The 136,696-nt window shown below is 42.0% G+C and overlaps 4 protein-coding genes and 2 long non-coding RNA genes across 10 annotated transcripts; 4 read left to right on the top strand and 2 right to left on the bottom strand.

Moving 5' to 3' along the window:
- The first annotated feature begins 23,530 nt into the window (after positions 1 to 23,530).
- LOC106582942 (synaptoporin) lies at positions 23,531 to 57,671 on the top strand. 2 transcript variants are annotated; one of them, XM_045705700.1, is made up of 6 exons: positions 23,533 to 23,856; positions 24,046 to 24,111; positions 53,483 to 53,610; positions 54,888 to 55,086; positions 55,296 to 55,487; positions 55,827 to 57,671. In XM_045705700.1, the coding sequence occupies exons 1-6, from the start codon at positions 23,839 to 23,841 to the stop codon at positions 56,082 to 56,084; spliced, it is 861 nt and encodes a 286-aa protein (XP_045561656.1). In that variant the 5' UTR covers positions 23,533 to 23,838; the 3' UTR covers positions 56,085 to 57,671. The 2 variants fall into 2 exon arrangements, with proteins under 2 accessions (XP_045561658.1, XP_045561656.1); XM_045705702.1 differs by lacking the exon at positions 53,483 to 53,610 and having other exon boundaries at positions 23,531 to 23,856.
- A 684-nt stretch (positions 57,672 to 58,355) lies between these two features.
- Positions 58,356 to 59,763, top strand: LOC106582952 (uncharacterized). The gene is made up of 3 exons (XR_001323409.2): positions 58,356 to 58,476; positions 58,629 to 58,663; positions 59,720 to 59,763. It is a non-coding gene; the product is annotated as an uncharacterized lncRNA (long non-coding RNA).
- A 108-nt stretch (positions 59,764 to 59,871) lies between these two features.
- On the top strand, positions 59,872 to 70,649 carry LOC106583023 (uncharacterized). Its single transcript, XR_001323428.2, has 5 exons — positions 59,872 to 59,920; positions 64,975 to 65,093; positions 67,004 to 67,122; positions 68,083 to 68,320; positions 69,119 to 70,649. It is a non-coding gene; the product is annotated as an uncharacterized lncRNA (long non-coding RNA).
- A 3,522-nt stretch (positions 70,650 to 74,171) lies between these two features.
- Positions 74,172 to 80,150, bottom strand: LOC100196455 (THO complex 7). Its single transcript, NM_001141484.1, is given in 8 exon segments — positions 74,172 to 74,374; positions 76,632 to 76,701; positions 77,023 to 77,089; positions 77,201 to 77,258; positions 77,442 to 77,528; positions 77,672 to 77,799; positions 79,540 to 79,660; positions 80,096 to 80,150. Coding segments are annotated over 8 exon segments (609 nt in total). The 5' UTR covers positions 80,115 to 80,150; the 3' UTR covers positions 74,172 to 74,315.
- A 534-nt stretch (positions 80,151 to 80,684) lies between these two features.
- LOC106583024 (ataxin-7) lies at positions 80,685 to 125,609 on the top strand. Of its 4 annotated transcripts, XM_014166763.2 has the most exons (14): positions 80,685 to 80,717; positions 80,801 to 80,850; positions 98,224 to 98,323; positions 100,436 to 100,651; positions 100,827 to 100,895; positions 107,848 to 107,952; positions 114,463 to 114,715; positions 116,059 to 116,342; positions 117,071 to 117,153; positions 117,309 to 117,577; positions 117,710 to 117,878; positions 118,080 to 118,201; positions 120,339 to 121,431; positions 121,661 to 125,609. In XM_014166763.2, the coding sequence occupies exons 4-14, from the start codon at positions 100,444 to 100,446 to the stop codon at positions 121,676 to 121,678; spliced, it is 2,673 nt and encodes an 890-aa protein (XP_014022238.2). In that variant the 5' UTR covers positions 80,685 to 80,717; positions 80,801 to 80,850; positions 98,224 to 98,323; positions 100,436 to 100,443; the 3' UTR covers positions 121,679 to 125,609. The 4 variants fall into 4 exon arrangements, with proteins under 4 accessions (XP_014022238.2, XP_045561459.1, XP_014022237.2 ...); XM_045705503.1 differs by having other exon boundaries at positions 80,705 to 80,850; XM_014166762.2 differs by lacking the exons at positions 80,685 to 80,717; positions 80,801 to 80,850 and adding an exon at positions 80,857 to 81,624.
- Positions 125,610 to 125,631: 22 nt separating this feature from the next.
- Positions 125,632 to 129,718, bottom strand: LOC106583025 (26S proteasome non-ATPase regulatory subunit 6). Its single transcript, XM_014166765.2, has 8 exons — positions 129,415 to 129,718; positions 128,885 to 129,090; positions 128,488 to 128,633; positions 128,031 to 128,250; positions 127,694 to 127,802; positions 127,389 to 127,557; positions 125,986 to 126,063; positions 125,632 to 125,918 (listed from the first exon to the last, which is right to left on the bottom strand). Exons 1-8 carry the CDS (start codon positions 129,557 to 129,559, stop codon positions 125,822 to 125,824), a joined length of 1,170 nt encoding a protein of 389 aa, XP_014022240.1. The 5' UTR covers positions 129,560 to 129,718; the 3' UTR covers positions 125,632 to 125,821.
- Between the last annotated feature and the right edge of the window lie 6,978 nt (positions 129,719 to 136,696).

Raw genomic sequence — 136,696 nt, 5'->3', positions numbered from 1 at the left:
GGCTGTTGATTGTGGCCTTTGGAATGTTGTCCCACTCCTCTTCAATGGCTGTGCAACGTTTCTGGATATTGGTGGGAACTGGAACATGCTGATTTACACGTTGATCCAGAGCATCGCAAACTTGCTCAATGAGTGAAATGTCTGGTGAGTATGCAGGCCATGGAAGAACTGGGACATTTTCAGCTTTCAGAAATTGTGTACAGATCCTTGCGACTTGGGGACGTGCATTATCATGCTGAAACATGAGGTGATGGCGGCGGATAAATGGCACAACAATGGGTCTCATTGTCACAACGTCCATAGGTGGCGCCTCTCCCCGTTCGGGCGGTGCCTGGCGGTCGACGTCGCCGGCCTACTAGCTGACACCGATCTATGTTTCTGTTTCGTTTGGTAATGTCTGGTTAGAGTAGCACCTGTTTTGTGTTTAGTAATTAGTGGGGGTATTTAGTCTGTCTGTTTTGTGTTTGGGGTTGTGCGGGATTGTTTCGTGTCTGTTGCTGTAGGTTTGGGGGATTTTATGTTATTGTTCCTGAGTTACGTTACGCGTTTTGGGAATTAGGTTTGCTGGGCTGCGTCCCGCGTCTTTCTTGTTCGTGTTGGACTTCTTTATTAAACATGTTAAACGTGCCTGAGTCTCCTGCGCCTGACTTCACCCCTCCTGCAGAACTATTTTATGACACTCATGATCTCGTCATGGTATCTCTGTGCATTCAAATTGCCATTGATAAAATGCTTATGCCTGCCCATACCATAACCCCACCGCCACCACGGGACACTTTGTTCACAACGTTAACATCAGCAAACCGCTCGCACCTATCACGTGGATGGATTATCTTGGCAAAAGAAAAATGCTCACTAACAGGGATGTAAATAAAACATTTAAAAAAAATACAAATAATAATAGTCACTATATATACACAGAATTTGAGAGAAATAAGGTTTTTGTACGTTTGGAACATTTCTGGGATCTATTATTTCAGCTCATGAAACATGGGACCAACACTTTACATGTTGCTTATATATATTTTGTTCAGTGTATATATAGTGAGTATTATATATATTATATTATTATTATGTATTTTTTTAAATTGGGACCAATCCAAAGCAGGGCACCACCCCTAATGCCCTAGCGGCCGAGCCGCCACTGGAGAGACCTAGATTTATTTCATCTGCAAGAGAGCTGTACTAACTGTTACTGTTAGAAAGAGAACAGAAGAAACAACCTGCAGATATCAATCCATTACACACATGACTGGGTGAGGTAATAAATATCTGACCTACTTTCAGTGGACACCAGCGCGCGTGTGTGTGTGTGTGTGTGTGTGTGTGTGTGTGTGTGTGTGTGTGTGTGTGTGTGTGTGTGTGTGTGTGTGTGTGTGTGTGTGTGTGTGTGTGTGTGTGTGTGTGTGTGTGTGTGTGTGTGTGTGCGCACCGTGTGAATGAGCTCGCTGGAATAGAACAGGTCATGAGGCGTTCCATTAGTGGTTTTGTAAGGATTAAAGCGAGTCGGAGTCCTTCAGAGAGAGAAGCCCGGAGCCCCTGAGCCTGTTTACAGCACACTGCTATTACTGTAAATATGAGTTAAATCATACCCACACAGGGGGAGACCCACAGAGCAAGACTCATAGTGGTGGACTTGTGTGCTCTGTAGAGGGGAGAGAACCTGGTTTGTGCCACCAGCGCAGATAGGCCTAAAATAGTAATCAACCAACAAAATTGTCCCATCTCCATCATTGCCAATGATAGCCCTCCAGTCAGCATTGTCAATTCCTGTTACAGTAAGATGGCAGCTCAGCACAGTGAGTCACCATCTCTATAGCATTGTGTGCAATACCAGCTTCGGGAAGATACTCTGAAATTATAGTTTAACAAGCTACCAATTACTTCACACTGGGAGAAGTTAAGATACACTAAAGCTACCCTTAATAAACATATAGTTTACTAAATTAAAGTTAATTTGAAAAAGTAGTTCATTACATCCAAACTACTTCCTGAAAAATTATCATATCTAAATCCGAAATGTCATAGAGCACATATTGCAGAACAGGTCTCTGGAGTCAGATGTTAACATAATGTGTAATTTAGCCTATTAAACATAAAAAGCGGTCCAAGGCACTGCATCGCAGTGCTAGAGGCATCACTACAGACCCGCGTTCGATCCCAGACTGTGTCGCAGCCGGCCGCGACCGGGAGATCCGGGTTAGGGAAGGGTTTGGCCGGCCGGGACGTTCTTGTCCCATCGCGCTCTAGTGACTCCTTGTGGGGGCCGGGCGCATGCACGCTGACTTTATTCACCAGTTGTACGGTGTTTCCTCCGACACATTGGTGTGGCTGGCTTCCGGGTTAAGCGGGTAGTGTGTCAAGAAGCAGTGTGGTTTGGCTGAGTCGTGTTTTGGAGATCGCATGGCTCTTGATCTTCGACTCTCCCGAGTCTGTATGGGAGTTGCAGCGATGGGACAAAACTGTAACTAGTAATTGGATATCACAAAATTGGGTAGAAATAGGGGTAAAGATTAGAGCATTTTAACAAAGAAAAAAAGTGTATATTTTTTTACCATAAAAACTAGGTTTCAAGTAAAAATTAGACAGGTCTGATGCCAGAAAAGAAAGGAAATCTTGCCTACTGTACCCATATCTTTGGTTCACAAAATAAGTAGTGTGTAGTTCCAGTAGTTAATAACTTTTCGGCCATGTAATGGTGTAGCTTACTGAAAACACTACCAAGATTTGAATGTAGTTCAACTACCACCAAGCTACAGCAAAATGTGATTAAATTACTGGTTGAACTACATGTACACCGAACAAAAACATAAACGCAACATGTAAAGTGTTGGTCCCATATTTCATGAGCTGAAGCTGAAAGCTTATTTCTCTCAAATTGTGTGCACAAATTTGTTTATATGCCTGTTAGAGAGCCTTTCTCCTTTGCCAAGATCATCCATCCACCTGACAGGTGTAGCATATCAAGAAGCTGATTAATCAGCATGATTATTACACAGGTGCACCTTGTGCTTGGGACAATTAAAGGCCACTCTAAAATGTGCAGTTTTGTCACACAACACAATGCCACAGATGTCTCAAGTTTTGAGGGCAGTGTGCAATTGGCATTCTGACTGTAGGAATGTCCACCAGAGCTGTTGCCAGATCATTTAATGTTAATTTATCTACCATAAGCCGCCTCCAAAGTTGTTTTAGAGAATTTGGCAGTACACCCAACCGGCCTCAGAGCCGCAGACCACGTGTATTGCGTTGTGTGTGCGAACGGCATGCTGATGTCAACATTGTGAACAGAGTGCCCATGGCAGTGGTGTAAAGTACTCAAGTAAAAAAAAATGTAAGTACTACTTAAGTAGTTTTGGGGGGTATCTGTACCTTACTTTAGTATTTATATTTTTGCCAACTTTTACTTCACTACATTCCTAAAGAAAATAATGTACTTTTACATTTTCCCTGACACTCAAAAGTACAGGAAAATGGTGGAATTCACACTCTTATCAAGAGAACATCTCTGGTCATGCCTACTACCCCTGATCTGGCGGACTCCCTAAACACAAATGCTTTGTTTGTAAATTATGTCTGAGTGTTGGAGTGTGCCCCTGGCTATCCGTCAATAAAACAAGAAAAGCAAATTGTGCCATCTGAATACATTAATATAAAGATTTAGAAAGGGTTTATACTTTTACTTTTGATACTTAAGTACATTTTAGCAATTCCACTTATTTTTGATTCTTAAATATATTTCAAACCAAATACTTTTAGATTTTTCCTCAGGTAATATTTTACACCAGACTTTCACTTTTACTTGAGTCATTTTAAGGTATCTTTACTCTTACTTATGAATGACAATTGAGTACTTTTTCCACCACTGCCCCATGGTGGGGTTATGGTATGGACAGGCATAAGCTATGGACAACGAACACAATTGCATTGTATCGACGGACATTTGAATGCACAGAGATGAGATCTTGAGGCCCATCGTCGTGCCATTCATCCTCCGCCATCACCCCATGTTTCAGCATGGTAATGCACGGCCCCCTGTCACAAACTGTAATTGTTGCATGTTGCTTTCATAGTTTTGTTCAGTATAGTTCACTACTCCCCATCACTGTGATCAAGCCTATCACCTGGGGTAGGACAGGCACAGATTTGAGTAGTCTTTCAAAGAGACTCTTTGAGGCCTTATTTTCTGCTGTTGGGTAGTAGCCTACACTACACAGTACACTGCTTCTATAGAAGCTGGCTAGGCAATGAGAGAGAGCCCCCTACTGGTCTATTATTTCAAATCAAAATGACACTATTCCTCATGCTCATTTTCTGTCAGAAATGTACACATTTAATGATGAAATATTCTTCATATTTATATGTATATAATTCATGTTAAATGTACTCAAGTAAACCTCTCCACCATTGTGAAATGAAATGCTCAGTTTAATAGGTAAATGCCAATATTGCCACAGTAAGGGAGTGTGTGACATTGTGCTACTTCTCTAGCTACCGTCTTTTTGTTTGAGGAAAGAATTGAGGATACCATAGCTCACAATACCACCCAAATCTCTCTCTGCGATTCTCCTCAGTCAGTTAATTAACAGTGCCTGTCTTCCCAGACTGAATAAGCAGTGTGGTGATGTTGGCATATTGTGCAGCCAGCCAGCAGAACAGGCTGTGTGAGGAGATAGGGAGCACAGCTGATGAGAAAAATCACCCATTAATTTGACTGGATGTGTTTGGCAGCCTGTCCCCAGGTTATCAGTGCTCTGGCGTCACAGGGAAGGCTCTATCTGGCCTCCTCATCTCCTGATAGCTGCAGATTAGACAAAGGCGCTGGTCGTTGCATGTTTCCCATCAGTAATTTCCGATGGAGATTGGCAGCAGCAGATAACAACATTTTTTAAATTCAATTGGAGCTAGGAAGGATGGGCCTCTCTGGCATCTGCAGTTGTTCACTGGAAAACATGTAGTTGATTTATTTCTGAAGATATAGTGATATTTTTTACCCCATGATGTGGTGTATTGATAGATACAGAAAACTATGTGATAGTTAGCTGAGATGCAGATGTACACTGGCAGTACGGTTCACCCAGGTGGTTTCATAACCCCTTTGATACTGAGCCTACAAATGCATCATGTCATGTGCAAATCCATTTCCTTCAGAGTGCAGACACATGGCTGGATGACAACAGTCAGCAGTCAGTCAGTCAGTCCAGACATACCGGTAAACCTTGTGCATTCGAAAATAATGACATCAAACTAATTCAACAACAGTGGGCACCAGAGAGTTTACATGAAAATGTATAACTACGGCTTCAGAAGATTCTGCTCCTCGATTTGATGTCACCCAAACAAATCTAAACAAGTATCACTCTCACTATAGAGCTTACTTCTCTCTGACCCTGATGTACTGTAGGTCTATTAAGGTATATTATTACAAGTGGCCGTAGTCATTTTGACACATTAATTCCCTGTGTTATAGAATACAAATAGTGTAGGCCTCGACCGGCACTCCCACCCTCTATGGCTGAGTGCATACTTGTTTAAAATGCAGAAAGTCCAAAAGCCATTTTCTGTTTATCAATAACTGAAAGCACATAATCAAATATTCTGTGACATGAAAAAGTGCACATTATCAGTTACAAAATAGTGTTCTGAAAAATGCATTTAGTGGAATGGTTAACCTCTGCAAAGAGATAAGCATCCGATAATTGGCCGTCATTGACCCACTCCGTGACCACCGGATTAGTTGCCTAGCAATGAATGGGCTAAGTCTGTTGTCATGGAGTCGACTTCTCCTGGTGCCCTCTGAAGCGGTCTACTGACCAATGACAGACGTGGTAAGAGCTCCGTCTATCAGAGGCACCTGGGTGAGTGACTCAGATGTTTGAACCTGACTGTATTCACTGCATTTCAATCTGTGGCAAGAGCTCAAATTAAGTATGTAGGTCTACTCAGTGCGGTATGTACAGTGCCTTCAGAAAATATTCATAGCCCTTGAGTTTTTCCACATTTTGATTAGTTACAGCCTGAATTTAAAATGGTTTCAATTGAGATGTTGTGTCACTGACCCATAATGTCAAAGTGTAATTATGTTTTTAGACATTTTTAAAAATTAATGAAAAATGAAAAGCTGAAATGTCTTGAGTCAATCAATAAGTGTTCAACCCCTTTGTTAAGGGAGGCCTAAATAAGTTCAAGGGTAAAAATGTTCTTAACAAGTCACATAATAAGTTTTATAGACTCTATGTGCAATAATAGTGTTTAATATGATTTTTTAATGAGTACCTCATCTCTGTACCACACACATATAATTATCTGTAAGGTCCCTCAGTCGAGAAGTGAATTTCAAACACAGATTCAACCACAAAGACCAGGGAGATTTTCCAATGCCTCGCAAAGTAGAGCACCTATTGATAGATGGGTAAATATAAAGCAGACATTGAATATCCATTTGAGCATGGTGAAGTTATTAATTACACTTTGGATGGTGTATCAATACACCCAGTCACTACAAAGATACAAGTGTCCTTCCTAACTCAGTTGCTGGAGAGGAAGGAAACCGCTCAGGGATTTCACCATGAGGCCAATGGTGACTTTAAAACAGTTACAGAGTTTAATGGCTGTGATAAGAGAACTGAGGATGGATCAACATTGTAGTTACTCCAAAATACTAACCTAAATGACAGAGTGAAAAGAAGGAAGCTTGTACAGAATAAAAAATATTCCAAAACATGCATCCTGTTTGCAATAAAGCACTAAAGTAAAACTGCAAAAAATATGGCAAAGAAATTAACATTATGTCCAAGAATACAAAGCTTTATGTTTGGAACAAATCCATTACCACTCTTCATATTTTCAAGCATGGTGGTGGCTGCATCATGTTATGGGTATGCTTGTCATCGGCAAGGACAAGGGAATTTTTTAAGGATAAAAAGAAACGGAATACAGATAAGCACTAGCAAAATCTTAGAGAAAACCCTGGTTCAGTCTGCTTTCCAACAAACACTGGGAGACAAATTCACCTTTCAACAATAACCTAAAACACAAGGCCAATTATACACTGGAGTTGCTTAACAAGATGATGTTGACTGTTCCTGAGTGGCCTAGTTACAGTTTTGACTTAAATCAGCTTTAAAATCTATAGCAAGACTTGAAAATCGCTTTCTAGCAATGATCAACAACCAACGTGACAGATCTTGAATAATTCTTTTAAGAATAATGTGCAAATATTGTACAATCCAGGTGTGCAACGCTCTTAGAGCTCACAGACTCATCACTGCTAAAGATGATTCTAACATGTATCGACTCAGGGAGTTTAATAATTATTTCATCAAGATACTGTATATTAGTGTTTTATTTTTCAGATTTTTTTTACAAATGTTAGAATTCTTCTTTTACTTTGACATTACAGATTATTTTGTGTAGATCGTTGACACAAAATTACAATTAAATAAATGTCCATCCCACCTTGTAATACAACTAAACGTGGAAAAAGTCAAGAGGTGTGAATACTTTCTGAAGGCACTATAAATGGCTCTGGGTCTACTGTAATAAAGTGCCTATGTTCTCTTCTTGCATGTGCTGAACCTGACGGTACACAGAGACAGGCTTTTACTGATTGGACAGTAATGTGATATGGTTTAATTATGTGTTTACCAAGGCTGCACTTGAAAGCTGTGCACACATGTGTATAAGATAAAGACAGAGATGTGGGTATGTTTGTGCCTGAATGCACATGTTTGTTTATGAGAATGTCATGCATGTGTTGTTGCGTATCCAGGGGTGGACTTAGTGATTTAGAAGCCCCAGGCAGAAGCCGAGCCTCAAGCGGAGATGTATTTTTATTTTAAAATACTACAGTAGTATTATTTTTCTTAAATTATGCCCCTTGATGATGTGAGGCCTGAGGCAATTGCTTCTTCTGCCTAATAATAAGTCCAGAACTGTGCATATCCAGGCTGGCCATAAAGCCATACGAAGGATATTATACAGATTTTTGTGGACCTCCAAGACATATGATATGTCAAATGGTCTGGTTGCTTTAGACAAACTAATATATCGCAACTGTCTAACAAACCACTTGTTCAAGTCGCATTGGGGACAGCTGTAGCATTTTAGCTAACCCTTCCCCTAACCATTTTCCGAACCTTAACCTAATTCTCCTAACCTTTGTCATTACAATGCAACAAGCAGCCTGGTCTCAGAGAAAGAAGTATAATAATATATGTCAGGGTTATTCAACTATTACCACACGCAGTTTTCTGTTGTACCTGATAATTAATTGCACACACCTTGGGTCCCAGGTCTAAATCAGTCCCTGATTTGAAGGGAAAAATAAAGAAATGCAGGGGAACTTCAAGGTCCAGAGTTGAGTTTGAAGGCTATACATCCTCCAATTCGATTGATATTATACGATTATATATATGATACTATAATTCATATCATATTGTACGGCCGCTATTCCATTCATAATGTAACCTAACATAACATAATGTATCATACTAAATGGAGGCAAAATAAGTGTACATACCATATCCTACGAATTGCCCTGAGACCAGGTTGGCATATTACCAGTTTGAGGACATCCTCATGCTGCAGCTCCTCTTCCTCTCCTCTCTCTCTCTCTCTCTCTCTCTCTCTCTCTTTCTTTCTTCCCCCCCCCCCTTCTCTCTTTCCCCTATCGTGCTAATGTTAATCCTGATTATTTCGGCTGTGTTACTGATGCAGAATGAGACATGGACTAATGCCATTTAACCAGACATATTTCCAAAATCTTTGTATCAGTGTCTAATCGTGTTTCATTGATTTGTGTTTTTGAAGGTGCATGATAGGTTTAATTGATAACTAACTGTGAAAAATGTGAAAGGGTCCAAAATTACTGAGCCATGACACTGCAGAAAATAACCAAATTCATGTCAAGCCTGTCAGGAACAAATATCTCCCATTCCTCCTATGAACAAAATGAAGTGAGAGTGTTAAACAGCCAAGCACACGGGTTTTCAGATACTGGTCCATCAAACACTACTATATGGACGATTAACACACCCCAAGGTTAGGCACAGAACTTGCTGGATACCTATGAAAGGAAGAGAGGAAGAAACAGTGGTTTCACACAGAAGAGAGGGGAAAAGGGACAGAGACTAGCAGAGACACAATCAAATACTCCACAGATCGCCATTAAAATATACAGTGCATTCGGAAAGTGCTCAGACCCCTTCCCTTTTTCCACATTTTGTTACGTTACAGCCTTATTCTAAAATGGATTAAATAAATAAAAATCCTCATCAATCTACACACAATACCCCATAATGACACTGCATATTTATTAAAAATAAATAACAGAAATACCTCATTTAAATAAATATTCAGACCCTTTGCTATGAGACTCAAAATTGAGCTCAGGCAAATCCTGTTTCCATTGATCATCCTTAAGATGTTTCTACAACTTGGTTGGAAATTCAATTGATTGGACATGATTTGGAAAGGCACACATCTGTCTATATAAGGTCCCACAGTTGACAGTGCATGTCAGAGCAAAAACCAAGCCTTGAGGTCGAAGGAATTGTCCGTAGAACTCAGAGAAAAGGATTGTGTTGAGGCACAGATCTGTGGAAGTGTACCAAAACATTTATGCAGCATTGAAGGTTCCCAAGAACACAATAGTCTCCACCATTCTTAAATAGAAGAAGTTTGGAACCACCAAGACTCTTCCTAGAGCTGGCCGCCCGGTCAAAATGAGCAATCGGGGGAGAAGGGCCTTGGTCAGGGAGGTGACCAAGAACCCGATGGTCACTCTGACAGAGCTCTAGAGTTCCTCTTTAGAGATGGGAGAACCTTCCAGAAGGACAACCATTTCTGCAGCCCTCCACCAATCAGGCCTTTACGGTAGAGTGGCCAGACGGAAGCCACTCCTCAGTAAAAGGCACATGACAGCCCGTTTGGAGTTTCCAAATGGCACCTAAAGGACTCTCACACCATGAGAAACAAGATTCTCTGGTCTGATGAAACCAAGATTGAACTCTTTGGCCTGAATGCCAAGCGTCATGTCTGGAGGAAACCTGGCACCATCCCTACGGTGAAGCATGGTGGTGGCAGCATCATGCTGTGGGGATGTTTTTCAGCAGCAGCAACTGGGAGACTAGTCAGGATAGAGGTAAATATGAACGGAGCAAAGTACAGAGAGATCCTTGATGAAAACCTGCTCCACAGTGCTCAGGACCTCAAACTGGGGCAAAGGGTCACCTTCCAACAGTGCAATGACCCTAAGCACACAGGTGTGAATTTGGGACTCTGAATGTCTCTGAATGTCCTTTTTTTCTTCCTTTATTTAACTAGGCAAGTCAGTTAAGAATAAATTCTTATTTACAAGAAGGCCTACACTGGCCAAACCCAGATGACGCTGGGCCAATTATGCACCGCCCTATGGGACTCCCTTATCACAGCCGGTTGTGATAGAGCCTGGATTTGAACCAGGTTCTGTAGTGACACATCTAGCACTCAGATGCAATGCCTTAGAACGCAGTGCCACTCGGGAGCCCAGCCAGAGCTAGGACTTGAAGCCGATCTAACATCTCTGGAGAGACCTGAAAATAGCTGTGCAGCAACGCTCCCCATCCAACCCGTCATACCCAAGAAGACTCAAGGCTGTAATCGCTGCCAAAGGTACATCAACAAAGTAATGAGTCTGAATATTTTTTCTTTATCAATTAGCAAAAAAATAATTAAACCTGTTTTTGCTTTGTCATTATAGGGTATTGTTTGTAGATTGATGAGGAAAACGATATATTTAATACATTTTAGAATACGGCTTTAATGTAACAAAATGTGGAAAAAGTCAAGGGGTCTGAATACTTTCTGAAGGCACTGTATATACACAGCACGTGAGTTTCAAATTCGGGGAATATAATTTTCACCCTAAAAATACATCATTATAATAAAGCATTATATGCCTAATCACATTTGCGGTCACATTTGAGAACAGTGTCGTGCTAATTCTATTTTGGAACATTTGCGCTTGTATCCTACTGCTGTGTGTGAAAAGATATCCTAATAGTTCATCAACATTTTAAGCTAAACGTTCTGATCTGTTGCCTCAGCCTCATTGCTCTTAAAATGTTTTTTGATGCTTGTGGTTGTATTCATTTGGGATCTATCGCATCCCACAACTGTCCCAGACTATGTTTGCAATATTTATTTTTTGCACAGAATAGAATAGGTCAACTTTTGTACTATGGGGAATAAAAGATTGACATAGGCTTGTACTTTACTGTTTGTTAGGCCTACTCATCTTGTTAGCTGATGAAAAGTTCTTCCAACATCTTCAATATGCTTCTCGGAATTCGATAAGGATGTGCGCAGCTGCGTCCCCGATGTGTCTGCCTTCACTTGTAGCCTGTGAGAAGTACCTGATCACGTGATGGGCATTGGCTAATAAGAATTGAGATATCTGAAAGAGTTAGAGGTGCTTCGGCGCACACAGCCGGGAGAAGGAAATTACAATTATTATATCCAGCCTAAGGGCACAACAGCCACTAGCCACAAAAGGCATGGATTTTTTTAAGGGGCATTACAGCCACACAAAGGGGATGCCGCCAGGGAATTCCAGGCAATATCAAATGCTTGTCAAATTGGGAATGAGAGACTGATGAAGTGTGTGCAGCCTGCGCAAAAAAACTAATCAGAGCTCATGCCTTTTATGCAACTTGTTTGTAATCATCATTAGAGTCACCTCATGCAGCCTTAGAATGTATTGAAAATCTAAACATATAGCCCAATGTTTGTATCACAACTAAAGTTGCATAAATAACTCTAAATTAAGAAACACAGAATAGCCGCATGTGCATACTCCCTCAAATTGTTTGGAGAATATATCCTTTCTGTTTAATTCAGATATGTTCAGAAGATTGGGAAGCATAGAAATAACACACGTAGATCAGATATACCATTTCTCAGACTTGCTTTCAATGAGAATGACAGATCTATAACTCACATTTCTATGTGAAATTGGTCGGGGTGCTTAAAAAGTTACATATTGCAGCTTTAACTGTCCTCTCCATGTTTAGCTGGAATTTAGCCTGAAAGGATTTGACAAAAGTGGTTGTTTAATGATATGACATACTGGCTTACAGAACATCAGATCTCAGCAATGACTGGAGTGTTTAACATCACCAGTACCAAATCCTTATGATATATATCTTCTCATAAGTGCGACGTGGAATGTCTGACTGCCGGTCTCACGGTAATTGGACAAATCAACCTTTTATTGTAAATTAGTGGTGTTTTAATTTGCTGATAAAATGCAGGACATGATTGTTTGGTTGTAGGACAAAGGGACAAAATGCCAGACTGTCCCACACAATCTGGGACATGTGGTCTCCTTACCCCCAAGTGCTATTCTCCCTTAGGCTCTCCACTCGGCACCTTTTCAGGTTCCAGCCAGGAGTAGAAGTCAGTGTATGCCCACTTCGCCTCAGGTCGGTTGTGACAAACGGAGCAGGATGACTGATTGACATTTGCCGTCTATCATGGCCCTCTTCCCATGCACTTTGACTCAATATGTCTATTGCGCGCAAGCAAACACCATAGAACAGACTCATAAGTGCACCCCCTTGGTTCTCCACCAGGGGGTGCCATCACTCTAGGTGAGCGGGGCAGGGAATGAAACCTAGGCACAGCCTCCCTTAGCCCAGTATTTATTTATGCATACTTTCTGGTTCAAGAAAGGGGAGGGGGAAACTGCCCCCTTTTCAGGCCCCAGAGCCCATACACCTATTTGGTACTCGCAAGTCTACAACGCTTAGGCGTCTTCCTCGTCCCTACGCCTGCGCTTGTTTCACGCAGTCCGGCCACTGACCACTCTACCTCCCCTCACGGGGGCGAGTGGTTGGGGAAATATTCTGCTCTTTATAACCCTTCCTCCTCAGAGTTGGGGAAAGACAGACCAGACACATAGCTGCTCTACTGTTTAGGATTAGGAAATCTGGATAACCAGTATGTTTCCTTCTTCCTCTTCGCTATACTGTCTGGTGGCTTGCGTCACTCCATTAGATGCGCTCTGGCAGACAGCCCCACACTCGCCAGACTGTATGGCCATACCTGTCGCCACTCATTAAAGGCACTGTTCAAGACGTTCAATCATGTCTTTACAAGAACTCTACACATTCGCCTTGGACACATTACAAGGTACCCCAGTTGTTGGGACGCAATCTTGCATCTTTGCATCTTATATATATATTTGCACCCATCTCAGTGAACTAATCCATTGCGGAGGCCTAGACTAAAAAACAATTTATGCTTGATCCGAAAATGTGGTTGATGGCGCCATATGGAGGGTGTGACGCAATTGTGAGCCTTCAGAGGCATGCAGAGCAGGGGCAGTTCTGGGGGGCTGGGGGGGGGGCAGTGCCCCTGTGACAACAATTTTGGACCCCCTGGTGGCCCCCCTAAATGTGGAGTATGAAATATTTTTTACATAACAAATTTTTGCTATCGTTCTTTTTTTACATCCGTTATTAGATAGTGGCAACGCGGAACACTAATGGTTATGAACATGGTCTTTTGCCTGCTAATGCCTGCAATGCAGTGAAGAAAACGATATGACAACAATAACGTCTAATGTAACTGGCCCCTCTAACAGTACAGCTGGCCCCAGCTTGGCCCCCCCAGTTGAAATGGTCTAGAACCGCCACTGATGCAGAGGCAAAATTGAGATCTATACCGCATTGCCATATGGATTCCAAATGTTGTAACAATGTCGAGGGCTCAGTTGACAGTAGGTGGGGTCGGAACATCCTGTATAAACACAAACTCACTTCCTTGACAACTTCCTTGGCAACAGCTCTGCACTGCTCCGCGATGAGCAAGAAGTATGAATGCCCTGACTTCTGCAGAGGCCGTATCACCGTAAATGCTGCATGGCCAATGTAGACATCAGCGCCCAGATGCATAATGCACTTCTCTCGCTAGAATGCGCTCTCTCCCGCCAATTTGTGCACATTCATTGTTTCATAACTTCATTGTGTGAATTGTTTGCTTGTAGTACATTTACCATTAATTCCTATAATTTCTAATCTACAGTGTTTGTTTGGTTATGGTAATTTCTGTTAATGCATTCAATATATTATTGTTCCTTGTACCCTTCTCATTGTCGGAGTGGACACATTGTTTGCAGAGCGCACAACCTATGCAACACTTGTGAGAAACAAGTTTTGGTTTATTTCATCAAATTTTGTCAATTCAATTTAGTCATTGTCTTTTGTTTGGAGTGCTCCAGTCAATGTTGAGTAAGGATGTGCATCAGATTACACTTAGAAATAGGCCTGTAGGCTATCTGGCCTGTGCACAGCTGATAGTATTTCGGATTGGCTTAATGCACCACCACTAATGAGCTGTGGAGGTTCTCAAAGTCATGTTTTCTTCACCTCAAACGGTAAGCAAACAATTTCTGTTTTTACATCCATTGAGAATGACAATAGTTCCTCAATGTATTTGAAAAATCTTTCTAGCTCTCTCCCTTTCGATAACCACTCAGCGTGAAAGGGAAAAATGTCATGCTCTGATCCAGTGGAAACGTCATAAAAGAGGCCTAGCTGATTACTTCTTATCAGTGCTTGACTTGGACTGAAATAGGTTTGGGTGCTGTCACTGTTTATATTTAGGTGCCGGAGCTCCACAATACTTTTGAGATAATATTATATAAGAGAGAACAGGAGCTCAAGCAGTAGAACATTTGAGGTGTCAGTGGGGAGACCAGGGATGGTGGTAACACAGGATTGTACACTCTCAATATCTCCAATCAGGAACAAGTTAGAATCATGTGACTCACTGTGCACATGGTCAGTTTAGTCCTCAATCCTCATGTGAAGAAGCAAGACCTTGCCTGCGGTCCAAACGCTTAAAAGACACACCCTCGTCCACTTACCCTCGCCTTATGCCCTTGGGGGAATGCCCTTTGCCATCGTGGAGGGTGGTCCAAATGATTAGCCAAGCAAGGGAAGTTTGCAACTTAAGCCCCTCAGCCCTAATTTTTTGTCGGCTTTGCGAGCATACAATTATGTTCACTCTGGGGCCTGAAACTCCCCATAATTCAATTTGCGACGATTGTACATCCACTAAGAAAAGTCAGCGAAAACTTAAAAACAACACCAATGGAGAAGTCAACATACAAGTGTAAGTAAAAACGAATGAAAATAAGTTCGAAATTGTGCTACTAATGCACATGACGGCACAAACAAGCCTCGTAAAAAGTAAATATGTTTTGTTTGGTTATCTTTTGGAAATTGTAGAAATAAAACATTTTCCTTCTTCAGAAGTAGGACAATGACCCTAAGCACAAAGTCAAGACAACGTTGGAGTTGGCTTCGGGACAAGTCTCTGAATGTCCTTAAGTGGCTCAGCCAAAGCCTGGACTTGAACCCGATCGAACATCCCTGGAGAGACCTAAAAATAGCTGTGCAGCAACGCTCCCCATCCAACCTGACAGAGCTTGAGAGGATCTGCAGAGAAAAATCAGAGAAAGTCCCCAAATACAGGTGTGCCAAGCTTGTAGCGTCATACCCAAGAAGACTCAAATCTGTAATTGCTGCCAAAGGTGCTTCAAGAAAATACTGAGTCAATGGTCTGAATACTATTTTTTTTAATACATTTGCTAAAATGTCATTATAAGGTACTGGCTGCAGATTGGTGAGGGAAAAAAAATATTTAATCAATTTTAGAATAAGGCTGTAACGTAACAAAATGTGGAAAAAGTCAAGGGGTCTGAATAGTTTCCGAATGCACTGTACACCTACACATTAACATACAGAAACAGTACACCCTTCATACAATTCATTTCATAGGCCTAATAGTACTGTAAAGCTCTTTTTAATGCACACAATATAGTTGGGTCACCCCGTCCTGCCCCTAGGGGTCCATGGCCCTGTAGCGCCCCAACCCAACACACCCCACTCAGCTTCAGAATCTTAGTGAAACATTCATTATTGGTTTCAGGTGTTAGGCCAAGGCCAGAGTGACAACAGTACAGCAGGGCCAGGACTGAGCAGCCCAGCAGCTAGGGATTGAAAAAATCTCCCCTGACGTGGCCATGTTTTCAATATAGACTCCTTTTGTCGTACAGTATTCCATATAAGGCATCCAGACCTTATAAAAGTTTCACAATATACCCTTAATCTTAAAACAAATCTAACCAACCTTCCAATTAATGGTAATGCATTTATTAGCCTCTAGCTAGGTTACACAGTTTCTTCTGATAACACTCTCCAGTATCAACATTTCCAAGCAAATAAAAACAGGGGAAAGGGAGAATCTGTAGACATGCTGAGATAAAAGAACATACTGTTTGCCAGAATTCAGCCAGCCTTCACAAGACCACAACATCTTCAAATATGTCCCCTTTTCTGCTTTACACCTCCAGCAGAATAATACAATTTCTGAGTGAATGATATTCAGTTTCACTGGCATATAGTACATTCTATGGTGATTTATGTCTGAAATTATATGAGCATAGGTTAGGCTACTATGGTTAGCGAGCATTGCACCTTTTCATTTCCAATAAGTATGGATTACCCATTTATTTGTCTCTGCCTGCAAATCGTCTTCCTAAAACGTAGCAAGTGTCGCTGTCATCATTCTTGCTGCCTCCAGTTCAGTAGCCATGCCTGCGAGATCAGCTGCGCGTGTGGTCTCAATTAAATAGAGTTGGCTAGAGAAGCACAGGACAGTTATCTTTCCAAGGAAATGTACTTCCTAAATAGGCCTATTATTAGGCTATAGTTTACCCCATTGCCTAGAAATAGGCTTAAATATTGATCACCCATATTTCTCCGTCTGAAAATCTTCCCACTCCTAGAATGTAGGCTATAAAAATAGCTCAAGAGAAAGTGCAAGTCTCTCCAACTCTGCTCTCTTCAAACTAGCCCAGTAATACAATGTAAGGGCCATGTGAGAGTCTATGGTAATTTAACCCAATTCTTAAGTTATTTTTGCGCATTTGATATTGCCTATAGGGTGCAAAATTGCAGGGGACCAGGTCTTGCAAGTGAGCTGTGTCACATACGCCTAAAATAATACTGTGGTTGGGTTTGGGACCAGTTCTTGCTGTAGCTGGTGAAAAAAGTCAGAATATCAATCTTCAATCATTTGATTCAGGTCTAGTTTGATAGAGAGAAAGCTGGCCTTTTTTCCTCAAACGGTACATCAACTGCCGAAAGCTTGCCAAGTTAATTTACTTCTGAAATGTGACAAAACAAAGGCTACTAAACATGTCCATACAAACAACTGCTGTTAGACAGCGATATGGTGGCTATTATTACTATCTGACAGATAACTAGAGGCTAGAGCTGAACTGGCTGTGGTAGCTACTCACTAGCATAACTTATTAATTTACCTCAGTCGAGAAGGGATGAAACATTAGCTAAAGTTACATGTCAGTTACAATAATAGCTCAGCATTGCGAATAAACAATAGTTTTTTTTTTGTTAAGTTGACTGTGGTTACCTTGCCAGCTACATCAGTCAACTAAAGAGTAGCCAGTTTCTGTTCCTATTACAACTCAGTGAAAGAGCGCAATGCATACACTGAACTATGCTCAACTCTCCCGTGCTGGTCCAGCCAGCCTTCCAGAAGCTATGCCTTCACACAACCTGTCAGTCCGCTCTGTGGTGTCAGCATCGGGTAAACACTCCAATCAGCCTACCTAACTGCTCGGAGGCGTCCGCATGGTCCTAAAGCACACTGTTTCCTTGTTTTGGATCACATTCCAACAGGGGGGACAAAAATTTAATTTCAGAATGTGGGGGGGGGGGATGTCGCCACCGTCCCCAGTGAAAGTTGCGCCCCTGGTTTTTGGAACACTTCACGTGACATTTCAGACCGTGAAAACAAGTTCTTGGAACACTTCACATGTGAATGTATGTGTTTTTAGAACACTTCACATGGCATTTCACATGTGAAAATGTGTTTTTGAAAAACCAAAAGTGTGTCTATGATACACAGACAGTGCTTTTAACATACAGTGTTTTCATCTTACATATTTGACTACATTGTATGTTTATTTATAAAGGTAATTATTATTCAATGTGTCTTTATCTGGGATTTGAACTCACAACCTCTTGGTTCACAGCATTATGATATTTCTGCTACACCACCACACTTGTATTCCTGCACTTTGGACTTCAAAGTAAATCTCAGGTTAAAATCATCATATTGATTCAGGAGTAATACTTAAACAGAATAATATGCCCCACCAACATTAGACAAGTATACAAAACCCTTCAATTGTTCTTTACCATTCGGCCATCAGATTTGCCACCAATGCTCCTTATAGGACACATCACTGCACTCTATACTCCTCTGTAAAGTGTTCATCTCTGTATACCCTTCACAAGACCCACTGGTTGATGCTTATTTATAAAACCCTCTTAGGCCTCACTCCCCCCTCTCTGAGATATCTAGTGCAGCCCTCCTCCTCCACATACAACACCCTTTCTGACACTCAGACTGGACAGTTTTATCTCAATCTCTTCATTCAAAGACTCAATCATGGACACTCTTACTGACAGTTGTGGCTGCTTTGCGTGATGTTTTGTTGTCTCTACCTTCTTGCCCTTTGTGCTGTCGTCTGTGCCCAATAATGTTTGTACCATGTTTTGTGCTGCTACCATGTTGTGTTGCTACCATGTTGTTGTCATGTTGTGTTGCTACAAGCATGCTACCATGCTGTGTTGTCATGTGTTGCTGCCTTGCTATGTTGTCTTAGGTCTCTCTTGTCGTGATGTGTGTTTTGTGATGTGTATTTAATATGTTTTTCTTTTTAATCCCAGCCTCCATCCCTGCAGGAGGCCTTTTGCCTTTTGGTAGGCCGTCATTGTAAATAGGAATTTGTTCTTACCTGACTTGCCTAGTTAAATAAAGGTTAAATAAATAAAATAAAATAAAACATTGCTGAAGTAAGTAAATGAAATCAATGATGAGAGAATCTTTAGATGAACTAATAACTAAAATAGCAATGCAGATGGCATTATTTTGCTAAGTGCATAGATGTATTATAGACAATGAATGTGTAGGGGAATGCTACAGATATCATTGCTCAGCAGAAAGATCAGCATATCTCAAATCCATAGGTTGTGAGTTCAAATCCCAGGGTTATATTTTAGATGAACAGCGTACCACTTACTTTAAAACCACCATACCATTACTTTACTTATAATAGTTTGGGACCATCTGGACCATTACGTGACGTCCTGATGACTGGTAAAACAAATGTCTTGAGAACATCCATGTGCTTAATTTTGTTTTGAGCCAACTTCGCCATGGGCTTTGAACGGGGCAGCCCGGTTCCAAAACAAATCCAATCCCTTTTTACCCAGGGAAAACTCCTCCCATCGGGGCAACCCTTTTCAGATAATGAAATTGCATCAGTATCTCATGTGAAGTGACCCAAAAAAACATTTGCATATGATATCGTATGTGAAATTTCACTTGCACATGATTTCACGTGAAATTTCACAAATGTGATGTGTTATAAAAACATGTGAAATGTTACGTTTAGTTTCATGGTATCACATGTTGAAATATTGTTCTCACATGTGCTCACATCTTGTCACGTGTAGTTTCCTTTTATCACGTTCCTTCACATTGACACATGTTATCACATTAACTTCACATAAAATGACATGTGATCACACAAGAGCACGGGTTCACATGTGAAATTCATTCGTTTCTTCCATAAGGGACACCACAAACATTCAATTGTTTAGTCCAGATGTTATTTATTGTCAGATGTTGTTGTTTAGTTGAGAAGTGCCAGTTAATGTAACGTAAAATAATAACCATTTTATGATTTGTATTATTATTTTATTATTTTTGCTGTGCAAAATGTTAAACATGGCAACAGTTGTTCTCAATAAAGGCTTTCAATATTCTGTTGCATGTCATGATTTTTGCATTTTTTCAAACTGTTACATTGGGTAAATTGTAAGGTGGGGTAAATTGTGACATTTCACTCCTTGTATTTGAGACAGCCTACAGCTGTGTATATCCCCAGCTCACTGGCGTGTGAAACTCTGAGGGACCAGAATATTTTATACAATGTTGCAAGTTCGCTAATGCAAGTTTAGGGCTGGACCCAGGTTATAGTTGATGCAATGTTGCAAGTTCGCTAGTGCAAGCTTAGGGCGAGACCCAAGTTATAGTTGACACAATGTTTCAAGTTCGTTGCAGACAGGCCTATGTGATTTATAGGATATTTATTTAAATCATGATATTTTCTACCTGCTGGCTGCAGTTTTATTTGTTGGCTTTATGTAGGCTATTTTTACATAGTTGGGAATGGCAATAGAAGTTACTTTTTAATGTTGTATCATTTTCATTTAGATTTGGATAGAATTTGATTAACCGCATGACAATGATTTTGAGATATGAAGATGTTATTAAAATTAAATGAAAATGTGCATATGAAAACCATAACTGGCATACAGATCTGTAAAAACGGTAAGATAAATTGGCATTTTACGTGAGAAAGGTTGTCAACTCCTCATGTAACCTGTTCCCGGCTACTTCAGGGGAGTAATGTCAGAATCTACGAAAGCCAGTGAGTTGCATCTCATAGGGAGGAAGGACTCACCTCATTCGCAGAGTGAATCCCATATGTGATACATCTCCCTCATATTATCAGAGATCCGGGGTTACGCAAGTAACCTTAAGTTTCATGTTTTGATCAGGAGTGTCAAACTCATTCCACGAAGGGCCAAGTGTCTGCATGTTTTTGTTTTTTCCTTTCAATTAAGACTTAGAAAACCAAGTGAGAGGAGTTCCTTACCAATTAGTGACATTAATTCATCAATCAAGTACAAGGGTGGTGCGAAAACCCTCAGTCATTCGGCCCTCCGTGGAATGAGTTTGACACATGTGCCCTAGACCCACTCCAATTTGCATACCGCCCCAACAGATCCATGGCCGACTCAATCTCAGTTGCACTCCACACTGCCCTCATCCAACTAGATAAAATGAATAGATATGTGAGAAAGCTGTTCATTGACTACAGCTCAGCGTTCAACACCATTGCCCCCACCAAGCTCGTCACCAAGCTTAGGACCCTGGGACTGGATCCCTCTGCAACTGGATCCTGGACTTCCTGATGGGCCGACACTGGTAGTGAGGGTAGGCAACATCACCTCTGTCATGCTGACTCTCAACACGGGGCGCAACAGGGGAATGTGCTTAGTCCCCTCCTGTACTTCCTGTTCACCCATGACTGCTTGGTCATGCACCACTCCAACACCATCATCAAGTTTGCTGGCAACACAGGTGGGAGGCCTGATCACCGGTGGCGATGAGACAGCCTACAGCGAGGGGGTCAGTGACCTGGCAGTGTGGTGCCGAGACAACAACCTCTCCTTCAATGTCAGTAAAACCAAGGAGATGATCGTGGACTACAGGAAACATCCACATCGACAGGTCCATTGGAGCGGTTCGAGAGCTTCAAGTTCCTCGGGGTCCAAATCACTAAGGACTGTGCCTCTTCACCCTCAGGAGCTTGAAAAAGTGATCTTGGTGACCTCAGGCTTGTGCGCGGCTGCTGGGCCATGGAAACCCATTTCATGAAGCTCCCGACGAACAGTTCTTGTGCTGACGTTGCCTCCAGAGAGAGTTTGGAACTCGGTAGTGAATGTTGCAAACGAGGACAAATTATTTTTATGCGTTTCGGCACTCGGCGGCCCTGTTCTGTGAGCTTGTGTGGCCTACCACTTTGTGGCTGAGCCGTTGTTGCTCCTAGACGATTTACTTCACAATAACAGCACTTAGAGTTGACCGGGGCAGCTCTAGCAGGGCAGAAATTTGCCGAGCTGACTTGTTGGAAAGGTGGCATCCTATGACGGTGCCATGTTGAAAGTCACTGAGCTCTTCAGTAAGGCCATTCTACTGGCAGTATTTGTCTATGAAGATTGCATGGCTGTGTGCTCGATTTTATAGACCTGTCAGCAATGGGTGTGGCTGAAATAGCCGAATCCACTAACATGAATGGGTGTCCACATACTTTTGTATATACCGTATATAGTGTATGTTGAGATGGCACCTGTACTCCGTAGATAAGTGATTATTTAAATCATTATCAGTCAACATCATCGCACCAACAATCATTGTATTGACCATTGTTTTATTGATCCTGGCAAGCCTGTAGAGTTTGTTGGCTCAACAAACTCTACAGGCAACCTCATGACAGGCAGCCCTTTCAGAAACAGTCAGATTATGAAAAAAATCACATCCTACTAAATGGATAAACTATGCATGAGATCTTCTAGTCTTCCTGCTCACTTCTTTTTGATTTACTGTGATGAGAATATTAGGCCAATCGGATCTAACAGTTTTCTAATCGCTAGGACAAAGCAATTCAGGCAGACGGAGAGAGGGGGAGAAAAGGGAAAGGAGAAGAGAGGGATGTTTGTGAGTAAGAGAGTAAAACGGAAGGAGGAGGGGTGGAGTGAGAGAAGAGATTTTGTCAAATTAGCCACACTGTCAGCCTGGTTTTAACTTATCTCTACTGGAATGGCTATCTCTATAGCAGACACAGGAAGCCTCGCTTGCTCACCATAATCTTGCCTACAGTTAGTTTACAGTCCAGCTCTCTTCTATCTGCCTCGGCAGGCTAATTAAATGACAAATTGCTCCACCTCCAGTGGGGTGGCTAGGAATGGCTATCACACAGCAAGGGAACATCATATCAACAGAAAAATACAAGGAAAATCTGGTTCATGTTTTCATCATAATATTCACACAAAGATGTCCTTACCAACAACAACAAAAAATTATCAGGCAAATGATAATTCTTCAGGGCATTTCAATCTGACTGTACACTGACTACACAGGAGTACAACTCAGTCTTGAAAACAGTCCCTGTTTCACATTACATAACATTATGTCTTCAGTGAGTTACATACCTATTTGCCCTTGGATTGTGTTTAGCCAGCAGCCATGTTGACTTGGTCTGGGAATCACACAGGGGATCCTTCAGAATGACATAACTCTAAGAACCATTCACGTAGAATTGGAATACAGTCCATTTATACATTTAGTCAATTTATATCTGCAATGTTCTCTGAATGTTTTGTTCTGAGCAATTTAGGCATATTCGCTCAAATTCTATAATAATCCACATAATTCGTGTAGCCTACAAGTAATAGAAGTTACATCTGAATATAGCCCATATTTCCAGGATTCAGAGAAATGGTCTTATAAAAGAGGTCACTTTTGATGCTTTTGGAGCCATGAGTGATTTGGGGGTTATTATTCTGCACAAAGCACAACCATTATAGAGGGACAGATGACGGGTTCATCCTGAATGGGTTACAGATGGTGGAATCACAAGAAAATACCCACAGGTCAAAGGCATTTTATAGGATTTCTCAGTGCATGCACTGCATGCACGCAGGCATGTAACCTACAAAATGATGCATGATTAATAAGATATATTTTTCTACTTATACGACCAGACTAATTCGTGGTGCCTCGAGACAACATTCAGGCACTCCGTTACAATCACATCCTCTCATCCATCTCCGACGTGGGGAGGAGAGGCAGTTCAAACAATAAACACGTCGTAGCCTAAATCGATAACAAAAAAATCTTATCCAATCGTAAAATCTTGAAGCCGTCGTTCATTTCCGTGAAGCCAATCCCCGTCTGTCTCTATGGTGTTTTATTTTTCAACAAGCTGACGAAGGCTCGGGGTTTTCCGTGTAGTAGCACTAAGAGCCGAGAGTCGTACACGCGCGAGGCATAGACATCAAGCGGTTTGGGTAACTCTGTACAATTGTTTACATCTTACTGAACAAGGAGATAAGTATTTTGAAAATGTTATCAACTAATGAGGTATGTTTGTTGATTGTACATTTGTTTTGTCAGGTCTCAAAATAATATGCATTAAACAGCCATTATTCAATTTTTTAACAATGTAGGCTAACTTACATGTCAAATAGGCTATGCAAACATTACATATGTTGTGGATTTATTAATGAAAAATCGTTATTTTTTCTGTTATTATTGTTGTCATTCCATTAGCTCGTGTCTGTTGGGACATTTCAAGTGCTTAAATTACCTCTTGGATTTATCCGCGTTTTGGAATGGGTAAGTTTGAGTGTTTTGCAGAAACACATATTTGTTTTGCATGAAATAACTAAATGATAGAAAACACGTTTACAGTTGCCAGTCAATTTATTCATCATATATATTAACGTTAATGCCTGCCGAGATATAACATAGCAGTCATATTTAGGCTACATTTGCGCACTGAAATATAATTGCGCCTTTCATGTTTACCCAAGGGGTCTCGTGTTTTTGCGAGTAAATCCGCGTTATAGCAGGCTATAATGTAGGTTTTGTTTACATTCATTTCCATTACTCTCAGGTGAAACTTTTAATGATCGTAATTGCGTTCTGTGTCGCCTACCATGATATTACTATTTCTCGGACGAGTAACGTTCCAGCGCTTGATCCATCAGCGCGTGAACAAACTGCTTTACCGTAACCAACTGGTTCACGTTAATTTAAGGAATCGCTGCTCTATTAGGTCTTCACAGGGAGGCTGGAGAACATGGCAATCACCAACACCTAAAAACGAACGTTTTGCCTGAAACAGATAGCAGTGTAGCAGGACAGAAAATGGATCATCCTACATACAGTGAATCATGTGGCCCTGCCTTGTTATATAAATCAGGCAGACAGACATTGAGGCATTCAGTTATTGTTTGATTGAATGTTAGAATGGGAAAAACTAGTGACTTTGAGTGTGGTATGATCGATGGTGCCAGTAGTGCCAGATCCAGTATCTCAGAAACAGCCACCCTCCTGGGCTTTTCATGCACAACAGTGTCTATGGTTTACCAAGTGTGGTTTGACAAACAAACATTAAGTCAGTGGCAGTCCTGTGGGCAAAAAAAAGCTTGTTGATGAGAGAGGTCGAAGGAGAATGAATCATGCAAGCTAACAGGCGGGCCACAAACAGACAAATAACGGTGCAGTACAACAGTGGTGTGCAGAATGACATCTCGGAATGCAACTCCTGCATCTCGGAATGCAACTCGTCAGTCGGTCCGTGTCTCGGATGGGCTATTGCAGCAGACGACCACACCGGGTTCCACTCCTATTAGCTAAAAACAAGAAGAAGTGGCTCCAGTGGGCACGCGATCACTAACACTGGACAAGAGGACTGGAAAAACATCACCTGGTAACAAATCCCAGTTCTTGTTGTGTCATGCTGATGGCAGAGTCAGGATTTGGCGTAAGCAGCACGAGTCCATAGACCCATCCTGCCTGGTGTCAACGGTACAGGTTGGTGGTGATGGTGTAATGGTGTGGGCAATGTTTACCTGGCACACGTTAGGTCCCTTGATACCAATTGTGCAACAATTGAAAGCCACAGTGTATCTGAACATTGTTGCTGACCAAACCCAATAGAGGATCTTTGAGATGCGATGGAACGGGCTGTTGGCAGCATGAATGTACCACCGTCCAATCTGCAGCAACTGCGTGATGCCATTGCGTGATCATGGAACAACATCCCTGTAGAACGTTTACGACACCTTGTAGAGTACCCCAAAGAATTCAGGCTGTTCTGGAGGCAAAGGGGGGTCTGAGCCAGTGTTTGTGTGTGTGTGAGCAGGCACATGCACAGTTATGGCTTTACCTGTGCACAACACATGCCCCTTTGCCCTTCCAATCTCCAAATTGCCCTTTTCAGTCGTGGTATAACTTCCCCAAAATGTTTTTTTTTTATCATTATTGTTCTGAACCCACTGCCCGCAAGTCATCGTTAAATTCTCGTCTATGCTTCAGAACCAAAATGTTGCGCGTCTTGATTGCTGACCAATGACCAGTCATCAACATTTGCAGAAAAGGCGGGAACGCATATCCAGATTAGTGACCAGAAAGAACTTGTTTCATTTCCTCCAGTTTTGCCTGACAAAAACAGAGTAGGCCTATGTTTATCATCCATATAAAATACAGTTTAGCAATCTACTGACTCATCGTTGCCAGAACAATAGGCTAACTGGCGATTTGATTGATCATTTTCATATTTCAGATAGGCCTAGGATAGGTGGATACTGGCTACATGTCTAAAGATAGGCAGCTGTAACATTGCATATTATGGGATGAAGATTTAACATATTCTGGCAAATGTATTAAGATATATGTGAGGAAGAACGGGTATACCCGGCTGGGAACGAGCACTCTGCAGGTAGGCTGCCCTCCAAAGTGATGGAGTGGTGCAGACAGAACATGTTTTCCAACCGATCCTGCAGACTCCACTACAAGTAGGCAGAAGGATTTTGCTTGCTCTGGACTCCAGAGAAGTGACATGATATATCCCTAGTTGATATTGACTGCTAACATGAATGACTTTACACTCCAAATGCAGGTGTTAAACACAGTTTATCTCAGTAGCCTAACTTGCGTTTTGAAAATGCATCACTGTTTATGGCTGTAATGACAGGCTACTATTGCGCAGTGATTGTTTGTAAATGTTTGCGTGTGCACACGTGCATGTGGGTGCGAGCAGGAGGTCACAAGTTTTGTACCACTCTTTTTTTGGGGGTCGCGGGTCAAAAGTTTGAAAATGATGTTGAAGTTGGGTTGGATATATACTGAACAAAAATATAAACATATAAACAGCATGCAACAATTTCATTGATTTTACTGAGTTACAGTTCATATAAGGAAATCAGTCAATTGAAATGCATTCATTAGGACCTAATCTATGGATTTCACATGACTGGGCAGGGGCGTAGCCATGGGTAGTCCTGGGACGGTATAGGCCCACCCACTGGGGAGCCAGGCCCAGCCAATCAGTATGAGTTTTTCCCCCACAAAAGGGCTTTATTACATGATGGATTATCTTGGCAAATGAGAAATTCTAACTATCAGGGATGGAAACAAATTTGAAATAAGCAGATTGTGCTGCTTTCCCCGCTTGTAATAATTGCTAAACGAGTCTGTGACTGCTGCTGCAGGAAACATTTTTTTGGGGTGCCCTTTTTTTAGTTTGAGCATATTCCTCCCAACATGTCAGTGCACGGCCCTTAGTGTGAGTGATCTCATGGAACACTATCCACATCCCGTCAAATGTATTAATAAATTACAACAGTGACATGGCATTGGGGTCAACTGTTGTCAGTGATTGTTTAACATCTTGAATTTATGTATTTTAAAATGACTGTAGGAAACCATTGACTGTGAGGTAGGCCTACTGATGTTTCAGTACATGGTGACTGCTTGCAGAAAACACACACACACACACACACACACACACACACACACACACACACACACACACACACACACACACACACACACACACACACACACACACACACACAGGAGCAAGGGCTGTGACACAGAGTGACAGAGCTCTGAGCATGCAGTGGTGTCCCAGTGTCATGGAGATGATTGTTTCTCTCTACGAGTGTGTTGAAAATGCAGAGAGGTAGAGGAGGAATCAGTATCTTTCCCAACCACGAGCATAGTGATGCACAGACAATCAACCCACTGCACACTGTGATTCTCAAGAGTGATTTAATTGATTCAGCTTTGTCAGTAGGAGTGACCCGGGTCGGACAAAACAGAGATAACCTGGTTTTACTTACATCTCGGTCATCTTCAGTACCTTTACTATTGCAGATTCTTATTAGAAGCTCTGATGGCAGTTGTCTTTGTCATTCTGCACATCATTTCATCAAGAGGAGTGTGTTATTTGTCTTTGGATAACAGTGCTTACAAATGCATGATAGGCTACAAATCATTACTCAAGTCATAGACCCAAATGTATTCAAGTTTTTTTAAATGTATTTAAAAAAAAATGTATTTGTTGTTTTTATCAATGTCAATCAAAAAAGCAATAGCAGTCACATGATCTGCACAGCAACAAAACATGAACAAGAAGGGGGGTTTGGTACAGCAGCTCAAAATACAACAATTGAGAAATAATATTACAAGAGGGCTATCTAACAAAGGTCTTTGTTTTTGTAGCTGCGCCATGCAGCTCAGCTGTTGAACATTTTAGCTGTCCTAGAAAATGTTTACCTTTTACTGCAGTGGGCTAAATCAGGGTCACACAGTGTTTCTTGAAAGTCTTAAACAAATCTACTCTGAAACAAAAGTATACTCCTAACACACATGGTTATTGTGTATATGTCAGATATAGAGTTGAAATGTATTAAACTTTAAGTTTGCATCCCAATATTACATTTTATATACATCACAGAACACTGAAATATTATAACAAACTGTTTAACATAGAAACACCGGGAATTCCGTCTGTTTAAAAAAAAAAAGTTAAATAATTATACTTTCTGAGTGATTTAAATATTGACTGGCGTTCATCAGGCTGCACACTCAAGAGAAAGCTTCAAACTGTATCTAGTGCCTGCAACCTGGTTCAGGTTGTCAATCAACCTACCAGTGTAGTTACAAACAGTACAGGAATGAAATCATCAACATGTATTGATCATATCTTTATTAATGCTGACGAAATTTGTTTGAAAGCTGTATCCAAATCCATCGGATGTAGTGATCACAATATAGTAGCCATATCTAGGAAATCCAAAGTTACAAGGGCTGGGACTAATATTGTGTATAAGAGGTCATACAAGAAGGTTTGTTGTGATTCCTATGTTGTTGATGTGAAGATTAGTTGTTGGTCAGTGTGTAATGACGAGCAACCATACAGACCCGGGTTTGATCCCAGGCTGTGTCACAGTTGGCCGTGACCTGGAGACGCATGAGGCGGCGCACAATTGGCCCAGGGTCGGGTTTGGCCGGCCGAGATTTCCTTGTCCCATTGCGCTCTAGCGACCCCTTGTGATGGGCCGGGCGTCTGCAAGCCAGCTGGACGGTGTTTCCTCCGACACATTGGTGCGGCTGGCTTCCGGGTTAAGAAGTGTGTCAAGAAGCAGTGCAGCTTGGCAGGGTCGCGTTTTGGAGGATGCATGGCTCTTGACCTTCGCCTTTCCCGAGTCCGTAGGGGAGTTGCAGCGATGGGACAAGACTCTAACTACCAATTGGATATCACGGAATTGGGGAGAAAAAACATTACGAGCAACCAGACTCTGCACTTGACACATTTATGAAATTGATTATCCCAGTTACTAATAAGCATGCACCCATAAAGAAAATGACTGTAAAAGTTGTTAAATCCCTGTGGGTTGATGAGGAATTGAAACATTTTATTGTTGAGAGGGATGTGATGGTAAATAGGTCTGGCTATACAACTGATTGGCAAAAGTACTGCAAATTGATAAATAATGTGACTAAACTGAATAAAAAGAAGAAGAAACTACACTATGAAACAAAGATAAATTACATAAAGAATTATAGTAAAAAGCTTTGGAGCACCTTAAAATGAAATGTTGGGCAATTAAGGCAAACTCTGCTCCATCATTCATTGAATCAGATGGCTCATTCATCACAAAACCTACTGATATTGCCAACTACTTTAATGATTTATTTATTTGGCAAGATTAGCAAACTTAGGCATGACATGCCAGCAACAAACTCTGACACTACATATCCAAGTATTTCTGACCAAAATATGAAAGACAAGAATTGTAATTTTGAATTCCGTAAAGTAAGTGTGGAAGAGGTGAAACAATTATTGTTGTCTATCAACAATGACAAGCCACCGGGGTCTGACAACTTGGATGGAAAATTACTGAGGATAATAGCGGACGATATTGGCACTCCTATTTGCCATATTTTCAATTTAAGCCTACTATTCCCCTACCTAAGAATAGTAATGCCCTCTTATCTGGCTCAAATAGCCGACCAATCAGCCTGTTACCAACCCTTAGTAAACATTTGGAAAGCAAAATTGGGTATAATCAGGAATTCCCCAGGGCAGCTGTCTAGGCCCCTTACTTTTTTCAATCTTTACTGACGACATGCCACTGGCTTTGAGTGTCTATGTATGTGGATGACTCAACACTATACACGTCGGCTACCACAGAGACTGAAATGTCAGCAACACTTAACAAAGAGCTGCAGTTAGTTTCAGAATGGGTGGCAAGGAATAAGTTGGTCCTAAATATTAAAAGAAACTTAAAGCATTATATTTGGGACAAATCATTCACTAAACCCCAACTAAATCTTGTAATGAATAATGTGGAAATTTAGCAAGTATCAGTATCAGGGTCATTCAAACATAAAAACACTTAAAACTGTGATCTCAAGAATCAGACATACAAACTGACAGACTGATTGGCTGCCATCTTGGATAATAAAGCTCTGCTCTGCATTCTTAACAGTGCTATCAACAAGGCAGGTCCTACAGGCCCTAGTTTTGTCACACCTGGCGCTACTGATCAGTCGTGTGGTCAGGTGCCACAAAGAGGGACATAGGAAAATTGCAATTGGCTCAGAACAGGGCAGTACGGCTGGCCCTTGGATGTACACAGAGAGCTATCATTAATAATATGCATGTCAATCTCTCCTGGCTCAAAGTGGGGGAGAGATTGACTTCATCACTACTTGTATTTGTGAGAGGTATTGACATGTTGAATGCATCGAACTGTCTGTTTGAACTACTGGCACACAGCTCGGACACCCATGCATACCCCACAAGACATTCCACCAGAGGTCTCTTCACAGTCCCCAAGTCCAGAACAGACTATGGGAGGCGCACAGCACTACATAGAGCCATGACTTTGTGGAACTGTATTACACATAAAGTAACTCATGCCAGCAGTAAAATTTGATTAAAAAAAAATATAAAAATACACCTTATGGAACAGCGGGGACTGTGAAGCAACACAAACATAGACACATACACACTATACACACATTTACACATAGATATTGTGTTGTAGATATCTGGTAGTAGAGTAGAGGCCTGAAGGCACACACTTAATATATTGTGAAATCTGTTATGAATGTATTGTAATGTTTTTAAAATGTATAACTTCTTTAATTTTGATGGACCCCAGGAAGAGTATGAAATTATGAAAAATATTCATAACATGAGGCCACTAGGTCATTTGACTGCAGGAAAGGGCTACAGAAGTATTTGGATCAAACCAATGTTTTTTTTAATTATCTTTCTGGCAGCGGTTAGGGCACATATGAACAATTTCAATATAATCAAATCCAATACAATGTCACAATTATTTCCTAGTAGGAATAGACCAGGCGACATAGGTACATTTATGTCTATCAAGCTGTGAAAACGGTATTTAATGTGTACATAGGTCCCAACTGAACCAAGAGTGCAGCCGTTGCAGAGATTATCATCAGAGAGTTGTATGTATCCAAGGCTCATCAACATAGGAAGAAGTTGAATATGTCTAAAGACCATTATTATGCCTCTGAAAGCTAAATGTGTGTATGTTTGCCCCAGATTATCATTTTTTTGCCGTGATTAGGCCTTCAGTCGGTCAGTCAGTTTCCCAGTCCCTGCCCTATTCCTTGCTCTGTACGGGCTCCAGGAGGCAGGATGGATGTAGATGTCTCTGTCTTCCCCCTAATCAAAGTAGTTTACTGAGAGACAGAGGGCATTTATTCTGATCTGCTTTTCTGGAGGGAAATGAAACACAAAAGGTAAATGGCTCAGAGAATAAGTCTAAATAGAGTTGACATGGAGGCTTCTCAGGAGTCTACTCTCTTCGAGAAAAGGGTTCCAAAAGGGTTCTTTGGGTGTCCTCATAGAGGATCCTTTTTTGGTTCCAGGTAGAACCCCTTTGGGTTCCTTGTAGAACCCTCTGTGGAAAGGGTTCTACATGGAACCCAAAAGGGTTCTACTTTTTTCTAAGCATGTACAGTGTAGTAGAGGAAACCTTTTCTGACTTCTTTTGAAATTAATGAAGAGTCATGGTTGTCAGTTCAGTTTGTTACATTTAATCTGATGGGTTTAGGTCCGTGCTGACATTTACATTACCAATGACATTTTAAAAATGCAATTGTGTTGTCTCGCACACAACGGTACCAATCTTTATGTCTGTATGATCTATTTGTGGATGATTATTCAAGAGAGTTATATGTGGTCCATAACCTTTCCAGTAGACATGGATGTATGGGTCATCTCCCATACATTTCCGAAGCTGCAGCTGTGGCTCTCTGGCACATGCGCCCGAGTGGTGCGGTGGTCTAAGACACTGCATCTCAGTGCAAGAGGTGTCACTGCAGTACCTGGTTTGAATCCAGGCTGCATCACATCTGGCCGTGATTGGGAGTCCCATAGGGCGGCGCACAATTGGCCCAGCGTTCTCTGGGTTTGGCCGGGGTAGGCTGTCATTGTAATTAAGAATTTGTTCTTAACTGACTTGCCTAGTTAAATAAAGGTTACTTTTTAAAATATTTTTTTTATTGTCAGTATCTGGCACACAATTCTCCAAACAGCTGTAAATTCCTCCCTCCCAAGTCATGCAGAAACTGTCCTTTGATATGTGCCTCAACTCCTCTGTGTGTGTGTGTGTGTGTGTGTGTGTGTGTGTGTGTGTGTGTGTGTGGGCATGTGTGGGCATCCTAATACTGAACTAGTTGTATTAATGTACAGTCACTGTCTTGCCTGCAGCGTAGCGCTCTTGTTTCAGATGATAGGTTTCTTTCAGAATACTGACAGCTGACTAACAAATATGGATTTGTATCAGATATCAGTATAGTATCAGTGACTTCAGTGTGACTGTGAAATACTTGATACAACTTTCTCAGGTGTCTCAACTAGACACAATGTTATTGTTTTCATCGGACAGTGTATAAGTAATGCTCAAGAAAACAGAACCTTACACAAGTTGAGATTTCTCTATTTTTATTTCACAAATGGTGCTGAATAAGAGGAATTTCCATTTCAGATAATTATTGTTATGGGAAATGGGAGAAAAAATATGCACCTCCTCAAGAGAGTATTAATCTCCTCTCTGTGTCTCTCTGTCTCTTTCTGTCTCTTTCTCTATCTCTCTCTGTCTCTGTTTGTCTTTCTGTCTCTCTGTCTCTCTCTCTCTGTCTCTCTGTCTCTCTCTCTGTCTTTCTCTCTGTCTGTCTGTCTGTCTGTCTGTCTGTCTGTCTGTCTGTCTGTCTGTCTGTCTGTCTGTCTGTCTGTCTGTCTGTCTGTCTCTCTCTCTCTCTCTCTCACTCTCTCATACCTCCCTGGACGTTAGCAAATGTCAGATGATGTCAATTTCCAAAGCTTCAAGAAACACTATCTGGCTTCAAACCTACAAGCTCAACAGAATGCAAAGCAATGAACTCTTCAGTTCCAATCCAATGTCATAAGGCCCATGTGGATGCAGCTTTAGGCTGGAATCTAGCCCTGCTAACCCTAACCCATCAGGTCAGAGAGGAGCTCACGTCCCTCCCTGAGACTATGGGCCTGGCCTGGGCTCGGCTCTGTCTGTGAGTCAGACAAGAGAAGGACAGCCTGTCCCGTCCTGTTTGCTGGGAGGGCCCAATGTCAGAGCCAGGGGCAGAAATCAAGCCCAACGCTACTCGCTCAGTGAGTGAAATTCTACAGGGGAAAGCTTGACGCGTGTAATGGTCTGGTGTTGCCTTTTCTCCAGAGACGGAGTACCAACTTATTCACAAGTTCGTAGTTCTGTAACATCATACACCATTGTGTGAAGAGCAAAAATCATTATTAACAGATTCATCAAGGTGAACACACTTTTGTGTCTCGTCTCTTTAGTAAAACAGAAAGAATTTCACTTGCACAGTAATATGGATGTAAAGTGGTGTTTTGCTAAATGAGTCAACTCTTACATATAGTATAATTAACACTCACTCATAGGTTTTTGCACAAACATTCACTGTCACATACACTCACAGACCCATTGATTGTCCCAATACACACAAAGAATAACTGGTGTCCCACCATCCACACACATAAACACTTGTTCGGATTGTACCACTGCTGGGTGCGGAGGCTTACTAAACACACACACACACACACACACACACACACACACACACACACACATAGGGGAAAGCGTGAAGCGTGTAATGGCAAGACACACACACACACACAAACACAAACACAGTCAAATCATATTACTGTTTGGTGGCTGAGGCTGACTAACTGCACTGCTGTGTAGCCATGGAAACCCCATGGGGAGAAGAGGAGCATGAAGAAGCACTGTTATAAAAATACATTGAGATTTTCTGCCTGCTTATGGTCAGTCAAGCTTACAGGGAGATGGGGGGGAGAGATAGGGAGAGAGAGGGTCATAGGTTAGACAGGGCACAAACCATTCACCATGTAGGGAGATCAACTGCCATGAGAACTTGATTCTACCATCATGTCTTGATCAGGACTGTTATCACAGTGTGTGTTGGGTTATGTCATTAAGCCCCTTAAAAGTACAATATAACATATCTAAGATGGTCCTCTTTCAAAACTAGATAGATAGAAAGGACTATATACAAAATAGGACATTATTGAAATAGTTAGTTTTTCTAACCCTGTCGGTAATAATGGTATAATAGCTGGCTTCCTGGCATTCATAGACTCTATATGACCCAAAGTTTTTTTGATGGTGGATCAAAACATGTAATGGGCTGCAGACATGGTCCAGATTTCTGCAGTCGTAAAGAGAGAAGATTTCAGACTTTTTGTTCCCAAAGTGGGCCTAACGTCTTTACAGTTTTTTTCAATTGTTTAAGCACAATTTTGAAAACAGGGCCGGTTTGTCAAAACACTACACACAATTAGCACAACCCTACACCAAAGTAGCACAACACTTCAGATCATTTGCAAAATGGAACACTTTTGTCAAAACTATACACGACTTCATAAAAACAATATTTTGTTACCATACGAAACACACACATTTCATATTGACTTCAATCTTTTTGAACCAGTTACACACTGCTGTTGCTAACCTAAAACACTTTTAGCAAGTCTAATTGTCACTGATTAGAGTACTGTAAATTAAGTACACAGAGAAAGTGCAACTATACAAACACTACACAAGACCAATGCTGCAGACTGAGGAAAATATCATTTATTTCTCTCCATATACCCAAATCAGTCAACATGTCAACATGGAGAATCACAACAAAACATGTCCCAGTTTTCATGCTACTACAGTAGTGTGCATAACACTGTTAGCTCAGCAAACAACAGACAAACAGTACAGGTTACAGTTACAGTAAATAACAACAACAAACATAAAAAATAATCTGAAAAAACGGACAATATTGTACAGAAAATACTACAGTAAACATACTATACATTATCTCTTCGCATTATCTCTTAGCTGGATCAGGCCAGAGAATTTCATCAACATCACAAGCAATATCCTCATTAGCAAGACAACGCGGGAAGAACCGTCTTGAATGTCGAATCCATCCTTGCACAGCTGCGGCGTCGACTTGGTCACAGGCGTCCTCCATGGCCTGAATGAGGGGTACCTGAGCCTGGGGCTGGATATCGTAAACCTTCCACCGCCATGCAGAGAAAAACTCTTCGATAGGGTTTAGAAACGGAGAGTATGGTGGAAGGTATAGTACTGTCAACTGTGGATGGTGTTGAAACCAGTTCTGGACCAAAGCAGAGCGGTGGAATGACACATTGTCCCAGATGACAGTGTATTGCATCTGGTGCATTTCATTACCTGCTGTGACGATGTGGTGCAATCGGTCCAAAAATGCGAGAATGTGAGGTGTGTTGTAAGGGCCCATTTTGGCATGACGGAGGAGAACCCCATGCTGTGAAATTGCAGCGCAAAGGGTGATGTTACCCCCCCACGTTGCCCTGGGACATTGATTATAGCCCTGTGGCCAATGATATTTCTGCCTCTCCTTGCTTTTGTGAGGTTGAACCCTGCCTCATCAATATATATGAATTCATGCAGGATTTCCTCAGCATCCATCTGCAAAACTCCCTGAAATACAGTGAAAGACAAGATTGTGTAGTTCAGGATAGGTCTAGTATACAGTCAATGTTAAAAAGTTATGTGTGCAGTATGCAACATCACAGTGCTAAAGTGAACAATACAAACCTCCACATACTCATGCCGCAGCCGTTTGACCCTCTCTGAATTCCGCTCAAAAGGCACTCGATAAAGTTGTTTCATTTGAACCTGATGTCTTTTCAGGATGCGTGCCAGTGTTGACTGAGAGACCTGATGGACATTATTGAAAATGGCATGGTCACCAATAATGTTGACTTGTAGTTCTCTGAGCCTGATAGCATTATTGGCCAAAACCATGTTTATTATCTCTCTCTCTTGTTCTTGCGTGAATATGGGCCCCCTTCCTCCTTGTCGTTCCCGACCCTCAATCCTATGTAGAGAATAATACATGTAACTTACTGTACAATGTCACAGGAAGGGGTATCACAAGTGTTGATATGGTGCATACAATAAGCGGCTGATTACTGTAACTGTAGAAAGATATTATTTTACCTGTTTTCCTGTCAAAAAGTCCTTATGACAGATGCCACTGTATATCTGCTAAGATTTGGCTGAACTCTCAGTCCAGCCTCCCTCAGCGTCAATCCGTGGTTCACAACATGGTCCACTAGTGTTGCACGAATGTCATTTGATAAGTTTGGTCCTCTTCTTCTTTGTGCACGTTCTCCTCCTGCTTCAGGTCTTCCTCGACCTCTGGCTCGGCCTCTGCCTCTTCCTCTTCCTCTACCTCCTTCTCCTCCTCTGTGTACTCCTCCTCTCACCCTCACTCTTCTTCTGACTCCTTCCATTTTGGTTGAAGGCAGGTGAACCTACCTGCTGCATTTTTATAGTGCTTAAACCTGATTGGTGTGTCTACAATTTAGCAATCATGTGTTTGTGCACCTGATGGCTGTGTTTAACAGATTGGCTCATAGGTGTGGTAATTTGACAGTCAGTGCTTTGGAATTGCAAGGAAGTGACATCATGATATACTTCTGTGCCTGATGTATACAAGTGTGTTTAGTGTTTTGCAAATCACTGTGTGTAATGTTTTGCAAATAGTGTGAAGCTGACAATGTGCTTACAGTTGTGCAAATCTAGCCTTGTGTTTTGCTCCTTGAGTGTAAGGTTTTGCTAATTGTGGGAAAAGTACAATTTAAGTGTGTAAGCAATTGCAGAAAAACTGTAATAGAACAGGTGGATAGCAGCATCTATAGTGCCTGAGGAAACCTAAGTGTAGCTGATGAATGCTGTGCTTAGGCTCCTCAGTGACACTGACTGAATGAATACAGTGTCCTTATCATACACTCCACCTGTACTACACACTTAACGATCCCTCTCCCTCGAGCACCCCCTCACGCGTTCCCTTCTTCTCACTATTTGAATTTCACCTCATCCTCCGTTCTCACTCTTGCTTTCGTTCTCCATTCTCATTGAGTCCATGAGCCCATCCCAGCCATCTTTCTCATATATTTATCTCATGTATGTTTTCATGGGGGGTGAGGGATGTATCTTCTTGTGTGTACTGAATGTGTAACTGACTGTGGTAATCTGTGTGGATAGAATTTCATTTAGAAGGACAAAAGAACATAATCATTCCCCAGCCCTCATTCTAACCTCTTTCCCAGCATTCTCCCACTCTTCATCCGAGGACCACATCCAGGCTTCTCTGGATGTTATCCCTCCCCCAGGAGCCCAGCTGGGAGAGACTGATATACACACAGGCGTGGGGCTTAGCACACACTCCCCTTCACAATGACACACTCGCCTGTTCAAAGGCCTCCACTATAAACGTGAGTGGTAAATGACTGAAATCATAGGGAATGGAGGCAGCTGCAGGAAAGAGAGGGGGAGGGAGGGAAGGAGGGGGGGAGAAAGCTGGGGAAGGGGGTGGGCCCGGAGGTTTTTTACCCTAATGTGAGTTTAGAATTGCTCTCTCTCCATCTCTCTCACTCTCTCTCTTGTTGTGTTTATGTGTGTATGTGAAAGTGTGTGTGTGTGTGTGTGTGTGTGTGTGTGTGTGTGTGTGTGTGTGTGTGTGTGTGTGTGTGTGTGTGTGTGTGTGCATGCATGGTTGGGCAGGTTACTCGATAAATGTAATCCGTTACTGATTACAGTTGCATGAAAAATAAAGTAATAACGTAAAATAACGTAATCCGATTACTTTTTGATTACTTAAAACGTTTAAAAACATATATTTTTTAAAAGACATATTTTAAAACGTTTAAAACATTTAGTTGTATTTCCAATTTGGGGTCTAGTGTGGGAGCATAGCCTAAAGATCCTTTAATTCACGTATGTGTAAGAGCATAGTCACTACAATTGCAATGGGGTCACATAATAAATAAATAAATTGTAGCCTCATTATATTATAAAATCATTCAAAGTGTTTCATTAACAAGTGTATTAGACTACTAAAATTGTATTATTCAAGGAAATGAATTGTTTATTGTAGCATCATGTTCAAGCACGAAAGCATGATTCCATATATTTTCATGTGCAACCTAAACCAGTGATTGTCATGAATTCGGGGTTTGACAACTAGGAAATTGTTGTTATTATTTTAGTATCAAAAGAGCTGTCCAGAATTTTCAGATGTTTTTGTTCAATTGAGATGAATTTGTCTATATCTTTTTGGGGACTAATATCACATAGGCTAATTCATTTGGGGCTAGTTAATCACCTTAGGGAGTGGTTAGCTAGATCGCTAACTCTAAATATAGCCTAATATCACTGATAGTTAGCTGTTTAATTTACATCTAACAGTAACTATCATGTATAGGCCTATGCACTGTCGTAGCGTGACTATCATTAAATATGAAGACTGTTATATTATCAAATCAATTCTCTATGTGTAATTATTCCTCATGTGATTAAACTAATCATGTACACTTTAATTAACTAGGAAGTCGGGGCACCACGGGAAAATGTTTAAAGAGTCTCTATTTCCCTAATTAACTCTTCAGATATTTTCATATCTTATTGATTATAGTCACTTGTTAATGTTATTATTACCTCATCAGTCTCATTCCTGAATGTCGCAAACCCTTGGATATCTGCGCGCACCCTAACATAAATTATGAATCAGCGATATAAAAATTTGCTTAATTATTTATTTACTAACTAACTAATCAATCACAGAATTACATAAACACACACACACAGTAGTTATACATTGGTTACTGACATAATACACTGAAAAGTCCCTAGTGGGCTAAGCCGATATGACGGCTAGGTAGACAAAGGAAAGGGGTGGGGCCAGCTCAAGAGCAAGAAACTCAGAGTGGACCCACGTCCCTACAGTCAATAACTACACTCATGGAAATGCTAATACTTTGAACATGAACAACCGCTCATTCGAAAAGAAATTGTGATTTACATATTTACGAGTTTATGCCTTTGTTGTCCCTCTCTGCGATCGCCGGTCCGTCTGCTGGATAGTCAGTCAACAGAAAGTCTCTGGTGTGTCCACCAGAGATCAAAGTCTTTTGTAGTCGTACAGTGGTTCCTCCTTTAAAAGTTGTGAGCTTACACCACTGGACTTAGAGGTACCCAGTGTCATGGCTTCATTGCTCCAGACCACCACAAGGGGGAGAGAGCACTCATTATGCATTTGGGTCCCAAGGTTTTAATATGACCAATCATATCGAGTGGTTCAAATGACAAATTTGACACGAACCACCCGTCCCTGGGTGAGAATGGCTGACAAAACATTACGGTGGAACCAAATGTAGTTATAACATCATAACGAGTCAAGCAAAAGATGTACAATTGAGAGGAATATATTAGTTAATGTAGAGACAAACATTTGTGCATATTTTTTTGTCATAAATTAAATTTACGAAATCGCTATTTAGCAAGTTATCTGACAAGCTAACATTAGCCAGCTAGCTAGCTAGTGTTATGACATGAGAATGAATTTGTAATTCATGTTGTTTAATGTTTTAGGGACTCCTGAGAAAACCAGCAAACCAGGCTGTCATCTTGTGAAACAGTGGATGTAAAGAATCTAGCTAGCTAAAAAATGTATTGCAAAATGAATGTACAATTGTGCAAGCTTGCCTTGCAATGCAGCTGAAGTAACATAGCTAGCTAACTATTTACTTGCTTATTGTGTAGTGGAGGATAAAAATAACTGTATGACTATGGATGTGTAGCTAGCAACAGTATGTAGCCGATCTGTGTATGGAGCCTAAAACGTTAGGTTCTGAACTAATATTCATACCAATCTATGAACCTCAGCTATAATAGTTGTTGTATCAACTTCAAGTCTGAATGGTATTAGTGAAGCCTATGGATAGAGTAGAATATAATAACTTTATTGTGCCAAGGATGCAAGTCCTATATACGTGCACTGTAGTTATTACCACACATAAGATTCCCACGTTGTAGCCTGTATATTGAATATATTCACTGATAATGTACTCTTCCTTGGCAAATAAATGTGCGGATTAGTCATATCAGCCCGAACGTCCAGTGTGCGCCGCGAAAGCGAAATGGTCTGAATTTACAAACTGACAATGCTCTGAATTTATGACCGCCACGTTGTACAGTGCCATATTTTCTGTTCCATCCTAACAGAAACCCAGAGGGTTTTTCATTTTTCATGGAATAGAAACACCATAATATTAATCAAATTAATTAAGCAAGTACCAGTCAAAAGTTTGGACACACTTACTCATTCCAGGATTTCTCTTTATTTTTACTATTTTCTACATTATAGAATAGTAATAGTGAAGACATCACAACTATGAAATAACACCGGTCTCCCGCATTCTGTAGTACAGACATGGCCTGCTCTCCCTTATGTAAGGAATTAGGCACTTTCCCATGTTTACTACAGTATGTATTGTAGACTGCACAGTAGCCTAATAAACAAATAAACACATTTTGTTAATAAAATAATGATGAAAAATACTATTTCAAAATGCAGATTTTGATTTCATTATGGATCCATAACGAATTACTATGGGAATAAATATCACTGTCTTACAGAAATATTGGAGCAAAGTTGTCTAATGAAGGCAAACAATTTAGAATCCTCCAATCCTGTAGCCTACTCCCGACCGTCACATTGTACAGCTCCATATTTTCCATTCCATCCTAACTGTCACGTTCGTCGTAGGAAGGAGACCAAAGCGCAGCGTGGGTATCGTTCCACGTCATTTATTTTAATGTGAAACTTTGCAAAACAAACAAAATCTACAAACAAAACACAAACCGTGACGAAAGAGGTGCAACATGCACTAACTCAAAATAATCTCCCACAAACACAGGTGGGAAAAACAACTACTTCAATATGATCCCCAATTACAGACAACGATGACCAGCTGCCTCTAATTGGGGATCATACAAAAATCCCAACATAGAAAAAAGAAACTAGAACCAAAACAACATAGAACTAAATAAACTAGATAGCCCCCCCAGTCACGCCCTGACCTACTCTACCATAGAAAATAAGAGCTCTCTATGGTCAGGACGTGACACTAACGGAAACCCTGAAGGTTTTGTTTTTCGTTTTTCTCTGAATAGACACACCATAATATTAATCAAATTAATTAAGCCAAATTTCATCAAATCAGTCCCATATATTATGTTATAAGGTTTTAAATTCTCTGGTAATGCCAATACGGAATATTATCAAGTGTTTCTCAAAGATTCCCTCTGGTTGTCAAATTAGCAATAACTTGCAGTAACAGAAAAAATGTCTGACAGTTAAATGACGTGCCACAGAATGCTGCAGCAGCACGCAGGGTGTGCCGCAGTATGACGCAACTGTTAAAGGAGGAACCACTAGCTTTTTATAATGGATACGTCAGAGTACCATTCGGAAATGTTCTTGAGAATGGATCTTTCAGAGTACCATTGTTCTTAGATTGGATGTGTTTACCAGACTAATGGGCCTTTAGTTTGTAGATTTCTTTAACCATTTAAACATGTAGCTACTGCTACATGCTCTCTGGTGTTTTGGTCCTTTGGTAATGTAGTTGTTTAAAGCATTTTGCAACATCCGGCTCACGCCTTAGTCTGTTTGGTCTATAGAGTGGTAGCCATTTCAACGTGGGGACCCCATCCCTGCATTATCTTGACTAAATGTACATTTTGTCATGAGTCCTTTTATTAACTCTGTGGAAAGGGGCATTCCATGATGTTTGGCTATAATGTCTGTGCTCATGATGGTGTGGCCACTGACTGGATAATCTTTACATAAAAAAAAAACATTTTGTAATTTAGAAGCCTAAAGTCACATTTCATCTTCTCACAAATAGTTTCATATTTAATAATATATGTTATTTTACTAGGCAAGTCAGTTAAGAAGAAATTCATATTTACAATGACAGTCTACCAGGAAACAGTGGGTTAACTGCCTTGTTCAGGAGCAGAAGGACAGATTTTTACCTTGTCAGCTCGGGGATTCGATCCAGCAACCTTTCAGTTACTGGCCCAACACTCTAACTACTAGGCTACCTGCCACCCCACAACATCTAGATGTGAATCTGATAAATACATTGTGAAAGCTCTTAAAGTTACAGTGTTTCCGTTATAACGTCTTTAATGATATCACAACACAGTAAATGTTGGACATGATTATTTTTTAAATACACACGGACCATTAAAACTGGTTGGAATAAAGAAATATATATAACCTTTTGTGTTTACCGTACTGAAAAGTCTTTCTCTGTGGTAACAAAGGGATTCTCAACTTTCATTTTGGCAGAGTGGGGAAAGGAGTTTCTGTATTTCCGACTGTCATAGAACAGCCGACTTCCCGCTCTCCTGCTCTACGAGAGAGAGCGCTCTGTAGAGCGTACGCACTGTAATCTGATCCTTCAGATCTTCACAGGAGAGTCATGACAGCACCCACCTTTAACCTCTTGGGGCTAGGTGGGACGCTAGCGTGCCACCTGTGGTGCACTCCATCAACAGCAGGTGCATTTCAAGAGCGGCAAATTTGAATCCAAATAAATGTCAAAATTCAAATTTTTCAAAAATACAACTATGTTACACCATTTGAAAGATAAACATCTCCTTAATCTAACCACGTTTTACGATTTCAAAAAGGTTTTATGGCGAAAGCATAAATTTAGAGTATGTTAGGACAGTACATTTACAAGAGTTGTGTGTAATGTTTTGTCAAGTCAAAGACAGGGTCACCAAAACCATAAAACCAGCTAAAATGATACACTAACCTTTTACAATCTCCATCAGATGACACTCCTAGGACATTATGTTAGACAATGCATGCATTTTTAGTTCTATCAAGTTCATATTTATATACAAAAACAGCGTTTTACTATGGCATTGATGTTGAGGAAATCGTTTCCCTCCAATAACCGGCAGTCAAGTCAGCGTCACAAATTAAATAATTAAAATTAGAAAACATTGGTAAAATATTATATTGTCATTTAAAGAATTATAGATTTACATCTTTTGAACGCAATCAACTTGCCAGATTTAAAAATAACCTTACTGGGAAATCACACTTTGCAATAATCTGAGCACTGTGCCCAGAAAAATACGCGTTGCGATACAGACTAGACGTCATGTTGGGGAGATCTAAAATCGAAAATACTATGTAAATAATCCATTACCTTTGATTCTCTTCATCAGATGTCACTTCCAGGTATCACAGGTCCATAACGAATGTAGTTTTGTTCAAAAAAGCTCATCATTTATGTCCAAAAATCTCCGTCTCGTTAGCACATGATGTAAGCCAGCCGGACTTCTCGTCATGAACGAGGGGAAAAAATATATTTCCGTTCGTTCAAACATGTCAAACGTTGTATAGCATAAATCATTAGGGCCTTTTTTAACCAGAACATGAATAATATTCAAGGTGGACGAATGCATAGCCTTTTATAACGTATTGGAACGAGGGTACCCAACATGAAGTAGCGCGCCAGGTGTCTAATGGGACATCACCGTTCCATGGCTCTTGTTCGGTCAGATCTCCCTCCAGAAGACTCAAAACACTTTGTAAAGGCTGGTGACATCTAGTGGAAGCAATAGGAAGTGCCAAAATATTCCTAAACCCCTGTGTTTTTCAATGGGATAGGTTTAAAGTCAATACAACACATCAGGTATCCACTTCCTGTCAGAAAATGTCTCAGGGTTTTGCCTGCCAAATGAGTTCTGTTATACTCACAGACACCATTCAAACAGTTTTGGAAACTTTAGAGTGTTTTCTATCCATATATAATAAGTATATGCATATTCTAGTTACTGGGTAGGATTAGTAACCAGATTAAATCGGGTACATTTTTTTTATCCAGACGTGCAAATGCTGCCCCCTAGACCCAACAGGTTAATGGCCTGAGTGCCCTTTTTTCAAGATGAAATACAATTCAGACCAGAAAGCTGGGACCATTTTCTCTTCAACAGTAACAACAGTTGTTGCTTTCAATACAGTGTTTTTCCTGCGATTACATTTTGAAATATTGTACAATCAGAAAGCATTTCACAAAGGCGCGAGAGAGAGAGTGAAACTGCACTGCCTGAAAGCAGCAAGCAGGAACTCTGTAGTCCAGACTGCTGTCTGATTGACCATTGGGCAAGGTGTAAATGTTTTGGAAGCCACTATTCATGCAACAAGTTTGAATACAAAAGAAGCCATCCACCCTTCAAGGGCAATCAGCAGAACAATATAATTTCTGAGAGCATGTGAAAATTCTTAATGGTGGGATAAATGACAGCAATGATGACAAAGTTTTATCAAATTTTCCCGAATGTAATCGGCTGTTTTTAAGAATGTAATCCGATTTTTTTTTTAAAGTAATCTGGGTTGATTACAGTTATTTTTTTTGTAATCAGATTACGTAATCCCCGTTACATGTAATCTGTTACTACCCAACACTCCCACTGGGCAAAAACTGAATTAACATTGTTTCCTCATCGTTTCGACCAAAAAATGTCATGTGATGACGTTGAATCAACGTGGAAAACTGATTGGATTTTTTTCACCTAATTTTTCACCTAAATCCAATGACATGGTGACACTTTTTGTTGATTTCACGTTTAATAAACAAACGTTAGTTGACAACTCAACCAAATGTAAATCAAAACTAGACATTGAACTGACATCTGTGCACCGTGATTTGTGTGTGTGTGTGCTTGTTTGCTTTTCATAAGCCCCTGATCCCTCTCAACCAAAACAGTGTGATGTTAGCGGTAAATGCCATATCGCAGTACTTAAAGCACTGAATGTATTTATTTCTGCCATTCTGCTGTGTTTCTCTGTGCTTGAGATAAGGCTTACAGTATACCTTGGGAAATGGGTTGTTAAGAGAACAGAGAGACTGATACAGTACATTGTAGATGTGCTTTAGAATGTCCTCTCCTAGCCTAGCATCCTGCTCTGCTCACTGCTGGACACCATATGTGGTCCTCTGTTGCAATGCCACCTTAGGGAGAATACAAAATGCTCCACAGCAGCTAGCACACATATGTAGCCACTGTACTGTCTTGGAGAGGACAGAGAGCAGGACGATGGCCAGATGGAGATTTCTTTACCTTTATCGATCTTTCATTTATGCAGGACAGGCGTGTGTCATAGAGAATGAAATTAGGATTTTTTATTTTACATGATCATGATTCTGTGAATTGTAATTGGGGCTCTCTCTCTCTCTCTCTCTCTCACACACACACACACACACACACACACACACACACACACACACACACACACACACACACACACACACACACACTCTCTCTCTCTCTCTCTCTCTCTCTCTCTCTCTCTCTCTCTCTCTCTCTCTCATGCACTGTGGATATATGAAGCTCAGTTAATTAAAGAAGGAGATGACATAAAGCTGTCTCAGCCAGCAGCCTAACCAGAAACCCTTCCCACACTGGACTGTACGGTCTACCTATTTACTACACTACCTACTTACTACACTACCTACTTACTAAACTACCTTCCCCTTAATATCCATTTACCACCACAAGGTGGCACAGATCACCTGATATTGGCTGTGGCAATATGTGGTGTACAGCACATGACGAATGTGATGTTCAGTTATTGTACATTAGTTCAAGCATGCACTTTCACTCGCTTTTGTAACAGTTTTAAATGCCTCATTTAGGATTATTAAAAGTTAAATGTTTTCAATGAATTGTCCATTAATGGTAGGGCTTCCATCTTTACTGTAGTTACTGCTCAGTAGTACCATTACGTCCAGTAGAGGGAAGCAAACTGAACTGTAAACTCTTAATGGCCCAGTGCATTCTTAAACATGATTTCCCTGTGATTTATATATATATATATACTGAGCATACCAAACATTAGGAACACCTTCCTAATATTGAGTTGCCCCCCCCCCCAAAAAAAAGCTTTCACTTCGATTTACCTGGTCAGTCTATGTCATGGAAAGAGCAGGTGTTCTTAATGTTTTGTATACTCAGTGCATTTCCGCGCTATGAGGTTGGAATAATACCGGGAAGTTGTGAAAATTATGAGCTGTTTGAAAAGACCTCTTAAAATGTCAGCCTGACCACCAGGCAGTAAATTGGTTAATAGACCAGTTAGTCAATATTGACGCTCGTACCCAGGTGAGTGTGTGAGGTCAAGCAGCATAATCTGAAAATGGCAGAAGACATTTAATCATCCTTTCCAGGAATTGAAACCAAACTGCCATCTCTCCTCCTTTTGGCAAGCTGGCCATCCAGCTGTCTGTAATGGTGGAATGGAGCTGCATGCTAAGTAGGTGTCAGCTCTGATTATGGTGTTCATGGTTTGAGCAGCCTGTAGGCAAATAGCTTTAAATGGAAAATGGGTTGGGAGAGACCAAGATAAAGAGGAGGAGATGGTGTGTCCTGCTGAGATGCATTGAGGGGGACTTGTAGTGGAAGTGCTGCTGCTTCTCTCTTTACCGCTTGGAGGGACTCTACCCTGTGTCTTTGATGAAGAAACTAGGCTGTGTTTCAGATCAGTGGGTATGAAGGAGAGGAGACAAGGAAATAACTAGTGAGATTAATCTTTGGAGTGCCTAACTGAAGTAGTTCAACATAATTTCTTCAAACCACAGAGGCAAAAACAAAGTATAATCCAACAAGTATTAGGCCCATCGCTCTTCGGGGAACATAGGCCACGGACCACTGCCCTCCATCATACGCTAGTTCTCTTCCATCCTATCTGTTTTGTTGGTGCCTGGGTGCCCTCTTTTTGTTTTTCCCTTGTGGGTTCCAGGAGAAAGATGGTCTGATGGTCTGGTGAAGTTGGAGGGGAGCTTTTGGAGAGTATGTCTGATCCATGACCCCGTTCTCCTCCAGACCTCCGTTAAGAGATAATACATTTTTCAGTTAGGTGAGAGGTAGCAAGGGTGAATTCAAAGGGAATGAAGGGGTATTTGGGATGTAGTTCTCCCCATGTATACAAAACCTTTGTTGATGAAAAATAATATTGATCCTCTAAACCAGGAAAACCTCCTAGTTCCCTATACATTGTGAAAAACTTTCTTTAACATCTTTGTAGGAGGAGAGCTTGACACACAGGCTATCCCCATGACCTTTGACATCAGCCCTCGCCTCCCACACCAGACCTAAAGGCCCACAGCAGCAAAGGGTCATACTGTACTATTCAGTACATTCATGGGAGGTAAATTGTAATGTGATGACAAAGAAATATATGCTGTTATTTCATCATTATACATTACATTACCAAATGTATGTGGACACCTGCTCGTCAAACATCTCATTCCAAAATCATGGGCATTATTATGAAGTTGGTCCCCTCTTTGCTGCTATAACAGCCTCCATTCTTCTGGGAAGGCTTTCCACTAGATGTTGGAACATTGCTGTGGGGACTTGCATCCATTCAGCCACAAGAGCATTAGTGAAGTCGGACGCTGGTGTTTGGCGATTAGGCCTAGCTCGCAGTCGGGCTTCCAATTCATCCCAAAGGTATTTGATGGGGTGGAGGTCAGGGCTCTGTGCAGGTCAGTCAAGTTCTTCCACACCGATCTCAACAAACCATTTCTGCATGGACCTCGCTTTGTGAACGGGGGCATTGTCATGCTGAAGCAGGAAAGGGCCTTCCCCAAACTGTTGCCACAAAGTTGGAAGCACAGAATCGTCTAGAATGTCATTGTATGCTGTTGCGTTAAGACTTCCCTTCACCTAAGGGGCCTAGCCCAAACCATTATTCCTCCTCCAAACTTTAGAGTTCGCACTATGTATTTGGGCAGGGAGCGTTCTCCTGGCATCTGCCAAACCCAGATTCATCACTCCAGAGAACGTTTCCACTGCTCCAGAGTCCAATGGCGGCCAGCTTTACACCTCTCCAGCCGACACTTGGCAATGCGCATGGTGATCTTAGGCTTGTGTGAGGCTGCTCGGCCATGGAAACCCATTTCATGAAGCTCCTGACGAACAGTCCTTGTGCTGACGTTGCTTCCAGATGGAGTGTTGTGTTGCTTCCGGTAGTGAGTGTTGCAACCGTGGACAGACGATTTGTACTCGCTACGCTCTTCATTACTCGGTCTCGTTTTGTGAGCTTGTGTGGCCTAGCACTTTACGGCTGAGCTGTTGTTGATCCTAGACATTTCCACTTCACAATAACAGCACTTACAGTTGACCGGGGCAGCTCTAGCAGGTCCGAAATTGACGAGTTAGAAAGGTGGCATCCTATGACGGTGCCTCGTTGAAAGTCACTGAGCTCTACAATAAGCCCAGTCTACTGCCAATGTTTGTCTATGGAGATTGCATAGCTGTGTGCTCGATTTTATACACCTGTCAGCAACAGGTGTGGCTGAAATAGCCAAATCCACTAATTTGAAGGGGTGTCCACATACTTTTGCATAGTGTATCTGAGTGTATATGGGTACATATACCTGGTTTGAGACAGAGTTTGGGGCCGAGGTTCAATGCTCAGTGTTGTAGACTACTGTGATTACTATAACTAGATCAAAGCTGCCATTTCAGGCTTTTAACACTAATCTGTGTCTTGAGGTAGAACTTATATGTGTGTTTTCATAGGTATTAGAAAAATCTCACTGGAAAACAATAGACAGGGAGGTGTTCCCTCAAAGGGATGTTGTATCTTTTGCTTTCTTTCATTTCGTTGTCATTACGTCATGACATTTACCAGATACAATGAATACATGGAATGACAGTTTTTTTCCCTTTAGCCGTAGGATTTTCTTCTATCATTGCCACGGAGAGTTATTTGTTTGTATTTTTACAATGGAAATGATAACCTATGCAATATTAAACTACAGATCTGCATTTGTCACAGCCTGTGATTCCTCCCGATAGTCCCAGATAGAATTGGTAACACCTCATTAGTCCTGGCCTCAGAGGAAGGACAATCCCCCAGACTCTAGGATTAGGGAGCACACTCAAAACCACTGCATTGTTTTAAGGACAGGACGTGTATTAAATCATATTAAATGTTATTGTTCCTCATTCTTCCAACACATCCCTTAAGGTACTCCAGTACTGACCCTCATATCTCCCTCAATGATCCAATCATAGACATTACAAGTGTATTGGAGTATTATAGCCCATCTGTATGTCAGCACAGCACAGCTACTGCCAACAGGACCTTAATGGCGTAGGTAGTGTTCTTGCCCTGTTACTGCAGGTTTGCTGGGTCCAGCCCCGCTCTAGTTGGTTAGAGCGTTGGGCCAGTAATCGAAAGGTTCTGTCATTCTGCCCCTGAGCAAGGCAGTTAACCCACTCTTCCCTGGGCACCGGAGACGTGAATGTCGATTATGGCATCCCCCCGCACCTCTCTGATTCAGAGGGGTTGGGTTAAATGCGGAAGACACATTTCAGTTGAATGCATTCAGTTGTACAACTGGCTAGGCTTCCCCCTTTCCCTTTCCTACTCAACTGCTACAGAATGACCATGCTTGCCTAACTCTCCCTGTTGAGTCTGTGATTATGACTATTGTTTTCTCTAATGACAGTATTTCCTCTGACTGTTTTACAGTTGAAGTTGGAAGTTTACATACACCTTAGCCAAATACATTTAAACTCAGTTTTTCACAATTCCTGACATTTAATCCAAGTAAAAATTCCCTGTCTTAGGTCAGTTAGGATCACCACTTTATTTGACGAATGTGAAATGTCAGAATAATAGTAGAGATAATTATTTATTTCGGGTTTTATTTCTTTCATCACATCCCCAGTGGGTCAGAAGTTTACATACACTCAATTAGTATTTGGTAGCATTGCCTTTAAATTGTTTAACTTGGGTCAAACGTTTCGGGTAGCCTTCCACAAGCTTTCCACAATAAGTTGGGTGAATTTTGGCCCATTCCTCCTGACAGAGCTGGTGAAACTGAATCAGATTTGTAGGCTTCCTTGCTCGCACACGCTTTTTCAGTTCTGCCCACAAATTTTCTATAGGATTGAGGTCAGGGCTTTGTGATGGCCACTCCAATACCTTGACTTTGTTGTCCTTAAGCCATTTTGCCACAACTTTGGAAGTATGCTTGGGGTCATTGTCCATTTGGAAGACCTATTTGCGACCAAGCTTTAACCTCCTGACTGATGTCTTTAGATGTTGCTTCAATATATCCACATAATTTTCCATCCTCATTATGCCATTTATTTTGTGAAGTGCACCAGTCCCTCCTGCAGCAAAGCACTCCCACAACATGATGCTGCCACCCCCGTGCTTCACGGTTGCAATGGTGTTCTTCGGCTTGCAAGCCTCCCCCGTTTTCCTCCAAACGTAACGATGGTCATTATGGCCAAAAAGTTATATGTTTGTTACATCAGACCAGAGGACATTTCTCCAAAAAGTATGATCTTTGTCCCAATGTGCAGTTGCAAACCGTAGTCTGGCTTTTTATGGCGGTTTTGGAGCAGTGGCTTCTTCATTGCTGAGTGGCCTTTCAGGTTATGTCGATATAGGACTCGTTTTACTGTGGATATAGATACTTTTGTACCGGTTTCCTCCAGCATCTTCACAAGGTCCTTTGCTGTTGTTCTGGGATTGATTTGTACTTTTCGCACCAAAGTACGTTCATCTCTAGGAGACAGAACTTGTCTCCTTCCTGAGCGGTATGACGGCTGCGTGGTCCCATGGTGTTTATACATGCATACTATTGTTTGTACTGATGAACGTGGTACCTTCAGGAGTTTGGAAATTGCTCTCAAAGATGAACCAGACTTGTGGAGGTCTACAATTTATTTTCTGCGGTCTTGGCTGATTTCTTTTGATTTTCCCATGATGTCAAGCAAAGAGGCACTGAGTGTGAAGGTAGGCCTTGAAATACATCCACAGGTACACCTCCAATTGACTCAAATGATGTCAATAAGCCTATCAGAAGCTTCTATAGCCATTACATCATTTTCTGGAATTTTCCAAGCAGTTTAAAGGCATAGTCAACTTAGTGTATGTAAACTTCTGACCCACTGGAATTGTGATACAGTGAATTATAAGTGAAATAATTTGTCTGTAAACAATTGTTGGAAAAATTACTTGTCATGCAAAAAGTAGATGTCCTAACCCGACTTGTCAAAACTATAGTTTGTTAACAACAAATGTGTGGAGTGGTTGAAAAACGAGTTTTAATTACTCCAAACTAAGTGTATGTAAACTTCCAACTTCAACTGTACTTTGTCAGGCTTGTAATTTACACTATAAAGATCCCTCACGTTGAAAAGAGTTTCTTCTCTGTTTTATTCTCTGTCTGTGTGTTTCTGTATTTCTCAACCTGTCTCACTCTTTCTTGGGTGAGTACTCCAGACATTGCTCGCCCTAGTCGTATCGCTGCCTCTGTATAAGTCTGCAGGGTGAGTCCACCATAGAGAGAGTGGTTGAACGATTATTGGAATTTGTGTGGGTAGCTAGACAGACTGACAATAGTAAAGGTGAACAGGTGGTCATGGGTCAGGTGACAGAGGACTGGAGGAGACTGAGGCAGGAATTCCTTTAACCACTCAGTGGTATATTTACTGGGTAGTCTGTCTGTGCTGCATAAGAAAAGGAAACAGAATAATCATTATTAATATAATTAGGTAATTCAGTTCAATAGGAATTCAATATGAATCATGATTGAGTCATTTAGGATCCTAACCATAAATCATAATCATGAGAATAATAATGCAAATAAATCGATCAGTTATCAATTATTCAGTCTATAATCTCAATCAGTTTGAGATCAGGATTTATCAATTCACCAAATAATAATTACATTTCATATTTCATCCTTCCAGGTTTGTTTTCATATGTACATGTAATTTCGTTACGTTTTAACCAGATATCAATGGCATAATTGGCCTGTGATGATCTATAGGGCCGTGATCATTGCCCATTGACATAACACAATAGGTTTGAAGCGTGCGCTCCAAGCCGGGCTCTGCAGTAATAACTATAAACAATAACTGATGACTCGCTCTCCCGATCGCAATAGATAGTTTTGATGAAAGATAACAGAATCGGTTGATTCTTGGACGCACAGAATGTCTGGATTAGACCGAGTTGGGGCGATTTCCTCCTTTTAATGAGATGAGATCTGTCGGACATTTCCGCCTGACCTAATTAAAGCGCTCTGGCCCAGCTGCGCAAATGGCAGTTAATTAAACAGCGATTCCACCAACTCTATGGGCCTTTTCTATAGTGGTGCTGGACATGAATTACCTGTGTGTGGGAGGAGGCCTAATTGAAATTGACCACTGCTTTGCCTGCCGGAAGACAAAATAATTGTTTGGAGGAATTAGTGCTGCTAGCTTGGCCTTCATGTTTATCTTTGACATGACAACTGATTTGGCATGGGTCCCCAGATCCTCACAAAGTTCTACAGCTGCACCATCGAGAGCATCGTGACCGGTTGCATCACCGCCTGGTATGGCAACTGCTCGGCATCTGACCGTAAGGCTCTACAGAGGGTACTGCGTACGGCCCAGTACATCACTGGGGCCAAGCTTCCTGCCATCCAGGACCTAAATAATAGGCGGTGTCAGAGGAAAGCACATAAAATTGTCATGGACTCATCACCCAAGTTATAGACTGTTTTCTCTGCTACCGCACGGCAAGCGGTACCTTAGCGCCAAGTCTAGGACCAAGCTCCTTAACAGCTTCTACCCCCAAGCCATAAGACTGCAGAACAATTAATCAAAAGGCCACCGGACTATTACATTGACACCCCCCCCCCCCCATTTGTTTTTACACTGCTGCTACTCGCTGTTTATTATCTATACATAGTCACTTCACCCCTACCTACATGTACAAATTACCTCAACTAACATGTACCCCCACACACTGACTCGGTACCGGTACCCCCTGTATATAGCCTCGTTATTGTGTAACCTTTTTTATTTTTTAATTAAAAAAATTACTTTAGTTTATTTGGTAAATATTTTCTTAACTCTTCTTGAACTGCACAGTTGGTTAAGGGCTTGTAAGTAAGCATTTCACGGTAAGGTCTACACTTGTTGTATTCGGTGCATGTGACAAATAAAGTTTGATTTGAATTGATGGATGCATAAATATTTTAGAGGAAATGACGGCAAGACATGTTAGCCCTGAGGTTCTTCTAGTTATCAGTTTGTTGGGTCTTTAGTAATGTCCTCTCAGACTTTAAACAGATTAGTTATTAAATGGTTAGGCAATTTACTCCTGAACAGAGTTCTAATTCAATAATGTTGTGGTTTTTGTTTGTATTTCTCAACAGCTTTTTTCCATTTTTGCATTTGCGACATGTGGAGGCTACAGTGGACAGCTGTGGGTTAGTGTGGACTGCCAGCTTGACAAGGCCAGCAGCAACCTCAGTATTGGCATCGATTTTGCCTATCCTTTTAGGTACGAAACTCTCTCTAGTAACATTTCAGACAGATAATAGTAATTAGTGATGTGCAGTTCGCGAACGATTCTTTGATTTTATATGACTATTTTTACTGACTCGAGGGTCATGATACATTTTGCCGAGTGACTCATTCATTTTAGTTTGACCTGCTTCCCACAATGAATCCTACAGCCGGATTATTATGTGCTTCTCCGGCTCAGCGATTCCAGACGTGCTCCAACCACCAACTGTCTGTCATATGTACGCACAGGAAAATAGATCATGCAGCATAGAGAAGAAAAATACATATTTACAACTAGTAATTTATCGTATGGTGCAAGAATGAATGTAATTAATTGATTATTGAATGTTGTCGATGGACACAGCTTTGTCGAACCAAAACACAGCCTTCACAGCCTGCCTTTGCTCAACAAACTCGAACTCGTTCATTAATCGATTGAGGGGCTGCTGCAGTTCGCAAACGTTATGTGCTTGTCTCCCTCGCGGCAGTCAAGTCATTTCACAGAGTCATTCACAATCTAGTGTGGTTGCGGCCGCAATTTAACCTCATTTCAAAGGTATCAATAAATGATCGTATTTATATGCCTAGCCATCAGGAATGTTTGAAGCACATTTTTGTAAGTCCCAGTCACAAATGAAGCTCCGATAAGCCCACTATGATGAACGAGAGGCTTGTAGAATAATTTGTTTTTTGTTAATCATTCGCCGGTAGGGGGTCCTGCGTGGTCTGGGCATTACAGACTCAAATGAATGAAATTAGTCAATATTTGTTCTTTGGACTGAACGAGTCGATAACATCAGAGTCAGTAAAAAGAGTGCAGTGCAGCCCCATTAACATTTTAAATAATCCAAAGGGAATAGGAGTCATCATCTCCAGAACTATTGCCCCTCATTAAAATGCCTTCTTGGTCAATGTGTTACTGTTTATTTGCGTACGAATGTGCGTGCGTGTAAAGTATACGTTTCAACACCAGCCTAGTCGGTTAATATTTCAGACAATGTCAGATGTATTTTCTAACACCATATGGAAGATTTAGTCAAGGCAATTAAGATCCATCTGTGTAGCACTGTGTAAACTGAGGCCAAACACATTGATTAGCACCAGACAAGATGTCTAAAATGCTGTCACTGGTAGCTTTGCTAATATTTCACTCCGAGACACACGAGATAAGAGCCTCAGTGGTCTTTTGATTACGTTTAACATACTTATTTTCTCCATTATTTAAAAAGTGACTACAGGTGTTTTAGACTCCTCTGTTCCCCCCCCCCGAAGGTTGCACCAGGTGTCCTTCGAGGCTCCGCTGTGTGAGGGGAGGAGGAGGGAGAGGCTCTTTCTCATTGGGGACTACACTTCCTCGGCTGAGTTCTTCGTCACCATCGCTGTGTTCGCCTTCCTCTTCTCCTTCATGGCCACCATAGTCTACATCTTCTTCCAGAACAAGTACCGCGAGAACAACCGAGGCCCTCTGATCGTGAGCTGCTCACCTTTCACGCTTTTCCATGTTCAAATCTACATTTTGAATAAGATAGTATGCTATGTGTTTGTAGTGCTCCCATGCAGCAATATATATTACAGACAATATATTTTGTATATTGTACTCCCTGCACCTTTGACATCTGCTGGTTGTGCAAACAGTAACTTGAACATTATTCAGTAACATGTCCCCCCCCCCACCCTCAGGACTTTATAGTGACCGTGGTGTTCTCCTTCATGTGGCTGGTCAGTTCTTCAGCCTGGGCTAAAGCCCTGTCGGACATCAAGGTGGCCACAGACCCAGATGAGGTGCAGGAGCTCATGTCTGCCTGTAAGGTCATGACCAACAAGTGTGGCTCAGTACAAGGACCCCGCTGGTCAGGCCTCAATACCTCTGTGGTGCGTCAGACTGTGAACCGCACACTACCAAAACACACATTATAAACCATAGTATGTTTGTTTTGCTGTGATACTCTGTCTCGGTCACACTTTATTTAGATAGTCCGGCTAGTCCATCTGTAGATACTCTACAGACGGTCATACTATCAACAAACTATCTGTTGATAAGCAACTGCTTGCTAAGGTTACAGTTAGGTTTAGAATAAGGGTTAAGGTTAGGGTAAGGATAAGGGTTAAGGTTAGGGTTAGTAGATAGTTGAAATCTTACTGATCTTACTAGTCTTTAGAGCATCTACAGATGGACTATCCAAATAAAGTGTTACCTCTGTCTCTCCCCAGGTGTTTGGCTTCCTAAACTTCGTCCTGTGGGCAGGAAACATCTGGTTTGTCTTCAAGGAGACTGGTTGGCATAAAGGAGGACCAGCTCGGTACGCTGGTGCGCCTCCCGAAAAACAGGCTGAGACATTCAACCAGCAGCAGCCCTACAACCAGGGCAGTTTTGACCAGTCAGGAGGCTACAGCGCCCAGGGAGACCAGGAGCCGGTATCAGAATACAGTCCTGTGGGCGGACCCACCTCCTACTCCAATCAGATGTAGCCTTGCAGTCTGATTGTCACACTGATGGGGGGGGATGCAGTTCTTAGGTAGAAATATTCCGGTGCCAGAAAAAGTAAGTTGTCGATTGATACAGTTAAACATAAGTATTTTGGAGTATTGTACATAAAATTAGATTTTGGTTACGTTTTTAGATGTGTTGTCCTGAATGTTGTATTGCCTGTGGGTTGAGTCTGTTTATAGTTTCTCTTTTTCCTGTGCTAGGTGCTATGCCACAGACCTTTTTAACTGGACGTCTTTTTCATTGTGGAAGAAAAATGTGGTATACAATTGTATAATTCTTGAAGTTTCCTACATAGTGTTGACAAAGTGCATGAAGTTGTGCTATGTGTTTCTATGCCTGTTTGTGCACATTCTATTTACGAAACTGTCAGGATTTCACCTCAGAGTTACACAGTAAGGTATCAGCAGTAGTTTTACCTCACAAATGCAACATTTAAAGTGTTGGTCTCATTTTTCATGAGCAGAAATAAAATATCCCAGTCATTTTCCATATGCAAAAAAAAACTTATTTCTCTTCAAATTTTCTGCACAAATTTATTTACATCCCTGTTAGTGAGCATTTCTCCTTTGTCAAGGTAATCCATCCTGACAGGTGTGGCATATCAAGAAGCTGAGGGGGGGGGGGGGGGGTCTGTCTTTAATAAAGCCTATTTGTGGGGTAAAACAAATTCTTATTGGCTGGGCCTGGCCCCTCAGTGGGTGAACCTGGCTTCCACACATGGCTGCGCCCCTGCCCAGTCATGTGAAATCCATAGATTAAGATCAAATTAATCACTTTTATTTGACTGGTTTCCTTTTATGAACTGTAACTCAGTAAAATCTTAAATTGTTGCATGTAGGGTTTATGTTTTTGTTCAGTGTAGTTACCTTTTCATTACACATGATGCCCTTGCTCTAAAGGGGTTTTATGTGTTGGTTTGTGGGAAGTTTTTGATGTTAGTGTTAACAATTGTAAATGGGAAAAGTGTTTCTACCCGCTCTGTTTACAAATGGTCGCTCAGGATTCAAATGAAAGGACTCGTTTTTTAAGCTGCGGTCAGACTACTGCGAAATGAAGAATAATTTCATACTCCTCCTAGAGCGAGCTAGCTGAGTCCATTTAAGCACAAGGCCCCAGTGAAAAAGGCCCAGAAGAACCTAGTTGCAATTAGAACAGTCAGCTCGGCCAAGCTTGTCTGTATAACCATTACTGAACCCCCTCCATTTTATCTGTCATGTTTTCTCTGTCTTGAATTCTACAAACAAAGTAATTCAGGTTTGTATGACTTTCAAAAGTTTGTGCAATTAATACAAATAGGCCTAATTAGACAATGTCTGATAATATTGATGATGATGATGATAATTAACCCTGTGTCTTGAGCTCCAAAGCATGTGGCTTGCATTAACCAGGTAACAAACAAATATGAAAAAATACAATAATTAAACGTCCATGTATGTACTTCCCTTCTGTCCGTGTAACATTATAATGTGAACAATTTGAAAACCACTTACCAGTATTATTATTCTGTTCATGATTACTGCGTGTGGATGATATACAAGCAATTTGAATAATCCTAATAAAGATGTTACATACAAAAAAAATGTATAGTGTGTTCTTTTTCTCTCTGGCATTTGCACAAAGAGCTTTTGGGAACAATGGGTAGTTAGGCCAGTGTCCCTAATGGGTTAGGCGCTAACTCCAGCACAAACCTGAATAAGCTCTTACCCTGCCCCGACCAATGTCCCAGGTACCACTCAGTGCCCAGATAGAATGCCACCTTAAACACACCTCAGCTTGGTTACCAAAGTATTGGGCCATGGCCCATGAGCGTCTGTCAGATGGTTGAGCAGAAACAGCGTTTCCCCAGAGAGTCAGGCAGTTATGTCTGTTGACCTTTGTTTGCTCCCTCACCAAAGTGAAGGAATTCTGCTAACAAACAAACCTAAACCCAGACGATTAAAAAGTGGCTTTATGTCTTAAAAAACAAGCTGATCAGTGTTTCGGAATCCCTGGGTGTTGAGTCCAGCAATCATTTGTCCCCAAGCTTTGGAATTAAAGGAATCTGGCTGCAATTGGAATAACTTGGGAATCTAACAATGAGAATCTGACCTGAGAACAGATTCCTTACTGCTATTCTCAGGGAACAGCGCTTCTGTATTTAACAGAAGATCCAATCTGACTGTATTACTCTGGCCTTAGCAAACAGCACCTGAGTGCATGTGTGCGGGCGGGAGGGGGAGGGGCTTGGTCACAGTAAGACTAATGTTTGCCTAAGAACACCTACACTAAAGCTCCCTGTTAATATGGGTGGTCAACGTCAAAGCCAAAGAATACAAGTCAAATAGGATCTCAAACAATAGTCAGTCCAGCTTTTGAGAAGGTATCAAACAGGTATGTGAACCAATTGTACCATTACATGTTAACCTTTCTATACCATTTATATTATATTGAATAGCTCATGGTATACAGTAGTGTCCGACTATGTGGGTGTGCCATTGCTATCAGTTTGCTGAGTACTATTTGCTCCTGGTTTGTTGAAACAGGGTTGAAGTGTCCAAACAGCTGGCCTCCATTTAAGGTAGGTACACGATTGCATCTGCTTGGTTGTTACTCAGCTACAGTAAACTTCAGTGCTGTTACTGCTGAATCAGAAAGAAAAACAATATTCGATTGTGTAAGGAAACATAAATTAGTTGCAAAGGTTTTGACTTAATTTATGTCAGTCCTATCCCTTCTGGTCTCTATCTCAATTCAATTTCAAATTAAGGGGCTTTATTGGCATGGGAAACATATGTTAACATTGCCAAAACAAGTGAAATAGACAATAAACAAAAGTGAAATAAACAATAAAAAATGTACAGTAAACCTTTACACTCACAAAAGTTGCAAAATAGTTAAACATTTCAAACGTCATATTATGTCTATATACAGTGTTGTAATGATATGCAAATAGTTAAAGTACAAAAGGGAAAATAAATAACCCTAAATAGAAGTTGTATTTACAATGGTGTTTGATCTTCACTGGTTGCCCTTTCCTTGTGGCAACAAATATTGCTGCTGTGATGGCACACTGTGATATTTCACCCAATAGATATGGGAGTTTATCAAAATTGGATTTGTTTTCAAATTCTTTGTGGATCTGTGTAATCTGAGGGAAATATGTGTCTCTAATATGGTCATACATTTGGCAGGAGGTTAGGAAGTGCAGCTCGGTTTCCTCTTTATTTTGTGAGCAGTGTGCACATAGCCTCTCTTCTTTTGAGAGCCAGGTCTGCCTTCTGCAGACTTTCTCAGTAGTAAGGCTATACTCACTGAGTCTCTACATAGTCAAAGCTTTCCTTAATTTTGGCTCAGTCACAGTGGTCAGGTATTCTGCCACTGTGTACTCTCTGTTTAGGGCCAAATAGCATTCTAGTTTCCTCTGTTGTTTTGTAATTTTTTTCCAAAGTGTCAAGTATTTATCTTTTTGTTTTCTCATGATTTGGTTGGGTCTAATTGTATTGGTGTCCTGGGGCTCTGTGGGGTCTGTTTGTGTTTGTGAACAGAGCCCCAGGATTAGCTTGCTTAGGGGGTTCTTCTCCAGGTTCATTTCTCTGTAGGTGTTTGCTTTTGTTTGGGAATCGCTTCCTTTTAGGAGGTTGTAGCTGCCTGCCATCCAGGACCTCTACACCAGGCGGTGTGAGAGGAAGGCCCTAAAAATTGTCAAAGACCCCGGCCACCCCAGTCATAGACTGTTCTCTCTACTACCGCATGGCAAGCGATACCGGAGTGCCAAGTCTAGGACAAAAAGGCTTCTCAACAGTTTTTACCCCCAAGCCATAAGACTCCTGAACAGGTAATCAAATTTGCAATGTGTGCCCCCCCCCCAACCCCTCTTTTTACACTGCTGCTACTCTCTGTTTATCATATATGCATAGTCACTTTAACCATATCTACATGTACATTCTACCTCAATCAGCCTGACTAACCGGTGTCTGTATGTAGCCTCGCTACTTTTATAGCCTGCTACTGTATATTGCCTGTCTTTTTACTGTTGTTTTATTTCTTTACCTACCTATTGTTCACCTAATACCTTTTTTACACTATTGGTTAGAGCCTGTAAGTAAGCATTTCACTGTAAGGTCTACACCTGTTGTATTCGGCGCACGTGACAAATAAACGTTGATTTGATTTGTAGAATTTAACGGCTCTTTTCTGGATTTTGATATTATAATTATGCATGCTCTGCATGCATTATTTTGGTGTTTTACATTGTACACAGAGGATATTTTTGCAGAATTCTGCATACAGAGTCTCAAGTTGGTGCTTGTCCCATTTTGTGAATTCTTGGTTGGTGAGCAGACCCCAGACCTCACAGCCATAAAGGGCAATGGGCTCTATAACTGATTCAAGTATTTTTAGCCAGATCCCAATTGGTATGTCAAATTTTATGTTCCTTTGATGGCATAGAAGGTCCTTTTTGCCTTGTGTCTCAGATCGTTCACAGTTTTGTGGAAGTTACCTGTGGTGCTGATGTTTAGGCTGAGGTATGTATCGTTTTTTTATGTGCTCTAGGGCAATGGTGTCTAGATGAAATTTGCTTTCATGGTCCTGGCAACTGGAGCTTTTTTGGAACATTATTTTTGTCTTACTGAGATTTACTGTCAAGGCCCAGGTCTGACAGAATCTGTGCAGAAGATCTGGGTGCTGCTGTAAGAACCAAGGATGATGTTAAATAGTTTAAGTATAGCCAATGTGGTCTGTATATTTTATCATTTAATTGAGGATACCATCAACACCACAGGCCTTTTGGGGTTGGAGGGTGTGCATTTTGTCCTGTACTTCATTCAATGTAATTGGAGAATCCGGTGGGTTCTGGTAGCCTTTAATAGTTGATTCTAAGATTTGTATTTGATCATGTATATGTTTTTGGTGTTTGTTCTTTGTTATAGTGTCATAAATGTTGAAGCCGTGTTGAATGGACCAAACTGCAGGCGGAATGTGGATACTCATCTTTTAATGTAAAGAATAATAAATTAAAGCAAAGTATACACAGGAAAACAATAAACACGAAACTCACGACAGGCTAACAGGCTTACTACAAACAAAAAGACTAGCAGTGTTAGCACAACCACCCACAAACCCAAGTGACAAACATACTCCTAATTATATGACTCCCAATCAGGAACAACGATAACCAGCTGTTCCTGATCGGGAGCCACACAGACCCACATAGAAACACAACACCCAGAACACACATACACAGACATACTCTGCCACGTCCTGACCAAAAACTACACAACAACACCCTCTGCTGGTCAGGACGTGACATATAGGGCTAAAAAGATTGGAGAAGTGGTTTACCCATACATCTCCATTTTGGATAGATTACTCTTCATGTTGTTGTTTAGTGTTTTCCAATTTTCCCAGAAGTGGTTAGGGTCTATAGATTGTTCAATTACATTGAGCTGATTTCTGATGTGCTGTTCCTTGTTTTTCTGTAATGTATTTCTGTATTGTTTTAGTAATTCACTATAGTGAAGGCTCAGGTTTTCTGGGTCACTATGATTTTGGTTGGATAGGTGTCTCAATTTCTGATAGGGAAGCTGAGAGGAAGTTTACACCTTCACTATTACAGTGAATCATTTTGTCCAGGAAATTGTATAGAAGGGATTGAATTTGTTGTTGCCTAATTGTTTTTTAATAGGTTTCCACACTACTTTCCTTCCGGCTATAGCATTTCTTAATATTATTCAGTTCCTTTGGCTTTGATGCCTCATGATTGAGCAAAGCTCTGTTCAAGTAGACTGTGATTTTGCTGTGATTTGATAGGGGTGTCAGTGGACTGACTGTGAACGCTCTAAGAGACTCTGGGTTGAGGTCAGTGATAAAGTAGTCTACAGTACTACTGCCAATAGATGAGCTATATGTGTACCTACCATAGGAGTCCCCTCGAAGCCTATCATTGACTACGTACATACCCAGTGTCCAACAGAGCTGCAGGAGTTGTGACCCGTTTTGTTGGTTATATTGTCGTAGTTGTGTCTAGGGGGGCATATGGGGGAGGGAATTCTGTCACCTCCAGGTAGGTGTTTGTCTTCATGTGTGCTGACGGTGTCAGGTTCTTGTCCAGTTCTGGCATTTAGGTCGCCACAGACTAGTACATGTCCCTGGGCCCGGAAATGGTTGATCTCCCCCTCTAGGATGGAGAAGCTGTCATTGTTAAAATATGGGGATCCTATTGGGGGGAATATAGGTAGCATTTAAAACATTTTAAAACATTTTTTAGTCATTTAGCAGACGCTCTAATCCAGAGCGACTTACAGTAGTGAATGCATACATTTCCATAAAAAATTTTCCTGTGCTGGCCCCCCATGGGAATCGAACCCACAACCCTGGCGTTGCAAACACCATGCTCTACCAACCAACTTCCACTAATCTCATTGCAACTCCCCTCAAAATCTCCGACCACTACCTTGTATCCTTTTCCCTCTCGCTCTCATCCAACACTTCTCACTCTGCCCCTACTCGGATGGTATTGCGCCGTCCCAACCTTCGCTCTCTCTCTCCCGCTACTCTCTCCTCTTCCATCCTATCATCTCTTCCCTCTGCTCAAACCTTCTCCAACCTATCTCCTGATTCTGCCTCCTCAACCCTCCTCTCCTCCCTTTCTGCATCCTTTGATTTTCTCTGTCCCCTATCCTCCAGGCCGGCTCGGTCCTCCCCTCCTGCTCCGTGGCTCGACGACTCACTACGAGCTCACAGAACAGGGCTCCGGGCAGCCGAGCGGAAATGGAGGAAAACTCGCCTCCCCTGCGGACCTGGCATCCTTTCACTCCCTCCTCTCTACATTCTCCTCTTCTGTCTCTGCTGCTAAAGCCACTTTCTACCACTCTAAATTCCAAGCATCTGCCTCTAACCCTAGGAAGCTCTTTGCTACCTTCTCCTCCCTCCTGAATCCTCCTCCCCCTCCCCCCCTCCTCCCTCTCTGCAGATGACTTCGTCAACCATTTTGAAAAGAAGGTTGACGATATCCGATCCTCGTTTGCTAAGTCAAACGACATCGCTGGTCCTGCTCACACTGCCCTACCCTGTGCTTTGACCTCTTTCTCCCATCTCTCTCCAGATGAAATCTCGCGTCTTGTGACGGCCGGCCGCCCAACAACCTGCCCACTTGACCCTATCCCCTCCTCTCTTCTCCAGACCATTTCCGGAGACCTTCTCCCCTTCCTCACCTCGCTCATCAACTCATCCTTGACCGCTGGCTACATCCCTTCCGTCTTCAAGAGAGCGAGAGTTGCACCCCTTCTGAAAAAACCTACACTCGATCCCTCCGATGTCAACAACTACAGACCAGCATCCCTTCTTTCTTTTCTCTCCAAAACTCTTGAACGTGCCGTCCTTGGCCAGCTCTCCTGCTATCTCTCTCAGAATGACCTTCTTGATCCTAATCAGTCAAGTTTCAAGACTGGGCATTCAACTGAGACTGCTCTTCTCTGTGTCACGGAGGCTCTCCGCACTGCTAAAGCTAACTCTCTCTCCTCTGCTCTCATCCTTCTAGACCTTTCTGCTGCCTTTGATACTGTGAACCATCAGATCCTCCTCTCCACCCTCTCCGAGTTGGGCATCTCCGGCGCGGCCCACGCTTGGATTGCGTCCTACCTGACAGGTCGCTCCTACCAGGTGGCGTGGCGAGAATCTGTCTCCGCACCATGCGCTCTCACCACTGGTGTCCCCCAGGGCTCTGTTCTAGGCCCTCTCCTACTCTAACCAGGCGGCGAATCGCATCTCTGCATGTCTGTCAGACATATCAGTGTGGATGACGGATCACCAGCTCAAGCTGAACCTCGGCAAGACGGAGCTGCTCTTCCTCCCGGGGAAGGACTGCCCGTTCCATGATCTCGCCATCACGGTTGACAACTCCCTTGTCCCCTCCTCCCAGAGTGCTAAGAACCATGGCGTGATCCTGGACAACACCCTGTCGTTCTCCACTAACATCAAGGCGGTGACCCGATCCTGTAGGTTCATGCTCTACAACATTCGCAGAGTACGACCCTGCCTCACGCAGGAAGCGGCGCAGGTCCTAATCCAGGCACTTGTCATCTCCCGTCTGGATTACTGCAACTCGCTGTTGGCTGGGCTCCCTGCCTGTGCCATTAAACCCCTACAACTCATCCAGAACGCCGCAGCCCGTCTGGTGTTCAACCTTCCCAAGTTCTCTCACGTCACCCCGCTCCTCCGCTCTCTCCACTGGCTTCCAGTTGAAGCTCGCATCCGCTACAAGACCATGGTGATTGCCTACGGAGCTGTGAAGGGAACGGCACCTCCATACCTTCAGGCTCTGATCAGGCCCTACACCCAAACAAGGGCACTGCGTTCATCCACCTCTGGACTGCTGGCCCCCCTACCTCTGAGGAAGCACAGTTCCCGCTCAGCCCAGTCAAAACTGTTCGCTGCTCTGGCACCCCAATGGTGCCAGTGGTTGTTCCACTGGATATCATAAGGTGAATGCACCAATTTGTAAGTCGCTCTGGTTAAGAGCGTCTGCTAAATGACTTAAATGTAAATGTAAATGTAAATGTAACTGAGCTACAGGGAAGGCACACATGAGGAAATTTTTCTCTGTTGAGATAATTTCCTTATTAATTTCTAGCCAGACTAATTTAATAGAGTGGGTCAGGTCTGCTCTATACCGCATTAGCATACACCCTGAGTCTCTTTCCTGTTTCACACCTGTTTGTTTGGTGGATGGGACTACCAGCTCTCTGTAACCTAGAGGGAAACCAGTGGGTCCGTCTGTTTTATACCATAAAAGATAATGTCTGTATTTATTTATTTATTTATTTATTTATTTCTCTCTCTCTCTCTCTCTCTCTCTCTCTCTCTCTCTATGGCCCTGGATGATGGTAGTGATCTGGCGATGGCTGTGGCCAACCTAGTGCTGCTCTTCTACAGCTCTTCAGGCCCAGTCAGCAGAGGAGTGGTCAGGGAGATGTTACTCAGCCCCCATGCCCAGAAGCTATATATATGTAATATATACAATAACTATTTATTTATACTATGATCCTCCCATTCTATGGAATGCCCACTATGCTCATTTGTCATGTCTAGTAAAATGTTTTACTTGGTTCTTCAATGATAGACGGAACAGATTCTATACAAGTAAAGACTACCAAAATCCAACTTATCATATGGAATGTTCACGGGCTACATGATGAAAAAAAAAAGCATAGCTAGAACACCTAAAGAGATTGTCAGCAGATGTGTTTTTTTTTAAAGAGTTACATTTTAAATAATGAGAAATCTAACATTTAAAGAGGAGCTGGGTTGGAAAGGCATATGCTGCCACCTACTGTAGAAATAGCAGAGATGTAGGCATCCTGATAAATAAAAATACAAAATGTTCCCTTACATACCAGCATATAGACAAAGAAGGCCAATTTGTACCTTCCATGGAGAAAAATACACATTGATTACATTATATACCCCACCAGGGGCAAATCTGGTGTTTTTAGATATAATTCAAGCTATATTAGGCCAAGTCCAGACAGGAACGATTATTTTAGCAGGTGACCTAAATCATATATTTGATTAGATTGACAGACATAATAATAAACAAGGCACATTTAAGGAGCCTCCAAAGAGGCTGAAAAATGTCATCTCTACAAATAATTCACAGGACACCTGGAGATTACTATTCACAACTACAAAATACTGTTCCTTTTTTTCTCAAAGTAAGAAAAGCTACTCAAGAATTGACTACATTTTCTTTCCTAAAAATTCATTCAACAATTTACTGGATTAAAAAATTCATGATTTACTGATATTGGATCATTCTCCAGTATCATGCTTAATAACACCAATAGAAAATACATTTAGGGACAGAATTTGGAGAATGAACAGAATGCATCTTCTGAGCCCAAATGTTATTAAATAATGTAAACTAAAAATAGAAACCTTTACCATTACAAATGTAAACATAGAGGACAGAGAAAAGACGAACCCTAATATAATTTGAGATGCCTTTAATTAAGGTGTACATTAAGGGAATGATAATCTCTTACTTGTCAAAAGTTAAATCTGATGCAGAAATTAAATAAAAAATAAATCACTATTTTAGAAAAAGCCCATAAAAGGTAAAGAAGAAAACAACATTTCTAAATTTAAGCAGGAATATGATTTTTTTACTTCTGAAGAGAGCCAACAACTACAGGTTAAACTCAAATAAAAAAATGGTTTAAAAAAAATGTAAGTTAAGAACAGATTCTTATTTACAATGACAGCCTACAGGGGAACAGTGGGTCAATTGCCTTGTTCAGTGGCAGAACGACAGATTTTTACCCTGTCAGTTCAAGGATTTGATCCAGCAACCTTTTGGTTACTGACCCAGCGCTCTAACCACTAGGCTTATCCACTATGCTACATGCCGCACCCAAAATACACAGAATAGATTACTATTAGGCTATTTCTTCACATTATGAACGCGGCAATGCACAGATGGCAGTAGGCTATAAGCACAAATGTTCCATTAGTGGGAAAACACCATTATCAAAAGTGACCGCAAATGCGATTATGCATGGGATGCTTTATTATAAAGGTGCATTTTTATGGTGAAAATTATCTTCCCCAAACTTGAAACTCATGCACTGCTTATGTTTGCCAGTTAGGACCCACACCCCTTGTAAAGCGGATTAATGTGCTTAATTTTTTATTTGGCCACTTTAGTTGTGATACAAACCTTACCAACATGTAGGCCTATGGGCTAGGCTACATCAGCTGTGTGACTATGATTCAAAAAGTTGCACAAAAAAAATACATTGTTTCTTGCCTTATGCTGGGCATCATTCACAAGTGATATTATTGACACCCATCAGACTATTCTTGATTTAATCTTGTCTTTACATATACTAAATCATGTGTGAAATTTGTTTTGATTTAGAATGGACCATTATCATGCACCTGTATCGAAACGGGCAGCGTGAAAAAATACATGTCATCTATGTACTTCAATAGTGAATGGAGGACACTTTCCATGTGGTTTATTTTCATGCCAGCCAGGTAGGCTATACTCCTGTTGTAAATTTGCGCAATGTGCTTAATATTAGGAAAGTTGATAAATTAATATAGTAGGCCTAGACTATAGAACGCTGATCGGATCCTCCTCTTTTTAATAGAGGCAATCACTCAGTTGCGTAACCAATAGAAATGTTGTGCAACATGAGCTCATGGGCTCTCATGAAGTGTTTGATTAGATTTTCAAGTGATTAGAGGGAGAGTAGAGTGCTGAGTACCAGGCAGTTAGCAAGTTTGGTAGGCTACTAATGACCATCAGCAGCATCAGAGCTTGGAGAAGCTTAATTACTGTAACTAAACGGTCAGTGCCTAAACGTGGAATTTGACTGCCTTCATGACTCGTGACCACCGATGTGTCGGTAGTATGGTCACCGCAACAGCCCGAGGTTGGACAATACTTTTCTCATCAATGATCTTTTTTTTGTAAGTATACAAAAAAACTGGAAATTGGCCAATCGTCCGTCATTTACGCAATGAAAAGTCAAACGCTTTATTACCCTATCTAAAAATGTAAATAGCGTGGGCGATGGAGAGAAACAAAATCGAACAGTTTGAGGCCATGTGGCAGAAACTGATAAGGGCGCTGGAGATAGGAGTGGGGGCTAGTAGGTCTAGGCAGGTGTGATGTAGTGATGATTGTATGATGTAGTCGTGTGTATGTTTTGTATTGTTAATCAAATATAAAATAACATCTTATAAAAAAGAGAGTGTGTGTAAGTTGGTGGTCTGTTGATATCCATCTAGTGGTGTGGGGGATGTGCTTTGGCAAAGTGGGTGGGGTCTCAGCCTCTAGTATCTATGCTGCAGTAGTCTATGTGCCGGGTGGCTAGGGTCAGTCTGTTATACCTGGTGTAATTCTCCTGTCTTATCTGGGTGTCCTGTTTGAATTTAAGTATGCTCCCTCTAATTCTCCCTCTCTCTTCCTCTCTCCCTCCCCTCCCGGAGGACCTGAGCCTTAGGACCATGCATCAGGACTACCTGGCCTGATGACTCCTGCCTGTCCCCAGTTCACTTGGTCGGGCTGCTTCTCCAGTTTCAACTATTTTATCTGTGGCTATGGAACCCTAACCTGTTCCCTGGATATGCTACCTTGTCCCGGACCTGCTGTTTTCGTCTCTCTCTCCCCCCCTGAGACGGTACAGAGCTGCTGGGGGTCAACTCACTCATGTCTGGAGCTTTCTGTGTAGGTTTGGAGATGGAGACGGTTATATTCTTCAAGTATCATTGAGTATATAATTAATTTATAAGTCCAAAAAGGGCGGGAGATTGCATATATTTTTTTGATGTTATATGATGGGTAACGGGTCGGCTCTTGGAACAATTCTATGCGGCGTGGTGAGGGTGCGGCTCCAAAAAACTGACCTGTGCAGCACTCTATTACATTCTAGCATGGCTATCTAGTGACTACCCTCCGAACACCTGATCATCATCAAGACATCAGAGTGCCCTGTGGATGTGTAGGATGTGTAGGTGCACTGCATCTCTCTGGAAGGATTTTGGATCAGGGCACACTGTGCTAGTAGCATGGCCTGCCTGACTGGCTGCAGTGTTGTGCTGTGTGGCATCTGTATCTGTGTGTTTCTCTCTGCTCCAAAAGGCTGTGGTCATTAAGAGCAGGACCAATGCACACCAGCTAAGAGGCCTTAACTCCACTCTGCAGACACTTTTCTCTGTCACACGTGACTGACGTCTCTCTCTGGATATCACTCTTTTATCCCATAGACACACCCTGACATCCAACATCATGTATAGAATATGTATATTTTCTCTGATGTCAGGGTGTCTATGTTGGGGTAACATAATGATATCCAGTAACAATATACTGTACACTGTAATGAATGAACATGGAAAAGCATAACTAAATTGTATAAATCATATAGGCCTAATCTCCTGAATTCATTCAAGGAACATCGTGGATTTATTCACGACCGAGGGTGTTTCAGCATTTTCAATAATGTGAACATTTTGTAATTTCTTTCAGGGTCATGAGTTGAAGCCAAAGTACAAGGAGATCTTCAGCTGAACTGGAGGAAGATAATGAGAGGAGGATAGCGCTCTAATACTTTCTGCTCCTCCTCATCAGCCTGTCTGTCACTTCAGATCTGCTGACAGAGATCCAGACAGCTAGCCTGCATGCGCTAGCAAATTCCACTCCATCTCTTTACCTCGTTAACTTGGCAATGCTCCTTCCTTAAAAGACACAGCATCTCGCCAAATCTCCAGGCAGCAGGGTGCTACCACTGGACCCTACAGTGTGACTCAACAATGGAACTGTCTTATAACAATACTAAGTGAAACAAAGAGCCATCCTCTCTCTCTCTTACTCATCAGAACCAAATGATTTTCAGACCTTATTCAGGGTAATAATGATATTCAGTGCCAGTGATACATAAAGATGATTTATTTCAATGAATGAGTGTAAATGAAACCATGAAAAGCAATGGACATAACAGTTGATGAGAACACAAAATTACAAGTCTAAAACTAAATTAGACTTGTATATACACTAAATGTATATACCCTACTGATCAAAAGTTTTATATTATTCCAGGGTTTTTCTTTATTTTTACTATTTTCTACATTGTAGAATAATAGTGAAGACATCAAAACTATGAAATAACACATATGGAATCATGTAGTAACCAAAAAACTGTAAAATAAATCAAAATATATTTTATATTTGAGATTCTTCAAATAGCCACCCTTTGCCTTGATGACAGCTTTGCACACTCTATTTTAGAAATAAGGCTGTAGCTTAACAAAAAAAGTCAACGGGTCTGAATACTTTCCGAATGTATCTGTTTCAATCCAGTCCAGGCCACACTACCGGTCCATTGGTTATCTGGTAAGATAGGGACATCTAGTGGTGTAAAAAGAGGACAGCCCATAGAGGACATCCTACCAAACCTGTCTGTCATTGGGGATGTTGTAATCTCAGTTAACGCAGAACTGAAGTCTCGTGTAATAGAACCCCACAGTGGAGGTGTCATAATAGCCATAAAACCTAGGGGTCAAACAGGGAAATGGTTCTAATAGTTTTTCACCATTCAATTTTCTCATAGGGGATTTTAGAAACACTTAAAATAAGGACTGTGTTTCCCATAGGTTTACCCTGGTGTGATGTTTTGATAATTGATTTGAAAATGGGAAAAGTGAATGGTAGAAAAACAATTGGAACCATTTCCATCTTTGACCGCTAGGTTTTATGGGTATTATGACCCAAACTGTTGTACTCTATTGGTCAGACGCTCAAGGTTTATTTAGTCTGTTCAAGTGTGGAAAGCCATTAGAACATATATTCCTTACTTTTTTCATATCAATAATTGTCTTTTCTTTATATCAATAATTACATTTTTCTATATAAAAAAAATATTTATCAAATCTAAAATGTTTTTTTTATATCAATAATTTACATTTTCTATCATTTTCCTTTCACTTTCAAAAGGTGGAGTAGGTTGTATACATTAGTAGGAAAAACATCTCATTTAATAAAACATTTTATTGAATTTTAAGGAAACAAAACATGAAGACTGTCTCTTGGTGCTCTCTCCACCCTCCTGTTAATTGACAATCAAGGCACCAGAAACTGATTGGTTTAATAAATACATGCTAATATATGAAGAATTTTAACCTCATAACAGCCTCAATTCATCGGGGCACGGACTCTACAAGGTGTCAAAAGCGTTCCACAGGGATGCTGGCCCATGTTGACAATGCTTCCCACAGTTTTGTCAAGTTGGCTGGATGTCCTTTTGGTGGTGAACCATTCTTGTTACACACGGGAAACTGTTGAGCGTATAAAAACAGTTCTTGACACAAACCGGTGCGGCTGGCACCTACTACCATACCCAGTTCAAAGGCACTTAAATCTTTTGTCTTGCCCATTCACCCTCTGAATGGCACACATACACAATCCATGTCTCAATTGTCTCAAGACTTAAAAATCCTTCTTTAACCTGTCTCCTCCCCTTCAACTACATTGCTTGAAGTGGATTTAACAAGTGACATCAATAAGGGATCATAGCTTTCACCTGGATTCACCTGGTCAGTAAAAACGGCTAACTGGAGCTCGTCTGAGTGGTCGGCTGTGAAAGGCCTAACTTGTGCTGATTGCTTAGGTTCTGCTCAATACAGTGTTGTCCGGTTAGAACACGATGTTGAGGCCCATTACTCTCTTAACTGTCACCACACACACACACACACACACACACACACACACACACACACACACACACACACACACACACACACACACACACACACACACACACACACACACACACACACACACTTTCATTGAAGGTATTTCCTTATGTGTGGTAATGCCTTGGAATCGTATTATTGTGGTTATTTCGATACACACAACATTCAGACATTTGTGTTACTGTCGACAATAAAAAGTCCTCTCTTCGGATGACAATAACACTCTGACTGGAATGGGCAGGGGCAGTGTTCAGATGTGCATTTCCAAGCGCTCCAATTGGTTGGGAATGGCAGGGCTATGATGGGCTAGGCTGAACAGTCAAACTAACAGGACTTGAGGGAAACTGAAGGGACTGTGAGGTAAAGTTAGGTAGACAGGAGAAGAGAAGGACAGCCATTTTTACATGGTCATCTATGTCACTGAAAGAGCAGGTGTTCATAATGTTTGTACAGTCAACGTATGTTAAAATGGCTTTCCATAGACCCATTGAAAATGATAGAGACTTCTAGTGGCCATTGATGGCTTCCACCACACTTCCGCTATTTTAAAGTAGTCAACTGGGTGGGAATTCCTATGAGTTGTAGCCTCAATGAGCTACCCATGCTGTCACAGACAGCTAAAGTCATTCCGCTACCCAAGAATAGTAAAGCCCCCTTTACTGGCTCAAATAGCTGTCCAATCAGCCTGCTACAAACCCTTAGTAAACTTCTGGGAAAAATTGTGCTTGACCAGATACTGTGCTATTTCACAGTAAACAAATTGACAACAGACTTCCAGCATGCTTATAGGGAAGGACACTCAACAAGCACAGCACTTACACAAATGACTGATGATTGGCTGAGAGAAATTGATGATAAAATGATTGTGGGGGTTGTCTTGTTAGACTTCAGTGCAGCTTTTGACATTATCGATCATAGTCTGCTGCTGGAAAAACATATGTCACCCCCTGCTATAATGTGGATAAAGAGTTACTTGTCTAACAGAACACAAAGTGTTCTTTATTGGAAACCTCTCACACATATTTTCATATTTCCATTTAAGAATGATGAAGGCCACTGTGTTCTTGGAGACCTTCAATGCTGCAGACATTTTTTGGTTCCTTTCCCCAGATCCGTGCCTCGAAACAATCCTGTCTCTGAGTTCTACGGACAATTATTTCGACCTCATGGCTTGATTTTTTTCTCTGACATGCACTGTCAACTGTGGGACCTTATATAGACAGGTGTGTGCCAAATCATGTCCAATCAATTGAATTTAGCACAGGTGAACTCCAAGTTGTAGAAACATCTCAAGGATGATCAATGGAAACAGTATGCAGTAGAGCTCAACTTCGAGTCTCATAGCAAAGGGTCTGAATAATGATGTAGATACGGTATGTTTATTATTTTTAATATATGTACAAACATTTCAAACAACCTGTTTTAGTTTTGTCATTACGGGGTATTGTGTGTCGATTCCTGAGGTTTTTTATTTAGTCCATTTTAGAATAAGGCTAAAGTAATAAAATGTGGAAGAAGTCAAGTGGTCTGAATACTTTCCAAAGGCACTGTACATTTCCACTATCTCTTCTGACTATAGATAGGAGGGCACTGGCTGAGTTTCAGAGGTGGAATGGAACTCCTAAACTAATTCATACATTTCCTGAGCTAGTTTGTGTCATGACATGTGAATGTGCTATAACGTTGTTAGAAGGCTAAAGCTTGAATGAGACAAAGGTGACGGTAGATCACTATCCGTCTCTGACATTTAATCATGGGCGGGTTTTGTCTTCATTAGATTGCTAGTCAGCGTCTGGCTGTTTCAGATTCCCCTGTTGTTCCGCTGCAGGAGTCTGCTTCCCAGCTGCAGATGCTTCAGATGCTGCAGGAGGAAGACCACATTGAGCAGCTGCTGAAGGAGTACTTTGACATCGGCAGCAAGAGGGCTGCATAAGAGTATGCTCAAATGCCTGAAGGCACGCACCTACATAGTTCTAGTATGGACAGCTACTTGTTAACATTTAGGGTGGGTGGTCTTTTCTTGGTCAATTGAACTACAGGTGTATTACAGGAATGAGACCTGTCAGAAACAATGGGTTGATACTGTAATCCAAGCTCTATTAGAATACTTTACCATCATGTTTTTACATTTTATGGTTTATATGAAGATGCATTCTGTAAACAAAATTGTTGTATTGCTACTGTATTCATTGTTTTTGGCACCATAGAATCTCTCTCAAATCAAAGTCCTTAGAGTTGTTTTACACGTTACAGGGTGTGGCAAACATGCTCATGTTCAAATGCTAATGCAAAATTAAAAATAATGAAAAACAGAAATACGTGGTGAGAGCTAGTGTATACAAGGTGTTGGAACCAAAAATATTTTCCAATTGTTTCATTCAGTGTTCCAACCAGGCAGGTAGCCTAAACACACACAGGCAAAGATTTTCAGCTTGCAGGCAGACACTGGAATAAGTTCGAGTGTCATAGGAGCTTTGTTGCATTTTTGTTGTGGGACTAGAAGAAAAAAAAAAAATGCCTGGAACATAAAATAACATTATTAAACAGTTCCCATACTTTTAAAATAGCAGTTCTGTTTCCGAACTTCCGTTTCAGGCGCCAATTCTTGAAAAATGACACTCTTATCCGGTTTTTGGTTCTGTTCCCCGAACCAGTTCCAAACCCTGGTGTATAGATATACATTTGTGAGAGGATCCTCAAACCAAAGTCATGTTAGTGCCAAGGTGAATATAAGAAAACAATAACCCCTGGCTACACTCCCACCCAGTGACAGCATGTTCATAAAACATCCCTAACCCCACTGACATTCTAATGAAGAGCGAATGAGGAAGAGCAATTGACAACTTTATTCAGCAAAAATACATACAGGTACTATAAAAACAAAATGTCAACTCAAGTGAAACCTCATTGTTCAAATGAAAAGCATTATCAAAAAAATTGTACCCAACTAAATTACATTGACAGCCGAGATGAATTCATTCTCCATTCTCCATGGAGCTTTCCTGAGTGTCATCATTCTCTGACTTCTCATCATCTGAGAAAACAGAATCCATAAACATAATTACAGAAGGGTAGTGGATCTCAATCACTTAAGTAATAATGCCTGAGAAGCTGGTGTTTGGAGGATATATTGGTACTGGTGTTAGGCCCGAGACGAAGTCATGGCAAAAAAGTAGCTGCATTTGCATTTGTTAAAGCTGTTTTCTAGGTGACATTTATTTGGATACATCCATAACAATGAGCTAATGGGAGGCATGATTTCACCCGGCATAGAAAATATTCTCAATCAAGACACTTCTTTAGAGGAGCCAGCCAACAACACCGCTGACACCATCTTCAAACTGAAGCTGGAAAGACCGCAAACTAACTGCACTTCGTTTGACCCGTTTTCTATTGATAGTGTATACATACAAAACTACCAGTCAAAAGTTAACACCTACTCATTGAAGGGTTTTTCCTTTATTTTTTTAACTATTTTCTACATTGCAGAATAGTGAAGACATCAAAATGATGAAATAACACATATGGAATCATCTAGTAACCAAGAAAAGTTAAACAAATCAAAATATATTTTATATTTGAGATTCTGCCAACAGCCACCCTTTGCCTTGACAGCTTTGCACACCCTTGGCATTATTTAAACCAGCTTCATGAGGTAGTCACCTGGAATGTATTTCAATTAACAGGTGTGCCTTGTTAAAAAGTTAATTTGTGGAATTTCTTTCCTTCTTAATGCATTTGAGCCAATCAGTTGTGTTGTGACATGGTAGGGGGGTATACAGAAGATAGCCCTATTTGCTAAAGACCAAGTCTACATTACTGCAAGAACAGCTCAAATAAGAAAAAGTAATGGACTGTCATTTCTCTTAAGACATTAAGGTCAGTCAATCCATAAAATTAAGAACTTTGAAAGTTTCATCAAGTGCAGTCGCAAAAACCATAAAGCGCTATGATGAAACTGGCTCTCATGAGGACCGCCACAGGAATGGAAGACCCAGTTACCTCTGCTGCAGATGATAAGTTCATTAGAGATACCAGCCTCAGAAATTGCAGCCAAAATAAATGCTTCCGAGTTCAAGTAACAGACGCATCTCAACATCAACTGTTCAGAGGAGAATCAGGCCTTCATGGTCGAATTGCTGCAAAGAACCCACTACTAAAGGACACCAATAAAAAGACACTTGCTTGGGCCAAGAAACACGAGCAATTGACATAAGACCGGTGGATGATCTCCGCATGTGTATTTCCCACCGTAAAGCATGGAGGAGGAGGTATTATGGTGTGGGGTTGCTTTGCTGGTGACACTGTCTGATTTATTTAGAATTCAAGGCACACTTAACCAGAATGATTACCACAGCGATATGCCAACCCATCTGGTGTGTGGTTAGTGGGACTATCATTTTTTTTTCAACAGGACAAGACCCAACACACCTTCAGGCTGTGTAAGGGCTATTTTACCAAGGAGAGTGATGGAGTGCTGCATCAGATGATCTGGCCTCAACCAAATTGAGATGGTTTGGGATGAGTCAGACCGCAGAGTGAAGGAAAAGCAGCCAACAAGAGCTCAGCATATGACAGAACTCCTTCAAGACTGTTGGAAAAGCATTCCAGGTGAAGCTGGTTGAGAGAATGCCAAGTGTGCGCGAAGCTGCCAAGGCAAAGGGTGGCTATTTGAAGAATCTCCAAATATATTGATTTATTTAACACTTTTTTGGTTAGTACATGATTCCATATGTGTTATTTCATAGTCTGTTTTCACTATTATTCTACAATGTATACAATAGTAAAAATAAAGAAAAACCCTTGAATGAGTAGGTGTTCAAAAACTTTTGACCGGTAGCGAACAGCCATAAAAATGATGCTTTGTGATTCGACTGGCTGACCCCGACACATTCATTACTATGGGACATCTGGAGATCGAATTTGAATATTGAAAAAATGTTGCAAATGTCAGAGACAGACAGCAAGGTTTATAGAAATCTCCACTGTTGAAAACTAAATGTTAGTCTAAAATGGGAGAATGTCTAGATGCTTTTTAAAGTGGAGAGTTTATAAAGTGAATGGCTGGACTGTCGAGACAGTGGATTGCGCAGTCAGATGGAACAGAATAAATAGCATTTTAACGTCATCGATTTAGCCGGTGGTAACTTTTGGAATAGAAACCGTCTGGAACGCACTTAACAAATTAACATTCAGGATCAGACCCACCACTTGTATAATGACCGACACAGTCCAGCATACCCATAGCCCATCTTGCCATAGGAGAGCACAACGGCAACAGTCATACTTACTCTCCAGTGTCTGCTGTAGTTCCTGGATGGTACTGAGGAGCACATGGAACTGTTTCTTCCTCAACTCCAGCTGAGGGACAAACAGACAATATATTAAGAAAACACCATACAAATCTATAATTAAATAAAATGTTATTTGTCAAATGCGCCGAAAAATAGGTGTAGACCTTACAGTGAAATGCTTACTTACAAGCCCTTAACCAACAATGCAGTTTAAAGAAAAATAAGTGTTAAGTATTTACTAAAATAAACTGAAGTAAAAAATACATATTTTTCTTAAAGAGCAACAATAAAATAACATTAACAAGGCTATATACAGGGTGTACCAGTACAAAATCAATGTGCGGGGGCACAGATTAGTGGATAAGATAGTCAAATAAAACAGGCCTACCTTATCTTCCACATTCTCTTTGATGTGAGACAACTGCTGGAGCTCTTTGTCAAGTGCCTCCAACTGCCTGTGGTGAAAAATAAGGGAAAAGATCACATTTAAAATCTAAATGAATATCGGCACGTACATGTTGGCTGCCTCCTTTAAACCGTGTAGAGAAAAGAGGCAGTACACTCACTTCAGTGTTTCATGGCGATCTGGATGTTGCTGGATGACTTTTGCCAGTGCATCATACTCTGCGAAATTAAAGGACACCAGGAACATTTAAGTCTACTCCAGTACCAGATTCATGTACTAAAAGTATTGACACAAGACTAATCAAATTGTGCAAGTTAAAAACAATAGATCATTTCCCCAAAAAGTATATATAGTCATCTTGCACTACAATACATATTTAAGTGAACCCGGGTTAACCTCACCTTGACGATTCTTTCGTATTCTCTTTGCCCTCTGGATCTCCTTTTTGCATTCTGATATTTTATCATGTGCTGATGTGATGTTTTGTTCTGAAGAGAAAGAGAATCAAATATGACGTGATTATAAATTCTGACAGTAGAACAGTGTAATGCAGGGTTGCCTAAACTCGGTTCAGGAACAAGTTCGGGAACCCTTGTGTAAAGGACTGAGATGCCAGTGTCATTTCTCTCACCAATGTCAGTATATATTTTCTCATAGTTTTCCATTTCCCGGAGGTTCATGTCATACACCAGCAAGGTCTTCCCCATTGAAAATTCACATTGTGCCAATGTACCCAACATCCTCTGGTACTGTGTGAATCTGCAAAAAGGAATACATTACAATTTCACTTTGAGAGTTTACATAACAGTTGATGTAAACTTCAATGAAAGTCAAACACCATTGGTCAATCTACACACACACACACACACACACCACTATGTGGACACCCCTTCAAATGAATGGATTTGGCTATTTGGGTCACAGCCATTGATTATAAAATTGAGCACACAATCTCCATAGGCAAACATTGGCAGTAGAACAGCCTTATTGAAGTGCTCAGTGACTTTCAACGTGGCACTGTCTGTCCTAGGATGCCACCTTCCCAACAAGTCAGTTCGTCAAATTTATGCCCTGCTACAGCTACCCATGTCAACTGTAAGTGATTTTACTGTGAAGTGGAGCTCTGGGAGCAACAGCGCAGCTGCAAAGTGGTAGGACACACAAGTTCACAGAACAGGACCGCCGAAGTGTGTAAAAATAGTCTGTCCTCGGTTGCAACACTCACTACCGCGTTCCAAACTGCCTCTGGAAGAAACGACAGCAAAATAACTGTTGGTCGGCAGCTTCATGAAATGGGTTTCCATGGCCGAGCAGCTACACACAAGCTGGAGTGGTATAAAGCTCGCCGCCATGGGACTCTGGAGCAGTTGAAACGCGTTCTCTGGAGTGATGAATCAGGCTTCACCGTCTGGCAGTGTGACGGACGAATCTGGGTTAGGCGGATACCAGGAGAACGCTACCTGCCCCAATGCATAGTACCAACTGTAAAAGTTAGGTGGTGGCGGAATAATGGTCGGGGGCTGTTTTTCATGATTTGGGCGAGGCCCCTTAGTTCCAGTGAAGGGAAATCTTAACGCTACAGCATACAATGGCATTCTAGACGATTTTGTGCTTCCAACTTTGTGGCCACCGTTTGGGGAAGGCCCTTTCCTGTTTCAGCATGACAATGCCCGCGTGCACAAAGCGAGGTCCATACCGAAATGGGCTGTCGAGCTTGGTGTGGAAGAACTTGACTGGCCTGCGCAGAAACATGACATAAAACCCTTCAAACACATTTGGGATGAATTGGAAAGCTGACTGCGTGCCAGGCCTAATCGCCAAACATCAGTTCCCGACCTCACTTATGCTCTTGCGGCTGAATGGAAGCATAGTGCCCTTTGTTACAGGTGACAGTTTTAATATTCATCACGGCATCAAACGGTTGGCTGGACTTCACTTAAGACCTGTAGATCTCTACATTACTCCTTTTTGTTTACAAAGACCTTCTTCAAAAACATCCGTCTTATCGAACTTAGCTGTTGAAGTGTGGACAGAGTTGCCGAACCCCTTCACAGGATTGGTTAACACGAGGTCCCTAGGTTCTCCACCGAGATAGGCAAATCTGCTTTTAGTTTTAATGCCCCATACTGCTGTAACAAAATTCTAAAGACATTTCATCTTGATGTTCTGGTGCTGTTTAGGCAATCTAAAGTATTGATTGGGGACTTATTTGTGTAGGAATCTGACTGTTTTTCTTTGATTTGTGATGTTCTATTTGTGCTTTACATCTATCCACACATCCATTATGTGTATATTTGTGTTGTTTTATACAGGGTGCACTTGAAAGAAATACCTAGGTCTCAATATTTCTTCTCTGTTAGAATAAAAGGTTAAATAAAACACAAATACATAAACATTATCAGTCAAATCAACCTCTCCTTGAAAGCAATGATTGGTAGTAACTAACGTTCGTTAGTAGCAACAACGGCTTATCACACAGGGCAGAGCAGTCACATTTACCCTTCTTCAGGAGATCCAGTTGAATTGCACCATTTGGTAAAGCTCTTCAACAGAACATTGATACGTCTGTCGTCTCCTGCTCCGTCTCCATCAATGAGAAGACGTTTTCTAATAACTTCGTCTGTAATGGAGAAGTTCGCAATGAGCACATTGACCACCTCCGGACCAACAACCTTTGCAAGCTAACTTTAGCCTCATGGCTGCTAAACTACATTCACACTGGTTGTTCATGACAAACTCAAAAAGGTCCGCCATGCACACTTATGTGAAATGATGTAGTTAGCTAAACACAAGAGATATGTAGCGCCTATCACCACGTACTCACGAAATACTGTACACAATGATTAACTGCCTAGCACATTAGCTTGCATAGCTAACAAATACATGTAACGGTAGCTAGCGAACGTTAGCTAGCCAAACAATGTAGCTGAGGCCTTCAATAAAATATTAAAATGTAAATTTCAAAGATGCAGAACTATTTAAGACAGGTAGCTGCTTCATGATTAAGAAACCAATTTCAACACATTGGGTAATATCAAACAATTAACGATCTTACCATCAGTTACAGCACCCATTCGCCCAGCACGAACAGTTTCTTCTTTGAATAAAACTTTTTGTTCAAGGAAATATGCTGCGCTAAAAACTCGGACGTGGGAACTCGGGAATCTTCGACTTCAGTGCGTTCAAGACAACTGGAAACTCGTTAAAAGAAGAACTCCGACTGTGAAAAATCGATGTGAACGGTCATCCAACTCGGGCATCTTCTTAGAGTTCAGAACTGAAGATCACTGGCGCCATGATTTGACCTCGTTTTTTTCCCCGAGTTCCCAGTTGTCTTGAAAGATCTAACAAAGATAAGTTTGGAAACACTGTGGCACCAATAAACAAGGCTACGGGAAATGCCCCACCTTTATAAAAAAATAAAAAACGGATTGGTCAAAAGGCCTCGTTTTAATTGTGACAGCATGCGACTCGCACGAAACTGCCCTCTTCGCTCACCATTACGGTGCATTTATATTGCTGAAAATGGTTACTTGGCCCCTTTGACAAGGCACAAAATGGCACCAGTTTCAGGTCTTTGAAACCGCGTGCTGGCAAGGCAGCGACGTGCGTGCTTGCTGGTGAAGTGACGTCTGCGTCCCAGAATGCATTCTGGTAAACAGACATGGAAGCACCTGGTAAAGACCTCCACAGTCAGTGAGCATTGCATTCGTTCTTTTTTTCACGATCTTCTTACTTTAATATCTGCCACATTCAACAGATTTTCACCTATCTGCCATCATATTTGCACCCCCAACGTCCAGGACCCTTGTAAGTGCAAATACATAATGTTCCTATTAAGGCTGTTAATTACTTATGCTGTGCTTTTGCCAACTAGCTAGCTAGCAAGCTTACTTGGGCTAGCGCTAATGTTAGACACTCTTCGATTGATTGCAAAATTAGCTACATTTTGGTGAGATGGGCATCTTTTACAGCTAATTTCACAGTCAGATTATATATTTTGTGTTTGAATCTGTAGTTCTGTCATTAGTTATGTCATGTTATTCACTTGGTTTTAAGTGATGCAATCTGGAATCCAACATTCCCAGAGCTAACGTTAGCTAGCCAACTGTCAATTTGCCCATGGTGTCAGTCTGAGATGCAAGTACAGTCCCTAACTAATATAATACTAGTATCTAATATACTAATAACTGAACCAGTATCTGGGCAGAAGAGACGATGAATATGACGAGTTCATCGCCTCCTCTGCCCAGATACTGGTTCAACTAATACCTAGCTACCATATAGCTATGTTGTTTAGCTAACTAGTTAACTTCACATAGACATAACGTTAACGTGTTTAACTTCTGTTTCTGGCAAGCTATTAGCTACTTGGCCAACTAGTTTTTTTTTTGTGCCTTATTTTAGCAGCTAACTTTAATTAATTAGTGCAAATGTAGGGTCATTAGACAAATTGTTGAACTTGTGAACATAATCGTTGAGGGATGTGCAATGTCAACAAACAATGTCAATGCCACCATCAGCTGTCAGATGACAAGTGTCATTTTTTCCTTTTTCCCCTCGATGAGCCACTATTAAACATGAGTAAGTATGATGTTACTTTTAAGCTTGTCTCAATGGAGTGTAAATTATGCTATGTGCCACAATGTTGTGTGGTTCATATGAACAGTCATTTGCATGATTCAAGTGTGCGTTGGTTTTTCATTAGTGTAACTGACAAACCAAACCAAACCAAAAGTAGCCTTAAGACATTGTGTAAAACAGGCTTAATATTTTTTGTTCCTGTTGCTGTAAATCTTTTTCATTATTTTGACACAAACATGTAATTTACTCAAATAATACATTTGACCTACTAATGTTCTTGATTAGTAATTGTTTTAGTCAAGTTAACAAGTGGTTTCGCTCCATGTCACCCACCATCGCAGATTGTTCTGAAATCGTTTCTGTAGTTAGAAACCGATAAGATTAGCATTCCTGCAATGTTATTTTGTTTATATATATATATATATATATCCCTTTTTCTCCCTAATTTTGTGTTATCCAATTGGTAGTTACAGTCTCGTCCCGTACAGACTCGGGAGAGGTGAAGGTCGAGAGCCGTGCGTCCTCCGAAACACTACCCAGCCAAGCCGCACTGCTTCTTGACACAATGCCTGCTTAACCCGGAAGCCAGCCGCACCAATGTGTCGGAGGAAACACCATACAACTAGCGACCTTGTCAGCGTGCATGCGCCCAGCCCGCCACAGGAGTCGCTAGAGTGCAATGGGACAAAGACATCCCGGCCGGCCAAACCCTCCCCTAACCCAGGCGACGCTGGGCCAATTGTCCGGCGCCCCATGGGTCTCCCGGTTGCAGCTGGCTGCAACAGAGCCTGGACTCGAACCAGGATCTCTAGTGGCACAGCTAACACTGTGATGCAGTGCCTTAGACCACTGTGGCACTTGGGAGGCCCTTGAAATATTATTTGATATCTGAGAAGTTAAGCTAATTGATTGCACCCAAATTGGCAATTTTATAGGATGAATATAATATTGAATAAATATAGTACCTATCATGCTATTTGGGCCAAACGTTTTTCTATCAATGAGTAAGACATGAGGAATCCAAAGAAATGGTCAAAAGCCACTCATGGACTCTGCCACACCCCACCCCAACAACCAGTATGTAGTGTCAGTTGGCTGACAAGTAGTGTAGAGTTGCGGCTCGGAGTATTGTTTCTTCATTCTATGTAATGTATTCTCTGTGAATTTGAATCTGTTTTTTTCCCCCTGTTCAGAGAAATTAGTCATTGAAGTTGTTAGGTTTATGTCCCATCCTACGTCCTGATATTACCAGGTTCTGACCATGAGATGATGCTGTTCCTGCTTTTAGGTGATTTTAATATTTATTTATTTTTAATTAAGAATCCTCCCCCTCAATGTTAAAGGGATAGTTGACCCCAATTACAAAATGACATATTTGTTTCCGTACTCTGTATGCAGTCTATGGACAAGGTATGACAGCAACCCATGCTTTGGATTTGTTTACCTGGCCACTGTTTCAAATGCTAACTTTTTAGCATTTGTGGCCTACATCCAATGCAAGTCAATGGTACCTATATTAGCATTTTCAGGCTTCATATCCATCTATAAGTAAAATAATGGAGTTCCACAAACATTTTTTCGATACTTTAGGATGATTTGGATATGAATGCAGATATGATCTGCATTACTGTGCAGCCGTATTCATCGACCTGGCCAAGGCTTTCGACTCTGTCAATCACCACATTCTTATCGGCAGACTAAACAGCCTTGGTTTCTAAAATGACTGCCTCGCCTGGTTCACCAGGCTTGTGGGTTGTGGGTTCGATTCCCACGGGGGACCAGTATGGAAAAAAATGTATGCATTCACTACTGTAAGTCGCTCTGGATAAGAGTGTCTGCTAAATGACTAAAATGTAAATGTAAAAATGTACTTCTCTGATAGAGTTTAGTGTGTAAAATCGGAGGGCCTGTTGTCTGGACCTCTGGCAGTCTATGGGGGTGCCACAGTGTTCAATTCTCGGGCCGACTCTCTTCTCTGTATACATCAATGATGTCGCTCTTGCTGCTGGTGATTCTCTGATCCACCTCTACGCAGACGACACCATTCTGTATACTTCTGGCCCTTCTTTGGACACTGTGTTAACTAGCCTCCAGATGAGCTTCAATGCCATACAACTCTCCTTCCGTTGCCTTCAACTGTTCTTAAATGCAAGTAAAACTAAATGCATGCTCTTCAACCGATTGCTGCCCGCCCATCCAGCATCACTACTCTGGACGGTTCTGACTTAGAATATGTGGACAACTACAAATACCTAGGTGTCTGGTTAGACTGTAAACTTGCCTTCCAGACTCATATTAAGCATCTCCAATCATCCAAAATTATTAAATCTAGAATTGGCTTCCTATTTCGCAACAAAGCATCCTTCACTCATGCTGCCAAACATACCCTAGTAAAACTGACCATCCTACCGATCCTCGGCTTCGGGGATGTCATTTACAAAATAGCCTCCAACACTCTACTCAACAAATTGGATGCAGTCCATCACAGTGCCATCCGTTTTGTCACCAAAGCCCCATCTACTACCCACCATTGCGACCTGTACGCTCTCGTTGGATGGCCCTCGCTTCATACTCGTTGCCAAACCCACTGGCTACAGGTCATCTACAAGTCTCTGCTAGGTAAAGCACCACCTTATCTCAGCTCACTGGTTACCATAGCAGCACTGACCCGTAGCACGTGCTCCAGCAGGTATATCTCGCTAGTCATCCCCAAAGCCAATTCCTCCTTTGGCTGCCTTTCCTTCCAGTTCTCTGCTGCCAATGACCGGAACGAACTGCAAAAATCACTGAAGCTGGAGACTCACATCTCTCTCACTAGCTTTAAGCACCAGCTGTCAGAGCAGCTCACAGATCACTGCACCTGTACGTAGCCCATCTGTAAATATCCCATCCAACTACCTCATCCCCATACTGTATTTATTATCTTGCTCCTTTGCACCCCAGTATCTTTACTTGCACATTCATCTTCTGCACATCAATCACTCCAGTGTTTAATTGGTATATTGTAATTACTTCGCCACCATGGCCTATTTATTGCCTTACCTCCCTTATCTTACCTCATTAGCACACACTGTATATAGACTTTTTTCTACTGTATTATTGACTGTATGTTTGTTTATTCCATGTGTAACTCTGTGTTGTTGTATGTGTCGAACTGCTTTGCTTTAGTCTTTTCCAGGTCGCAGTTGTAAATGAGAACTTGTTCTCAACTAGCCCACCTGGTGAAAAAAAAAAAAAAATGAAGTGTGAAAATACTAATATAGGTACCATTGACTTGCATTGGATTTCTGCCACAAATGCTAAAAAGTTAGAATTTGACACAGTGGCCAACGAAACCAAAGCATGGGTTGCTGTCATAACTTGTCCATAGGCTGCTTACAGGGTAAAAATATCCCTTTAACATTTGAAGGGGGTATTTCTTAAAACCTTTTTCACCTAATAGAGGAAGCAGCACCATCTAGTGGTTAGGACATAGTAACATCAGGAGGTAGGATGGGACATAAACCTAACTTAATTTGACTAAAGGGGAAAAAACAGCACCAAATTCACTGAGAATACATGAAGAAACAGTACTCCGAGCCGCAACTACTTGTCAGACATAGAGAAGTGATACTACATACTCGTTGTGGGTGTGGGAGTCCCTGGGTGGCTTTTGACATTTCTTTGGATACCTCATGTCTAACTCATTGTTTTGAAAAAAGTTTGGTCCAAATTGGATATTTATTAAATATGACATGAATCATATGAATTAAAATGGCCAATTTGGGTGCAATCTATTAGGTTAATTTGTTAGAGATAAAATTATATTGGAATCGAAACAATATCGAATGAATGCTAATCTTATGTTTCTCATAAGTGATTTCAGAACAATCTGAGAGGGTGTGTGTCAAATCCTTTTTCTTGTGCTTTTAGAGGTGGAACGACCCAAGTGACTCTCACTATTAATTTGCATGTAGACTTAATGCAGCTAATGCTAGCGAACCAGTAAATAAACAAACTAACTTAGGCATTTTTTGGCTCTCCGGATTTCAAAATGATTAGGCCTTCTTGCTAGTTGTACAATTTGGAAAATGTGGCTTTTGAATGAACTAGGCTTAACTCCTCTAATAATAATATGCCATTTAGCGACGTTTTTATCAAAAGAGTCTTAGTTATGCGTGCATACATTTTACATGTGGGTGGCCCTGGGAATTGATCACACAACCCTGGTGGTGCAAGCGCCATGCTCTACCAATTGAGCCATACAGAACCATGAGGTAAGGTCTCTCCTATCATTGCTAATGGAACCTACACTATGTTCCTTACTATGTAGGGCTTAGCGATATGCCCTAAAAATCGTATCTCTGTTAAAAAAAAAAAAAAGACATATGGACGATTCATGATGTATATCTTTAAAATGTTTTATTTTTTTTACTTTTGGTTTCTCGAAATAAGCTTTGTTGCATGCTTAAAGGTCAATACACTGCATCTAAAATTATATCTATACTAAATATAAGCCTCCCACATCCATAAGACTGACAAACCTGCTTTTTTTCCCCAATAATCACTGATCTGGCCATCAAGATTGTCAAAGAAAAATGATAGTTTTTTTAAAAAACAAATGTAACCAGAACCATGCATAATGCACATCCACTAGTAATGACCAACTTCTTGTAGCAGGCATTATAGAAAACATTAACACAGCTCTCATAAACACTCTCAAGCACAAGCCCACGTGCTAGTGAGTAACCAGTTAATCTTGATTTAATGTCTAGCCAACTTGGATCTATTTGCTTGCTAACAAGGTAGAACGGTTGAACTGTTATGAACACACCCTCCTGTCTGTCTCCTACTGTTTGAACAACAGCCTGTTCACTTTGTTTAGATATTGAAGTCAAGTGGCCTACCTGGTTAAGAAGATGCATATTTGTCAGAATGAGAACAAGTTTCCAATGTTATGCTCATTGCACATTTATAAAACACAGACTAGACAGCTAGCACATGACAGTCTGTGGCTAAAAGGCTGCGCGGTACAGGTAGCAGTGACAGAAACTGAGCATTCATTTTCCACAATCATGTTAATTGATATGCCTGTTTTTTGTAGGGACTTCTCTGTTCTACTTTTTGGGAGTTGAGACATAAAAAGGGTAACTTCTCCTCTATTACCGTAAAATAATGTCTCAATGTGTTTCGGTGTTAATATGACCTATTCTGTTGGACCAAACCCTCAAATGCAAATAGCGAGTTTAAACCGCTTGCTGTCAGAGAGGAAGAAGTTCTCTTTCGTTGTTGTGAGTGGCAGGGGAAGGGGCTTGGTGTCTGTGTGTGCAACTGAGAAAGTGCACACAGCACAGAAGGAGCAAAGGAGACGAGACCAAAAAGACAGAATGCTCATAAAAAAATTCATAAAAAATATACTGCTCAAAAAAATAAAGGGAACACTTAAACAACACATCCTAGATCTGAATGAAAGAAATAATCTTATTAAATACTTTTTTCTCTACATAGTTGAATGTGCTGACAACAAAATCACACAAAAATAATCAATGGAAATCCAATTTATCAACCCATAGAGGTCTGGATTTGGAGTCACACTCAAAATTAAAGTGGAAAACCACACTACAGGCTGATCCAACTTTGATGTAATGTCCTTAAAACAAGTCAAAATGAGGCTCCGTAGTGTGTGTGGTCTCCACATGCCCGTATGACCTCCCTACAACGCCTGGGCATGCTCCTGATGAGGTGGCGCCAACTCCTGGACAGTCTGTGGTGCAAGGTGGCGTTGGTGGATGGAGCGAGACATGATGTCCCAGATGTGCTCAATTGGATTCAGGTCTGGGGAACGGGCGGGCCAGTCCATAGCATCAATGCCTTCCTCTTGCAGGAACTGCTGACACACTCCAGCCACATGAGGTCTAGCATTGTCTTGCATTAGGAGGAACCCAGGGCCAACCGCACCAGCATATGGTCTCACAAGGGGTCTGAGGATCTCATCTCGGTACCTAATGGCAGTCAGGCTACCTCTGGCGAGCACATGGAAGGCTGTGCGGCCCACCAAAGAAATGCCATCCCACACCATGACTGACCCACCGCCAAACAGGTCATGCTGGAGGATGTTGCAGGCAGCAGAACGTTCTCCACGGCGTCTCCAGACTCTGTCACGTCTGTCACGTGCTCAGTGTGAACCTGCTTTCATCTGTGAAGAGCATAGGGCGCCAGTGGCGAATTTGCCAATCTTGGTGTTCTCTGGCAAATGCCAAACGTCCTGCATGGTGTTGGGCTGTAAGCACAACCCCCACCTGTGGACGTCGGGCCCTCATACCACCCCATGGAGTCTGTTTCTGACCGTTTGAGCAGACACATGCACATTTGTGGCCTGCTGGAGGTCATTTTGCAGGGCTCTGGCAGTGCTTCTCCTGCTCCTCCTTGCACAAAGGCGGAGGTAGCGGTCCTGCTGCTGGGTTGTTGCCCTCCTACGGCCTCCTCCACGTCTCCTGATGTACTGGCCTGTCTCCTGGTAGCAACTCCATGCTCTGGACACTACGCTGACAGACACAGCAAACCTTCTTGCCACAGCTCGCATTGATGTGCCATCCTGGATGAGCTGCACTACCTGAGCCACTTGTGTGGGTTGTAGACTCCATCTCATGCTACCACTAGAGTGAAAGCACCGCCAGCATTCAAAAGTGACCAAAACATCAGCCAGGAAGCATAGGAACTGAGAAGTGGTCTGTGGTCCCCACCTGCAGAACCACTCCTTTATTGGGGGTGTCTTACTAATTGCCTATAATTTCCACCTGTTGTCTATTCCATTTGCACAAAAGCATGTGAAATTTATTGTCAATCAGTGTTGCTTCCTAAGTGGACAGTTTGATTTCACAGAAGTGTGATTGACTTGGAGTTACATTGTGTTGTTTAAGTGTTCCCTTTATTTTTTTGAGCAGTGTATATTCTTGCGATACAGGGATTTGTAACATTGTGCTAAAATATACATTGGATTTAATAAAAATTAATTGTATATATCGCCCAGCCTTTCTACTACACTTAGCCTAGTAGGCCTAGGCTAGTTGAAGTTATTATGTAGCCTAGGCCTATATTCTGATTTAAGGATGTGTACAGGCCTCACTAGTATGTGCAGCTGAACGATAATGGAAGAAAACATTCTTCCACTCCCTCTTCTCTACCTTCTCTTCCTCTGCATCTGCTGCTAAAGCCACTTTCTATCACTTTTGCCTCTAACCCTAGGAAACTCTTTTCCAACTTCTCCTCCCTCCTTAATCCTCCTTCCCGTCTCTCCTCCCTCTCTGCGGACGACTTTGTCAGCCACTTTGAAAAGAAGGTTGACAACATCCGCTTCTCATTGACTCCTATTGAGTCCACTGGTCCCACTCACAAAGAACTACCCAATGCATTGATATTTTTCTCTCCTCCCTTCTCCAGATCATCTCTGGAGACCTCCCATGGTCCTTTGTAGCTGAATTGGTAGAGCATGGCGCTTGTAACGCCAGGTAGTGGGTTTGATTCCCGGGACAACCCATACGTAAAATGTATGCACGCACGACTGTTAGCCGCTTTGGATAAAAGCGTCTGCTAAATAGCATTTATTATAATTTATATTATTCCTCACTTCAACAACTCATCCCTGACTGCTTGCCCTCTAATTTGAAGAAGGTCAGAGTCGCTCCCCTCCTCAAGAAACCAACACTCGACCCCTCTGACATCAAACTACAGACCGGTATCTCTTCTTTCTTTTCTTTCCAAAACACTTGAGTGTGCTGTCTCTGACTACCTCTCTCGATCTTCTTGACGCTAACCAGTCAGGCTTCAAGACGGCTCACTCAACGGAGACCGCTCTCCTCTGTGTCATGGAGGCTCTACACTTTGACATAGCTGACTCTCTGTTCTCATCCTCCTAGATCTATCTGCTGCCTTCGACACCGTGAACCATCAGATCCTCCTCTCCACCTTCTCAGGGCTGGGCGTCTCATATTGGCAGGTCGCACCTACCAGGTGACGTGGAGAGGATTTGTGTCTGCACCAGGTCCTCTCACACCAGGGCTCGGTTCTAGGCCCTTTCCTCTTTTCTCTATCCACCAAGTCACTCGGCTCCTTCATATCCTCACAAATGATGTCTCTCCTATCATTGCTATGCAGATGACACTCAACTTATTTTCTTCTTACCCCCTTCTGACACCCAGGTGGCAACACAAATCTCTACGTGCCTGGCAGACATCTCAGTTTGGATGTCGGCCCACCACCTCAAGCTCAACCTCAACAAGACGGAGCTGCTCTTCCTCCTGGGGAAGATCTTCCCGCTCCAAGACCTCTCAACTCCATGGTGTCCCCCTCCCAGTGCGCCAAGAACCTTGGCGTGACCCTAGAAAACACCTGATCATTCTCTGCAAACATCAAAGCAGTGACTCACCCCTGTAGGTTCATGCTACAACATCCATAGAGTATGAACTTTCCTCACACAGGAAGCATTGCAGTTCCTTATCCAGACACTTGTCATCTACCATCTGGACTACTGCAATTCTTTGTTGGCTGGGCTCCCCGCTTGTGCCATCAAACCCTTGCAACTTATCCAGAATGCCGCAGCACGCCTGGTATTCAACATTCCCAAGTTGTCCCATCTCACCCCACTCCTCCGCCCACTCCACTGGCTTCCAGTCGAAGCACGGATCCACTTCAAGACCTGGTGCTTGCCTACGGAGCAGCAAGGGGAACTGCCCCTCCCTACATTCAGCTCAAACCCTACACCCCAACCCGAGCACTCTGTTCTGCCACCTCAGGTCTCTTGGCCCTCCCACCCCCAGCTATAGTGGAAATTAATCCAGATTATTGTCACTGTAACAAACAAGGCTCTAAATCTCAGTGTTTTAGGGCAATCCCCAATAACAACACAAAACTTGGTTGACTGAAAGTCGTCTGTTCTTTTGACCAAGCGATTGGTAGAACATTTTAAACGTGTATTTTCCCATATATAGACACCCTATGCGTTTTCATAAAATCAACTATATGCATTGAGCTTACGGTTTGATGACATAAGACTAATGCCTCGAGGGCGCCAGAGATCTAGATAACCAGAAGAGAAAAAATCTAGCCTGACCCAACTATTCGCCTCGCTTTTGCAGATTCTGCCATTACATTCCTGAAGTTGCCGGTAATAGGCTACACGAGGAGTCGTCAACCTTTCTCATGTGAAATGCAAATTTATCTTATCATTTCTACCGATCGACATGCCAGTTATGGTTTTCATATGCACATTTTCGTGAAACAATTTAATTTATAATTAAGTCTTCATATCTCAAAATAATTGTCATGTGGTTATTCAAAATTCTATCCAAATGAAAATGATAAACCTAAAAAGTAACGGTACTTCTATGTCAAAGTAGTCTACATAAAGCCAACAAATAAAAACATTGCAACCTGCATGTAGAAAATAACCTGATAAAAATAAATGTCCAATAAATCACATTGGCTACACATGGGCTGTTTGCAACAAACTTTAAACATTGTATCAACTATTAACTTTGGGTCCAGCCCAAAGCTTGGCTATTTGCACAAGGGATAAGAATCAGTGCTTGACTTGGGCAGGAGCTCACCAGAGCTGAGTACCAACACCTCAAATGTTCTACTGCTTGAGCTCCTGTCCCTCTTATAGAATACTAGCTCAAAAATATTGTGGAGCTCCTGCACCTAAATATAAAGAGTACCAGCACTCAAAATGAGTACCGGAACCTATTTAAGTCCAAGTCAAGCACTGATAAGAAGTAATCCGGTAGGCCTCTTTTATGACGTTTCCACTGGATCAGAGCATGCCATGTTTCCCTTTCATGCTGAGTGGTTATCGAAAGGGAGAGAACTGGGAAGATTTTTCAAATAATTCTCAATGGATGTAAAAACAGACTTTGTTTGTTTTCTTCACCTCAACCTGCAAGCATTCCTTTGAGGAGCTCCCCAGATCATAAGTGGTGGTGTGTTAAGCCAATCAGAAATACTATCAGATCCCCAAATTGGTACATTTATATGTCTACATTTATGTGCACGCCGGGTAGCCTATAATCAAATAAATGTTGATTTCTCATGAGCCGAATACAACAGGTGTAGACCTTACCGTGAAATGCTTATTTACAAGCCCAACAATGCAGTTCAAGAAATAGTTAAGAAAATATTTACTAATAAACTAAAGTAAAACATTTAATTAAAAGTAATAACAATAACGAGGCTATATACTTCTATAGGTCTACTTCTATGAATGTGCGTCTTAACTCAACATTTGACAGGAGTGCTCCAAACAAAAGATGACTAAATTGACAAACTCCCAAATAGAATAAAATAAACCAAAACGTGTTTCTCACAAGTGCATCATAGATTGTGCACTCTGCAAACGTGTCCACTCCGACAATGATAAGGGGATGACGAATAATTATATTGAAGGCATTAACATAAATAACCGTAACCAAAGTATTTTTTTTTAGATTAGACATTTATAGGAATTAACGGTAAATGTACTACTGGTATATGTAATGGGGAATTGATATACATTAACAAAGAATTTACACAATGAAGTTATGAAACAATGAATGTGCACAAATTGGCGGGAGAGATTCTGAAGAGAGAAGTGCATTGGCCATGCAGCATTTACGGTGATGCTGCCTCAGCAGAAGTCAGGGCATTCATACTTCTTGCGCTTCGTGGAGCAGTGCAGAGCTGTTGTCAAGGAAGTGAGATTGTGTTTTCTACAGGATGTACCGCCCCCACCTATTGTCAACCAATCATATCAATGCGAAGTTATACAGAGCCCTGCGCAATGTTAAAAAATTTGGGAGGTGCATGGCGATGCGGTACACAGTTAGATTTGGCCTCTGGACGCTCCGCTATTGCGTCACACTCTCCATACGGTGCCTCTAAGATATATACAGTTTACAGTTGAAGTCGGAAGTTTACATGCACCTTAGCCAAATACATTTAAACTCAGTTTTTCACAATTCCTGACATGTAATCCTAGTAAAAAGTCCCTGTCTTAAGTTAGTTAGGATCACCACTTTACTTTAAGAATGTGAAATGTCAGAATAATAGTAGAGAGAATGATTGATTTACAGTGGGGCAAAAAAGTATTTAGTCAGCCACCAATTGTGCAAGTTCTCCCACTTCAAAAGATGAGAGAGGGCTGTAATTTTCATCATAGGTACACGTCAACTATGTCAGACAAAATGAGAAAGAAAATCCATAAAATCACATTGTAGGATTTTTTTGGAATTTATTTGTAAATTATGGTGGAAAATAAGTATTTGGTCACCTACATCAAGCAAGATTTCTGGCTCTCACAGACCTGTAACTTCTTCTTTAAGAGGCTCCTCTGTCCTCCACTTGTTACCTGTATTAATGGCACCTATTTGAACTTGTTATCAGTATTAAAGACACCTGTCCACAACCTCAAACAGTCACACTCCAAACTCCACTATGGCCAAGACCAAAGAGCTGTCAAAGGACACCAGAAACAAAATTGTAGACCTGCACCAGGCTGAGAAGACTGAATCTGCAATAGGTAAGCAGCTTGGTTTGAAGAAATCAACTGTGGGAGCAATTATTAGGAAATGGAAGACATACAAGACCACTGATAATCTCCCTCGATCTGGGGCTCCACTTAAGATCTCACCCCGTGGGGTCAAAATGATCACAAGAACGGTGAGCAAAAATCCCAGAAGCACACGGGGGGACCTAGTGAATGACCTGCAGAGAGCTGGGACCAAAGTAACAAAGCCTACCATCAGTAACACACTATGCCGCCAGGGACTCAAATCCTGCAATGCCAGACGTGTCCCCCTGCTTAAGCCAGTACATGTCCAGGCCCGTCTGAAGTTAGCTAGAGAGCATTTGGATGATCCAGAAGAGGATTGGGAGAATGTCATATGGTCAGATGAAACCAAAATATAACTTTTTGGTAAAAACTCAACTCGTCGTGTTTGGAGGACAAAGAATGCTGAGTTGCATCCAAAGAACACCATACCTACTGTGAAGCATGGGGGTGGAAACATCATGCTTTGGGGCTGTTTTTTCTGCAAAGGGATCAGGACGACTGATCCGTGTAAAGGAAAGAATGAATGGGGCCATGTATCGTGAGATTTTGAGTGAAAACCTCCTTCCATCAGCAAGGGCATTGAAGATGAAACGTGGCTGGGTCTTTCAGCATGACAATGATCCCAAACACACCGCCTGGGCAACGAAGGAGTGGCTTCGTAAGAAGCATTTCAAGGTCCTGGAGTGGCCTAGCCAGTCTCCAGATCTCAACCCCATAGAAAATCTTTGGAGGGAGTTGAAAGTCCGTGTTGCCCAGCGACAGCCCCAAAACATAACTGCTCTAGAGGAGATCTGCATGGAGGAATGGGCCAAAATACCAGCAACAGTGTGTGAAAACCTTGTGAAGACTTACAGAAAATGTTTGACCTGTGTCATTGCCAACAAAGGGTATATAACAAAGTATTGAGATAAACTTTTGTTATTGGCCAAATACTTATTTTCCACCATAATTTGCAAATAAATTCATTAAAAATCCTACAATGTGATTTCCTGGAATTTTTTTTCTAATTTTGTCTGTCATAGTTGAAGTGTACCTATGATGAAAATTACAGGCCTCTCTCATCTTTTTAAGTGGGACAACTTGCACAATTGGTGGCTGACTAAATACTTTTTTGCCCCACTGTATTTCAGCTTCTATTTCTTTCATCACATTCCCAGTGCGTCAGAAGTTTACATACACTCAATTAGTATTTGGTAGAATTGTCTTTAAATTGTTTAACTTGGGCCAAACGTTTTGGGTAGCCTTCCACAAGCTTCCCACAATAAGTTGGGTGAACTTTGGCCCATTCCTCCTGACAGAGCTGGTGTAACTGAGTCAGGTATGTAGGCATCCTTGCTCGCACACGCTTTTTCAGTTCTGCCCACAATTTTTCTATAGGATTGAGGTCAGGGCTTTGTGATGGCCACTCCAATACATTGACTTTGTTGTCCTTAAGCCATTTTGCCACAACTTTGGAAGCATGTTTGGGGTCATTGTCCATTTGGAAGACCCATTTGCAACCAAGCTTCAACTTCCTGACTGATGTCTTGAGATGTTGCTTCAATATATCCACATCATTATTCATCCTCATGATGCCATCTATTTTGTGAAGTGCACCAGTCCCTCATGCAGCAAAGCACCCCAACAAAATGATGCTGCCACCCCCGTGCTTCACGGTTGGGATGGTGTTCTTCGGCTTGCAAGCCTCCCCTTTTTCCTCCAAACATAACAATGGTCATTATGGCAAAACAGTTCTATTTTTGTTTCGTCAGACCAGAGGACATTTCTCCAAAAAGTACGATCTTTGTCCCCATGTGCAGTTGCAAACCGTAGTCTGGCTTTTTTATGGCGATTTTGGAGCAGTGGCTTCTTCCTTGCTGAGCGACCTTTCAGCTCATGTCGATATAGGACTCGTTTTACTGTGGACATAGATACTTTTGTACCTGTTTCCTCCAGCATCTTCACAGGGTCCTTTGCTGTTGTTCTGGATTTGATTTGCATTTTTCGCACCAAAGTACGTTCATCTCTAGGAGACAGAACACTTCTCCTTCCTGAGCGGTATGACAACTGCGTGGTCCCATGGTGTTCATACTTGCGTACTATTGTTTGTACAGATGAACTTGGTACCTTCAGGCGTTTGGCAATTGCTCCCAAGGATGAACCAGACTTGTGGAGGTCTACAATTGTTTTTCTGAAGTCTTGGCTGATTTCTTTTGATTTCCTCATGATGTCAAGCAAAGAGGCACTGAGTTTGAAGGTAGGCCTTGAAATACATCCACAGGTACACATCCAATTGACTCAAATGATGTCAAATAGCCTATCAGACGCTTCTAAAGCCATGACATAATTTTCTGGCATTTTCCAAGCCGTTTAAAAGGCACAGTCAACTTAGTATATGTAAACTTCTGACCCACTGGAATTGTGATATAGTGAATTATAAGTGAAATAATCTGTCTGTAAACAATTGTTGGAAAAATTACTTGTGTCATGCACAAAGTAGATGTCCTAACGGAATTGCCAAAACTATATATAGTTTGTTAACAAGAAATGTGTGGAGTGGTTGAAAAATGAGTTTTAATGAGTTTTCAACCACTCCACAGATTTCTTATATTAAGTGTGCCTTGAATTCTAAATAAATCAGACAGTATCACCAGCAAAGCACCCCACACCACCACCTCCATGCTTCACTGTGGGAACCACATAAGCAGAGATCATCCGTTCACCGACTCTGAGTCTCACAAAGACACGGCTGTTGGAACCAAAAATCTCAAATTTGGACTCATCAGACCAAAGGACAGATTTCCACCGGTCAAATGTCTGATCGTTTCTTTTTGCTTATTTGAGCTGTTCTTGCCATAATATGGACTTGGTCTTTGTTTAACACTTGCTTACTACATGATTCCATATGTGTTAGTTCATAGTGTATATAAATAAATAAATATATACTACCATTCAAAAGTTTGGGGTCACTTAAAAATGTTGTGCTTTTGAAAGAAAAGCACATTCAAATAACATCAAATTGATCTTAAATACAGTGTAGACATTGTTAATGTTGTAAATGACTTGTAGCTGGAAACGGCAGATAAAAAAAAAAAAATGGAGTATCTACATAGGCGTACAGTTGCCCATTATCAGCAACCATCACGTCTGTGTTCCAATGGCAAGTTGTGTTAGCTAATCAGTTTATCATTTTAAAAGGCTAATTGATTATTAGAAAACCCTTTTGAAATTATGTTAGCACAGCTGAAAAATGTTGTCCTGATTTAAAGAAACAATAAAACTTTAGCCTAGTTGAGTATTTGGAGCATCAGCATTTGTGGGTTCGATTACAGGCTCAAAATGGCAAGAAACAAAGAACTTTCTTAGTACACCAGTCTCAACATCAACAGTGAAGAGGCGACTCCGGGACACTGGCCTTCTGGGCAGAGTTGCAAAGAAAAAGCCATATCTCAAACTGGATAATACAAAGAAAAGATAAAGATGGGCAAAATAATGTTCTCTGCCTAGAAGGCCAGCATCCCGGAGTTGCCTCTTCACTGTTAACGTTGAAACGGGTGTTTTGCGGGTACTATTTACTGAAGCTGCCAGTTGAGGACTTGCGAGGTGTCTGTTTCTCAAACTAGACACTCTAATGTCCTCTTGCTCTGTTGTGTACCTGGGCCTCCCACTCCTCTTTCTATTCTGGTTAGAGACAGTTTGCGCTGTTCTATGAAGGGAGTAGTACACAGCGTTGTACAAGATCTTCAGTTTCTTGGCAATTTCTCACATGGAATAGCCTTAATTTCTCAGAACAAGAATAGACTGACAAGTTTCAGAAGAAAGGTCTTTGTTTCTGGCCATTTTGAGCCTGTAACCAAACTCACAAATGCTGATGCTCCAGATACTCAACTAGTCTAAAGAAGGCCACTTTTATTGCTTTTTTAATTAACACAACTGTTATCAGCTGTGCTAACATAATTGCAAAAGGGTTTTCTAATGATCAATTAGCCTTTTTAAATGATAAACTTGGATTAGCTTACACAACATGCCATCGAAACACAGGAGTGATGGTTGCTGATACGCCTATGTAGATATTCCATCAAAAATCTGCCATTCCCAGCTACAATAGTCATTTACAACATTAACAATGTCTACACTGTATTTATGATCAATTTGTTGTTATTTTAACGCACAAAAAAATTGCTTTTCTTTTAAAAAACAAGGACATTTCTAAGTGACCCCAACTTTTGAACGGTAGTGTGTTTTAGTCAAGCAGTAGCAATATATACACAATCTCGGTCGACCAACAGCCTAACGACCCAAGACTTGACTAGTCAACTAATTGGGGTCAGCCCTAAAGGGTTTCACATTCACCACTGACACCTATATTATGTCTTAACTTTGTAATACTGTTTTCATTATTCACATTGTGTTGAATTGATGAGTAGCCTACAATTAGTAAAAAAAAAAAAAAAAAGACAATATTTATTGAAGTTAGTTCTGGGCATACTGATGTTTACAATGCTTTTGTGTACAAAACTGAAATGGTAGGCCTAATTGCTATTACTGTTCTGTATTTAATTTTCCAAATAATTTTATTGCTTTCTCATTAGGCTAATGTGTGGTACATTAATAGCCTACAGTTTGCGACAGTTGTTCTAGTGGAAAGAATTGGTTTCCTGTGTCCAATTAAGTTAGATGGCTCAAGCCCCCCAACCCCCACCCCCTTCAAAGTATGTTTTAATGGGAAAATGATTTTAGTGTTGTTTTTTTTCCTAATCTTTGAAAGGGATTATTGCGCTGCAAACTGCAGGGCTCTGGAGTGGTTAACCAGGGATAGTGCTTATTGGATTGGATTACTCTGCTGCGGCGAGGAGCTCCATAAGTAGCTCATGTGCTAGCTTGAAAGCTGCCGAGCACAGAGCCACAGCCAGATCCACCAGGAGCATTGGAGGCGGTGTTATCTTCCAGACAGACAACCCCGTAATTCCCTAAACGGTGATTACGGCATCAAGACAAGGAAAACAATGAACCTAATACTAACTTTTCCCACTCGTCTCTTTCTCTATCTCAACCAGATTCCTTCCACAACTTGTGTGGAGCGACCAGAGATCACCCAAACCGATGAGGTTTTACTGATCCAGTTAAGATTGTGTTCCCTTTTCCACATTTGACAAGGTAAGTGTTCAGTAAGCACAATACCCTGTATTTCTACTCAAATTCTACACATCAATCTTGAGACTCACTCCACAGTCTTGCAACATAGCTACAATCAGACTACTCTCAGGTCTGCAGTTTTTCAGCGGCCATTTCATTACAAAATCTCAATAAGATATTGATACCACATTAGTAAATGTAACAGAAGCGGTACGACGACCAAGCTTGCATATGATTAACTTAAGCTGAGACCTGAAGAGCCAATGCCTTAACTTAGGCTGATGCGGTCTTCTGCTGCACCATAAACCTGGGTTCGAACCCCGTGGGTCATGTTGGTTCCATGAACCAGATGAGTCTCTGTCAGGAGGTCAAAGCGGGATGGAGTGTCACAGAGGTATCCCTGACACCTGAAGAACTGCATTGGACCCCGTTGTGTCAATGCCATCTGATGCACGGAAGACCCGTTGGTCCCATAAGCTGTAGGCCCAAATTCATATGGTATAACAACTGCATAGACCAACATGGAAGTATAATATTTCCAAAAAATAGCCTAACTTTTTACTCTTAGTATGTCAGTCTGTCAGATGCAGACAATTTGCCAAGTAATATTTTATTACTGATTAGTATACAGACCTGTAATCAATCATGTAAAAAAAATCACTGTTTTAGTATTTAATACTGTTGAACCATATACAATCCCCCAAAACCAGTTCCATTACAGCATCAGGCCTACATTTCACTGTCTGTCATAAATTGTTGCACTGATTAGTTGTGATTTATAGGGCTAGTTTCTGCCCATTTGTTATTTACACCATTTAGCCTTTTGTATTGGCAGTAGAGGTATGGTGTTTGAATTTTTGCGCATGCAATGAAAATGCATTCAATCATTTCTGCTTACTACCGGTAAGCAAGTTGAAAACTGAAGATGGTTGTGTAGGATTTCAACACTTATTAACATGTTAGAACCTTCACTTCAAACTGGAATCCTGTATGGCAGGTGAGGTAACAGTGTACATTGTCTGTTCCGGATTGATTCTGCCCATCAGTAGCAGGAGTAGTTGAGGCCTGTGCTGAGAGTTACAAACATGAGATAATATGAAGACATCCTGGTCACTCCATTTAAATCCGAATCACATTTTGAAAGTGGAAGGTATACTTCCTAGGAATATTTCAATTCTATAAAGACCCCAGACATTCATACTTTTGTAAGACCTAATCTACAGACTCTAATGTAACTGTAAATCTGAATGAAGTATTTAAGAAAGGAAACAGTGAACGGGATGGCTTTCCTTCTGCTTGTTTGGTGTAAAGTGTTACTAATTACTAGATTATGGAAGTAGGAACTCCATTCATTCGCCACATAGCACTGATGTGACGCAAAAGGTTGTGAGAAATATGAATCTGACTACTGTAAACTGGAAAGCAGTCGCGCCTTAAGGAAGTACGACATCAATGAATATCTACTCCCCCATCCGCAACAAGAAACAGGTCCCTGTCTTAATTGTTTTACTTTAATGAGCGTTTTTTTAAAATAAATTAACTGTTCTGTCATCGATGTGCATTATCGAAGGTGTGTATCCTATCTGAACATTTTTGAAGTTGGAAGCAAGAGTGATATTCCGGCTGTCATGATATAATACCTCGGGGCATGTTCATTTGATCAACATTAGGGCACAGATTTTTTTTTTTTTTTTTACTATAATTTGGTTCGTTTTCATTCATAAAATACGTTTTTCGAAAGAAAAAAAAACGAATTCTTATGTGAACTGTATCAATTAAGCATAGGCTATACGAAGGTGATGAATATAGTATTTATTTGATAATTGAAAACATATTGTTGTCACACCGCGTGTAAGTGACCTGGATTTATCACGTTTAATGCACTCAGGGAAGTGCATTTAGATGCTCCTCCTTAAAGTTTTATCTGCGATTGCCCAGACTGTATGTGCCGGGGGACGGCCTCGCACACATGCACCCGTCAAAACAAGAGCGATTTCGGTGGTGTCACTCCCTCTAGCTTCTAAACACATAATCAAAGGGATTTGCGTTACCAAAACATGCGTTTGCCAGAGTCAATCAATGAAGGAATCCTGAGAACACCACAACGCTGACTGCTGTTTTGTTACATTGTAGCGGAAAGAATGTCGGAAAGGGCCGATGATGACGTCAGGGGGGAGCAGCGCAGAGTGGCCAGGCAGCTGAAGCAGCAACAGCAGCAGATCCAGCGGGGAGAAGGCTCCACAGCAATGGCGACTGGTGCGGAGCGCAGATCCATGCCTAGTCCAGAAATAATGTTGGGACAGCCTTGGAGCAGCTGGGTCGATGCTGCCAAACTCCACGGCAACGACGGTGAGTGCTCGTGCGTACCTGATGTGTGTGTAGAATCGAGACATAACGATGATCGTGAGCTTTTTTTGCTGATTGCGTGCAGTTTTTGGAATACGAAGAAACGCTACTGTTAACAACAGCAGAAGCAAGCAAGTGCAACTATTTACCTTCGTGTGTATCCGATTGCCTCTTTTAGGTGCTGAATCAGAGGAAAGTTTGAAAGAGTTCGGGAAAAATCGAGAAGCCATGCGACTGTGCAGAGATGGTGAGTGTTCTCGCTTTTGTCAAAGCCAAGGTGTGTTTTGGTTTTGTTGGGTTGCACCGGCTGAAATCTGGTTGTTCTGTTGAACAAGTCCACCACACTGACTGGTGACAACACAAGTCTGATCAATCAGTGATATAGCCCAGGAATCTATCACCAATAGTTGACACCTTGAAGAGGGGGCGCTTATCTTCTGACCCTAAGTAGGTAACCACCGCAGGTAACAACCAGCGCTTATTCAGTGGGGTCCGTAAAGATGCATGTCATGTGATAAAGCTGAAATTTATGTTTATCTTACACAACAGAGAATTTATTGTCTGTTTTACACCATTTCTGTCTGACTGTTCAGTATCATTGTGCCCACCTGAAAACGCCTGTGTGTGAAGTTAGGGGATGGGCACACTCAGTGTGGTGATGGCACTTTCACAGTTAAAATGGGTGCAAGGAGGTTGTCATTGAAGCTAGAATCTTAATTGAAACAATAAGAAAGCGGACACCCGCCTATGTTTTGGTAAAAAGCCGAGGGAAGGGCCTGGAGAAATAACTGTTCGCAAATTCATAGAGCAAGCCATAGATGCAAGGACTAACCATCCATGGCAATTAGTCTATTCATGTTTTGAGACTATACAGGGTTTGTTTACAAACATTGGAATAAAACAAGTTATATTCTTCAAGAATCAACGCCTATACAGTACCAATGAAAAGTTTGGACACAACTACTCATTCCATGGATTTTCTTTATTTGTGCTATTTTCTACATTGTAGAATAATAGTGAAGACATCAAAACTATGAAATGACACATATGGAATCATGTAGTAACTAAAAAAGTGTTACACAAATCAAAATGTATTTTATTTTTGAGGTTCTTCAATGTAGCCACCCTTTGCCTTGATGTCAGCTTTGCACACTCTTGGCATTCTCTCAACCAGCTTCATGAGGTAGTCTCCTGGAATGTATTTCAATTAACATATGTTCTTTGTTTAAAGTTAAATAGTGGAATTCCTTTCCTTCTTAATGCGTTTGAGCCAATCAGTTGTGTTGTGACAAGGTAAGGGTGGTATACAAAAGATAGCCCTATTTGGTAAAAGACCAAGTCCATATTATGGCAAGAACAGCTCAAATAAGCAAAGAGAAACGACAGGCCATCACTACTTTAAGACATGAAGGTCAGTCAATCCGGAACATTTTAAATAATTTTTCATGCTTTTTTTCAAGTGCAGCCGCAAAAACCATCAGGCGCTAGGATGAAACTGGCTCTCATGAGGACGCCACAGGAAAGGAAGACATCAACTGTTCAGAGGAGACTGCGTGAGCAATGGACATTAGACAGGTGGAAATCTGTCCTTTTAGTCTGATGAGGCCAAATTAGAGATTTTTGGTTCCAACCACCGTGTCTTTGTGAGACGCAGATTAGGTGAACGGATGATCTGAAGCATGGAGGAGGAGGTGTGATGGTGTGGGGTGCTTTGCTGGTGACACTGTCAGTGACTTTATTTATAATTCAAGGCACACTTAACCAACATGGCTACCACAGCATTCTGCAGTGATACGCCATCCCATCTGGTTTGCGCTTAGTGGCACTATCATTTGTTTTTTAACAGGACACCTCAAGGCTGTGTAAGGGCTATTTGACCAATAAGGAGAGTAAAATATATTTAGTATTGTTTAACACTTTTTTTTGGTTCCCATATATGAGTTATTTCATAGTTTGATATCTTCAATATTATTCTACGATGTAGAAAATAGTAAAAATAAAAACCCTAGAATGAGTAGGTTTGTCAAACTTTTGTGTCTGTGTGAATTAATGTAGCAACTAAGGATTCTAGCTTTAAAGTGCCAATATGTAATTCTTTGGGCAACCCGTCCAAATTCACATAGACATTTCTTAGAAGAATCTGTCTATCTGTATATTTCTATTTCTTAAATGTAGTTTTTGTGTTTTTTTTTTTACTTTCGGTTTTGTACACCAGCTGAAACAACAATATTTTATGGAATATGCTTATGGAAAATATATTTCACAGCATTTTAGATGGTAAAATTACTCTCTATAGTACACTAGCGTATTTTGTCTCACAAACTGAAATTAGGCTAACTATTAAGAGTTTTGGCAACCAGGAAATTGCAGAGCGATTTCTACATAGTGCAACTTAAAGAATAACTGCTATTCTTGTTGGAAACTGTCTAAAACCTCGGATGGCTTTCCTATGTCAGTTGAATATTTATAGTGCTACTAAATTACTACACATTCACATCTTTGTTGAGCACATTTATATTAGCACACTCAATAAAGTACTGTATATTTACAATATTAACAACAAAGGATGGCCTTACTCTTTGTTTTGGCAGCTATGATCTATAATAGATTTATTACATGGGTTGGTGTCAGTGATCTGAACAAGACTGCCTTGAAATGTTATAATTCCCATGCTATAAAATGAGACAGCCTTGTGCTTCTATGTGCAACACTGATGTAAAAAACAAAATATAATGTAGTAAAAACCCATAGCCATCAGGAGCCATAGTTGTCCTTTTGCACACAAAAAATCAGAAGAATATGATGTTTTTTAGTAATGGTGACTTGAAACTGTGCTGTAAATAGTCACTCTACGTTGAAGTTGCCGTAAGCACAAATCTAGGGTCAGCATGCCCAATCCTAACCTTTAGTATGGTAACAAGATACACTATCCTCAGGGTAAAGTCACGCTACAACTTGATTCCCAAAAAGCAGCTTGTAAAAATAAGCACTATACATGTAAGTACATCATGTACTGCACACAGTCAGTCTACAGTCTTTACTCACTGTTTGGGAAGTAAGAACGGAGATGAGGAAATAGTTTGTTATATTCATTACATATCTATAAGGTGATAAGGTAACCCATTTATAGTCAAGGGAGCAGTGGAAACGCCCCGATCACACCGGCAGCGTCGTTGCATTTTGGTACTCCAGAAGTACATTCATTTCCAATGGAACACTGTTTGCCTTTCAGCATTGCGTTGCAGAGGCAGTTGCAGTGTGTTCTGTGTGTTGGATTTCTAGAACGTATGCATCAAACTGTCTGCGTAGACGGCTTGATAGAAATGGTAGCAGAAGGTGAATGTTAAACTTTTGTTGCACACGTATCCAGATGAGGTGTGATCGAGGCGACACTCACCTCTGAAGTCCTCTAGCTGTTATGTGTCATAAGCCTACACTTGTGATGTCAGCAATACGTAGGCAACTCATTTCAGACTTTTCCAAAAAGCTTTTTTTCCCCTGTTGAAAAGGAAGCGGTTACACACTGTAGCCTACTTGTCAGGGCACTTATCTAACGGTGCATTTGCATTGGCAAACAATGGGGCCAGTGTGCACACCGCAGTGACATTGTACAATTAAGAACAAATCACTTGTATCCTACAGGTCTCACAGAAGCCACAACAGAAAACCAGACTTGTCTGATTTACACACTTATTTCCGGGCGTAAAAGGAGCCAAAACTGTTCAGCAAAGCACCTGGATCCAGCCAATTTGGACATGACCTTAATTTACATCTTCACTTTTTCTCAAGAAGACCAAGAAGCATGTTGACAGAATGTGATCAGGAAAGTCACTGTTGTGCAACTGCATTAGTCTACCTACAGTAGCCGATTATTTCAGTGATTTCAGGAAACGTTTTCGTTGTGTCATTTAGTGCTTGTTGAATCAATAAGGCGAGTATGGACCAGAGCGCGGTTTGTGTAAAATGTGGAATCGAAATGGGGATAATGTTCGCTCCAACAGTTCGAAGACCATTCCATTTTAGTGAGAATGCATATGAAATTGGTATTGTTTTGATAGTTTTGTCGAACCATATATCTACACACCTGATGGCGACTGAGAATGTATGGCTCGTCCCGCTGATTGTGCAGAGGTGAAATGTGGCAGTGATGTCCCACTGTAAGGTGTTGGTATTGTGACATGGCACCAGCTACATGCCTGAAATCCTGTCTGGCCACTGTTCGTCAGGCAGAGGTTTCCGGAACAGTTAGAAATGACCTGAACAGATGAAGTGAAATATCACTTGTCTTTTGAAAATGAATGGAAATATTTGCTAATGTTAGTAGACTGAGATGTTCTGCACTTTGTTTGTCCCTAATTGTTTGTGGGACCTGCAGGATCCAATGGGATGATATTAGTGCAATAAGCTGCAGTCTGTAGGAAACAGGGGAGCGCTGATCGTGTCCTAAAGACATCCAATAGACTAGAATACGACTTTATTAGAATAGAAAACAACTTTGTGTCCATTGGTTACAACAGAAATTTGTCTTCTGCCTTTCCCAACAACCCGAGGTGTGTGCACACACACACACACACACACACACACACACACACACACACAAGTTGAGAAGCACAGGGTCAGCAGCAGTGCAGCGTCCCTGGATGGAGAGCAGTTGTGGGGGTCTAAGTGTCTTGCTCAAGGGAACAACGGCAGGAGATGATACATAGGATCAGAGACCAGCAGGCTTCCAGCTGCCAGTTCAGTTCCATTTTTCTGTTGCCCAGCCCGGGGCTTGAACCAGCAACCTTGCGGCTGCTGGTCCTCTCTAACCTCTAGGCTACTGCCACTAATGTCTTCCTTTCCTCAGTCTCTCTACCTCATGACCATGGATAGGTGCACACACTGGATAGGTTTTCCACCATGATGGCCTCCCCTATCACAGCCTCACCTATTGATTACAGTTCAGTGGTCTTGAAAGAAAAGAGATGAGTACAGGACAGCTGATGCTAGGGTGTGACCTTAGTTGGACTGCAGGCCGACTGGCTCCACACACACCTCCATTTCCAAACCCCTATCTCCTCTCTGTTTACCATTGGGTCCGCAAACTCCTACATGCTCTGGAGTGTCCTCTTCTCTTTATCTCCTAGCACATTGTCTTTCAGACCAAGCCTTGTGGAATGGGGGTATTATGGCTTACCCTGTGGATGACTACAGCTCTACCATGACCCACATATCTCCCTGGTGGAAAAGCCGTTCTTACGCACGCACGCACGCACACACACACACACACACACACACTCTAGAGTCCAGACATGACACACTCACACATTGGAACGTGACTGAAGGATTCTCTCCTCTGATCTGCTTCTGAGTTCACACTCTCTCATATCTCTGACTTGCCTTCACCAATTTGCCTGATAGCAGACTGAGAGGGGGAGGCTGGTGAACGTAGTGGCAGCAGGTCAGAGGTTGCTGCCCTGTGTCCATGTGTGCAGTCAGCCTCTGTGCTGTGTGCCTCCAATAGCTGCTACTACTTTACCTTGATCATTCGTCACTGCCATGGAAAAGGGTGGTGGAAAAGGGTGGTGAAATGAACTGCTATCTACTTTCTCTCTCGCTCTCCCTCTCTCACACCTTCACCCTCTCTCACGCACACCTTCACCCGCTCTCCCTCATCTCCGTACCGGAGAATGAAATGGCACAGTGGAGCTTCACCACTTTTAAAGTCAGGCGTGCCACTGCCATGTCCTGAATGCAGAGTGGACTGGGGATTCAGCTCATTTAAGAGACCAGTGGACACCCATGATGGCCAGTGTGAGCTTTTGCATAGGAATTTAATGCAACTCCTTATTTAATGCAACTCCTATGAAAACAATTTCACCTTGACAATTAGGCCTACACTCCAACTTTGTTTTCCACCCATTTAGATGTAAAGGGTTTGTTCTTAAGAAGGTACGGTTACATTAAAATCATTCGGTAGTAGACCGTAGCTCTGTTTGGTAGGCCTATGAACTCTTTTTATGTCAATTAAGCAGAGGTTTTCATCTGAGCCAGTAGTCGATACTTCCACCTCAGTGGTAGGAGCTGACACTTAGTGAAGTGGACCCAGACATTAACCCTGTGTTAAGTACGGGTCGCCTTGTTAATTCCCGGTCCACAGCAGCAAATGGCTTCCCTAAGAGCACAGGTAGGCTTTTGTGTGGACTTGAATAGCCATCGCCTTGGAGATGTCGGTGACGTTTCAAGTGTCTTTAGCCGTGTGTGTTGGAGGGCCTCGTCTGCCGTGGCGGTCAGGCGGACTCTCTGGGTGATTTCTTAATTAGCCCCTTCATTAGCTCTTTGCGATTCTCCTTGTGAAGGTCTCGTCTCCCAATGTGCCCCTCTGTTTTCCATGATCATGAGGCTTTCACCAACAAAGGAGGGAGTCGTTTGTGAGTGGGGGTGTTGAATCCACCAAACAGCCAATCGGATCTGTTTAGCCGGCATTTAACTAACGCAACGACTGACAAAGAATAAACATTTTGTAATTGTTAACCGGTTAACTGTTGAATGCCGTTTTCTTGTCACATAAGGTAACATGCATTCCTGTGAATGATGGTGTCCTTTTTTTTGCCTGGATGAATTTGTCTATTTGAGTATTTGCAGGTACGATACATTAAAGCCCAAGTGGTAGCCGCTCTCCCTCAGCCGCTCTCCCTCAGCCGCTCTCCCTCAGCCGCCCTCCCTCAGCCGCCCTCCCTCAGCCGCCCTCCCTCAGCCACTCTCCCTTCTCTCTTGTTTATTTGAAGACAGATCAATCAGACTCTGCCACTGGCTGTATTTCTCCTGCCTGCTTCACCTCTTTGTTCTGTAGCGAGTCTGTCTGTTTCTGCAGCAGGTAACCTTTGGAGTGATGGCTCGGTCCTCTCCTTATCGCTGGGTAGTTTCCTCTACTGTGAAATGGTTCTAGTACCGAGGAGTACCCTCTGCGTGTGTAATCTCTGCACCTGTACAATCGGTTTTTCTCTGGAATGATTGTTACCACACTCACCTTTTTTTTTTTTTATCAACCTTAACCATCTTAGAGTATTGAATGCTAGGCTCTATCTCCCTCCATAACACAGCATCATTCGAAATGTTTCATTCAGCAACTGCCTGTGTCTACCTGCAACATTTGAGGCTAGATGCTGTTTACCTTCATCCTGTTCATCTGTGTTTTTCCCTCCCCCATGGAACCACAGACATGCCCATATTTGGCCAGTGTCCAGCACAGGACGACTTCTACCTGGTGATGTGCAGCCACTGCAGTCAGGTGGTGAAACCCCAGGCCTTCCAAGCGCACTACGGTAAGTCTCTCTCTCTCTCACACACACACAGACCACCATCACTCATGCAAACATTGTCCCCAAGAGCTGATCCAGTATCGGGTTTTTATATTTTTTGGTTATATAGCTCTCCTGGCGGGAAAGGTTTGGGCAGGGAGAGAGCTAGAGTTGGGAATTGCCAGGGACCTCACGATACGATATTATCACAATACTTTGGTGCCGATAAGATATGCATTGAGATTCTCACATTTTCTTTATGTATTGTGATTTATTGCGAAATATTTGTCTGCTGCAGAGGGACAAGATAGTCATGAGAAAACAACATGTTGTCATCAGTCCAATTGGCTACCTTTTTAAAAAGATGGAGAATAAGCTATGAAGGAAAAATAGTTTTGGTGCTGCCAACTAGAGCATAAAAAATATTGCAATATTGTCAAAACAATACGATATATCATCAGAAATATCCCAATATGTAACTGTATTGATTTCTTTCTCCCGTCACTAAAGAGGACATTCTAGACTTGTGCTTTGTGGAAATCTGCTTGGCACTAATTTCTGTCAGAATGGCAGAACTACTCTGTGTGTGCGCATGTTCAAACACTATCAATGTCAGGAGGATTAAAAGCACACCTCCCGTTCTCCACCTCTAACATGAGAAAGGAGCACTCTGGCCTTTTGATTTCCACCGCCTGAGACATGTTTACAATTCTCCTGTTAATATTTGATGTGCTCCTCCGAGTCCGTTCCTCTGTGTGAGTGCAGCCTAATTGATTGTTTTAGCATGTTAAGCTGTCCCTGAGACGTCTGAAGATGTCTAAAACCTACGAGTTTCCTTCTCCACGGTGTGTGTTCTTAAACTGGCTCTTTGGCCGGAATGCTGGAAGGAATTTTATTTATTATGAATTTCAGAATCAAGGGATCGTTTTGCTGTGTATCTCGTTAAAACTAGCCTGTTGAACCCTCTGTGCACGCACTTGCGGAACGCGCACACACACACACACCCCTGTGCTTCAGTGCAGTTAAGAGAACTGCTCTCTCCACAGACACCAGACACCAGTGAGTGCCAGTGAGGTGGTGTAAAATCTAAACTCTCTCTCTCTCTCTCTCTCTCGTTAGTTCCTCTCCACAATAAGCTGCTAAGCATCAATTGGCATGTATGATTTATTAATTCCAGCTGTTCTTTAGGTAAAAGTTTGGAGACTTTTTTTAATTGATTTCAGTGCGTACACTTTTTAGGCCTCCCTCCACTCACCGTTACCGTTGATACCTCTAGTAAAGAAGAGCAAGGAACTATCTGTTGTTCCTTGAGCCATTTCAATTAAGGGTTTTTGTCAATGAAATAGCTTAGTCTAAACTGACAAACTTATGTTATGGGTCATTCTTGAATATTTGATAGTTTTATCATGTTTTCTAACACATGGTGTGTATTGAATAGGTCAGTGTTCCGACTCCTCACAACATTGACAGAGGGAGGGCGTTGTAATGTTTTCGGCTTTGAGGCTTTAGTATGGATCTTTCCATCCTTATAAACAAATGAGTTTAGAAAATGGCATGCAAGCAGTTTGCTTTTTAAACTAAATTGGAATATTCATCTTCTAGTGTATTGTCTTCCTGTGGTTGTCAAAACCACAGCCTCAATGGCACATCCTTCCATTTCTACTCTGGGCTGGTCACTTAAGTCCATCTGTGTCCCAATATGCATACATTACTACACTGCACTTTATGCTGGTGTGGACATTGGGATCCATACCATTTAAAATGGTTGAGTCAAGGCCACAGGGCTTCAAAGGAATCACTACTGTCCTTTTACTATGGGGTGTTTGTTTCTTTCTCAGCAGAAAGATTGAATGAAAAGCTAGGCCTATAATATTTCATCACTGGTTGTTGCTGGTTATACAGTTATCAGGATTGGCCACAAGAGGGAGACACAATAGCACTCAAGTGTCATTGTGAACACTCATTTGGTCCTGTGTCAAGAGGCAAGACAGAGCAATCATGGACTAATGGCACATGTGAATAGAGTAGCAATTACAGAAGTTCATGCTTTTCACAAATTGAGGTTAGCCTAGTGCTGGTGTGGTCGCACCTGACTACTATAGCTTAGTAGTCCACTAACACAACTTTCACCGTAGATGTTGTGCAATAACATTAAATCAGATGGGATCAATCTGGCTTGTATCATTGTCTTAAGTCAGATAGCGCGACTATTCCACCTGCACTGATCTGTCTCGTATCTGGTAAAGGGATAGATCGAAAGTAGTTTGGCTTTGTGCTATCTAACGTGATAAAATATCACCTCGGGGACATCGTGCTGCTGAAAAACAGTCTGAATTAACCTAAGCTAAAACTATAAATATGTCAATGTTTTACATCTTTTTTTAAAATATCTAACTGAAGATATTTGTGCCTCACCGAGCAGTATTTCTGAAGTTTGGCAGTGGGTTGAAAGCTAGCATAAATTTGACCAACATAGCTTGCTAGCTTAGCCAGTCACTGAAATGATTCCGCTAACCAACCATTGCCTATTTCATGGAGAGTTATACGATACCAAAAAAAATGAGGAATTATGTTTTCATGTTTGAATGATGTATGGTCGGCAATCCCAACATTTTAGGATGAGTTCCACGTCCAACAAGACATCGGTTGAGGGACGAGCGTCGATTTGACATCGGTTGAGTGTCTTGATTTGACGTAAGACAATGGTCTTGGATAGCTCACATCCACTGGTACCACAATCAATCACATGTATTTATAAAGCCCTTCTTACGTCAGCTGATGTCACAAAGTGCTGTACAGAAACCCAGCCTAAAACCCCAAACAGGGGGTCTCATTGACTTGTAGAGCTAGACCAGCCGTTATGAAGTTTCATAGTAGGCCTGTTCATTCATTAGTCTTCCAGCGTACAGCGTGTGAACGCAGGACTCGGCAGTGCCTCTCTGAAGACTACTGGACTTGCCTGACCAGTGAAACATTAGTGGACTTGTCTTCTATTGAGTAATGAGCTCATCTCTGCAAGGCACCAAAGACAAATCTTCATTTTTTTGGCCTGTTTTTAGTCTGTGTGGTTTAAATGACTTTCATTCCATGAAGCCACTGTGTTGCTTTGTTGTGCTGCTGCTGGTAGGAAAGGCTGAGAGAGTCCGCTGAAGGTCAGTGCACTGTGATTCTATATGCTGTGATTCTTCTCTCTGAGGGCAGCTCCACTGAGCTTAACACCATCTAGACTGTTTCACCTCATTCTCCTCTATTGTTTGAAGCCCATCCATATGTTGTATGGCAGGGGTAGGCAACTAGATTCAGCCGCAGGTCGATTTTTGTCAAAGGTGATGGTCGGGGGGGCGGAACATAATTTACTAATTTGTATAATTTTTTTAATCAACCACAACTAAGCCCAAAAAGAGATTTGTATTTGAAAATAACTATAATTTCCTACCTTGATTACATTGGCACACGATCACATGCATGCATACATACAGGTACCTGGCAAAATAAAGAAAAACACAAACACAGTGTCTTAATTGGGCCGCCACGTTGTTTATAAACAAAAAACGGGTGCCAAAAGAAATCCCCTCGCGGGACAGTTTTGGCCGTCAGGCCGCCTGTTGCGGTCCCCTGGTGGATGTGGCGTTTTGACAGTGGAGTTACATGCAGAGCTATATGCTCTGAGGAGAACAGGCCTGCACTGTTGACAGGACTATGCAAAAACACCATCCACACCCTATGATCTCTAAAGCAGATCTGATTTTCATTAAGTGACTTCTACGATGGGGTTGTTTGGTTATAAGAGGATATTTTAAGGCCCATTCCTTTTGATTGGGCCTTGCTGTGTTATGTGTAGTCTACCCTGAGTGTACACTGTGTAGGCCTATGCTGTGCACCGGGGCCCACTATCGAAATTGTTCCCCGGGCCAGCCAGCCTGTCTCCTCAGTAGCCAGGGATTCCACGGCCCTCTAGAGAGAAGATAGTGTGAGAATAGACCATAATGCTGCACCTCTTCATCACTGGTTTCCTGTTCTACTGCTCTGCCAGGACCTCTGTGGCTAGCTGGCTCTCTCAGCGTTTGGCAGGCATTGTGGGAACGTCACGCTGGGGAAGCCTGCTCGCGCTTGCGTGTGGGTTATTCAGCGACGTCTGAGCTGGCTTGAGCAGCAGCGAAGGGTTGAGGGGGTGGAGAGGCCGGGTGCTAGCCTGTTACCAGGAAGGCAGTGTGTCATGGGCGGGAGGGTAGGAGAGTGAGAGGCCCTGGGGTGAAATTCCAGCTTGACTCCGGGAGGGGCTTTGTCACAGCAGATAGGCTGGGCTGGTTTTGTGTGTGTGAGGAGGGAGAGGAAAGGCCTGGGGTTGTTGCTCTGTTAGCTAGCTGGTGTAGTGTAAAATTGTGGGTGTGGGGCTGGGAGTGGCAGCTGTGCATTCTGCCCTGCTCTGTTGCTGCTCACCCACTGAGACAGCCTTGGCATGCAGCCCAGACCTGCATGGAGTTAGCATAAGGTTAGTTGGAGTTTCGTATATATGTCTGTCTGTCTATCGATCTCTCTCTCTCTCTCTCTCTTGTGCTTTCTCTCTATGCTCTTATTTCTCTACTCTCAGTTTCCTCTTCACTGATTGTATGTATATTTCTCTCTCTCTCACACACACACACACACACACACACACACACACACACACACGCACAGGCACACGCACACGCACACGCACACGCACACACAGACACAGACACGCACACACACGCACACACACACACGCTTTTCTTCATGACGAGAAGATTAAACCGGTTTTGTTGTGCTGGTTGGGAGGAGGTAGCGTAGTCAGTGTTTCTGTAGTTCTCTGGCTGTAAAATAGTCAGATTAACCCTCTCAGGACTGGCCAAAATTCAACTCCAGATGCGAGTTTTCAGTTAGTCTTCAGCTCACTTTCATTTCAGTGCTCTGCTCTTATCTAAAGAGCTGTCTCTCTCACAAGCCTTCTTTCTTCCTCTCTTACTGTAGAACTTTCATTTTCTGTCTTTGTTTTACTTTCACGTTCTCTTCGTGTGTGTGTGTCTGTGTGTCAGCTTATGGGGGTGTGAGAGCTGCATAACATTATAAATAACTGTCCAGGTTAAATACTGCAGTACGGGTTGGATTGCACAGAGCCCTTTGTCCTGTTCAGCAGCTGCTGTTTCTTTGTCTTAGTTGATTTATTTTCTTCTCTGGTGTCAGTATTGTCTTTTAGCAGTTATAGTATTCTCAAGCGTTCCATTCTGGCTGACAGGAAATCAAGCCCTTGGCCCGTGTTTCTAGTTCAGGATGAATTGGCCTGGATCAGCAAGGCTTTCTAGTCTTTGCTTTTGAAGCTGCCTGCTTTTGACTTTGTTTAGGGAATGTTTACCCATGATTCCCTGCACATTTATAGCAAAACTATTACTGTCCAAAGGCCCGTTGTTTCAGGAAAAAAAGACCACTACTACCAACTTATGGGTTATGTGTCGACGTCTCAGATTGCTTGTACAGTGTGCCTTCAGAAAGTATTCATACCCTTTGACTTCAAAATGGATTAAATATGTGTTTGTCTCACCCATCTACACACAATACCCCATAATGACAAAGTGAAAACAAATGGAAAATTTATTGAAAATGAAATACAGATATCTCATTTAAGTATTCACACCCCTGAGTCAATACATGTCGGAATCACCTTTGGCAGAGAATTACAGCTGTGAGTCTTTCTGGGTAAATCTCTGAGCTTTGCACACCTAGATTGTACAATATTTGTATTATTTTAAAATTCTTCAAGCTCTGTCAAGTTGGTTGTTGATCATTGCTAGACAGCCATTTTCAAGTCATGCCATAAATAAATCCCAACGCGGTTTCCTTCTTGTCTGGCAACTGAGTTAGGAAGGACGCCTGTGTTGTTGTAGTGACTGGGTGTATTCATCAAGTTTAATAAATAACTTCACCATGCTCAAAAGGGTATTCAACGTTGCGTTTTACATTTTTATCCATCTACTAATAGGTGCCCTTTTTTGTGAGGCTTTGGAAAACCTCCCTGGTCTTTGTGGTTGAATCTGTGTTTGAAATTCAATGCTCGACTGAGGGACCTTACAGAAAGTTGTATGTGTGGGGTACAGAGATGAGGTAGTCATTCAAAAATGATGTTAAACACTGTTATTGCACACAGAGTTACTCCATGCAACTTATTATGTGACTTGTTAAGCAAATTTTTACTCCTGAACTTATTTAAGCTGCCATAACAAAGGGGTTGAATACTTACTGACTTGAGACATTTCAGCTTTGTAAACATTTCTAAAAACATAATTCCACTTTGACATTATGGGGGTGTGTGTGTGTGTGTGTGTGTGTGTGTGTGTGTGTGTGTGTGTGTAGTCCAGTGAAAAATCGAAATCTCAATTTAATCAATTTTAAATTCAGGCGGTAACACAACAATGTGGAAAAAGTCAAGGGGTGTAAATACTTTCGAAAGCACTGTAGGTCATGTGTCTGTGTGGACTGTACATTAACCCCTAACCTGCTTTTCCCCTGACCCCTATCTAGAGAGAAGACACAGCTCGTCCAGTAAGCCCACCTCCACCTTCGCCCCCTCCTCAGCCTTCCCCCTGTCTGCTCTGTCTCGGAGCAGGAGCAGTGGGACGGGTGGTGGGGGTGTCAGTGGAGGGGCCATGGGCCGCTCTTCCAGTGGGACCAGCACCTCGTCCAACTCCAAAATCCTCAAACCAGCCAAAGAGAAGCTACCAGGCATTCAGCAGAGACCTCACTTCCCTCCCTCACTTCTGCTCAACGACAAGATGTAAGTCATGTCTAGCCATGCTGGTGAACCATGCTGAACTTTAGTAAAATCTATTGTCATGTTGAACTTCAGCCTAGGGCTGGGCGATATGGGCCAAAAAAATCACTAGATTCCCCCCCCAAACATCTGGGCAATTCACGAAACAGTAGTGTTTTCTCGCAATAAGCTTTGTTGCGCAATTAAAGGTCACTGCATTTCTAACAGTCAGCAATAATCTAATGAAAGGGGCAGAGTTGGGACAGTTTTTCGTGCCCAAAGTCGACCTTTTAAAATGTTTATTTAATCCTGACCTTAACCTTAAAGGTAAACTCAGCGATATGACGTAGATGCGGAGGAGAGTAAACAGCATAGCGTGAACCCGTTCACATGTGCAGATACTGTGTGTGACTTTGAGAGCGAAGTCTTGCATCGCGCTCATCTCAATATCTGCAGTGCTGCTTGTGGCAACGTCATTTAGCTGAGTCTACCTTTAACCTTAACCACACTGCTAACCTTATGCCTAACCTTTAAATTAAGACCAAAAAGCACATTTTTGTTTTCATAGTTTTTCACAATATAGTCAATTTTGACCTTGTTGCTATAGTAACTAGTGGAAACTCAGTTGTGAGTGGCAGGGGAGGGGCTTGGTGTGTTTATGAGTGACAAGGTGCACTCAGGACAGAAAGAGACGAGGCCAAAAAGACAACATGAGAACAAGCGGACATAAACACTCATAAGAACAAAAAAACCTTGATTCTTGCGATAAAGCCATTTGGAATTGAATTGAATTCGATATGTCGGCCAGCCCTAGTTCAGTCCCCTGCCTCTTAAAGCCCTGCTTCACGTTTGATTTGATTCTCTGAGTTCTATCTTATCTCTTCATCTTAGGTCCTCTCCCTGCTCCTCTGAAGTCTAGCGTTGTCTGAAGTCTCCCTGTGCTACCCTCCTGTCTAAATTATCCCCTTAAAGAGTTAGTTTTAAAAAGAGATCCTTTATCCAACTCCATTTGCAACCACTCAAAACATGTTGGCTTTCTCCCTGGGGATTTGAACACATTTCATTTTTTTACATTTTACATTTTACATTTTTAGTCATTTAGCAGACGCTCTTATCCAGAGCGACTTACAGTAGTGAATGCATACATTTCATACAATTTCATAAATTTTTTTCTGTGCTGGCCCCCCGTGGGAATCGAACCCACAACCCTGGCATTGCAAACACCATGCTCTACCAACTGAGCTACAGGGAAGGCACACATTTCAAACTCTGTTCTGTTAAAATTAAACTATTTTTCTGAAGCATTTAATGCTGCTATAGATAAATGAACTCCCTCGCTTTCTCCTCTGTCCCCCTCTCTCTTCCAGCCTGACCCCTGCGGTCAAAGTGGATAAGATGCGTCTGAAGGTGGATTCGTCAGCCAAGCTTGTGCAGGTTCCCTCGGCCCACTTATTGTCCTCTTCCTCCAGCAGCACTGTGAGCTCCTCGTCACCCCTGAAGCCAGGCCTTAACTGTCCCTCCATACCAAAGGCTCCCCTGCTTGCCCCCGGCCAGATCCCCAACGGCAAGGGCCACCTCTCCCTCTCTGCCCTGGACAAGAAGCAGGACAACAGCACCAGTAGCAGACAACACCTCTACAAGAGACTGTCAGGTGAGAGGAGATGATAGGGGTTTATGTCTGTAGGACGTTTTGTTTTAAAGGTCCAATGCAGCCGTTTTTAACTCGATATCAAATTATTTCTGTGTAGCGATTTAAGTACCTTACAGTGGTTGTCTTCAATTAAAGAGCAATTTCTCAAGCAAGAATTTTGCTAGGACTGTCTGGGAGTGGTCTGAGTGGGGAGGGGAAAACTGAAAGTATTCAGTTAGTGGCATTCTGCCAATAACAGCTAGTTATGTTTCTCTTTTCCTTTCTACCTCTCCTGTTTTCTGTCTCTTCTTTACTCCTTCTCCTGTTCTCTCTCTCTTCTTTACTCCTTCTCCTGTTCTCTCTCTCTTCTTTACTCCTTCTCTTGTTCTCTCTCTCCTCTCTTCTTTACTCCTTCTCCTGTTCTCTCTCTCCTCTCTTCTTTACTCCTTCTCCTGTTCTCTCTCTCCTCTCTTCTTTACTCCTTCTCCTGTTCTCTCTCTCCTCTCTTCTTTACTCCTTCTCCTGTTCTCTCTCTCCTCTCTTCTTTACTCCTTCTCCTGTTCTCTCTCTCCTCTCTTCTTTACTCCTTCTCCTGTTCTCTCTCTCCTCTCTTCTTTACTCCTTCTCCTGTTCTCTCTCTTTACTCCTTCTCCTGTTTTCTCTCTCTCCTCTCTTCTTTACTCCTTCTCCTGTTTTCTCTCTCTCCTCTCTTCTTTACTCCTTCTCCTGTTTTCTCTCTCTTCCATCAGAACGTGAGTTTAATCCAGATATCCACTGTGGGGTCCTGGATATGACAGCTCGGAAGCCATGCACACGATCCCTAACATGCAAGGTACCAAGCCCTCCCTTCTGCCCCCTCTCTTTCTCTGTTTTGTGTGGTTAGGAAATATTCTTTGTCACATTTCCTAGGTATTTAGGCAGCCTTCAGATTCTCAGAGTGCAGCGCACCCTGACCTAACATACCTTTTGGCCTTCTCCTTCCCTCAGACACATTCCCTAAGCCAGCGGAGGGCAGTGCTGGGCCGGAGGAAACGCTTCGATACACTGTTGGCCGAGCACAAAAGCAAAGCCCGGGAACGGGAACTGCAGCACCCCCACCCCCTGCAGACCACCCCTCTCAGGGAACCCCACCCCTCCCCCTCACGACTAGCCCCCCACCACGACGCCCACCAGGTCGCTCATGGCAACGGAGCCACCGACGCCACCAAGCCTTTGGCGTTTGGCAAGCCCAAACCTCACAATCTTGGTCTTCCACGGTGAGTCACTTCATGTGCTCTTCCTGGGTTCTCACCATCCAACAACTACTTTTTGCAGTGTGATACAGCAAGTACCTGCATCCCTGATGTGTGTTCCTAAATCACTGTTTCCTCTGCTCTTAAACTGAACAGCATTATCTCGGATGGAGGTGGGGGTACCCCGGGAGACCCCCACCACGCTACGTCCGCTCCTGACGGGGGCTCCCGCCTTTCCAGTGACGAGGGGGAGAACGATGAGCGGGAGGAGGGCACAGACAAACTGGACTGTCACTATTCAGGTTACCACCCACGGCCGGCAGCTGTAAGTCCACTACAAATGAATTTTATATTCCAGGGATATGCTCACAACACAGCAACAATGAAACAACTGCATAGCCAGATGTGTGTGAAATCAGTCCTCCCATTGAGTGGCAGCTTGCACCGTGCATGGGAAGCAGCAGTATGTGTGTGATTGGTTTGTTAGTGTGTGTTTGTGTTAACTATTTCCCTCCCTGCTGCTCAGTTTTGTACCTTTGGAAGTCAACTGTTTGGGAAAAGCTGCTACTCGTTTGACCGGCGCTGGGATCGAATGCGATGTGCTCTTACCGCCATGATGGACAAGCACGTCAACACTCAGATGTGGAAGTAAGTCTGTGTACATTCATTAAACCAGAATTCCTTCCATAATACCTACCTAGTTCACAAACCGGGATAGGGCTGTGGTGGTGACCGTATTACCGCCACACTGGCGGTCAGGAGTCACTAAGGCAGTCAAATTCCACGTGACCGTTTAGTCACTGACCGGTTTAGTCACTGACCCCGGTTTAGTCACTGACCCCGGTTTAGTCACTGACCGTTTAGTCACTGACCGTTTAGTCACTGACCCCGGTTTAGTCACTGACCGTTTAGTCACTGACCGTTTAGTCACTGACCCCGGTTTAGTCACTGACCGTTTAGTCACTGACCGTTTAGTCACTGACACCGGTTTAGTCACTGACCGTTTAGTCACTGACCGTTTAGTCACTGACCGTTTAGTCACTGACCCCGGTTTAGTCACTGACCGTTTAGTCACTGACCCCGGTTTAGTCACTGACCGGTTTAGTCACTGACCCCGGTTTAGTCACTGACCGTTTAGTCACTGACCGTTTAGTTACAGTAATTAAGCTTCTCCAAGCTCTGATGCTGCTGATGGTCATTAGTAGCCTACCAAACTTGCTAACTGCCTGGTACTCAGCACTCTATTCTCCCTCTAATCACTCTGACATCAATGCAAATGTAAATGTATTTGAAAATCGAATCAATCATGAGAGCCCATGAGCTCATGTTACGCAACATCTCTATAGGCTAGGCCTGCTATATTTATTTCTCAACTTTCCTAATATTAAGCATATTGCTTAAATTTACAACAGGAGTATAGCCTACCTGGCTGACATGAAAATAACCACATGGAAAAGTGTCCTCCATTCACTATTGAAGTGTATAGAAGACATTTATTTTTTTCCCGCTGCCCCTGTTTCGATACAGGTGCATGATAATGGTCCATTCTAAATCAAAACAAATTTCACACATATAGGTGAAATAGGTCGACTTTTGTACTATGGGCGATAGAATATTGACATAGGCTTGTGCTTTTGCATCTTGTTGGCTGACGAAAAGTAAATGTGGACAGTTCTTCCAATATCTTCAATATGCGCCTCGGAATTGGATAAGGACGCGCACAGTTGCATCTCCGATGTGTCTGTCTTCGCTTGTAGCCTGTGAGAAAGACCCGGTCACGTGACGGAGAGCCATCTGAGTGAGAGACTCTTCGGATTGTGCAGCACACTCGGGGAGAAGGGCACAACGCAGCACTCCGGCCCGCAAAATGCATGGTTTTTGTTTTAGGGTGCATTACGGCCACAAAGGGGATGCCGCAGTGAAATTCGAGGCATTATCAAGTGCTTGTGAAATTGTTATTGAGAGACTATTGGAGTGTGTACAGCCTGCACAAAAAACAAAGCAGACCTCATGCCTTTTCAAGCGACTTTTTTCAAAACAGCCTTACAATGTATTAAAAATCAAAACGTATAGCCCAACGTTTGTAGAACAACTAAAGTTACATTAATAACTATAAATTAGGCATATAGGAGTACCTATTTCTTTGTTAACCGCTCAACACAGAATAGTGTGCGCACTCCCTCAATGTTTGGAGAAAATATTTATATTTTGTTCAGTTGTATTCTTCATAAAATAATGCCACGGAATTCTAAGCAGATCTTGTCTGCTAAATGAACTAGTGTAGCCCACAGCCATTTGGCATAGCCCAATCAGGATGTAACATAAGGACAACTCAGAGTATGCTATTCTTCTTTTCATCTGACTACATTTTCTTCATATCCTGCTTCTTCAGACCTGTTTTTAAAATAAAAATAGACCTGTTTTAAAATAAATAATGGATTTATTGTGAAGGTGTAGGCTATATTACATGGATTTATTCTACTTTTTAAATTGTCTTGCAGGCTATGTGTGGAAGCCAGGAGATGCTAAATGTCTTTATGTTAATTAACGGTCAATTACCGTGAGACCGACCAGTTATCTGCTTGACAATCACCGGCTGGTGAAATTTCGTGACCGCCACAGCCCTAGACAGGGAGCCAAAGTGTTGCAGGGTGGTGAAGGGAGATCTAGTGCTGTATGGGACACTACAAGTTAGCGGTTCCAGTGTCTCTCCAGGGCTGTGCTGACCCCTCTGTGTGTAAATGTTACTGATGGGGATGATCACAGTGGTCTGTTTGTGTTATAGAAAAATCCCTTTCGCCTTGGAGAACTCCTCCTCTTCTTCTTCCTCTGCGCCGGCCCACAGGACAACCACAAACTCCTTGTCCTCATCACACGGTAGCGCCCCTGCTTCGGGCTTCCTCAGCCCCTCCTCTGCGCCCCTTCCACCCCCCTACACTCAGTCCTACGACAGCAAGTCTGTGCTCTCGTACGGGACCACCTTAAACGCCCGTGCCTCCCCCCAGGGCGCGGCCGACCACCCTGCCTACAGCGCAGCACAGGCCAGACAAGTGTCTTCGTCGCCCCAGATGCCTTCAGCCCACTCCTCGGTCCCCTCCCTGTCCTCAGGACGACCGCTCAAGTCCAGATCCAGCGGCAAGTCCTTCAGACCCCGGGAGTCCTCTTCCACAGCTGCCATAACCAACTCCACCAGCGGGGGCAGCAGTGGAGGAAGCAGCAGCAGCAGCAGCCTCAGCTCGGGGAAGAAGAGGAAGAACAGCTCCCTCCCTACATCGTCTCACGCTACCACCTACTCCTCAGAGTCCTCTTCCTCTTCCAACACCACCTCTTCCTCCTTCAAGAAGAACTGCACAGTTCACAGTGGCAGCTCAGGGAGCACGTACCACCATGCCTCGCTAGTCCCCTCCTCCTCCTCGTCTCACAGCGGCGTCCACAGTGTGGGACTCAACTGTGGCCCCAACGCCCGGACCAACTCCCTCAGTCTGAAGGCAGAGCCGTCGGGGCCAGCGGGGTTGTCGGGGCCCGGGGTCAGAGGCCCCCCCTCGGGCAGCCCGGCCGAGTCCATCAAGAGGATGAGTGTAGTGATGAACAGCAGTGACTCCACCCTCTCCCTGGGGCCCTTTGTCCACCAGGCCTCAGAGCACCACAGCAGCTTCAGCCATGCCCACACTGACGGCCGCCTGGAGGGGAAGAAACGCAAGGGCTCCCCCGCTGTCAGCTCCATCAACAGTGGAGGAGGTGGTGGTTTAGGGGGCGGTGGCGGGGGGCCGGGCAGGCCCAAAGTGGCCAAGTCTCCAGCCATCAACAACATCCACAGCAAACATGGACGCACAATCCCAGGAGCCACGGGGCTCCCCAACAACTCCCTCATCCATCAGGTGGGTTGGACACCTCACACACTGGCTGCTAATACCTATCATCAACCAGTCAATCTCTTTATCTGTTGGGGAAATTCACTGTGCAGTCAGGACTTGTGTATCTTCAACATATGTACATGTGACCACATATAGACTTTAGACAAAACATTAAACAAAAGAATCACCAATGAATGAATGTTGTAATTTATCATCTAACTTCCCTGCCTTTCTCTCTCTCTCTCTCTCTCAGCCAAAGGCCCGCCCCTGACAGCGATGGCTGGGTTCTCTGTATGGAACCGAGGGGCGGATGAAGAGGAGGCAACCTGTGCGCTGCTCTGGACTGCACAAGGCCTTCTAATACGTTACTCTCAGCTTCCCAAGATCCTCAGGGTGGAGATGATCTGGACAGCCCAGTGACGTCACTGTTATCGTCTATAGTGTAACTATTCCTCCCAAAGCCATGTAGGAGCGCCATGTGGAGGTGGCAGGCGTTAACACCCGGGGTGGGTCACACTTGGCCCCCTGTCAGTCAGTGTACCGAGGTAGATCTTCCTATGGGGAAGACAGGAGAGAAAAGGAGGAAGTAGGAGCCTGCCTGCCCTTTGACCTATTGTTTAAATTCCAGAGGTACGGAGGAAGGGAAAAGTGCTGGCACAACAGCCATGGCACTGCCCACCAACCGTCATGACGCAGAGCCACTGGGATTGACTGGAGAGCCCTCTTGCCGCAATCTGTTGGCTTCCGATGATCTCTTCCGTGGTGTGTGTGTGTGTGTGTGTGTGTGTGTGTGTGTGTGTGTGTGACTTTAGGTTCTACTGGAAATTCAAATGTACACCTCCACGCCTGAACTCAGAAGCCTTGGAAGGAGAGGGCAGGATAAGGAAAAACTGTCAGTTGCAACACTTCGAACACAATCACATTGTTGTTTTTTAATCCTTCCACTACATTTTGTCGGTTGGTTTTAATCCGTGTGACGTGTGCGTACATAACGTCAGGTTATGTATAGTAGCCAGAGATGAACCACATGAGGAGCAGATTCAGTCAATTCTATATATGAGTTCCATACATGACCCAAACAATTATGCAAGTGTTACTTTTTTATGTTTCTTATGTTTTTCACTGAATTTAACTACAAAAATCTGTGTGGAGATGGGGAAGAAAGTAAATTGTGCATGCATATGTGAAAAAAGGATGCCTGATACGACAATTTGATTGAACGGTTGTGAAAGAGGGACTACTTGTCTTGAGGACAAGTGTTAATTCCTACAATATTTTTATCTTACAAATGAACAGCTACAGTAGACCTAGCCCTAACTGTGAACAGCACTAAACAAACACAGACCCACTACTTGCTTTAGGACATTTTAAGTCGGGCTTATTTGCCCCAAAAGCTAGCCAAAGGCAGCCATCTGTTTCTCCCACCCTAGTCTGTAACCACTATGCCAGCTTTGGCTATTGGCTATTAGGATTTCCATTCCGGTACCTTCAGTTATGTCACAATACAGTGTTGTAGAGGGGTTTGTCATGACTCGCATCACACTTGTCCTTCGTCAAAGCACGGAGTCTTAAACTGGCAATACTTCTCCGTCTGTCTCTGAGATGATGCTCCTTGGGATCGTGTTTTTTTGGGGGTGCGAGATTCATGGAGATGGCTTCAGAGTAGGTTACTACTTTTTGTAACTCCTGTAAATTTCGTAAACTCCACTGATGTCAGGCAGCGAGCTTAGCTGAGGAGCCGAGTATTTTCTATCTTACTTTCGCTTTTTCTTGTATGAATTGAACAAATATCGAAGTATCCCTATTTCAGAATACATATTTTATTAACAAATTGTACATATTGAAATATGTATTTTTGCACAGGCATTTTCTTATACAATTTTTTGGGGTACAATTGAGATCATTATTATTTATTTAGTAAATGAAAGAACAAGTTTAAGAACTTAACTTATTTGAAGTGGTTCACTGCCAAGTCTATAATGCAATAGGCCTATAACTAGAGGTTGAAGCATCTCATGAATCATGTACTGGGATCCTTTAAAACAGGGGTGTCAAACTCAATATTGCCCCAAGGGCCACATTCGGTCTTCAACAAGGTGAATGTAGGTGTATTATCATTTCTACACAGTTTTGATTTGGTTTTAGTCCTTAAAACAGTGTTCCCCAAATTTGGCCCAGGGGTGGTTTTATTTGGTCCCTCAAGCTTTTTACATTTTATTTTCATTGTTGGACATAAAAGGTAGTAAAACCACCAGGAAATCAGCTCCAAGTGATTTTAATTTTGGAAATCTGCTCCCAAGTATTCCCATACTTAGACACCTGATCCTATATGAATATAAGCAAGGTTTGAAAGTATTGTTTTAGTCAAACATGATATGTTTGGGCTTCTTGCGGTCAATTAGCAATATACAAATTTATTATTTTTATGTAATTATGTTCCGGCCCCCTGACCATCCGCTCAAAAAAATCGGCCCACGGCTTTATCTAGTTAATGATCCTTGTTTTAAAGTACATTGAGTTCATTTTTTGTTTTGTTTTACTCAAATCATCCACAGGGTGGATTGGACCCCCCTCCATATGTTTGACACCCCTGCTTTAAAAGGTAGTGTTGCCACTAGCATGTGTTTGTGTGACAGACAATACTTTGTTTTTAACTATCCAAGGTCTCACCTGTGCTTTTTAATATTTTCAAGTTGCCTCTGAATCAACAAAGAAATTATCATTTTATTTGACCCAAATAGCCTGTGATTCTGAAATGTCCCGCAGGCTGAAAGCTGTCTAAGCGATTTCCATGGATTCAATAATTTACCTTTTTAGATGAAGACCTTGTAACATTTCATAATTTGAAACACTTTCCCTTAAAGCTGAAGGGACTTAAGCAATCATTAAAGCAAGGAAGATGAACCCTTCAAACAGTGAAACTGCTTGCATCATTGTTGCCAAACATAATTTGAAGCACAGCGTTTTAAGGAAATTCTTAGTTTGCAGCTTTTAGAAATGCTGAAATAAGAAAGTGCCTGCATTTGTTTCACACTGACTGTTTGAGGACAGAGCTTTTTTCATTTCAGTTTTACCTTACTTGAATGTTCAAAGTGTTTTAGGAGCTTGCTTTTAAAATATGCCTATGAACCCTAAATGTGGTAAAAACCTGATAGCTTGTCAGCTAGCTGGTATGAAATACTTCGGGCTCTATTCAATCCGTATCGCAGAAGTTCAGCGTTACATCATGATTGCTTTTAAATTTCAATGTTCCCGCATTAGCGGAGACTGCATTCACGGTAAACGCTGCATGTTTGCCTGGCTACCCAAACTCCTTGCTCCAAACAGCCGCTATGCCACACCCACGGATGTTTTTCTTCTCCGCAATGAGTCTGGATCCGAGTACCCCCCTGACGATTTCTAGAACGTAAACAAAAAACTAAACGTGCACCCCTTGGTGTTCCGAGGATGGGAAACGCTGTTCTAACCTTTCTGGTCCAGAGCCAGAACACGTGGGTAATGCAACGTTTGGAAATTCAGCATTGGCTTTGATACTTTAATTGGGTAGAGATGATCCAATCGCTGAGGACTTTTTGTACACCACCAAACGACTTCAATGATGGTAGTGTCATACTGAAGTATGTGTCGAATGAACTAATTAAGTTTGAGTCGTCAGTCAATGCATGTCGGCTCAATCGGAAATGACCTTTCTATTGCCCATCAGTAATGCTTCAGCGATCCACATTGAATAGAGCCTGTAGTGTTAACCTTTTTTTTTTTATTAACGTTTTCCAGTTAAGAGACGTCTGAGATCTTGGTGCAGACCAGGGGGTGTTGAAGCTCCCTGGTCGGTTATGAATTGTTTAACAGGTTCAGTAAAGTGTTTTTGTTTACCCTCAACCTCACTGACAACGCTGACCTTGTTTCCATATGATGGAAACTTTGCAAAGCTGTTTTTATCAAGTACCACAGCCTTGGAATGTGAAAGTGAGACAGAACACAGCTTGCGGGAGGAACATATTTTCAGTAGATAACTCCTATGTAAGAGCGTGTATAGTATTTTTTTTTAGAACATCAGAATCATTTGATCAGCTGGACTTGTGTATTGGCTGCTATGTAATTCATGAACAAACATGGTAGGTTAGATTTACTTAATATTTAAGATTGTATAGTCTTTGTTTTGTAACATGTTTCTGTAAATAAATAATTTATACAGCTATTTATACAGAAGGAAAAAAAGGTCTGTTTCTTTACTGAAATGGTTTATTTCAGAAATCACTTTCATCCATGTCTGTATCAAAGGAAAATAATAAGTCACCAAAAAGAATTTATTATATACACTAAGGATCGCTTCTTCAGACAAACTATTGGTGTGGATACTGATACAACAGGGAAAACCCAGATCTCCCTCCCGAAGGTAACACTGCACTCCATGTTACATGTTAATAACTCGGGACAGCTTCTGGACACGGTTGAGCAGTAGGTCCCCTTTCTTGATTGTCTCCTGGTACTGCCAATTCTTGCTATCAGGTCTGAAGGAAAAAAAATACAACACTGAGCTCTGCCACTTTTACATGCATGTGAAAATGTTATTCTTACCTGTTGGTTTCCACAATCTCGTTTACTTTGTCGATTTTGCAATGGAGGCGACCAGCAGCTATGAATCGGGAGAGTTCCCTGAGAGCGAAGGAGAAAAAGTTTCTGTACCAGTGTAATCAAGACCAATAATCATTGTCTTCTGACAGGAAGCATCATTCCTATGTGACTCGAAGTCCTCGACCAAAGGCGTAGTCGCTGATTTAAGACAACCTCCAGGATGAGCATTAATAAACTCAGCAAAAAAAGAAACAACTTTTTTAGGACCCTGTCTTTCAAAGAATTCGTAAAAATCAAAGACCCTTCATTGTAAAGGGTTTAAACTCTGTTTCCCACGCTTGTTCAATGAACATGCATGCACCTGCGGAACGGTTGTTAAGACGCTTACAGACGGTAGGCAATTAAGGTCACAGTTATGAAAACTTAGGACACTGAAGAGGCCTTTCTACTGACTCTGAAAAACACCAAAAGAAAGATGCCCAGGGTCCCTGCTCATCTGCGTGAACGTGCCTTAGGCATGTTGCAAGGAGGCATGAGGACTGCAGATGTGGCCAGGGCAATAAATTGCAATGTCCGTACTGTGAGACGCCTAAGACAGTGCTACAGGATGGACAGCTGATCGTCCTCGCAGTGGCAGACCACGTGTAACAACACCTGCTCAGGATCGGTACATCCGAACACCACACCTGCGGGACAGGTACAGGATGGCAACAACAACTGCCGAGTTAGACCAGAAATGCACAATCCCTCCAGTGCTCAGACCGTCAGCAAGAGGCTGGGCTTGTAGGCCTGTTGTAAGGCAGGTCCTCACCAGACATCACCGGCAACAACATCACCTATGTGCACAAATCCACCGTCGCTAGACCAGACAGGACTGGCAAAACGTGCTCTTCACTGACGAGTCGCGTTTTTGTCTCACCAGGGGTGATGGTCGGATACGCGTTTATCATCAAAGGAATGAGCGTTATACCGAGGCCTGTACTCTGGAGCGGGATCGATTTGGAGGTGGAGGGTCATCGGACTGAGCTTGTTACAGGGAAGACATCCTCCTCCCTCATGTGGTACCCTTCCTGCAGGCTCATCCTGACATGACCCTCCAGCATGACAATGCCACCAGCCATACTGCTCGTTCTGTGCAGTACTTAATGCAGCTGATGGCCACACCAGATACTGACTTACTTTTGATTTTGACCCCCCCCCCTTTGTTCAGGGACACATTATTTATGTTACTCACATGTCTGTGGAACTTGTTCAGTTTATGTCTGTTGTTGAATCTTATGTTCATACAAATATTTACACATGTTACGTTTGCTGAAAATAAACGCAGTTGACAGTGAGTGGACGTTTCTTTTTTTGCTGAGGTTAGGTATTGTGGGTATGGGACAAGAGGTAGACGTGAGACTCACTGGTCAATGAACTCTGTACTGACTCCAAAGGCCTCAGCCATGTAGCCCAGGGTGAGTGAGCGGTAGGACTCCAGGAGCTGGCTGTAAGCATGGATACGCATCTCCCTCACGTAATAACGGTAGTGAGGGGCAAACAACCAGTCCTTCTTCATATCCTGCTCCACCGTGGCTGCAGAGGGGACAGAGACAAACAGGTTTACAACTAAGGAATGAGGTGAAGTGAAACATGCATGTCCACTCACTGGCTGCAGACATCAGCGTGCTTCGGCTTTACTTTTAGTAAGCCTAAACGAGTGGTGTCTCACCCAGTGACTGGAAGAAGACAGAGTAGCGACACTCGTAGAGGGAGAAAAGGTACTGGCGGACAGCAGGGAGACTGTGTAGCACCTCCAGGATCTCTGCTCCCTTTATCACCTGGGGGAGAGGGAGAACAACACATTAGTCCACAGGAGATGCTATATTTATGCTAGAACTGGAAATCTACCAGCTATATAAAAAAATAAGTGTCTTCACTTATTAAAAACAAGTTTGAATGTTCACGTTCTGGCATGTGGAAAGTATTGTTTTCTGCAAGCACACTGTCTTAAAATGACCAACTCTTGAATGACGTAGGCACATGGATGTACTGTTGATGCTACCAACCTTTTCTCTGAGGTCGGGCCTCTTCAGGGCAATCATGCAGACGTAGACGGTGTACGTGACGAAGGTCTTGTAATCCATGAGCTCGTAGGAGGTGAAGGTGGACACTGTGTCCAGGAAGAGCTCAGCAGCCTGTTTAAAGTCACGGATGGCCACACAGTACAGGCCCTGGTACACCTTGAGACGGTTCCTCCTGTCCCAGTCACCCCCCTCCTCAATAAGGCTGTGCAGACACAAACAAGGTCACTGAAATGACAATGCTTACAAAATACGAGGATATAGAAAACAATAGCTTACAACACATAAGAGTCAACACACTAAAAAAAACCCACCTAAACAGGCCTAAACGGTGCCAGTTACTGCAAATATAATTCTTAGAATAGATAGTGAGTGAGGACCCCTAATGGCATGGCATAAAGTAGTGAATGCAGAGAGAAGTAGCCCCTTTTAGGCAAACTACCTTTTAGCTTTCTCAGTGTTGCGTGTGATGAGGTCACTGTCCATATAGAACAGTCCAATCCTTAGCAGGTAGAACACAATGTCTAGTCGATGTCCCAGGGCCACAGTCTTATCAAAGGTCTTCCTGAAGGCAGTCAAAGCGTCCTCCTGTGGTATTAAAGTTAGTAGCTTGTTTGATTGAGCTAATGATGTACATGCATAGCTAGGTTGGACTGAAGAGTCCAGGGGATTACAGAGGCAGATTATTGCTTTATAAGTATAAAATGTGTAGCTCTACAATGAGCTATGGGCTGACACCGTGTTTTGTATGAGGTCAAATCATGGTACTAATAAATAACATGGTTTCGTACTCCATGGCCTCTGCTCTGAATGTAGTAGCTGATTAATGCAAAACTCACCTTATTCCCAATTCTGATTAGATATTCAGCTCTAGCCATCATTGCATCTCGGATTTCACTCTCCCCGAGGTTCTTCTCTGCATCTTCCAGGACGTCGTCCAGGCGTTTTAGCTCGTCCTCGTTGGCCTTCTTCATCTTATTCAGCAGGTCTGTGTCAAGCTGCCACTTCAGGTCTTTACACAGGCTTTCATAGTAAGGTGCCATATCTGTAACGAGACATCATCAGCTATAGTGGCTAGCTAGCTACAACTTGACGGTTGTAACTTTCTTTGGCAACATTCTAACATACATTTGTATTTAACCAGTATATTACCGTTATCTGTTTGAGTAGCTAACTAGCGAACTTAGCTAGTTATAATACCTTGTATTGAATAGCTAACTGACCGTTAGCAGTTTGATTTATGTCTGACAGTGACGCAAGTTAGAGACGTTGGTTACCCATGCTAGTTTGTAGACCAGAACTACCTTGTTATCTAACTAGCTAACGTTATTGTTGTTTGTTTATTTACGAGGCAGAAGCCAAAACTCACTGTTCTCTTTGATCGAGTCCATGAGCTCAGTTTTCACTTTATCATCTTGTCGGTGACCGTCCATCGTGAGCAGAAATTTCAGCTGTGCTATCCTAAGATCCGGGTTTTTAGGCAGACCCTCTTCTTCCAGGTTTTCCAACGGCATTTTGTCTTGTATAAAAGTAAAGTAATGAGCGCAGATATTTTTTGTTTGTGACAACAGTGTCAGAGGTATCTTCTGCTAGTTTGCTAACAATGACTACGGAAAACACTGGCCTGCCACTTCCGCTGTACGCCGCCGACGACTTGAGAAGAGAACGTCAGAGGTGAGAACGTCTGCCCTCGTCTGGCTAACGAAGGAATGTCCGCCGAGCACGCAAATAATACCCAATTATGTCATTATAAAGCAGGTCTGGAACAATTTATCACTCAAAAAATATCTGTATTTTGCCCGATAGTTTTCTTACTTTCTAAAACATATACAGCGATGAGTACTGTGTCAGAGATAGCGACTCAGGGGTTGAAAGGTAAGCTCCCTCTGAGATGCAAAACATGAATCGTATTCCTAAAAATATCTAACAAAGCAATTGTCTGGTGGACATGCAGACATAAATAAGTGTGTTACATGGCACTCTCAAGATACACAGAATGGAGACTTTGCTGAGACCTGGTAGGCACAATTTTGATTATTTAAAAAGGACATGCTTTTTCATATCTGTATTACTATATATAATTATTAGTTAATATGAGAAACAATCAAACTGTTGAAACCATGATTTAAACATATTTATAAACTGGCTGGTTCGAGCCCTGAATGCTGATTGGCTGAAGCCGTGGTATATCAGACCGTATACCACGGGTATGACAAAACAGTTATTTTTACTACTCTAATTACGTTGGTAACCAATTTATAATCTCAATAAGGTATCTCGAGGGTTTGTGGTATATGGCCAAGGGTGGCTATTTTGAAGAATCTAAAATCTAAAATATATTTTGATTTTATTAACCCCTTTTTGGTTACTAGATGATTCCATATGTGGTATTTCATAGTTTTGATGTCTTCACTATTATTCTACAATGTAGAAAATAGTCAAAATAAAGAAAAAGCCTTGAATGAGTAGATGTGTCCAAACTTTTGACCTTTACTGTATATATATATTAAGAAATTAACAAAACACATTTATAGCTGTAACTTAATTAATTGCTATATGAAAGGGTTGTAACAATACAATAGAGAGGTACAAATTAGACAAAAAACGGAATACCATGACTCAACTAAACAGGTGAGAGAAGTAATATTACGGTTGTAGGCTATCCTTGTCTTCTCCATGTGCCATTGTGAAAATGTAGACTAAATATGTGTAGGCCTATAACTGCAATTGTAAAATGTTTATCCTGTTTATGTTCTTTATTCCAGACCTGTGGTAATGCTCTAGTCTCCTTAAACATTTTGCATATTCACTTGTGGTCAAATTAACACCTAACCTACTTCACCAGGCATGTAGACATACTACTGGTGAACTGCCTTGCAGTACATTCAGAGTGCCTTGCTCAAGGGCACATCGGCAGATTTTTCACCTAGTCGGCTCAGGGATTTGAACAAGCAACCTTTTGGTTACTGTCCCAGCACTCTTAACCGCTAGGCTACCTGCTGTAGCCATACCTGATAGATCAGTTTCTGTATGGATTCACTGCAGGTAAGCCTATGTGATATTGCACCTTCAATTTCATGCAGATTAGTTGAATCGAAGGATCATTATGCAATGGTTAAATAGAATCCCAGAATGACCTTGTTTTTTACAGGGATAATAGCAATTTATGTTTTAGTCTTGTTTGTGAACCTCAGGTTTTGGAGCAAATATCCATGCAATATACCTGGGTGAGAGTTCACCCTAAAAGATAATGGCATGGTAACACTAACTTTAGCTACCTTTGACTCCATTGATAAACTGTCAGAACAATTTGTTGGGCTAAGGTAAGGTGCTATTTTTGAACTTCAACATTTCACTGAAAAAAAATAAGCATCAAGCATCACACTAAACGTGTAGCAATCAATTTGTGCCAAATCGGATATCCTGAATATGCTCTGACTTGAGGCTTTGTCTCAACTTTCTCAGAGAGATGCTTGGCTGTGAAAATAGCTGGAACATCCTACTGTGTATTTCCAACATGTTTTTCTGTGGTACAGCTGCTGACAAAGGACCTTCTTTCCAGAAGCCTCAAGATACTTATTGATAGAAAAGGGCAATGCAGAGGCTTGCAAAGAAGTTAGGTTGTTTCTTCATAGTCGCTGAGGCTGTCCAAAGGGCTTCATACTCAGAACATTGAGTACTGTCTGTGCAAATGTACAAATTGGAATTATGGTATTTACAGTCATTCCTGTTCATCTTGCTTCTGGGTGTATTATATGTAGATATAAATGTATGAAGGAAAATAAGTATAATTTATGTAATAGTCATTGTCAGCACTGTATCTATATACATACATTGGTATTATTGAACATAGCTTACAGATGGCACCATGCGTGTATAGCTGAATGAAAAATAAGTACAGCTAAGGAGACATTACTCACCTATTGTATCTTACTCAAAAACAATATATGTTCCTCCGTCCTGTGTTGTGTGTGTGGTTTCCCAGCTCTGCAGAGTCTGTGGGGTAGGGGTGAGTACAAGCTGGAGATGGAGGAGATGGTGTTGGAGTAGGCTGCCATAAAGGGCGAGGCCTCTAAGAGTCTACTGGAGCTGCTGAGAGACAGAAGCTTCCGATGGCAGCTCATCACCATGGTGGTGGTGTACAGCCGCATCCAGTTCTCTGGCATCACTGCAGTAAGCACAGCACACACCACCCTCTGTCTTTTATCCCATATCTCAGGCGTGGGCAAACTTTTTGGCTCGAGGGTCATATCGGGATTTCGAAATTCAACTGAGTGCCGCACAGATTTTTGCGGGCCAGAAAAATGTCTGTTATTTCTGCATACTTTCTATCTAGTTTTAGACGTTCAAGTGTGGCCAGGAGTGTTTTTTTAACGCAAAATAATAATTTCCCCAAAAAACAGAATAATTATGTTTTTTGGCTGCATTTAATCGGCTGTCGGGCCAGATGCTGCCCACGGGCCGTAGTTTGCCCACCCCACCCCTGCCATACCTACAGTACATCCTCTTCTTCTTTCCACCCTCTACCCTCAGACCAGTGTGTTCTCCTTTGACAGCTTCAAGAAGGCAGGCATCCCCCCTGAATAAGATCCGCTGTGTGATTTTGGGTGTTTTGTTTGAGGTCCCCACCTCCATCATCTGGGTGTGTCGCTGGGGAACATGGCCTACACTACAGGGGGTAAACTACGATACCCCTCTGCAGTGTTCTAGTAATCAGTCCAGTCTCGAGACTACAAATCATGTGCCCAGGCTAAAAAGGTTCAAAGTAGAGATCTTCTTAATTAACTTGAAAATGTCACTGGTTAAGTGGTCATTAGACATCCATGATAAGGACTAATAAGTTAAAGTAGTCAGTGAACAGTACAGGAGAGTGACCATAGGGAAGGAAACACTGTCCCAGTGCAGGATTCCACCCCCTGTGCATACCGTAAAGGAGCTCTGCTAGGTGGAACATGTTTGTCACTAAGATGTGAATGCCACTCCTGAAGTCCTAAACAATAAATCATGTGTGAGCTCCTCTGGCTTTGCCATCCCCTAGGTGGACGGAGGGAGGGAGTGATGGATGGGTAAGGTTCCAGACAAGTTCTGTTGTGTGCAGTCATCCCCAGGGCCTGCAGATAATGCATGTGGGAGGGGAGCACTACTCTGGGGGGCAGTGTCTGCCATCATGATATTAATCACCATCACTCTCAACCTGAAGGTGAGCTCTTGACCTTTCAACTCTCCTGCACTGTGACAAACTTACAGTAAGAGGACCTAGGGTATGATACGTGGAAGAGTATGATTTGCTCGAAATACCAACATGACATTGCTGTGATCATCAATGGGTGATTGGTCAGATGCATCCTTCCCTGTTGCCTGTGGTATTCCTAGCTGGAGTGTTGCCATCTCTCACACAAGATATTTATCCAATCATGCCAGCCTGCAGCGTTTGTCTTCACTGGAATCCTGTGCTGGGACTAGTCTTCCCCTTTCTTATTGTAAGTCTATAGCCCATCATCAATATACTGCACCTCTATATGTATTCAATACATGTAGGACATCAGAACACTTTGGAATGAAGTATTGTTATATAACGCTTTTTATAATGCTTTCAAAGTTACCAACTGAGATACAATAAGATTTCCTGAACACAATTCACATTGTTCTGCACTATGAAAGTTTGATACCCCAGAGATATCAGGCCTACAGTAATTCCATACTTTGAACATCATATTAAAACCTTTTTTCTATCATCTCAGTATTACTTTTGTTCAGCCAGTCTGTGTAAAAAGCTGAGCTCTAATTTAGGTACCAGTGGAATTATATAAAAATTGAAAGGCTTCAACATAGCCATGAGTAGAACAATAGGACAGGACTATTTAATCACAGGCTCTCAGTCAACCGTCCAAGTTGTTCCCCTGGCTATTGTAGCGCTAGGAACTCACCTGCCTCTTCTCTTAACCACAGGAGCTGCTCAAGTCATTCAGCTTCGTGCTGTTCACCTGCATGTGTCTGTTGGCGTCACTCTATGTCTTCTTCTACCTACTGGAGACCAAGGAGAAAACCCTCCTGGAGATCACAGGGAGTTAAAAACATCACTCTGTGTGTAAAACCCCTCTCACATGACAAGACCCTGGAGATAAAGTTAGGAAAACTGTTGGAAGCAAAAGAACTGAGATATATTATACTCTGTCTGAGTTGTTTAGTTTGTATTTTAGTATTGTCCATCCTATATATTTACAGTGCCTTGCGAAAGTATTCGGCCCCCTTGAACTTTTCAACCTTTTGCCACATTTCAGGCTTCAAACATAAAGATATAAAACTGTCATTTTTTGTGAAGAATCAACAACAAGTGGGACACAATTATGAAGTGGAACAAAATGTATTGGATATTTCAAACTTTTTTAACAAATAAAAAACTGAAAAATTGGCCGTGCAAAATTATTCAGCCCCTTTACTTTCAGTGCAGCAAACTCTCTCCAGAAGTTCAGTGAGGATCTCTGAATGATCCAATGTTGACCTAAATGACTAATGATGATAAATAGAATCCACCCGTGTGTAATCAAGTCTCCGTATAAATGCACCTGCTCTGTGATAGTCTCAGAGGTCCGTTTAAAGCGCAGAGAGCATCATGAAGAACAAGGAACACACCAGGCAGGTCCAAGATACTGTTGTGGAGAAGTTTAAAGCTGGATTTGGATACAAAAAGATTTCCCAAGCTTTAAACATCCCAAGGAGCACTGTGCAAGCGATAATATTGAAATGGAAGGAGTATCAGACCACTGCAAATCTACGAAGACCCGGCCGTCCCTCTAAACTTTCAGCTCATACAAGGAGAAGACTGATTAGAGATGCAGCCAAGAGGCCCATGATCACTCTGGATGAACTGCAGAGATCTACAGCTGAGGTGGGAGACTTTGTCCATAGGACAACAATCAGTCGTATACTGCACAAATCTGGCCTTTATGGAAGAGTGGCAAGAAGAAAGCCATTTCTTCAAGATATCCATAAAAAGTGTCATTTAAAGTTTGCCACTAGCCACCTGGGAGACACACCAAACATGTGGAAGAAGGTGCTCTGGTCAGATGAAACCAAAATAGAACTTTTTGGCAACAATGCAAAACGTTATGTTTGGCGTAAAAGCAACACAGCTCATCACCCTGAACACACCATCCCCACTGTCAAACATGGTGGTGGCAGCATCATGGTTTGGGCCTGCTTTTCTTCAGCAGGGGCAGGGAAGATGGTTAAAATTGATGGGAAGATGGATGGAGCCAAATACAGGACCATTCTGGAAGAAAACCTGATGGAGTCTGCAAAAGACCTGAGACTGGGACGGAGATTTGTCTTCCAACAAGACAATGATCCAAAACATAAAGCAAAATCTACAATGGAATGGTTCACAAATAAACATATCCAGGTGTTAGAATGGCCAAGTCAAAGTCCAGACCTGAATCCAATCGAGAATCTGTGGAAAGAACTGAAAACTGCTGTTCACAAACGCTCTCCATCCAACCTCACTGAGCTCGAGCTGTTTTGCAAGGAGGAATGGGCAAAAATTTCAGTCTCTTGATGTGCAAAACTGATAGAGACATACCCCAAGCGACTTACAGCTGTAATCGCAGAAAAAGGTGGCGCTACAAAGTATTAACTTAAGGGGGCTGAATAATTTTGCACGCCCAATTTTTCAGTTTTTTATTTGTTAAAGAAGTTTGAAATATCCAATGAATTTCGTTCCACTTCATGATTGTGTCCCACTTGTTGTTGATTCTTCACAAAAAATTACAGTTTTATATCTTTATGTTTGAAGCCTGAAATGTGGCAAAAGGTCGAAAACTCCAATGGGGCCGAATACTTTCGCAAGGCACTGTATACACTGTACATTCACAGCCATATACCATATTCAATAAAAACATGTACAAGTGTTATATATCTGAATGAGTTTTATGGACCGATTGAATATAATAAAATACTGTTTATTCTGATTTCCTTCAAAAATCCCCTTTCAAATAGTGGTTCAATTACTTGTAAAGTCCTAAAACAAATGTTATTTCCAACTTTTGTTATATGACGTCACAGAAAGCCATATGGTCTAATGTTCTTCTGTTTTCCAGAGGTTCATACTAGGACATTTCTAAGACAAATATGCACTCTCTTCATCTCTCAATTTATCATATGCACACATGGACCACATAAAATCCACCCCAAGTCTGATTTCTTACAGACTCATTAGTAAGAACCCTGTAGACTTAACCAATACCCATAGCCAACGTGAGGGACTCCCTCAGCCTCTTAGCTGGCTCTTTGTCCATAATGATGTGGCTGGGTCTTTGAGGGTTGGCTTTTCCAGTATGGTCCTTGAGCTGTTGGCTCTTTGAGGGGCTCCCCTTATCACTGGCTGCCAGCTGCTGCTGGGCACAGGGTCTTCATTAGCAGTTAAATGTGCTGGGTGCACAGCTCCCGTTCGGGGATGGGGAATGATTGACATTATCTTGGCTGGGGTGAGATGGTGTATCAGCGTGCCGCTGTTTCCATTGTCTCTAGAGGGGATTAACTAGAGGATTAATTAGAGCTACCATAGTGACGCCTAACCATCTTTCCCCATAGACCTGCCTGCCTGGCCAATGGGCTGCTTTTACTGTTTAATGGAAAATGCTGACACTGAGGTA

This window comes from Salmo salar, chromosome ssa22 (assembly GCF_905237065.1).
Source record: "Salmo salar chromosome ssa22, Ssal_v3.1, whole genome shotgun sequence".
Taxonomy (NCBI): Eukaryota; Metazoa; Chordata; class Actinopteri; order Salmoniformes; family Salmonidae; genus Salmo; species Salmo salar.
This window is presented reverse-complemented; position numbering and strand designations above follow the sequence as displayed.

Bases quoted from the DNA above. Each gene is read 5' to 3' on its own strand.
- LOC106582942 (XM_045705700.1), top strand. The intron at 24,112-53,482 runs GTAAGTTTGAGT...ATTTCTCAACAG, and splicing joins TTATCCGCGTTTTGGAATGG to CTTTTTTCCATTTTTGCATT. The intron at 55,488-55,826 runs GTGCGTCAGACT...GTCTCTCCCCAG, and splicing joins CAGGCCTCAATACCTCTGTG to GTGTTTGGCTTCCTAAACTT.
- LOC106583024 (XM_014166763.2), top strand. From the start codon at position 100,444: ATGTCGGAAAGGGCCGATGATGACGTCAGGGGGGAGCAGCGCAGAGTG. The intron at 117,879-118,079 runs GTAAGTCCACTA...CCTGCTGCTCAG, and splicing joins ACCACCCACGGCCGGCAGCT to TTTTGTACCTTTGGAAGTCA. The intron at 118,202-120,338 runs GTAAGTCTGTGT...TTTGTGTTATAG, and splicing joins GTCAACACTCAGATGTGGAA to AAAAATCCCTTTCGCCTTGG.
- LOC106583025 (XM_014166765.2), bottom strand. From the start codon at position 129,559: ATGCCGTTGGAAAACCTGGAAGAAGAGGGTCTGCCTAAAAACCCGGAT. The intron at 128,251-128,487 runs GTAGTTTGCCTA...GTGTCTGCACAG, and splicing joins AACACTGAGAAAGCTAAAAG to CCTTATTGAGGAGGGGGGTG. The intron at 125,919-125,985 runs GTAAGAATAACA...TTTTTCCTTCAG, and splicing joins GAGATTGTGGAAACCAACAG to ACCTGATAGCAAGAATTGGC.